Source organism: Mytilus trossulus, chromosome 4, assembly GCF_036588685.1.
Source record: "Mytilus trossulus isolate FHL-02 chromosome 4, PNRI_Mtr1.1.1.hap1, whole genome shotgun sequence".
Taxonomy (NCBI): Eukaryota; Metazoa; Mollusca; class Bivalvia; order Mytilida; family Mytilidae; genus Mytilus; species Mytilus trossulus.
The window spans coordinates 3,971,523-4,092,395 of record NC_086376.1 but is presented as its reverse complement, the minus strand read 5'-3'; the positions used below and the strand labels follow the sequence as shown (position 1 = coordinate 4,092,395).

Sequence of the window (120,873 nt, the reverse complement as noted above, 5' to 3'; positions counted from 1 at the left end):
AATTGTCATTTAAAAAATGACAAAGATTGAAAGTTAACATTTATAGTAAAAAGTAATAGCATGAATTCATATAGTAAAATACATGTTTGGGTAAGTTCATATCCACATATCAGTAAAAGTATTATCAAAATGAAGCTAGTAGTTTGCCAATCGTTTTGAAGTTTGGTATTTATTTTATTTAAGAAAAGTATGTCTTCATGAATATATAAAACACAACTTAAAACACAACAACATGAATACTGACGTCTGACAGACAAATGTTGTATTCTTAAAAAAATCATAGGTTTTAAATGTCTTTTGTTTTACGATTCAAACTGCCGAAAGTTGGCATTACCATACCTTTTTTTAAATGTTTTCTGTTAAAACGCACAGAATACAGGGATTTCGTAAACATTATAATGAACAAAATTTCTAGCTGACCTCAATTATAACTTTTGCATTTAATATATTCATAACAAAACATATCGAATCACATGGACGATTTATAATGGGTTCATCTTCGAGAAAACGTATTGCAAACACAACATAATAATATTGCGTTTTGTTTTGTGTTTGAATTCCCTCTTCAGCTGGAAAGAAATAAACAATGAATACAAAAATAGAGGTTCTTTTGTTTTTAAACAACACTTTGTTTATAAATGTCATGCGTTCGAAGCGCTTTTCTGGATTGACGTTCACTTTGAGCCCTGGAGCCGAATATGTGAGAGCCAAGGATGTATAAGAATCGAAGCGGTACATGTTGCAGAGCAAAATGAACAAAAAAGACATATAAATAACAATATCCATTAGAAAGAAGGTATTAAATAAAACTGGAAATCAACATCAAGTGTAGAAAACCTCTATTCCTTTTTATCGCCTAATTTCATGATGTAAGTTCAATTATTTTTTAATTTGATGTAACTATTTTTTTTTTTTACTTTTTAGTTGATTTTTTCATATTCAACTTATTTATTATGATTTAAAGACGTATTGTGTATTACAACTTACCCTAAGAAATAAATTGCAAACACTTGATAGTATGACTAAACCTTTTCATTTCATGTAAAAATGAAAACTTGGGAACAAAGTTTATTCTATGCATGCATGGACGAAGCCAACTAACGTTAACTTAGGCAATGTTTGCATGTACTAAAACAACAGACTTAGTCCATGAAAACTGAAAGTAACATCAAGTTAAAATATAATTAAACTAAAGTCACGAAATTAGGCAGTCTGAAGTAATATAAAAAAATGTGGTATGATTGCCAATGAGACAACTGTCCAAAAGAGACCAACATGACATGGACATTAACAACTAAAGGTCACCGTACGGCCTTTAACAATGAGCAAAGCTCATACCGCATAGTCAGCTACAAATGGCCCCTATAAGACTATGTTATACAATTCAAACGAGAAAACTAACTGCCATATTTATATTAAAAAAAAAATGAACGAAATACAAATATGTAACACATAAACAAACGACAACCACTGAATTACAGGCTCCTGACTTGGGACTGGCACATACATAAATATTGTGGTTGGGTAAAACATGTTAGCGGGATCCCAACCCTCCCCCTAACCTGGGACAGCGGTATAACAGTACAGCATAAGAACGAACCATAAAAATCAGTTGAAAAAGGCTTAATTCATCAGATGGACAAACATACATACAGGTTTTCTAAACTTGATGTTGATTTCCAGTTTTATTCAATACCTTATTAAGATCAACTTTGCCCTGCTTGAAACTTTTGTTAAGTTATACATTCTATGATTATAAATGGACTATTTTTAAAAACTTGTTAAATTACGCCATTACAGACTACCGAGATGATGTCGTTATCGCTATTGGTGGGCTATTTGTATCCGACGGTATTATTAAAGATGTGATAAACCATTTCAACATTAACAAGAATAACCAACATATAAGGTAACCACGATAAACAGTTGTTTTATTTCTTATCACGCAACATTTAAAGATATTAAGACAATAAAGTTTGAACCAATATTTATAATAATAAAAGGGTTTATCAACAACGGTTTACTATATTTGATCAGGATCAAACAGCAATGGCAAATTAAGTAAGTGAGCAGACTGTATAACTAGTTAGTTTTATGATAGATTAGCTCTCCCACGCATTGTGTTCATTTACAGAAGGATTTATACAGTTATATTGATAATCTTGACATACCATAATGACAAGCATGAACTTCTGATGGAAGGTTGTGTTAATAGTATAGGCATAGTAGCCTTTTTCCACTACATTAACCTTTGAAATGCATATGGTACTGACATGATTTAACAAACTTTACTAAAATTGTCCGTTTATAAATTTATAAATTATTAAGAAACTAAGGTTTCAACTCCCTCAGGCAAAGTTGGCTTTAGATGAATTTGGCTATTATTTTAGGTATTTTTTGACATACAGCTCTTCAACGGTTTCGGTACTTATACATCTTCGGATTTCAAATGTTTGGCTTTGAGCGTTCCTGATGAAGGTAAATCCAGAAAAGCGCTTCGGACGCAAGAAATTTATAACGTGTTGTTTTCAATATTTGTGAAATATAAAGAGCATAAAATGCCTTTATAAACAGATTTATAACTTTTTTTTAATCATAATTACGGTTTTAATTAGATGAATCTTATTTTTTTCGGAATGTTTTCCTGATGTTTGATTTACCATCTTTATGATAATGCTACTTCTCTGTAAATGTAAATTCCAAGGATTTGCATAGCAGCACATTAAATCATTTCAAGCGAGCAGTACATTATTCTATAAAATCTTCAGATTTCCGAATAAATTTAATTTTATAATTTCTAAGTCATTTGAACAAATAACCAATTATGTGATAGAATCATTTTGAACTTATGAATAGCTTGCATGTAAATATATTTTTTTTTATCCAATAACATGTTACTTTTGATACTACCGATTTAGAAAAGACATCAAAACATAAACATCAAAGCTTTAGCCAACAAAAATAACAAGTAAGCTTAAAGACTTCGGCTTTCTTTGAAATCCCAATGTCTACCTAAGTATTCAATGTTGAATAATTTCATAGGAAACAATGAGTGAACTAATGGTATTAGTGATAATAACCAAAAAGACATATGCCATCATTGGCCAATACCTTTGTAAACGTATTAAACATGATCCTAAGGCGACTTTCAACACGTTTCTCTGTACATAGCTCTGTACATGATTTTGATTATGACTACAGATTAAGTTGAAAATAGTATTTTGCAATGATGTACCATAATTTTACTTTTTTCATTATCTATGCACTCTTATAACTGAATAAAACAGTGTAATGTATACTATTGTGTACTTTATTTTATTTATTGTGTTTATTTATTTAACTCATCAATGTAAATATAACGGAATTTGATGAGACTGTCATTAAAGTGAGAGGGTTAGCGCTATAGAGCCAGGTTTAATCCACCATATTTTACATTTGAAAATGCCTGTACCAAGTCAGGAAAATGACAGTTCTTGTCCAATCGTCTATGATGCGTTTTGTTTATTTGATTTTGCCATGTGATTATGCACTTTCCGAATTGATTTTCCTCTAAGTTCAGTATTTTTGTGATGTTTACTTTTTATTGCTATTTTTATGATATATTTGAATAAACGTGTATTCTTCAAACACCTTTTCTCCAATTTGCTTATTTTTGCAAATTATTTGTATCAATAATTCAATGTTTATTGGTGGATGAGTATCGGATCTGTGATTATACTTCTTTTGGTCTATATCGAATAATTTTAAATCAAACTTTGATTTCATGATACAATTTAGGAACGGTCAATGTTATCAGGCTGTGTATTGTGTGTTATCCACTATAGTTACATTGAAGACAAAATATAACTATAATAACCCGTAGGCCATGTGCAAGGGTGGAATATATACTTAATAATGACCAATTAAATGTCATGTTAGTATTTTCTTTCACGCAACACAGGTCTTAAAACCGTTAAGTACAGACTTTTGAGGATGCCGAAAGAGTGATATGATGTCTTTCAATTACATTACACCGCAATATATTTATGGAACACTACTTTAAAAAAAACCCAAGTAATTCGGCTCACAATATATGCTTTGAAGAATAGCCATATGTAAACTTTCATCAGAGAATTGAAAAATTGGAATTGTTTCATTCGTCTGGTCACTTGTTTTCAAAAAGGTGTATGTTACTATTTTCGTCCTCTTCCATTTTATATGCGTTTTGTAACATGTATTAAAACTGAGAATGAAAATAAAAAATGTGGCAAAGCGACAACACCCGACCATAGAGAATACAACAAACGAAGGCCATCAATGGGTCTTCAATGTAGCGAGAAACTATGCACCCGGAGGCGGCCTTCAGTTGGCCCCTAAACAAATATGCATACTAGTTCAGTGATAATGGATGTCATACTTAACTCCGAATTATACAACAGAAACTAAAATTTAAAATCATACCAGACTCAAAAAGGCCAGAGGCTCCTGACTTGGGACAGGCGCAAAATTGAGGCTGGGTTAAATATGTTTTGAAAGATTTCAACCCTCCACCTATACCGCTAGCCTATGCACAAAAAAATACATCTAATTGCTAATGTTTGTGTCATTTTTGTCTTTTGTGGATAGTTGTCTCATTGGCAATCATACCACATCTTCTTTTTTATATCTCGTTCCTTAACATTCGATACAAAATTTAACATTGAAAGGAACTAACATGTAAGTACATTGCTAATAACAATTTTGTTTTGGCTATTTAGAGGGATACTTATATATTTGCCAAACCGAATAAAACATGACTTATAGCTCATTCTGTGACGTGTGTATATTACAGCTGTTGTAGCAATGGAAAATGTGGACAAACGTAGGGCAGATAAACCAACTGCTTTCATTTAAAATCTTTTGTACCTTATATAAAATGTATACTAAATTATTCTCACTGTAGCCTCGTTTGATGACAAATCACGTTTTTACAACGATACTGCTATGTTATTTATGTCCTAGATTCGTGATACCCACGCATTTAATAAGACTATTAAACGCCAACAGTATTTTCTTAGACACTTAAATGGGAATAATCAAAACTTAATCTGAAGTATATAGTTCATTTAAATCAAAGATAACTAAGCTTTACGTACTGTTGTAGACATTTCATGGTCATGTGCTATGTATATTTCACATCAAACGAATATCATAATATTGCACTTTACGTTTACAGTGCTTGTATGGCATAGTCCGAACATGTGTATCTTAATTAGCACCCTTCGATTTTTCAATTCTGTGGGAAGTTTAAAGGGATCTTGAACATACAAGATCCCTCCGTACTCAACATATATATTTTATTTAACATTCCAAATTATGTATAAACTTACAAAGAACATATATCAATAAATCATTAGTGTCTCGCTTAACAGAGTCTAAAAGCGAGATATTGGTATGGTGTTTCCGGCCTTGGCGACGATATTTGGTATGCAGTTGTGTAAGCATTGACATATATAATTTCCATTAAGATTGTTTGGCTACGTGTCCGTAGTCATGGTCTAATTGACTGTGAACATTTTGTTTTGTTAACATGTATTAATTTGTAATAAGGTCAGTTCAAGGGTAACGATAAGTGGTAGGCCAAACTTAATTGGTATTCAGCTGTATACACTGGAAATTGAGCAGCCATGTACCTCAGTTATATTTCATTGACAACGAATAGTTGCCTTACAACTTGAAAAACATGTTAAAATATTGGTATTTTAATTTTATCGTTTGCATTATCAAAATTAAAAAAAGGCGAGACATATCTTTGCGACAACAGTTCATTATTATAAGGCTTATTTGTGTATTATATATGTATTCGGATAAAAATCACAAAACGTTTTACTGGTAAATTATTTTTAGTTTCAAGCTGCTATCAAAATTAAGTCTCAACAATTTCTTTCACTTGAATGTTGATTAATGAAAGATTTTCGTTCGACAAAAGCGTTTGGCATACCATTTATTGTCCATTTGCTAATAGCATATTAACTGTCTTGATAATCATTGACCAATGTTGAATATTTGACTGTTTGGAGCAAGATACAGAATATATATAGAAAATAGAAAACAGAAAAAATAGTAATGTTTAAACTGATAACTCTAATATCTAGTTTTGTCAAGAGTTCATCAGTATATGAGGCTCAGATAAAACTGTTTAACTAAAATACAGTAATTGGTGATATAGCAACTTTGATTACACTTTTAATCTATCCCTTTTGTCAAAGTGTTTGCTGTGTTTAAGTAAGTTAACATTGTAGACGCAGGATACGCCTTTACCAAATCAGTTGTTTTCTTATCGTTTGATGTGTTTGACCATTTGGTTTTTCCATTTGACAATTGACTTTCTGTTATGAGTTCAGTATTTTGCTATTTAATGTTTTGAACAGAAACAAACATTAACTTGATTGCAGTTCATATTGATATTTTCCTTATTAAATAAACATAGCAAAATCAAAGCTCTATCTTGAAAACCATTTAAGGACTACCATATACCCTTACTTATTAGCAAAAGTGCATGTTGTACGAAAGGTCTTCTGATTAACCATTTACAAAAAGAACATTATGAGCGAAATGTTTTCTATCATTTTTTAAATCTTTTTAAAAAAAAAGTTTCTGTGTTAAAATGTATTTTGCAAAGATACAGGAGTCTATAAGGACTTCTCTAATGCTTAAGTTTTATGCGTTTGGTTATTTCTTGAAAAAAACAAAGGGAAATGTAATCTAACATATATGTTTTTACGATATCATTACAGTGTCATCTCATGTTGCTATGGATATTTCTTATTACATGAAGTTGACAAAGAATACGTCATCAGAAGTTAATTTCTCTCATTTTACTACAGGTTCTTTCTATAGGAAAAGATAAAATGACCTGTTTTCTGGCAAAACATTTTGGAAATTTGGGGCATCACTCCTTAAGTGATATAATGCATACAGTCACTGGCATCTATGTCGAGTTTATGTCATAGGTATTGTTTTGACAGATTTATCCGATAACTAGAACAGAACCGTATAACAAGGGTTCATTGATTTCAGAAGAAGAAAAATCACTGTCATTATACTGATACTGTGACGCCGTAACATCACATGACAAAAATTACATAATATCTGTTAAATCAAATTTTACTTTAATTTTAGTTGATTTGAATGACTTAATTAAATATAAAACTCCAGTTTTACATCAATTTTTCTTTTTCGTGACTATTTTTCGTCCCTTTTCTTGCAATTAGATTCTTTATACGTTATTGGTTTATGCAACTCTACATGGAAATGCCATTATAACAAAGAAATGTATGCTGATGCACAAATAATTTGATTGATATTAAATGTTTCAGGTCTTAATAAAGTCATTCTCTCGCACTGTTTTATATCGAATCAAAATTTGTATGTGTACGAACAAGTAAAAGTCTTAACGCAACCTGAATTTACATTTTACTATCCATAATAATCATGATATTTATTTACTGTGCAAACATAAGAAACAACATTTCCTCCTATTCATTTTTTGGTCATACATATAGGTACACATTTTCAATTAAAATTGCAGTACAAATATGCAAAACAAGATTTTACATTCATTACCATTTTGCAGATGAAAATCAGCACACAAGTTTATGACAGGGTTATGTCATGTTTTAGCAGTAGACAGGATAGAGGCTTGGTTATTTTCCTGAAATGAATAGCAACTTCTTTCTCTTCCATTTCTTAACCAGACAACCCATTCAAGTAATTATTGGTTTCTAGAGAAACCTTCACACGAACAAAATCCTATTCATTTATTCTTTACTGGTACATTGTGGTAGAACATAAGATAATTATTGTATACATTGTTTCATTACCCTTTACAAATGTATTAAACGTATGTCAGATAAGTCTTTTACTTAAAGGAGATACAGTTAGGTTGTCTGTCGTAAACCTAATAAAGCAAATGTTAAAAAGCTATAATTGTGATCTAACGTGAATGTAAATAAGCATTTCAACAAAAGATCCAATAAGATATGACAAATGACATAACACTCAAAAGGAAACATTTTGCATATGTTTCAGACACTTGAGAAGTTTTGCAGCTAGCTATAAACCAGTTTACTCCACCATTTTCTACTTAAAAAAAACGCAGGTACCAGATTAGGACAGGTGTTTACCATTCTTTAGATATATTCTTTTCAAATATATTTACTCTGTTCAATTCAATTCGCTAATATACAGCTATTTGAAATATTTTTTACGAACTTAGATAGAAAATATATTATTTGCTTACAGAAAATATAAAGGCTTAAATCTAAAGTTGTTTCGATAAAGGAAAGACAGAAAATGACTTTCAGCGAGAATCATTTTACTATTAAACCCATTGTCATACAGAAATATCAAAACACTTCCTTGTAGATCCACATCCTTCTCTGCTATTTGATAAACTTTCGGTTCATAGTATTCAGAATTATTGCAGGAAATATGATACATCTATATAATTAGTATAATTCTAGTGGGTATAAACCATGTGTAACAAGGGAGATAATGTCGTGCATGATTTATATCATGTGTTTCTTTGTCTAATACGTTCGCCTATTTATATGTATTGTAGTTCTGTAATATTATGTTGTCATTTCAATGTTATATCTAAAATTGCCATTAAAGTGCGAGGTTTGGCATGCCACAAAACCAGGTTCAACCCACCATTTTTTCCTTTAAAAATGTCCTGTCCCAAGTCATATTATATTATTGTTCGTTTCTGTGTGTGTTACATTTTAACGTTGCGTCGTTTGTTTTCTCTTATTTTTTTTAGTGTAAATTCACATTGCGATAAGACGTGTCACGGTACTTGTTTATCCCAAATTCATGTATTTGGTTATCATGTCATATTTGTTATTATCGCGGGATTTTGTCTGATGCTTGGTCCGTTTCTGTGTAAGTTACATTTTAGTGTTGTGTCGTTGTTCTCCTCTTATATTTAATGCGTTTTCCTCGGTTTTAGTTTGTTACCTCGATTTTGTTTTTTGTCCATGGATTTATGAGTTTTGAACAGCGGTATATTACTGTTGCCTTAATTATATATCTTCCATCAATAGGCTGTGCCGTTGCGAGATATCAAAAATCATTTAGAGCAACTAGTTAAATAACAAAAAGCTTAACAAAAGAACCATCAGCTTGATTAATCCGTTTTTATTTCAGCACAATATTCACATTCACGTTTAAAAGAAAACTTGCTTAAAAAAATATAGACTGCATTGCGATAAATTGTCATTTAAAAATGACAAAGATTGAGAGTTAACATTCATAATAACGAGTAGTTACATAGATTCATACAGCAAAATATGTGTTTGGATAAATTCATATCTAGATATCAATAAAAGTATATGTCAAAATGAAGCTAGTAGTTTGCCAAAGTTTTTAGGTATGCTTAGTTTTATTTCAGATATTTAAGTCCTCACGAATATATAAAACAAATATAGCAACAGTAATATAACGCTGTTCCACATTCATAAATCGATTGAGAAAAAACAAACAAATCTGGTTTACAAACTAAAACTGAGGGAAACGAATCAAATATAAGAGGAAAACTACGACACAACGTAAACACAACATTCAAATTTAACACACACACAAACGAACTATAATATAACAATGTCCATTTTCCTGACATGGTACAGGACATTTTCACAACAAAACTAAATTGTGGATTGTACCTACTTTTTGGCATACCAAACCTCCCGCTTTAATGGCAATGTAAAATACAACATTAAAATGACAAAATTACGTAACAGGACTACTATACAAATAAATGGGAGAAAATATAGGAAATAAAGACACACAAACAATATGTAACAAATTGTTCCAGGTTTAAAATTTGATACGGCAGACGTGCGGTTCGTCCACACATAATAAAGAAACTGAATATTTGAAAGCCAAGGATGTATAAGAACCAGAGCAATATGATAAAAAACATATTGATAACCATAAGCATTTGAGTTCAACTTTGCATGTGTCTGATTGTTGATGATGAACGTATTTAAAAAAAAACAAGTACATAGGCAAGAATTTACTGCATGAAATTGGATATTCCTTTCAGTTCTCTTTTGGTCATATAGTTCATAATGTTTCAAAGTTTAAAAATCTCTGGCTTTCTAATGGTTGGGTTTAGGCGTTCTTATAAAGGTTTATCTAGAAAAAGGATTTGGAGACACGATTTATAAAATATTGTTTTCATTTACTAGCACTGCTAGCGTTGATATTACCACTGGTTGACTGTAAGTTCCAAGAATATCATCACACAAGCTCAGTATCCATTTTTCAGTACTGACATATTTATAATATATAGATATAGGAAGATGTGATATGAGTGCCAATAAGACAACTGTCCATCCAAGTAATAATTTATAAAAGTTAACCACTATAAGTCAAGGTACGGCCATTAACACGGAGCCTTGGCTCACATCAAATAGCAAGCTATAAAGGGCCTAAAAAATTACTAGTGTCAAATCATTCAAACGGGAAAACCAACGGCATAAACTATATCAAAACGAGAAACACTTATGAACCAAATAAACAAACGACAACCACTGAACATCAGATTCCTGACTAACAGGTGAAAAAATTTGCAGCGGCCTTAGATATATCTAAGTTTTCCTTGAAAGTTAATTTCCGTTGATAGAACCAATAAAGTAAGAACTAAGTTTCAAACTTCAGTATGCAAAGCTTTCTCTAGATACAGTTGACTTCTAATTTATGTCCTTTTTTTGAGATACAGCATCGAATGTTTCAATGCATTTATAAATTCCTGGCTTTTGAATGTTTAGATTTGAGCGTTCTAGATAAAAATCATAGAAAGCGCTTATGACGCATTATATAAATGCATTTGACTACAAAAAAAACATGGATTAAACAGAAACAAAAGGAGGGGTTATGGATAGGAAAACTTAATCTTGTAAAGACAAAATTGAGGGAATCAACAGGAGCAATGGACCAGTTAAAACTCTTGGCATTTACTTTGGGCATTGTACGGAGGAATGTGATAAACTAAATTGGGAAAATAAGATTGAAAAGATGAATAAATTATTTTATTCTTGGCAAAAAAGAAATCTTACTATTTTTGGAAAATTTTTGATAATTAAAATATATATTGTGCCCATTTTTACTTTTTGTGGGATCTGCTTGCAGAGTTCCAGAGAAATTTTTAAAAGAAATAGAAAAAAGTTGTTTTAAATTTATTTGGGATAATAAACCAGATAAAGTAAAAAGAAAATCAATTATTGGTCCATATGAAAAGGGGGTTTGAATATGATAGATATCAGAAGTTATTTCACTGCTCTAAAAGCTATGTGGGTAAAAAGATTAGTAAATGATTGTGAAGGAGGTTGGACAATTATACCTCAACACTATTTTTATAATTTTGGGTCAAACTGGTTAGTGTTTCAAACAAACAGTGGGGATAAGACAGACGAAAGCATTGAAAACATCTCAGATTTTTATAAAGATATTATTAAATGTTGGAAATTAATTGGTGGATGTCTGAAACATTTACACGCGCGTCTGGCGTACTAAATTTTATATACCTATATGGAGTTATTTTCTTTCAGAACGTCAGGTCATTCTTTTTCAGAATTAACCCGGACGATACCATGTTTCAATGGTATATGCTCTAAGGCATAAAATAATGACCTGTGTAAGGTCATTATTTTCCTTGATAAACATGCAATCTATGATTTACTTCAAAATTTTATTCGTCTAATAGTTTTTGTTGCCGATTTGGAAATTTACTTTCTAAAGTTCAACCGATGATAGATGTTAAAGAAACCGTCATTGTAGTCCCGCAATTTAATTTTAGAAACAAAAAACGTGAAGTTTTGATGATTTATCGCTATAATAAAGAAACATTATCATATAATATGTCAGATAAATTTTAATGTAGACTTTCATAAAATAAATCCAGATTTAACATATTCGTGTGTAAGATTTTGAAAATCTTAATGAGTCGAATTGAATAGATTGATTGATTTTTGGTTGCTTGCTTAACGTCCAGTGGCAAATGTTTCATACGAATGTTTTCAGAACGATACACTCTGAATAGGAAATCATACTGTGACCTACATGTATTTATATTCGTCTTCGTATCAGTTCTTATCTTTTTAAAACTTATATATACCTTTTACTCTATCAAATGATCAACTAATAAAATAATCTTATATTTTATTGAATAACATTAACGTAACTCAAGAAAGGGTCGGGTGCGGAAGGGTATATAATTTTATCCTGATTATCTTTTAATAAAATGAATTGCTATTCGAAAGACAATCTTTCTGAATTTTTCATTCGATTCAAGTAAAATGGTTAAATAAATAACAACTTTTCCGCTATATAAATAGCATAACAAATAGAAAAAAAAAACATACACCCTCCCCCTTTTCAATAAGTTAAGTGGTACAATAAATAACTTACAATGTGTCTTGTATTTGTCATACAACGTTATCGGGTGGTAACAATACATTTGTGTCTTACTTCATGCAGTTACAGTAATATTTTTTTTGTGTATGGATAACAATGTTTAAAAGGTTTATATCTAAATTATTTAGTGAGTTTTATTTCACATTTTAAATGAGCCGCAGGGCGTATTAAAACCTGAACGGATTAGAAAGGAATATCCCACTTTAGTGTTGTCGGTAAAAAAGGATACTAAATTCTACAAATCTTTATAAAATTAATATTATTTGACGGTATATAAGTCAGATAATGCATATTTTAAGGTTTTTCTTGTCGTAGAATACACCTCGGGGTGTTCTACGACAAGAAAAACCTTAAAATATGCATTACCTATTACATAATCCTGGTACCTTTGATAACTATTTACACCACTGGGTCGATGCCACTGCTGGTGGACGTTTCGTCCCCGAGGGTATCACCAGCCCAGTAGTCAACACCTCGGTGTTGACATGAATATTAATGATGTGGTCATTTTTATAAATTTCCTGTTTACTAAACTTTGAATTTTTGAAAAACGAAGGCTTTTCTTATCCCAGGCATAGATTACCTTAGCCGTATTTGGCACAACTTTTTGGAATTTTGGATCCTCAATGCTCTTCAACTTTGTACTTGTTTGGCTCTATAAATATTTTGATATGAGCGTCACTGATGAGTCTTATGTAGACGAAACGCGCGTCTGGCGTACTAAATTATAATCCTGGTACCTTTGATAACTATTAACAGATATAAGAAGAAAAAAAATTATGGAACAATAAATTTATTAAATTTGAAAATAAAGCTATATTCTTAAAATATTGGATTAAAAGCGATCTTATTTATGTAAATGATATCATAGATGAAAAAGGTTGTATTTCTCAAGACATAATTTTAGATAAACTAAAAAATAAATCAAACTTGATGGCTGAAATTAATTTACTAAAGAAATCTATACCAAAAGACTGGGCAGGAATTTTAAAATCGGAAAATTCTATAAAAAGTATTGTTAATATAAAAAGAAACCAATTTATATTGGATGGTTTACCTATAAAATTAGAAGCATTAACAAATAAACTTTTATATAAGTCTCTGATAAATAAAAAAATTGAACCAGCTATTTGACCCAAAAAATGGATGCGTATATTTGATATAGATGATGTGTTATATCAAAACCATCTATATAAATTTTTATTCAAATATTGAAAAGAAAATAAACTTAGAATTTTTAGATGGAAATTACTACAACATATTCTACATACAAAGAAACGTTTATGCAGGTAGAAAATTGTAAACAATAGTTCTTGTAATTTTTGTACACAAGAAGAAGATTATGATCACTTCTTTATACTGTGTCCGTATTTAAAACTTTTTTGGAATAAAATTAAAGAAGTTTTAAATAACAGTAAAATAACTTTTAAGATAAAACTAAGACACTTAGTATTTGGATATAAAACTTCTGAAGAAGAATATTTTGACTTAAACTATTTTTTAACAATTGTAGGGTTTTCAATTTATAAAGCCTACTACATATCTGATCAAAAGACAAAAAATGTCAATGTTTACTCAATTTTTCGCAATGAGTTCAATAGAAGAGTATGTTTGAAAATTAAAAGTAATGTTTTAGCAACTATTAGAAAACATATGAATAGTCATATTATGTGATTAAGTGATATTATTTAATATATATATATGATGTAAAAAATGTAATATGTATTTTGCAACTAATCACTACCCTGAGTGATAAGAGGATTGTAACAGGGAAAATCAGGAGGAGCTTGGACTACTGAATGATATTGTAACAAGCCAATATTTAATATAAATATTTATTTATGTTGTTAAAAAAAACAACAACACATAAGTATTCCAAACATTAAAAAAAAAGAAAAAAAAAGAAAAAAACATGCATATAAAGTTCGTCCAAGCAAAATGTTTTTATGCATAAACATATCTCTTTAGTATCATTGATCAACAAAATAAATATCAAAAACATTCAGTTTTATATGTAATGTGTGAGTCATTCCCTGAAAATAAAACGATTGAATCATATTGGGGTCAACTATGAATTTGACCCTCCATCTGGTATCTTTCGTCCCTCTTTTATTATAGTTAATATTGGTTACTATCATTTTATAGCATATGAATTTACAATTTCGTGCTTTAAATTATGACACATATTTATATTTCAAACCCACAATATCACTCATTTAACTCATTTAAACTATCCAGAGTTATAATTTTAGTATCTTCAATCCATTTCAATATATACAGGATATAGTAACGATACTGGTGTCTGGTCATTAAAGATCGCATAATTTGGCTTTAATATTGATTCACTTATGGGGTCTTTGCATAGGAATTTAACACATTTATTCTAAAACCAGTTGTTGGCATGACATTGGTTATGTTCTTCTCATATATGTCATGGTGGTATAATCCTAACCCCTCACAGGAGCGAATGTGGCTGATATTTGTATGATGAAGACATAATCTTTCAATCAATTAAATTGCTGGCATGTTAGTAACTGCTAGTAGTCTTTTTTTTATTTATGTATACTTGTCATTTTGTTTATTTTTGTTTGTTTCATATTCTGACATCGGACTTCTCTTAAACTGAGTTTTACTGTACGTCTTGTTGTGCGTTTGTTTTTTTCTACATTGGCTAGCAGTATAGAGGGAGGGTTTATATCTAACAAAACTTGTTAAAACCCACCGCAATTGTGCGCCTGTCCCAAATCAGGAGCCTCTGGCATTGTAAGTCTTGTGCAATTTTAATTTTAGTTTCTTTTATATAATTTGGAGTTAAGTATGACGTATGTTTTCACTGAACTAGTATACATATTAATTTGTTAAGGGGCAAACCGACGGACGCCTCCGGATGCGGGAGCTTCTCGCTAAATTGAAGACCCATTGATAGCATTATGCTGTTGTCTCCCCTTTTGTCGGGTTGTTGTCGCTTTGACACATTCCCCATTTCCATTCTGAAATTTAGAAATAATCAACATATAAGGTAAACACGATATAGAGTTGTTTTTTTTCCAAATAAAAAATCTATTGAATAAATTATATGAGTCGTTATTATGTAGAAATGTGTTAGTTCATACATGTTGACGTCAGAACAACGATTTTTTTAGGTAGTCCATGGCATACAAATTATAAAGCCTAGTAAAAACAGTAACAGAATAACCTTGATATTTGACCTCGACAAATAGCATTATTTAATACTTTAGAATAAAAAAAATTCGAGGATTCGACATGTCACTGAGTTTTCTTAAAAACTGAATTCCAACTTTCTCAATACAAAATATCTTTTCATATAATAAAGTTTTTGTAGTGATATATTACTCAATAAATGAAAGCGGGTTGTTGAACAAATTAAAAAAGGATGAGTTTATTTTCATACCAAATGAAAAGTCGAAAAAATTTATAGCAAATTAATATCAAGTTACCAAATATTACAACAAGGACTATAATCATGTTATTGCATCTGTGTCAGAGCTATGTCAGCTGATTCTGCCTAGACATTGTAACAACTACCTAAATTTTGACAAAAAACATAAATCAGTGCAAATAAGACCCCGGTCCTTGCAAACATGCTGCCTGGCATGCTGTTTCCCCTTGACATGAACAAATTAGATCTTGTAGAAAGTCTGGTGCCATTTCTTCCTAAAAGACAACTTGTTCTAACTTGTCATTTTTTAGCAGTTTTCAAACAAAAAGCACATAGGGAGCCATTATTTCGGGTTGGATAAACATAATGACAGACATGCACTTCTGAAGGAAGGTTGTGTTATAGTTTAGGAGTTGCTTTTTGTCCGCAACAGGACTGATTTATCTTTGCAATTACATATGTTTGTGAAATATAAAGAACAGAAAAAGCCGTTAGGAACAGATTAAATACTTTTTGTATTCATAATTATGGTTTTATTAATTATATGAATCTTATTTATTTCGGATTTTTTTCGGGATGTTTGGTTAACCATCATTATGCTGATGCCACCTGTCTGTAAATGTAAATCCCGGGGGTTTACCTTGCAGCACAGTGAGTCCTTTCACGTAGGCATGCTATTACTTCATAATAAATTATAAAGATTTTCGAAAAAGATATAACTTTATAATTTCTAAGTTATTTGATCAAGTAACCAATTATGGTAGAATCGTTTTGAACAGCATGCAGGTAAATAATGTCTTTTTTTTTTTATCCAAAAAACATGTTACATTTGATACAACTGACTGGGAAAAGACAAAAATAAATACAAAAGCTGAGGCCAACAAAAGTCATAAGCAAGCTTAAATACTACGATATTCTTCGAAGTCCCCTTGTCTACTGTATAATTTGCGAATGTTTAATCATTTCGCCGAAGGCAATGAATTGACTTCTTGTATCATTAACTTAAGATGTAATTGTCATCACTGGTCAATACCTCTGTAATCGTATTATACATAACTCAACACGTTTCTTGCGTAATACGTTTTTCTGTATATGATTTGATTATGACTAAAGATTAAGTTGATTGCAAATAAGATTTCGCAATTATTGATTTTAATGTTAACTTTTAGAATAAATGTTTTCATTATCATTGAATTCTTATAACAGAAGAAACATAGTGTTTTTTACACTTTTTAATATTTTTACTTTCATCACAGGTATACACGTGTATTTTTCAAACACCTTTTCTACAATAATAGATCCAACCTGTTAATTTTCGATACACACGCGAAAAACTCATTATTAATATCAATAATTAAATACTCATTGGTTGCTGAGCATCAGATTGGTACTTATACTTCTCTGGGTCTTCATCGAATGATATTTAATCAGACTTTGCTTTACTGCTAAAATCTAGGAATGGTCGAGGTAATCATCCAACTTATTGTACGTTATCCACAATAGTTACGTTGAAGTAGAAAAAATACTATAATATCCTGTAAGCCATGTGTAACAGTAGAATATATACCTCCTAATGACAGTAAAACGTCATTTGAGCATGTTCCATCACGCGATACAGATCTGAAAACAGTGAGCATTTGGAGGATGTCAATACAGTGTTATGGTGTCTTTTAACTACATTGCATCGCACTGTATTTATAGAACCATACTGTTTGAAAAACATATCAAATACAACTCATGCAGCCATAATGCCTTGAAGATTGGCTCTATGAATACATCCATCAGAGAATTTAAAATTTGTAATTCTTACTTTCGTCTTGTCACTTGTTTTCATAATGCAGAGATTGCTACTACTTTGACAACTAAAATTTTATGCGTTTTTAACTTTTATCAATATATATTTTATTCATAAGTGTTCGATACAAAATTTAACAAGTAATTGAATATGATATAAGTACATATTAATATTTGCTATTGACAAAATTGTGTCCTCTTAGAGGGATACTGATCTTTTTGAATGAAAAACATGACTTAACGTAAACAACAACTAGTACTGATACGTGTGTACATTGTAGCTGTTGTAGCATGGGGAAATGTGACACTGATTTGGCAAAAAAAACAACCGTTTTCATTTAAAACCACCTGTAGGGTATATAAAATATATACTAAATAATTCTCACTGTAGCCTCGTTACATGAAAAATCACGATATTGCTATATAATTGATGTTCTAGACTATTGATACCCACGCATTTAAATAAGCCAATTAAACGCCAACAGAATGTTCTTAAACACTTATAATCAAAACTTAATTTGAAGTATTTAGTGCATTCAAACTAGACGATCAGTACACATTTAAGATGCAAGAAAACAAAGACTTCAAAAAATAAATAATATGACATACAAGTGACGAGTCAAATTCATATTATGTTCATTAGTGTAAATTCTTATAGCAGGGATATCATTGGTGGCAAAAATGTAACTTATTTTGCCAGAATACCTCAGTTTAACCCGATGCATGCTGCTCACTCTTTTTTGTACTGTGATTCCATAGCCTTACTTCTTTACTTCCTAAAAATCAATAAATGGTCCATGCATTTTATGTTTTTTATAATAATCAAGATTATTAACATAATGTTGACCGATTTACAACAGATTTTGAAAATTTGAACTATTATGTCTGTTTGTTTCGCTTACACATTGTTGTCAATAAAATGAGATTCTTTAAGAGAATTCATTGAATTATTATGGAGTACAAGTGCGAGGTTTATCTAGCTATAAAACAAGGTTTGATTTACCATTTTCCACGAAAAGAAATGACTATGACAAGTTAGGGATATAACAGTTTTATCCATTCGTTTGATGTTTTTTAGCTTTTGATTTTGTAATTTGACAAGGGAATTTTTTGTTTTGTATTTTACTTGGAGTTCAGTGCAGTAGTACTATTATGCTTAAGTTTTATAAATGAGGTTGTTGCGTGATCAGAAGATTAAAAGTCATCTAACGATGACATTTTGTTTAATTAAATATTCACGCTATCATTCCAGTATCATCTTTATACAGCCCATATGGATATTTATTATTATTGCATGTAGTTGAAAAAGAAAAAGTCATCAGATTTTACTTTCTGTTTTTATTCATAAAAGAGTTTCTTCTTTTGGAAAAAATAAATGAAATGTTTTTAGCAAAACCTCCTTATTGGGATTTTGGTCCTCTTTATTAATTATTCTTCGTACGATATTTGCCTTTTTAAAATGTTTAAGACAGAGTCTCAATGACGAGTCTTTGTACACTAAATGCTCATCTGGCGTTCACAATTGTATTAATTGGTCCCGTATGCATAAATCTACTCAAGTGAAGATTTGTTCTGAACGGACGGATTTTTCTAAATGTTCAACCATTTTGATTTCTTAACATATGTTGTCTAATGATTTTAATTTCTTAACATGACACGGACTATGTTCTTCTCATGAATGTTATGATGGTATGATACTAAACCCCTCACGGGAAGGATTGTGTCTGATATTTTTATGATAAAGACACAATCTTTCAATCAGTTTAATTAAATTCTGGAGCTGGCATGTCAGTTAACTGCTAGTTGTCTGATGTTACTTATGTATTATTGTCATTTTGTTTATTTTCTTTGGCTACATCTTCTGACATCAGACTCGGACTTCTCTTGAACTGAATTTTAATGTGCGTATTGTTATGCGTTTACTTTTCTGCATTGGCTAAACGATAGGGAAGGGTTGAGATCTCATAAACATGTTTAACCCCGTCGCATGTTTGCGCCTGTCCCAAGTCAGGAGCCTCTGGCCTTTGTAAGTCTTGTATTATTTTTGATTTTAGTTTCTTGTGTACAATTTGGAGTTTTGTATGGCGTTCATTATCACTGAACTAGTATATATATTTGTTTAGGGGCCAGCTGAAGGACGCATCCGGGTGCGGGAATTTCTCGTCGCTGCATTGAAGACCTGTTGGTGACCTTCTGTTGTTGTCTGCCTTATGGTCGGGTTGTTGTCTCTTTGAAACATTCCCCATTTCCATTCTCAATTTGATTATGCATACTGGCATTGTCTGGTAACAATTATAAGTTAACTCTATTGGTATTATTTTGAAAGATTTTTACGATAACAAGCACAGTACCACATCACATTAGAAACTTTGTCTTAACAAGGGTTCATCGATTCCAATAGTAAAATAAAACTCACTGTCATCGTACTGAAACTGTGGTACTCTACACAAATTACGTAATAATGTTCAACCAATTTTTCTTCAGTTTTATTTGAATTTAATGACTAAATGAAACATTACACACCAGTTTTGCATAAATTTTATGTATTTCGTGACAGCTTTTCTTCCTTTTTCTTGCAATTAGATTCTTTGTACATTATTTCCACATACGCTACATGAAAATGTCATTATAACAAAGAAACGCATGCTGATGCACAAATAATTTGATTTATGTTGAATTTTTCGTGTCATAATAAAGACATAATCAGGCACTGTTTATTATCAAATGGAATTTTGTGTACGAACTTGCAATAATTTAGATCGAATGACTCCCTGACAAAACCTGAATTTACATTTTAATCTTTATGACGTAAAGAGAACAAAAAAAATTATTTACTCAATACATATTGAAAAAAGATTTCACGTAATTTCATTAATGTCTTAACAAATTGTTCTGCCTTAGACATTGATTACCCTAGCTGTTTTTGGCAACACTTTAATATATTTTGGATCTTGATGCTCTTCAATTTCGTTTTTTATTTGGCTTTTTTTTTATTCGAGCGTCACTGATAAGTCTTTTGTAGACGAAACATGTGTCTGGCGTATTTTCAAAAGTTAGTTCTGGTATCTATGATGAGTTAATTTATATTCATTGTATACATTCAATATTAGGTTTCAGCACACATATACAGTTTACAACTTGTTTGTTGATGCAACTCAATTTTGCATACCAAAAGCAGAACGAACAAAATTCATTACAGAGTTGTGCTATTTTTAAACAACAGACATTATATTGTCATGTCATGATATTTTAAAGCAGGGAATAAGACAGTAACTGTTTTATCTTCCATTTGTTAACAAAACAACGCAATACAGTAATTTCGTGGTCTCTCGAGAAAACTCTTAACGAGCAATTTCCAGTGCATTTGAATTTTACAGTAGATAAAAAAGTAACATAACTCGTGTATTCATTGGTTCTATTACCCATTACAACTGTATGAAACGTTGTCTGGTAAAGGTAGAGTTTGGCCATTTGTAAATTTAAAATGAAAGTACAGAAAATCTTGATGCTAAAATCTAAAGGTGTTACATTGACGTTTGTTTTTCGTTGCACTTCAGTGTTTCTGATGTTTAGTTGTTTTCTTTTTATAGTTAATTTACATAAAATTATGATTATTTATATTCCAAACCCACAATAACACTAATTTTCAGATTACCTATTTAGAGTTCGAATTGAAGTATCCAAAAACAATTTTACCTTTGAAAACAGATACAGGAAAAATTAACATATTAGGTAAACACGATATTTAGTTGTAATATTCTGAATATGTAATATTTATGCTATTGAGACAATAAGTTTGAACCAAGATTTATAATAGATAAAACGGACAAGAATTTATCCACAATCGGTCTGCTATATTTAATAAGGAATAAAAAAACCATCAATGGCAAATTAAGTAAGTGCACAGACTGTATATCTAGTTAGTTTAATCATAGACAAGCTCTTTCATGTTTTGTGCAGACTTTGTAAATTTAGTTCGACAAGCTTTTATAAAACAACATAAAGACTTATGTATTTTATAATTTCTTAATTGGTTTATCAACTGAACATAAGGGATTTAGAATGGTTTTAAAATTATGAATAGTTTGCATGTAAACTATGTTTTTGAAAGGGCACTAGCGACGAAATATAAAAGAAATAAAATTTATCATTTGTTTTGCTCAATTATTAATGAAAAACAAATGGTGAAATAATAATTCGCTTTTAGCAGCCAGTATGGTTCAAGTTTGTCAAAATAAGCTAAACAAACATTGATTATAAATTATTCACTTGCAAGTGAGTAATTCGACCTCTTTGAAACCGCATTAATGTGAACTTCAATTTAACACTTAAGCTTGACATGGATAACACGTGAAATGTATATGTAAAGTTAATTAAAGAAAAAAAATGTCAACATTGAAAGTGAAACAAAGGTAAATCATTTAATTGACTGATTTGATCCGCCAAAAAAAAAATTCTTTCACACGTAAAAACGACGATAAACATATATTTTTCATCTATTATATGAAATTTTATGTTTTCATCGCTTATATGGTCATCAAATGACTTTAGAGGTCAACTCGATAGGCTACACGCTCTTACGAAACGAAACTAAGTATTTTCATACCTGTGTCCTGCTAATTGTTTATTTTAGACTAATTTTCAAACGTTTGGATAAATGTTTTACATTGTTTTAAATCAAATATGAGAATTTGATTAATTTAGTTATCAAAAGTACCAGGATAATTTAGTACGCCAGACGCGCGTTTCGTCTACAAAAGACACTCATATCAAAAAAGTTTTAAAGCCAAATTAAACAAGTACAAAGTTGAAGAGCAAAGAGGATCCAAAATTCCAAAAAGTTGTGCCAAATACGGCTAAGGTAATCTATTCCTGGGACAAAAAATCCTTAGTTTTTCGAAAAATTCAAACTTTTGTATCAGGAAATTTATACAAATGACCACATAATTGATATTGATGTCAACACCGAAGTGCTGACAACTGGGCTGATGATACCCTGGGGGACAAAACGTCCACCAGCAGTGGCATTGACCCAGTGGTGTAAATAGTTATCAAAAGTACAAGGATTATAATTTAGTACGCCAGATATTAAAATCAGATATTAAAATCGGCGAACATGAATTTGACAGCTAGTGCCCCTTTAATCCAATGACAGGTTATAATTGATACTCCTGACTAAAAAACAAAACAAAACAAAAACACCAAAGCCAACAAAAAATATAAGCTAGCTTAAATACTACGTCTTTCATTGAATTTATATACCTATATGGAGTTAATTTCTTTCAGAACGACAGGTTATTCTTTTTTAGAATCAACCCGGACGATACCATGTTTCAATGATATATGCTCCAAGGCATAAAATAATTACCTGTGTGAGGTCATTATTTTCCTTGATAAATATGAAATCTATAATTTACTATGATTTACTTCAAAACTTTATTCGTCTAATAGATTGTTTTTGCCGATTTGGAAATTTATTGTATTCAATCGATGATAGGTGTAAAAGAAACCGTCATTGTAGTCCCGTATTTTAATTTTAGAGACAAATAACGTGAAGTTTTGTTAATTTATCGCTACAATAAAGAAACATTATCATACATGTCAGATGAATTTTAATGTAGACTTTCATAAAATAAATCCAGATTTAACATATTCGTGTGTAAGATTTTGAAAATCTTATTGAGTCAAACTGAATAGGTTGATTGATTTTTTGTTGCTTGCTTAACGTCCAGTGGCAAATATTTCATGCATGTTCAGTACGATACACACTGAATAGGAAATCATACAGTGACCTACATGTATTTATATTCGTATTCGTGTCAGTTTTTAACTTTTAAAATTCATGTATACCTTTTACTCTATCAAATGATCAACTAATAAGATAATCGCTTATTCTATTGAATAACATTAACGTAACTAACGAAAGGATTGGGTGCCGGGGGTTTATATTTATATCCTGATTATATTTTAATAAAATGTATTGCTATTCAAAAGACAATCTTTCTGAATTTTTCATTCGATTCAAATAAAATTGTTAAATAAATAACCAGTTTTCCGTGATAGAAATAACATAACAAATAGAAAAACAAAACATACTCCCTCCCCCTTTTCCATAAGCTAAGTGGTACAATACAGTACTTACAATGTGTCTTGTATTTTTCATACACCGTTAACGGAAGGTAACAATACATTTGTGTCTTACTTCATGCAGTTAAAGTAATATTTGTATTGTGTATGGATAATAATTTTTAAAAGGTTTATATCTAAATTATTTCGTGAGTTTTATTCCACATTCTAAATGAGCCGCAGGGCGTATTTAACCTGAACGCATTAGAAAGGAATATCCCACTTTAGTGGTGTCGGTAAAATAGGATACTAAATTTTACAAATCTTTATAAAATTTAAATTTTGTTGACGGTATATAAGTCAGATAATGCATATTTTAAGGTTTTTCTTGTCGTAGAACACACCTCAGGGTGTCGAGGTTGTTCAAAGAAAGACCTCCCTCCGGTCGGTCTTTCATTTGATCAATCCTGACACCCCTCGGTGTGTTCTACGACAAGAAAAACCTCAAAATATGCATTATCTATAACGTATTACATATATAGTTTTACGAATGTTTAATTATTTCGCTAAAGTCAATGCATTGTCTGCGTGTATCAGTGTTAATTTGCCATTTTTGGTCAATACCTTTGTAAACGTATTATACATGAACCTAAGGCAAACTTTAACCTTTTTCTCCGTAATATTTGGTTCTGTATAAAATGACGTAAAGTGTTCAAACTAGGTTGGTTAAAAATAGGATTTTGCAATGAGGTATTATATTAGTATACTTCACGTGAAAATGACATATTTTGATTGGCTAAGACGAGGGTGTCAATTTACTCTATCACATGGCTGAGCGGGTGACAATTATCTTTAATGTCAGAAATCGATAATTCAAAGAACAATGAATTGAATTTACATCAAGGAATTAAATACAATGCTTAAGTTCTACGTTTTGGATCAGATTTGATTATTGACTGTAATTATATATGAAATAAAACATTTTGCTTAACTTTTGTTGTTTTTGTCTAATGCCCGTAACGTTGTTATGAACGTGACGTCATAGCAAATACTTGTAAAATAAAAGTAATCTAATCTGTAAAGCCAATAATGATAGTACATTCAGTATAATAAATTAAAAAACACATAGCTGAGAGAGTGATAGAGCGGTTGACAATGTTTTCTCGGGGTAACAATCTGCTCTATCACCCTCTTAGCTATGTTGTATTTATATACTGTTACCATTTTTAAATAAATGTTTTCATTATCTATGCACTCTTATAACTGAATAAAACAGTGTAATATATACTTTTAGATATTGGTATCCTTTATATCAGGATTTAAACACGTTAAACACCTTTTCTACCATTATATATCCAATGTGTCAATTTTAACTTCACACGCGAAACATTCATTTGTATCAATAATTAAATGTTAATTGGCTGAAGATTATCAGATCGGTAAGTATATTTCTTCAGGTCCACATCGAAAATTTCCTTATCGAGCTTTCCTGCTACAATCTAGGAACTATAGACGGAATCAGGCAACTTATTGCGTAATATCCACTACGTTTCATTGAATGATCAACTTTAAATTATTTCCCCTAAGCCAAATATAAGAGCAGTATTTACCCTTGTATCAACCAATAAATGTTTCATCAAGAAATACAAGTCTTAAAGCAGAAAAGTACATATGTTTAAATGATGTCAATTCAGTGTTATGCTGTCTTTTTGATTCATTTAATCACTATATATTTCTAAAAGCATACTTTTTGAACAACAAATAAATTCTGCTCACACTATATGCGTTGAAGAATGTTTACATTCATCCGATAATAAAACAGTTGAAATTATTGCTTTTGTATAGTCAAGAGCCTACTACTTTTTTTTTAGACCACTAGCATTTTATAAGTGTGTTTAACATTTATCAATAAATCTTAGTTCATATATGTTCGATACAAAACATCATTTCAGTGGTTGTCGTTTGTTTATGTGTTACATATTTGTTTTCATTCATTTTGTTACATAAATAAGGCCGTTAGTTTTCTCGTTTCAATTGTTTTACATTGTCTAATCGGGGCCTTTTGTAGCTGACTAAGCGGTATGGGCTTGCTCATTGTTGAAGGCCGTACGGTGACCTTAAGTTGTTAATGTTTGTGTCATTTTGGTCTTTTGTGGATATTTGTCTCATTGGTAATCATACCACATCTCCTATTTTATATACCGATTAAATGAATCAATGCACCAGTTCATATCAAAACTTACTTTTGACATTTTTTTTTTTTGCGATTTGAACCATCCAAATAAAAACAAAAGACTGGCAATTATGCCTTAACATGAACCTTTGACTCGTGCGTATTGCAGTATCAATTTAAAAAGTAGTCGCACATTTGCAAAAAAATCCCCTCTGCCTTCTTTTGAAAATATATATAGCTAATATAAACTACAATAACACTTTAGCCTCGTAACAAGTCAAATCACCCTTTTACAAAGATAAAGCTATGTACCTAATGGTCTAGATTCATGATACCTACGCATTTTATGAGACTATTAAACGCCAACAAAATGTTCTAAGACATCCCAACTTGGAATAATTAAAATTTAATCTGAAGGATATCATAGTGCATTCGAACGAGACGATCACTGTATGTACAATTTGTAGATGCAAGAAAAAACTTTAAAAAAAACGTAAACAATAGGACGTACAAGTGACGAGTCAAAACGTATTATATTTATTAATGTACATTCTTATAACAGAGACATCAAAAGTGACACAAATAGAGTAGGTGCTACGGATTATGCATTAACGCTTTAGTTTAATACTGATTATGCTGATCAATCTTTTATTTGTATTGTTATACACACCCTTCCTGAAACTAAATAAATGGCCCATGCATTTATTTATTTTTGAAGTAATTTAGTTTATAACACCATGTTGACTGCTGTACTAAAATTTAACCTATTATGTTCGTTTGTGTTGCTAAGACATTGTTGTCAATATAATCGAATTATATGCGACTGTCATACAAGTGAGAGGTTGATCTTCATGTAACTATAAAACAATTTACAAGTTTCAACCTAAGAAAATCCCTGTGCTTAGTAAAAAATATGACAGTTGTTATCCTTTCGTTTGATGGTTTGAACTTTCTGTTTTGTATTTTACTTTGATCACGATGTATTTGTTTTTTTTTCTTTTTGAACAGAAAAAACATGAATTCTTTAGCATAAAGTTGGTGTCATTTGATATATTAAGTTAAAAAAAAGAAGACAAAAGCAAGCCTTTTTATGATTTCCATCTTTCCATGTGCATTATTTAAGATATTTAAATCAAAAAAATAATTTGAGGACTAGTATATATAAGCTGATTAATTTCTTCTTGAGCCTTTCAGCGCGACCGATATTTCATAGATGGTTTTGACTTCAATGAAACCCACGCAGTCACTTAGACAATTAAACGCCAACAGAAAGATCTCAGACTTACTTATTAAATGTAGTCAAAGCTTCATAAGAAGTAAATGGTTCACTCATAGCGAGAAAACTATTGAGTTTTATTTATAAATAGATCTTTCTTGGTGACAGTTGGATTGTATTGATTCATGAATATTTTGAATCTGGTAATATATCTTTTTATAAACCGAAAACCGTCTTTGCAACTTAATATGAACTTTTTAAAATAAAATCAGCTAGAGAAAAGCTTCCTTCAGTACAAAATGCGACTATAAAAATCCTTCAATATGGTTGTCATATCATCACATATGTTTATACGTATGCATTATGTTCTAGTTTTAATACCAAATAATAGAAGAGTGTACATTTTCTCTAAATGTTTGTATTTATGTGTGACATTCCAAGTTATTGTTGACATCTGAATTTTTAAAATCAATTGAAGTATTGGTACATTTTAGGTAAAAAAATCATTGGGCGGCCATAAACGCATCAAGTTGTTTCATATCATTTTGATTTTGACATGAACACTCAATTTAGATAGTCAGTTATTTTATTGAAACACAAAACAATATTATTTTGGATCAATATTAATGACAACCGAAATTGTACGAAAAAAATTAGAATCTTGTTTACAAGTCTGCTTGACATTTTATTAGTCTTTCAAGGCAGCACCTCCTCACTGCGTTAGGTGATATTAATGCCATCATTTTGGATCATTAATGGCGAACTTCATGCAATAAATAAAGGCAACAGTTATTTACCGCTGTTTAAAAGTTATAAATGGATTTAGAGAAAAAAAAAATCCAGGTCACAAACTTAAACCGAAGGAAACACATGATTTATATCAACTATAATAGGAAAACAACGGAACATTAGAAACACCAAACTGCAAAACAAATCAAACGCCACAATACATAGAAATGAACAATATGATATCAATTGCAATATTCCTGACTTGTTACATGACATTGATACACAATTTTTGACACCAGACAAAACAGTTATTTCTTTTATGAATGAAATTTCTAAAAGACTAAAAGTTCTAAGATATAAAGAAGAAGATGTGGTATGATTGCCAATGAGACAACTATCAACAAAAGACCAAAATGACACAGACATTAACAACTTTAGGTCACCGTACGGCCGTCATCAATGAGCAAAGCCCATATCACATAGTCAGCTATTAAAGGCCCGATAAGACAATGTAAAACAATTCAAACGAGAAAACTAAGAATCATTTATGTTTAAAGACAATGCTAATAATTCTAAATTAACTCATCATAGATACCAGGACTAAATTTAGTATATACGCCAGACACGCGTTTAGTCTGCAAAAGATTAATTAGTGACGCTCGAATCCCAAATAAAGTACGAAGTTAAAGAGCATCCAAAAAAATTTGCCAAATACAGCTAAGGTGATTTATGCCTGAGGTAGAAAAGCCTTAGTTTGTCAAAAAGTTTTTAAATTTGTAAACAGTTAATTTATAAAAAAATACACTATAGAGATCAGCGGTGTTTGTTTCAGTTCCACCTCGTCTATTAAACTTTCGTCGTTGTAAATACTCTATGTCTTATTCGCTTAATGGTGCAATGATAAAACAACTTATACTGTCTGTAATAACAGAACTAACAGTAAGACGTCATATCGTATATTTTGATTGCACCAAAGTAGTAATTTGAAAGTTTATATCTATTATTTGTGAAAATACAACTTAAAAATACGGGGGAATTAGAATCGGCTTTTTTATAAACCTCCAATCGTTTGATTGCAGTTTTAAGAACATTATTTTACAACGACATAGCTAAATAAGGAAACAGACGAAAATCAGTGCACAAAACACAACATAAAAAACTACATAGCTACCCTCATCTGTGAAGCAGATATTTCATAACGGTCAACCAACTCATGTTACCATCCGTAAAACTTACGGAGGGATAATTTACCACTTGGAACTCTTAGTGTAAATCATGTAGCGATGTACTGACTGAGATGATAATTAATTCGGAGACCAATAATTTTACAACACTGGTATTGACACAGTGACAGTAAATTAAAATAAACCCTGTAACAAAGAACAATTAGTATACTACAGGTTGTAACCATTATTTTATAAAACAGATTAATGGATTTTGTAGAATTAAAATTTAAACGAAGAATTATAATTATTTTCGAAGTAATAAAAAAATAAGTCCAGAAGCCGAAGTCTTTTTTCAGGAGGGTGTTTAACATTTCTGACTCGCTAGGCTTAGAAAAATGCTTTTCTACTATGATATTTAAAGACAAGCTCTACCAAACATGACTCATCCTTTCAAATACTGCGAATAAAGATGTGGAAATTAAATAGCCCAAATTAAATTACATTCTTATTTGACGTACAACTTTTGCTTTGTAAACATTACCGCGATACAATTCTCGATACTCTATACTTAGTGTAGACTCCGAGATGTACACAATGATAGCTGTTATAATATAGCTCCCACGTAAATCCATATATATCGTAACCAATGTGCAAACGCTATGTCGATTCCGCTGTGTTATAATTTGAAATAGCAAAAAACCGAAAGAACTTTTATTCTTATTCTGAGACATAGCAAAAAGAATGTATGCATTATAGATTGGAAAAATGTACAAAATCCAAATAAATAAAAATTCAACGATATAACATAAATGTTTTCGCACATTAACGTCAGCTTACGTCAACAAGATATAATAAAAAATGACAAATGTTGGGTTTGAGAATTTAAAGAATTAATAAAATTTTTTCGATCAGTTATCTAAAAAAAATATTTATGGAAGTGACAACTTTATCAGATTGTTTGTAAGTTAATCGAACATTAAGTAAAGTAGAACAGCCGCACGCACGGCATACCCACCATCGATTCAGTTGTTTAATGACCGTATTTGTTCTATTTGAATCGAAAAAAATCGTGGAAGCCATTGATTTGTTAGAGATTTACACATGGCCTCGGCCGTGATATTTGAATTTGATCCTGGGCGTAATCATAGCCAGTGGTTTCTTTCATTAACTAAAGAGCAGTTTTAAATGTTTGCAATTCAATTAAATCCTGATTTCTACTCTATATGTGGAAGCTGTTGAGCTGTAGCGCGAAAGCTATTTTACATCTGCCATACAACAACTTCCAATTTGAATATGAAAACTGTATGAATATAGTTCATGAATTTTTATTGATTTAAGTGAAAAGAAATTATCAGCGATGCTCCAGTATTCTTCTATCAATTAGTTGCAGCGACGTGTGCCAAATCTTGATATTGCCCTGTTTGCATTTATTCTCTTGGATTTGTTCATTCATTTGGTTTTAAAAGCTTTTGGTTTGGACCGTATCTCCATAGTGTTGATAAATATGCAACACAACTTCTATTTTATGTATTAGTGTCCAGTGATATCTGTGCATAAAAAAGATGTAAAAGAGGGGCGAAAGACACCAGAGGAATAATCAAACTCATCAATCGAAAACACAAACTGACAACGCCGTGGCCAAAAACGAAAAAAAACAAACAGACAAAAAGAGTACACAGAAACAACATACAAAACTAAAGACTGAGCAACACGAATACAACCAAAAACTGGGGGTGATCTCAGGTGCTCCGGAAGGGTAGGCAAATCCTGCTTCATATGTGGCATCCATCATGTTGCTCGTGTTATTACAAACCCGGTAAAAAGTCTAATAAGGTCACAATCAAGAAACGGGAAGGGGATTGTAGTTACGACGAATAAGAAACATATCCGATATCATCTGTGAAACGGATATTTCATAACGGTCAACCAACTCGTGATGGCGTCAGTAAAATTTACAAAGGGATGATTTCAACTTCACAATTTGGAAATCTTGGTTTAATAGCTTCCTTGTGAGTAACAACCCTTTATCAAGGAAATCATGAAAATTGTCAGACGATGATATTGATTATAACTTTCCCTTTTTCTCCCTTTTTAAAGTCTTGTTCTTATTTGTGTTTTTGAAAAGCCGTTTCAGTTCTGAAAGTTGCATGAAAAATATAACATGTTCACCAATTACCCAGATTCGGCTCCGTTTAGAACAAATTGTTCAGCGTTCTGTTTTATATTTACTGACTGACGTGATGTGGTTCTGTTTGGTGTAATCAAATTCATTCATAATGGATTTTCTACATAATCTAAAATTACTGATTCATTAAAAGATATTTTTACCTCCAGATTTTCACGAAACTAAAACTAAATTTGTTTCCCCTTTCATTGGAATTAACAGCACATCGTTTGTTATCAGATTATCTTTCTAGTAGATGCCTTCGACCTCAATTTTAAGGAGGCCCACGCACCTATTAAGGCATCAACAACTACGTGATTTCCCAAGACACGAGATATCGGCTTCAATTTAAATTAGTCGACAGTTAAGGTGGTTGCATAATAAACGGATGTCACAAAGCCTATCAATGTTAAGTAACACGGTAATGATTGTAACTTTATAATGGAGAAATTTAATCTAATATTGTTTGATGTGCAACTTGTTTTGTCATATAATAACTTGTTTTTCCATTCAAAGGAACAAAACTGAAGAAACGGAAAATGTTCCACAAAATTATATAACAAACTCAGCATGGATACTAGGATTAAATGATTTAAATGGAACTGCTCTTGAATGTTTCAAGTGAAAGGTTTAGCTACATGTAGCTATAAAACAGGTATAATTCAACATTTTCTTCATGTCTGACACAAGTCAGGAATATGACAGTTTTTATCCATTCGTTTGGTGTGTTTGAATTTTTGATTTTGCCATTTGCCTAGGGAATTTCTGTTTTCAATCTTAAAAACCTGAAAAGACGTTCGAATAGTGTTCCAAATTTGAAGCATGGTATCTTCGATGAGTAATTCCTAAGTTTGTTTAATTATCTGTTATCAAAAAAATATGTTTTGAATAGTTATCCTTTTTGTTGTACAGCTTAGATAGATCGATAAAACTTTACAAATACTGACAATTTGAATACGATGTATGATGCATATATGTCTACGTTTACATGAAGGGACTTATTTTTGTTTAATATTAAAACACTAAATATATAAACGCAAACATTGTATGTAAGACTATTCACTTTGGGATAAAAATAGTCCAACGTTTATTATTGGAAATATTATACAAAAGCAATAATTAAATGATTTATTTTTATCGAATACAAACCCAGATGTCTTATCAATTTGAATTACAAACTTCCTAGCAATTAAATGGCGGCTAAGAAATGCCATTAGTCGATAGAAATAACATGTTGTGCTAGTCAACTTAACCATCAAATTAGCTTATCACACATTTGTCTCTCAAAATAGATAAACATACAGAATTAAAAAAATAAATGCAATTGTAACACATGTTTATGTGTCTATTTTCAGTAACAATTAATTAGTTAAGAACACCATAATATTTTTAAACAGTATAACTATTTCTTATATACTATTTCATTGAATATAAGCAATTGTTACATAAAATTGTACACAATTTAACAATAGACAACTTTTAAACACGAGACTTCAATAAACGATAATAATTTCATAACTGTTTATTTCTACAACAGGGATAAATAATGGAAAGCCCAGGGTTAACAATCACTACCGTGTTCATTTATGATTTGTGTCTCTCGTGTTAGATTCGAAAGTGTTTTCTCTCATTGTTGATGTTTTTGACTGCTTGCATATGCTTTTAATCGTTATTTCTTTGTTTCTCGAAACGTTTTCCAGAATCTGGTATAAACCAGAGAACACAATGCAAACATTCCTTAGTTCACAATAACATTGAACATCTCATATTTTATGTTTTTTTTTTTAAATTAGATTTGAGGTCACTATGCAAAACATGGATTTTTCAATCCCTCAGCATAACACTTTTTATATAAAAATATATATATTTCATATAAAATCTCACCAATTTATTTATCCAATTCCCAATATTTAAGTAGGCAATATGACAATTGCCGTATCCACGCAAATGAAAGATTAATTCTGGATATATAAACGGTGGAAAGTTTTTCCAATTTTCGATTGTTCGTATATTTGTTTGCTTTTTCTTTCGACCATGTTGTCTGAATCCCAACTGTGTAATTTATTTTAATGTTAGTATTTTCATTCGATGTTTTTTTTTTGCCACGGTATTGGTTTCTTTAAAGTCGTATTGATTTCTTTAAAGTCGTAGTTGAGTTTTTTCTAATATCTTAGCAGCAGAAACGAGTTAGGTTCTACTCGTATTTTTCTTTTCGGAAATTTTTGTATGTACATATGTCACTTTCTAATGATTAGAGAAATCGAAAGTAATTAATAATAATAAAGAAGCGCAATAAAACGCATATTATCTAAAATAAAATGGCTAATAATATAAGAAATATCTAAATGTACGGTGTTTATAACCGGTTTGTTGCACTTAAGTATTACTTTGAGATTCATATATCTATTATCTGTGAATATTATATCTATAGATATTGTAATCATCTTCTTTATGGCAAAATCATGAAACTCCACAGAGATTTGTATATGGTACTTACTGAATTACATAACTATGGCGCCTAAATATTTCAACACAGACTAATTGATTTTGTAGAATGAATTTGTAAAGCGATGAAAATAATTTCACTGAAGCCAAATGGAATATAAGACATGAAGAAGGTTGTAGAGTGCTTATAAGATGGTAATATATCTTACAACCAGTTAATTAAGGCCTTGACAACGAGAGAAAGAATCTTAGACGAATTGGTGATGTCCTGCTTTTCAATAAATGTTATCTTGTGTTAGATTAGATTTGTTTTGTCCATAGTTGTCTCTGTTGTATTTTTGTTGTTTTTTGATTTTTTGCCACGGAGTTTGTCAGTTTGTTCTTTGTCTAATCTTATCCTTTAGAACATGTCTTTGATATATTTCATCTCTCTTTGATTGTTTAAACGATTTATGGTTTTTATTTTGTTTGTTTTAAAAAGTGTATTTAAGAAAGCCATTATCATAGCAAAAGATGTATAGATATTTATAATAAAATTTCCCAAATCGTTTTAGGTGGGCGATAATCTTATTGATTAGCAAATATACCTCTTCTTCCTTGTTTTTTTTTTACATAATGACTTTGTGTATATATTATTTTTGTAATCGTATTCCTCAATAATATATGCTATTTAAGAATTTAAGAACCGTTCTATTTATAGCTATTTTTACCTTCATATTTTTACTTTGATGCTATCAAAAGGATAGAACTGTTTTCTTTGCGTGTAGATAAAAGGCACATCATTTGCTATCACATTATATATCTAATGGATGCTTTCGTCTCAAATTCACAAGAGGCCCACGCACCAATTAATGCATAAGCAGCAACGTTATGTCTCTAGACACAGCATATGTGTTTCAATTTATATAAGGTCGACATTTTTAGATTGCTATAAGATTAACAGTATGTCATCATGCCTGTCAAAGGAAAGTAACGCCTTTAATTTTAACTTGATGAAATTGTATCCATCTATCGTTTTTATAGCACAGTGTTATTTTCTTAATGAGACTTATTCTCCATTTTTTTAAATGTAAAACCAAAACAAAGAAATAAGAAAATACATAAAGTAGATTTTACAAAATTGTTATGATAAAAACAATAAATTTTTATACCTTTCCAATAAGCATATGTATAAATTTTGCATAAATTTTGAAATTATGAATATTCATACAGTTTGCAGCAAATATGCTCATACAAAATGAAAACAATCATATGGAAAGCGCCTAACACAAGATAAAACACCTATATGGAACTATATTATTGAATTATAAAAAAAATAAGGAAACCATGTCTTTCCCACTCCACGTCTCTTTCAAATAGTAAGTTCGGTTATTTTACTTTATTGAGACTTTCGATACCAATTCGTCATCACACTTGTTTCTGTAACTAAAAGCCACTATCTTGTCATGAGTTCTTTTACCAAAACCATTGACTATATGGCTGTCGTTTTTTGTTTTCATCATGATTTTTTCATAAATAATACTTAGAAATGAGTCCAACAGCGCATTGAGTTTATTTATCCCAGTTAATAAAACTCTAGTTCAGAGTTTGCTTTTCCTATCTAGCTGTACAATTGAGAAGGAAAACGTGGAATATGTCAAAGAGACAACCCGACTAAAGAGCATATAAGAGCCAAAGACCACAAACGAGTCATCAACGCAGCGGGAAAATCCCGCATTCAGAAGTGGTGCTCAGCTTGCCCTTAATAAAAATGTGAACATGGACCACATACATAACTCCAAAAAATATAAATGAACTAAAACTTTTTAAAAAAAACATACAAAACTAACATGGGCTCTTGAAAAATGCAGCGGAGTTAAACATGTTTTGTGAGATCTCAACCCTCCTCTTATACCTCTATCCAATGTAGAATAAAGAAACACACAACAATACGCACAGTACAACCCAGTTAAAAAGAAGTCAGAGTCCGATGTCAGAATATGTAGCGAAAGAAACTTAGCAAAATGACAAAGATACATAAATTAACAAAGGACTACCAGCAGTAACTGACATGCCAGCTCCAGACCTCAATTAACCTCATTGAAAGATTATGTCTTCATCATATGAAAATCAAGCACAAGTGTATATGTATGGAAAGAATCAAGGTGAGTGTTACTCACTCCATAGAAATCACCGAGTTAGATTTATCATCAAATACGTATTTACACGAAAGAAATCCAATTGATTCAATATTGTACATGATCTGCTAACACTTTTAGAGAACATGAGACCGGCCCAGGTTTATAATTTTTTTTCTTTTTTGTATATTGGTTGGTAAAGATTTTTCCACAATTGCATTGTCAGTCTTTGATTAGTGTAACTATCTAATTGTTTTCTTCGGTAAAATAAAAGAAGTCACTGGAACCGAATTGACTGATATTGAAATTCAAACTATCTTGTCAAACGTACATTGATAAAATTTCACAAATAGCTCAACACATTGTGTAGGTGTACGGATTTGAACATGGCAGAATAATTCATGATCACTGAAGGTGCTGAAATAACTTTCTGAATCTCTAAATTAATAAAAGGAGCCAGATTTTTTTTTATTTGTGAAGTTGTTTTGCGCAGCATGTAGTTGCATTTATAGCACCGTATTTACAGTTGGGGCAAACAGCGAGCAACTTGACAATTTTGGTTAATTTGGCATCCGACGTTACATTTGAAGAAATTGATGTTTTCAATTGAATAATCATCGAGCTTAGGACTGTATTCACCAATTTCTTAGGATAAACAAAATCAACATATGTTCCATCTGACTTTTAATTTGCAAATAAAATAATTTTCAGATTATCACTGTGATGTAATAAAGTATGATAAAATACATACTCGTAGTAAAAGAACTGTAAAAGTATGAATATATTTCAAAACCTTATACAAGCATAGAACAATTGACATTACAAATTCAACAAATGTTTTCACATTGCCGTTCTATCATATTCTGTATAAAACATCAAACTTATTTAACAATCATTCTGGTTATTTCCATTTCTTCCCAGATAATAGCGTATCATTCATATATTGATTAACCTGAACCACTTCGTAAACGATTACGGAGAAAGTTTTAGAGCATTTGGAATTTAAAATTAAAAGTTCAATGAACTCTTTGAGTATCTGCAGACCTGGTGTTGGATATATCCGTATTTTATGACAATGGATATATTTATTTTGAAGCAATCACTAGAATCCCATGTTTGTGTGATTATTTGATATATTATAGCTGGGGTTTCTTAACGAGTACAATTATGAAGTTAACAAAAAATTGATAATATCTGTTTCAAGCATGGCAAAGATTAAATAATTTCCAATTCAGTTGAAGACCGTACCTTGACCTATAATGATTTACTTTCATAAATTGTGACTTGGAAGGACCGTTGTCTCATTGGCACTCATACCACATCTTCCTATATCTATGAGGACTATTAGTTTTCCGACGGTGACTGTTGTCAATTAATCATATCTTGAATATTCATTATCACCTTGAACTTTGGTACATGAAATAACCACAGCAGATACATTTATAAATATATATAACTAAGTTGATTTGTCCCTAGAGGAAATGAAAGTGAATAATTCAAGGAAAAGCTTAAAATATTTTCTGAGAATAAATTCACTCATCGGTGAATAACAGTTCACCTTTTGTATATAATAGTAAAGCAAACAGGAAAAACTTTAGAATTGCGGCTTTATAGGGATAAATCAATGTTTTCTTTGGACAAAAATCAACTAATATACAGAAAATGTTAATCAAATTGATTCTTGGTCAAACAATCAGCAGCTGGACAATATCACTCCTAATCTTAAGATCTTAATTAGATCTTTATTAAAGCAAAAATGATTAGTATGTGGGTGTGATTAAAACTATGAACGTGTTCTTTTCTAATTCATATGATTTTGTTCTAAAATAAATCAGTATTATATAAACTGAATCTAATTAATATCAATCTTGAAATAGATTATAGATACCAGCTTACCAAAAACATCAGAATACATTTATATTATTATTTTACAATTCATTCTATGACAGACAAGTATCTTTGAAATTATCTATAAATCAATGCAATAACCATGTTGTAATATAGTGCTAAATAGTTTTGTTCATTTCAAATACATGACGTTTTCAAATCTGGTTGTCATTTTATGTGAACCGTAATGATATTTTTAAATACATGTTTCATTTTAAAACCAAATGTTGTTTTCGAACGTCGCTTTAAATGTATCATGTGTCACATCTGAAATGTACATTGTATATTTTGCATTATATTACAAATATAGATTTAACTGTGTCTTTCTTAGTAAAATATATCTTTGTATTTATCCTTAACAACACTTATAAACATTTTCCAAACACAATAACACATTTTGTCAATCAATTACAGACAATCAACCCGTTAACTTGTGCCATTCAGCAATCTGTTTTCTTGGACAGTTCATAACTTCATTCCAATGATGAATTTCTTGTTGACTGGCTTTAGAACCTATCTCCAGACGTCCAACGACTTCATTTTTGGTCATCCTATCCCAGTCTAAGACAAGGAACTCTAGACTAATATTTGCCAATCCTTCATTGTAAGGGACGTCAAACAAAAACGATTCATTATAAACAGGGTTCAGTGTTCTCTTCTTGACGTGTGTTTTCTTTTTAGCAATTCTTTGGTTATTGTAAAGTAAGTATACTTTTATATAAGGATCTACAATATAAAAGGATAGGAAAATATAAACAACAAATAACAACTATATTTTGTATAAAAAAGGTTGTATAACGTAAATGAATTAGTACACAAACTTGATGAACAAGGGTACAGGAAATTGAATCAGTTTCTGAAATCGTACCAAAGTTGACTTTTGCATGTTTTTACGAAAAGCATGATTGAAAAGGCTAATTAATCCTATCGACGCACCAGTCTCTCGTTTCACTTAGTGTTCATGTGGTTCCCCTAGTTTTTGTTTGTTATCTTGATAGTCTTCTTTATCGATTTATTGGACTTGAACAAGGGAAAACTCTTCTCACCTTAGTTTTTGCAATGTTTTCGAAATTACCAATCCGTCTTCAATTTAAAAACAAAATAAAACCATCAATTCTGTATTGAGCATATTGTATGAATCGGTAATATTGTAACATTCATATTCTATTGATCAATTATATTTTTTATTTTGCCGTAGCCTTTTTATACTTGTGCTAACTTTTGTTGTTCACTTATTCAGTTTCGAGTTGGATGAAATATGCTTAACAGTTTAATATGTACCAAATAGCGAATAAGACAACACAATACAGAAAAAATTCACGGGCACTTGAAAACAACTAAACCAATAACTTTTCGAATATTCGTCTCTTCGATATAGGTGTACATGAGTGTAACACGTTGATGATACTTGGTCTACAGTGTTTGAAAAGTCTTGGTAGAGTGACGGATAAAAAGACATAAACAATTTTCCAAAACAGTGCGGTTATCTACTTTCATTCCTTGACATTGTTGATAGTACATGTAGGTCAAAACTGGTCATAAATTACTAGCCTAAAATTTGATACCAAATTAGGAAAACCCATTCAATTTGTAACCCCACGGAGAAGTATTTAATTTCCTGTGTTTCTATTTCAATACCAGATTGACCACTCTATCGCTGTAATTGACGTGTTTATTACACCAAGATTGCTCTTTGATATGATATTTCCCCAGTAAACGATAAAATGTTCCATATATGGTTTTATTTGTTAATTAATGGAATAAATCTGGAGACTGCCTGTAGGAACATTTTCATATGAAACCTAAGCTGTATTGATTTGCCGTTTCACTATGATTCTAAGTCGGTAATTCAGTCTGTATAAATCATTTCATAAAATTCCAAATTGTCTAGAACATTATTGATTGTAGGCGAAACTATACTTCAAGTAATATGAATGTAGATACATCTATCAAACAACCAAAAAATGCAAGCATATAACTCTTTCTCCAAGACTTTATTTTTCACATCGCTCTGTAATTATGGTTTTATTACAGCTGAATGATGAGGGATGAGCTCGTTTTTTCATATATACATGTTAATATATAATGTAGTTAATCGAATCTGTTTGGAAAAGTATTCGGAGATGTTGACATTTGTGAGTTGTCTTCTATTTCAAAAAACAACATCCCTTTGCCGTCAACTTTTAAAATGCTAAATTCAAACACATTCATATCAATATTCTACACTTTTACCTGACAATCCTGTAATGTCCATTTTTGGTAAATTTCTTGCTTTCAGAACTACTACTGTGAGTCTATTAGCCGCTGGCTGATAACATAACGATACCAGTATTTCTCCTCTCCCCTGAGTTTTCAGCTACAAAATACGAAACATACAATATCAGTTTATGTCAGTCTATGATTTATGATTCAATCAGACTGACATTATGATACTAGTTTTGTCATTAATAATTAAATGAACAAATACTTTTACATACTACATTTGTATATGTGTCCCTGCCTTTCAGGTAAAGTGACATATTTTTTCATAATATATTGTTGATTTGGCGCGTATTTTGTTATGTAAAATTCTATCCGTTTGTTAATTATTGATAGCAACTTTAACCTTGGCCGATTTATTTTTATTTAGCACTAAAGGAACGAAAATTTAAGTATATACTTAAAATGTTTCATAGTTTATAATTTCTTTTGCCATGGCATTGTTAGTTCGTTATTTAGTTAAAATATCCAGTCGGTTTCTAATTACCTCACCAAAAAGAGCGATGCAAACATATACATGTTGGATAATAGAATTAAATTTGTAAACGCTAATTACAAGCGATGTCAATAATTCTGAATATTGTTATCATATACAGAAACCAAACAATATAAGTATCAAAAGACAAAACCTCATTAGATTACATAAAGATATTATGTTCCTTCATTATTAAAACGGATGGTGTTCAAATCAAATTCCCCTTTTCTGGGAAATATTTGGTTGCTTATATAGGAATCACTGATGCATGACAGGAGCGGGCCCCCTCTTAGACAGTCAGTGGGCACCCACTTATGAAAATTTCTGAATCCGCCACTGCAAATATACAATTAATACTAGTATATTGAATAATAATCGACATGTTCAATCATGCATCAAATTGCAGAGTATAATTATAAAGATTTAATCCATTACTGGATTATACTGGTGATATAATTCCTTAATATTCTTTAACAAGTTATATGAGTTAGACATCAATTCATATCTTTCAATGGTAATTATCATGGAGTATTATTAACTGAAAAATGGATCTTAAAACGGAAAGGTTAACCCTATTCATTTAAATGATAAATCTTCTCTTTTAGTGACATATTACATGAAATATTGAATTGACTGTTCCGAACATGGCTATTACAACGTAATGTTATTGCTTTTTTCTGATGGATGACTTTGTTTACAGTAATGGGTATTGATGAAGATGCCTACTTTTACAGGAAATAGACAATGTAATATTGGAATCCGAATAGACATTTTTACAACAGCTTTTGTTTCGACAAATTGAGAAAAACAAATCAATGCAATAGCAAAGCAATAGAATGAGCGTAATATAGGTCATATCACTTTGTGATAACAATTACTTAGAAATGCAAATTATTTCGTAGTAAATTTAGCTTTGTCTGCTCTAACATTTCTTTTCTATAAGTTATAACTTCTATATCATAAGAGGAATCTCGTTATAATTGATTCAAACCATATAAATGCAAGCTTCTAATATGTTAATTTTACTAATCGAAACCTCCTTTAAAAGGTTCATAAGATATTTTTGAAATGACATGTTGTATAAAAAGAGGGAAAAAGTCCTTTAAATAATAACATGTAAACTTTGAATAAATATCTGCTGACACATTTAAAAAAAAAATATGTTAAAATTATTATCCATATGGTTTCATATAAAACCACTATTTGAACGAAATGTTCATGGGAATAACTGATGTTTTCGAGCAGATACAGTCTTCCTGTCGACCATGTTTCCTTGAAAATCAAGCCCTCGTTGTTTCGAAACTTACAAGCTGTGACTATGTCAATACAGATAAAAGCACTGCTTCATCAAATGCAGCACTGATAATTAGTTTATCATTGATTTTCCTAAAAGAAATCCCTATACATATTGATATTGATTGGATACCATGTAGGATTGAATTATGAAAAACAAATACCAGCTCTATATTTCTTTACAATCTATGACAAACCTCAGTACTCTGTAGACAAAATCGATTGAACTATAAATTATTTTTTTTTAATAAAAACAGGAAAGATCATCATGAAATCCGATAAATTACCGTGGTTATAATTAAAGTCCACTCCTTGTGAAAACTAGACAGGTGCTTTTTATAGCAGATTCCCTTAATGGAAAAATGTGCAGGTCTTTTGTCGAATCAATAGATTTCCGACGATACAGGTCTGTCTAAAGTATTTTTTTTTGGTATTTTTTTCAGTTCTCAACTTGTTAATATAAAAAAGAGATGCGTAGACTTCGATTTTATATTTGTTAACACCACTGTAGTAGATGTGTCTTTCCATTTGTGCTTGCAGATGAATTTGTTTGTTCTTTGTTGTTTTACTTTTATCAATGTTCATATCATCTTGCTTTTCACTATTTTCATGTTTTAAAATCGGATAGATGATTGGCATGCATTTAAAATGTTAGGCATATTTCAATGCACATTATTCAATGCTAACAAGATCTCTACATGATTTTCATAAATGTCATTTACCCACGCATAATCGATGTGATAAATTAAATTTGTTTCTGAAAGCCCCAAATCAGATTGACATTCCGTTTAATGCTACGTCGTTATCAATCATGTCATATACTTAATAGGATTGTTCATATTCGATACCTTATACAGTTTTCTTTCTGTGAAGTTGATTGCTCAAGACGTATCGTTATGATATAAACACTATTTCTGAACGTCAAAGCATGATGCAGCTGCATAAGCATCCTTAAGTGATATTGCTTTTTTACAAAATCTAACTTTAATGGTCGCTCAGGTCAAGCCATATACCCTAGGACATACAATTTCATAATGTTTTTGTTTCGAATTGCGGCGTTATTGCATATTGTTAATGAAAATGGGCATTTATGGTTGAAACGCGCGTCTGGTGCAGTAAAATTGGTACCGTTTATATTATTCTAGCAATAGTTGAGACGTGTTCCGGAAATATAACACGCATATCTATTTTGAATAGTTCCACTCTCAGTTTTATTTTCTATGATGAATGCAGTTATTCGTTTTGATACGTTTTGTAAAACATTTAACCTTTTATTAACTAAAACCACTTTAAACTTTATTTAAGTTAAGTATACAGGTTCTTTGTGATTACTTTTCTTTTAAATATTGTATTTGTGTTCCATGTCAAACTGAAATTAAATCAAAATCGCGAAGTATTGAATATTTTAATAAAACATTATTGCAATATTATTGAAATTTGAACAACAGTTTAATACTGTTGCCTTTATTTAGCTTTACATCTGTCTATCAGAGAACACAAAAACAATAAAACAATAAATGCTAAAAAAATCGTACTTTAGTAGTCTTAAATTGATCAAATAATCAATTTGTGACTACATATGTTTCTGGAAACCCTTATCTAATATCAGTATATAATTTAAGTATTTAACTTTTTTAAAAGAGCATTGCTAAGTTTTTAAATAATGAGCGATATCAACCTTCTGTGGAAGATTATTTTTTTTAACATTTGAAAATAACCGTATATGATTGAAGGCCCTACAATGACCTTCAGTTAATGTACACTTGTTTCATTGGCATTCATACCGAAGCTCAATGTTTACCTCCTTCTATATCATACAATCAATTCAGAGAAATTTGAATAAAGGTTATGACAGTCAATAACGATGGACAACAAAAACACGAGATTAGAATTGTTCTTCGTATATTTCTTATACAATTTAGATAACTGAAGATGAATATATATATAATGAATTTTAACAGATAAACTTGACAGGCTGTCCAAGTAAATATCAGGCAAATCCTATGATATGAGTGACACAACATAATTTTTTCCCCACTGAACTTTTGGTTCCAATGCTATGTTTATATCATACAAAGGATATATATGTCAAAGATATTTTTGAATCAACAGTGGATGTCTCAGAAAATGATTTTAAAGTTCACTAACAACGCAACAAAACATTGTACAAGTTGAAGATTTATCTCCCCTTTTCAATGAATTTTCAGTGCTTTCTACGTATTTATTTTTCTTTTTTTTGTTGGAGTTAATAAAAAAAATCTAACTTTGAGAAAGAATGAATTTGTGATAAGAACTAGATAAACAAATTTTGAAAACAAAATATGTCATGTGCCATCCATTGCCTGTTTTTTTCCATGGACACCCTCTTAATCGTTAATGTTTGATCCAGAATGTCCTGATGATTAAATAAATGAAGGCTTTTAATAAATGTGACTTCTATTATAGCCTACTTAGATGTGCGGTATTAAGCCTCTTAGAAATAAAAAGAATCTAGCAGGCTATTTTTAAGTAAAACATACACAAATTCACATTGCTTGTACACTAAAACATGATAAATACGTCAGACATATTTGATATAACTATGCATATTAAAAAAAACTTTGTCCTTTCACAACATCATTTGGGTTTTCTATTTTACTAAGTTGCAATCAACTATCCAAATGGTCAACTGGTATAAAGTAATACCCCATTGCTATAGTGAAAGGTTATTGGTATGAAGCAAGTGCGATATTATTTTTAACTCATTTCAGAGATAGCTTTCTGTTTTGAAAAAACATGTGTATTGACCGCCTGATTGTCATGTTTATTTAAATCCTATTTACTTTGTTATATAGTCCCTTTAAAATCATGATTTTTAAACATTTTATTATAAACATTGTTTCCATGGTTGTTAAACTATTCAAAAAGCACAATATTTGATAAATGAGTGTATGTCATATTACCAATGACACAAAATTGAAAACTTGATGCTAAAGTGACATAATCGTTGTTATGTCTGATATTACAGTGACATACTTTTAGTTGTGCATGATATTACATGAACATAATCTTTGGTATGCAAGACATTGCAGGGATATAATCTTAGTTGTGCGTATCATTTATCAATTTTGCTGTACAATTGTTTACTTTTTCTTTATATATTAAAAAATAAAATAAATTTCCTTGTTAAGGACACAATAACTGTTTGTCAGATAACAAAGAAGTAATTGGTTGTTCAATGTAAAAATATTATGAACTTGTTACAAAAATAAAATGCCATTAAGACAGAACTTCTTATTTCCAATTCACACTGTTTAAACATTTGTTCCCTAAAGATCAGGTGTTTTAAGCTTATTTCAAGTACACGAAACAGACCGTCAACACTGCAAAAGGGTTAAAAGCATATAATAAAATTAACGGTACCAATTTTCTTGCACCAGATGCGCATTTCGACAATACATGTCTCTTCAGTGATGCTCGTGGCCAAAATATTTGAAATCCAAAGCTTATATAGAAGATGAAGAGCTATAATCCAAAAGGTTCAAAAAGTATAGCCAAATCCGTGAAAAGAATCAGAGCCTTGCATGAGGGAGATACATTCCTTAATTTATAATAATTTATAATATTTTGTAACAGCAAATTTTAAGAACACAAAAAATCCGTATGTTCATGCCAGTACCGAAGTACTGGCTACTGGGCTGGTGATACCCTCGGGGACTAATAGTCCACCAGCAGAGGCATCGACCTATATCTTGCACTTGCTTCATACTAACAACTTTTCCCTAGCCATGGATAAAAATATGTATATAGTTGATCAGTTTCCAGCTGCAAAAATGAGTTGGGTAAACCTTATCGACAGTTTAAACGCACTGTAAAATATATGCCTCAAATTGTTTAAAATTTGCTAAATAGTTATCAAAGGTACCAGGATTATAATTTAGTACGCCAGACGCGCGTTTCGTCTTCATAAGACTCATCAGTGACGCTTATATCAAAATATTTATAAAGCCAAACTAGTACAAAGTTGAAGAGCATTAAGGATCCAAAATTCCAAAAAGTTGTGCCAAATACGGCTGAGGAAATCTATGCCTGGGATAAAAAAATCTAAAAAGTTAGTTGATTCCAATAATAATATAAACTCAATATGATCCCCCAAAAAATATATCAGGACCTTTACCATGTGTTCTTGCGAAATGTCATTTCTTTCTAATTAATTGCGTAGGCTTTTCATTTTTCTATTCTTTATCACTTAATTCTTATCTTCTCATTTTGTGACTACTGAAGAGCCAATTTGGCCAGAAGTTAATGACCAGTAACAACCGTCTACAAAAATGTTTCATGATTATCTAGTAACGAAGATGAATAAAAGTTCCGGAAACGACCAGGAAATGCAATAATAAAAATTCAATATTGTCTTATTTTTTATTTGACGCCTACCACTTGTTTCGAGCCATAAATGTGTCTGACGCATTGTTAATGAACCTAAACATCAGACTTGAGATAATCTATGAATAAATTTAACTGAACGAATTTCGTACCAATAAAAGTATAAACAGACATAGTTTTGATATGATGTGATAAAAAAATGATTGGCATTTCAAACGATTACGGATACATCATATACACATTAAGTATAAGTATAATGTTGCTAAAAGAAAATGTAGATATAAGCGTTATGCAAATGAACATGAATCCCTGAAGGTGCAGAACTAAAGTAATGCAATGCAATAGTTTGTCTATACACCTACTTATCCTATTGATTAATAATATGTATGAGGTGAACCTGCTAAAACGGTTTGATCTATTTAGGATATTAACACATTTGGAGCATAGCATGTGCTTTGTAGATTATTAACGATTGTTTTTTTTTTGTATCTGTTTAAGTTCAATTTAATTGCATGTAATAACTTGAAATAGAATGATAAATAACCAATTGTAACATATAATTGAAGTAAAATACCGATTTACGAATAAAATAATTTTCACTTTCAAGGCATAACGTTACACTATAAAATATATTTATTGCTTGCTTGACGAAAATCTTAGGAATATTTGCTTTAATTTTTATAAACTTGAAACTTTTAAATACATTTTTGGGTATATATCTATGAAGTTACGTTCGGTTTCTTTAGTTTCATTCAATATTGTGATGTTTCCATGGTAACGATTGATACTAAGTTAAAGTTCTATGTAAAACACTTCCTGTTTTTATTGTAATAGTGGCCATTTTTAAAATTTATTGACTTCTATCTCAGTCGGCACATTTACAAGTGACGGGCATTATTTCAGTTTAAATCTTCTTACAATTTATTGCAATTATAAAAGGGATTCATATAAATTGAGCTGTCAAACCAACAGAAGAACTATTATAGTTGATAAGCAAAATATCAAATAAACGATGAACAGCAATGTATTACTTACAAAAAGGATCTACATTTCAATATTTATGACAACTGAATAAATCATGCATAACAGGGTTCTTCTTCTACCTCTATGTGAAATCAAAACGTTCTCAAGGTAACTGTAGAAATAATAGGTAATTAATTGAACTTACAGTTAGGTGACGTGGACAAATTTCTTTGCAGAGATTCATCTCATTCTTAGAGATATCAAACTCGTGCAATGGATGTATAACTTCACCAATAATATCATCTCGCGAGAATCTGTCAAAACTCAGCACTACAAAATGAAGGGTGATATCAGCAATCTGATTGGGATTGATTCCGTAAAATGTAAATGTCTCGTCATATTGGGGGTTCAGTGTCTTCCTCAAGACTCTAGTCTTACATTTGTGTCGCTTTTCAGGTAAAAGCTGTAGTTTAATGTAAGGGTCACATCCACCTAGACTAGGGTCACGTGTTGGCAAGTCCTTGACGTTAACTACAGTCACCAACAGCGCCATCTTTTGTAAATCGTATGCAATGGAAAACGCCATGTTTCCTAAAGATCTCTGTTTTTCGTCTGGCTGTTTCTCACGCATACTCTCTTCTTTTTCGTGGATCATTTCTGGCTTGTTATCTTTCTCATTTTCAATATAAGCTTGGTCAGGCGATCTTTGCTTACTTCCTGGTTCTTTTTCAGAATGAGTAGAATAGGTTGGTGATAATTTTCTATCCCCCGGAGATATATCCTGTCTAGTATGGCCTAATGGACTTGTTGCTTTGTGTTTAATTGGCGTTCCAAGTGGCGGGATATTTTTTTTAACACCGGAATTCTCTTTAAGACCCTTCTTAATGGCAGTTGAAAGGCGGCTTTGTGCTAGACGACATCGACGTCTTCGATAACACTTGTAAGTGACCACAGAAAGAAATAAAAGGCATCCGATCACTCCAAGGCATATTGCTGTAATTCCATATGCATTTATAGCGTGTACTGAAAATAGAATAAAATAAAAAATTACCGTTTCGTCATTATCAGTTCTTTCAACAGAAAAACTTGAAATTATTTGATTGAAGAGTGATGAAAGTAAAACTCTGTAATGCAATTATGTCTAATTTTATGCAGAAATCTCGTATAAGAATGGAAAAAACATAAAACAAAAAGAGGGATATAAAAACTACATATTTATTTTTCGATTTTCAATATATTGTGATCTATTAAAGTGGGTGTGTTTTTCATTGGAAGTCAGCATTCTTATTGGAACCAGTTGTGCTCCTCTTCGTGTCTGCATTTTGTTTTAAATATATAATGTTCACTTCATTCAGGCCAATAACACATTGATATGAATTCCATCATTATATTTTAGGTCAATAATAGCTACTAGAGCATTTCAAATTTGACAACCGTTTCATATTCTATATTGATAAATTCTATGGAAATTCATTTCAATTTTTATATCAATATTAGACAGTGTTCTAAAAAATAGTTAAAGTTTAACTTATTTAGCCCTATACCTTAACGTGTTACATTTTGTATATGTGTTAGGAAACATGCATTAACTACATTAGTATCAAAGTGGGTTTAAATGTACCAAGAAGAAGTGTTCTGGAATAATGATTGTGTACCAATTGACTCGGCAGAACAATTATCATCAATATAATAATATTTATACATTTATGTGTTACTGGTGTGTTAATCGGGTACAAATCAATAATGTTCATTTTATAAACTGACATTTATGATGCAGTATTTTTTTTTTTTTTCAAATGCCAAAATTATTAAATTCTTTCAATTTATCTGAACATTGCATCTATAGAATGCAATAACACTGCAGGGTACATTATGCATTTGGTACTGTTGCGTGCACAGTTGTAAAGATAAGAAAGATGATAGTCACCAAGAAGAAAGTAAAAACCCATAAGAAGAATAGCGCACACGATGAAAATTGCCAAAAACCATTAACGACGACAAAACAATTCGTTGTCGACAGAACAATACATAGAGAGCGTTTTATCGACCCTTGACGTTTGAGTAAAAATTAAAACAATGGCGTGTAAACCCGAGCATACACGTACTTATAATATGAATGTCCCTTTGGTATCGTTCGCTCCTTCCTTATAATAATTTAGTGTTAAACAACAGAAATAAGAGATATGGTATGAGTGTTCATGAGACAACTCTTCACCAAAGACACAAAGTATGAAAAAGACAACAAGTATCAATAGAAAGTTTTATAAACAAAATATCCTGTATAAAATCAACGTTATCCAAAGTAAAGACACATGGTGAACACGTTTTAACCGAGAATAGAAACAAGAAAGAATAGATTCTAAAGGGGAAATAAAAAAAAAGAGGATAGAAGGAAATAACCATCTGAGATCTTACTAGTTAATCAATAAGGTGACTTTATTTTTTTGCCATAACTGGTTGTAACTTCTTTATGCTCAATTAATATTTGATAGTGACACTACACATCAATTTATAGTTCACAAGAAACAGATCTTGGAAGCAATATCACTGTTGAGTAAACTTAAATGTGACTTAATTAAACTGCAAACTTCTAATACCTATATAGATTTGTTTAAATCTACATAATTAGAATTTTAAGGCGATTTTATTATATTTCATACGCACACGATATATATACAGCTGTCATTTTTTTTGGTATTTTGTCCTATCTCAATGTAGGACTTCATATTTATGCTAGACGAGTCAAACAGTACACCATGATCAATCTGAAATTGCAACACCCACTATACAGATCAAGGATAGACAATGTGATCAGTAAAGCAGAGAGATTATTAAAAACAGAAGTATAAGGGACAATCTAACCAGCAAAAGCTTTCTTTTTGAATTCAAATTGTTGATACATATGTAATTTATGATATTCTTAGATTTAATTTTTTTTTTTTAAATCTTTTCATTAGATTCACAAACCGAATTGTTAAAAAATTGCAATGAACGCAGACCTAACGTTTTGAAACCAAAAATATAAAATTTTGGTGAACGTCAACAACAATAAAACATTTCAGCCAGGTTTAACCGGGTTGTCTTCAAAAGTGCTTCGACGAAAGCCTGAATAACGCCAAAGTATATGTTGACGACAACAGTAGGTCGATTTACACCTTTTACAGTCAGTTTCGCTAGGGTCTTATGACGAGCATTTCATTCAAACAAAAAGGTATGAAAAACACGGTTAGTTTCGTTAAAATCTGATCATTCAAATACACTGTGTATTTACATGACTATGGGAGAAATAACCAAACAAAAGAAACCTACGCCAAAAAAATGGAAATGAACGTAAAGCTGTTTCAAAAGCTGTGATTAGATATAAGATTACAACCTTTGTTCGTACTTCCAGGTAATTACATGTTTGCTTTTCAATTTAACATACCTATTTTTTGCTTGTTTAATGCGTTTTTCTTTTGTTTCATTACGTCAATGTTTGAGCAAACACCACTTTACTATGTTGATATTTACATTTCTACTTTTTTTACAATTTGAATTCCACACCTGAAATTTATTTAAATGCCAGACAAGTCAGAAAGTACACTTTAATCAATCAGTAGACCAGAATTCCACAGAGAGCATAAAGTGTTCAGTAATTATTTTCTTCAAAGGCAGAATTTTAAAAGACATGACCTGTGTTATGGTGCATTATCATATAATCATGATTATTATAATTATCTGCACCAATCAGGATTGTGACAGTTGTTATCAGCACTACAATTTGCATGATTGTTTATGTGCTTGAGCTTTTGAGTCTTTTCGTTTAGATTTTTCACCAGAGGTCTGTATTTTTGTAATTTTACTGTTTATCGAGAAGGAAATATCTAGTTACGATTTAAGTATGTGATGAAAAGTGTCAGATGTTGCATTAAAGCAAAAAGGCACTGTTATGTGGGATAGTTACAATCTTTAATGAATAAAGGCAAAAGTAGGTTACCACTGTTCAAAAGTAAAAAAAATGAGAAAAAAAAACAAAAATGGGTAACAAACTAAAACCTAGCGAAATACCTCAACTATAAGAGAAAAAAACCACCAATTCAACATGCAAATAAACGAACTATTTGATAACAACTGTCATACTCCTGACTTGATACAACAATATATTTTAAGGACAAATATGGTGGATTGAACCTGGTTTTATGACTATCCAATCCTCGCGCTTAATGGCAATGTTTTACAAAATGATGTTAAAATGACAACATTACATGACAGGAATACATTAAAACAAATGCATTAACACATTTAAAGATGCGTAAAACAAATAGATGCGTGTTTCAAACCCAAACAAGACAGTAATCAAACTAGTTCAAATAATTTGTTTAAGATTGCTTTTTATTATTATTATTATTATACACGACGTTTTTTGACCGTGCTCTTTCTGTCTCTTTCGTCCCTTTATAAGTGCTGTTTTTGAACGAGTAATAAAATTGATAAAGTGTAATTCGTAAACATGGAGACAAACCAACTACACATATCTGACCATACATAGACGAAAACAAAATCGGTATTTTTTATTTTAACATTAAAAGCTATTTAATTCATCAATTTCATCAAAACCCACACAACAATTTCCATGATTTTTAAAACTAACAACTTGAATACCACCATTCCAAGGCAAATCAAAGAGGAAAAAGATCACCTGTAAATTGTTTTGGCTTCAATTAACATTGCGTGTTCAATTCACGACAAAAGTACATTCAATAATTGCGCATCGTGTAATTAGAATCTTGCAATATTTTTCAAAGCCGATATCTATTTTATTTAAAGTTGATTGATATGTACTGTAATGTCATTTTCAGCTTAATGCCAGAAAGTACAAAGTTACTATCAAAGCAATGATGTAACATTGATGCAAGAATCAATCGAAAAATGGAATGTAAACAATGCTTAAGCAGCAGAAGGCGTCTTTGAAAAGACTATTCTTTTAATTGAAATAACCAGCCCTTCCTATTATCAATCAAAATTGCGTTCATTTCGTGTGACTTGAAAGAGTTCCCTGATTTGAATTTATTTCATTCAGCTTAAAAATAAAAAGAATGTTATAAAGCTAAAGAATTTGTAAATATGACCTGACATTTTCATTTCAATACAATAAAATATTACGATTTCGTTTAGAAAATGTTAAGCTGTTGAATTTTAAATTCAATATCTTCCGTTTCACATTTTTGTTGAGAAATACTGCAATACAAAACAAAATAAGATCATTCCATACGATTTCTCCAATAAATCAGGGGTATCTTAGGTTTTGCTCATACGCGTTACCTACTCCAGACTGCTAAAATACTGACACTCGTCGCGATGCGCCGATCAGAACAGTTGATGGTAAACCTGTTTACCCTTATGTATGATAATATGCAGTTGTTTGCAAGAATATGTGTTTCAATATCATTTAACAAAGAAACAGAAAGGACGTTTGAAAAATAAAATATCTCAAAATACAACACAAAAATGCGTAGACGACACAGCCTACTGTAAAAAAAAATCAGGTGAATAGAGGCCTATTTGATGCTAGAATAGTAGCGGAAAAAAATTGTGACCTGTTTGATGATTGGCGACAAAAGCCAGCTATACCCTTAAAACCATTTCGGGTAAAATTTCTTCTGAAACGATTCCAGCAAAGCAATCAACAATGTTAATTTTAGTTTAATAACAACAAATTTCTACTGAACCCCTGTATGACAGGTCGATCAATAACTATTTCATTTCCATGCTATTTTGAATCAATGAGTCTATTAACTGCAGAAGTTGTCGGTGCAATGCAATTATAATAGGATTAAAGCAACAGTATATCAAATTCTAACCAGGATTGAATTGGCTTAATCAATTGATTACTGAAACTCTTTATAAATAAACTCATCATAGATACCAGGACTAAATTTACAAATGTAGTATATACGTCAGACGCGCGTTTCGTCTACAAAAGACTCATCAGTGGTGCTCGAATCAGAAAAGTTAAAAAGGTCAAATAAAGCACGAAGTTGATAATTCTTCAGGATTTTCAATATCACACAAAACCATAAAATAAGAAACAGAAAAGAAAATTGAATAATAAGATATTTCTAAATACAACGACAACACATACATCGGTTAAAATATACGGTGAATGTTGATGCTTATGTAGCGTGAGAACAACACTGTAACCTGTTTGGTGATTGACGATACATACCATTTATACCCTTTAACTTGTCAAAATATTTCCAATCCTCGACCTTGTTACTGAAGATTAACTGCCTTTTCAGAATATTATCAAATAATAATTCATACGTACGGCTATTTGTGTGTTTAAATACACCATTCAATGTGTAAAAATTTTACTGAAAGGATTCTGGCAAAGCAATCAACAAAGTAAATTATACTTTGATAACAACAAATTCCTGTCGAACCCCTGCAAGACAGGTCGATCAATAACTATTTCATTTCCATGCTATTTTGAATCAATGAGTCTATTAACTGCAGAAGTTGTCGGTGCAATGCAATTATAATAGGATTAAAGCAACAGTATATCAAATTCTAACCAGGATTGAATTGGCTTAATCAATTGATTACTGAAACTCTTTATAAATAAACTCATCATAGATACCAGGACTAAATTTACAAATGTAGTATATACGTCAGACGCGCGTTTCGTCTACAAAAGACTCATCAGTGGCGCTCGAATCAGAAAAGTTAAAAAGGTCAAATAAAGCACGAAGTTGATAATTCTTCAGGATTTTCAATATCACACAAAACCATAAAATAAGAAACAGAAAAGAAAATTGAATAATAAGATATTTCTAAATACAACGACAACACATACATCGGTTAAAATATACGGTGAATGTTGATGCTTATGTAGCGTGAGAACAACACTGTAACCTGTTTGGTGATTGACGATACATACCATTTATACCCTTTAACTTGTCAAAATATTTCCAATCCTCGACCTTGTTACTGAAGATTAACTGCCTTTTCAGAATATTATCAAATAATAATTCATACGTACGGCTATTTGTGTGTTTAAATACACCATTCAATGTGTAAAAATTTTACTGAAAGGATTCTGGCAAAGCAATCAACAAAGTAAATTATACTTTGATAACAACAAATTCATGTCGAACCCCTGCAAGACAGGTCGATCAATAACTATTTCATTTCCATGCTATTTTGAATCATTGAGTCTATTAACTGCAGAAGTTGTCGGTGCATTGCAATGATAATAGGATTAAAGCAACAGTATATCAAATTCTAACCAGGATTGGTTTAAATCAATTGATAACTTGATCTCTTCATAAAAGTATTCGGGATTGTTATTATCGATTTTATATTAGATAATGAAGTTCCAAAACATCAATGCTACAGGATAAGTTCTGTTTTATTTCAAACGAAGGGCCAAGTATGTTTGTTAATAAATTGATTTTATCACTGGACAAAAAAATATATAAATTGGCGCATAAATTTGATTATTGTTTCCAAAGACAAGCTAGAACATTATTATAAATACAAGAAAATGTTGTTGGTGCAACGTTAACGTCAATGTTCTTACTAAACATTTAATTTCATATTGCAATATTGAAAGTCTAATATAAAAATAAGACTGATTTTAAAGAGTAAGACTCATAGAAAAAGAAAAGTTTTAAGGAAAGATGATATTGTATTTAAACCAAAATAAATAACATAATAAAAGATTGAAGACGTAAGAAGTTTTTTACGGCTTTTTATTCGTGGAAAACAATATAGTGTCGTAATACCTATTGTCGGCTGATGCTTCATTAAGAGAAAATACAGCCGATTTATTTATTAAGGACAAGACAAAGTGAAACAAATGGATATTGAAATGTCAGCTCGTTAGAAGATTGATGTACACGTCAAAGGAATTGTAATGAACGTCACGGAAACTTGAGTTAAATTAATCGTGTAAATTTGAAATCTCGGATAAATATCTGTTGATACAGAAAGAGATGAAAGACGGATGAGAAAAGATTTCTAAATCCGTAACTTTAAACAAGCTAATTAGCCAACACTAGAACATGTGGGCGTGTTCTTAAACATGAGAGAGATCAGAAACCTCATTCATTGTAATTAATTTAAATTAAAGAAAACTGATTGTTATTTGAAGAATCCTCAACAGATTTGAAACAATTAAAGTTCTCCATCTTTAACTTAGTTTGTATTCATAGAAACCGAATTTTGTAAGAATTATTCACTCAAATGAACTAGATTAGTTCGGTTTATGTATTAAATATTGTGTTGGACTTTGAAAATGTCAGTTTGAACCTATACTGATTTAGTTGTGTTCAATATTCATATTTATATAACGCATATAATTCTTTGTATGAAAACAGCAGTCATTCGTTACTTCTAATGCCTGATATAGATCTTCCCATAGAGAAAAGTTATATATGTGCTTCTGTAGAAACTGAAGATATTCAATCCAAAAGTATTGACGATTTTTGATAACGCAATGTATTAAGAGATTATTTAACATGTGAACAAACAGCTTTGACATCAAACTTCCTTTTTACAATGCACAACAAGTTTTACCATGGATACGCGGAGTAATGCCATCAAACTGTCATGTCGTAATCAACAAGAAATAATCAATAGAGACTGCAAAATAATATTATTACAAGAAAAATAAACTGGAACCCTAGAGACAGAGATTTGTCAGTCTGAAAGCATGGTTTTGTATTGAAGAGATAAAGGATACCAGTGTCATGTTCAGGATGTACATGATTTTATTTAGATCGTAGAATTGTTATTTCTAGAAAGAAATCGGGAGCAAATTGTCGGGTTGATCATGTTGATGTCATACGTCGTAAACAAAAAATCCACCGTAGTTGGTCATATGATCTCATATTGTGGGAAAATATCATATGCGGATAGAAATGTAGCTAGTAAACTCTTTACAATAATGATTATCGCTGTTTTGTGCATTTTTCCGTTGATCTTTTTATGTGATAATGTTTCATATCATACTATTTGCTTGAGATGGAAAATTATCGCTTGAAACTAAGGAGGCACGTGGCGTTGCTAATGAAATTGACATGAAATTGACAACGTCGTCATAGGTAAAAAAAAGCGATAAACAGATAATCATTGGTCATCTCAACTCGATTTCTTTTCTCGATTTCGCCGTCCAGACTCAAGCAAATCAATCTCGTTGAGATGACCAACGGTAATCTATAAATAATGTTTCTGTCGATACTGATATCAAACTAGAGTATCGTATATAAAACAATTTGGTTAAATAATTACTGGCCTAGCTTTTTGTGCTTTTTTTCGGTGGGAGAGGAATACATTTTATATTTTAGTAGCTTGAAGTCTACATTCCATACCAAGAGTCTAAGAAGAATTCTGAGGACATTTTGGCCCCAACAAAAATCACCAACCAGTACCTCCTCAATAAATGTAAACAGGAAGAGATCAGCATACTTATTAGCAGGAAAAGATGGAGATGGATTGGCCATGTTTTACGTAGTGCTCTGATGAACTTACAAAAACAGCAATGTTCTGGACCCATGAGGGAAAGAGACACAGAGGACGACCTACAAATAACATTGCGGCGCACAGTTGGTTCTGAAATGGCAATTTTCCAACATACTTAGGGGAGCTTGAAGAAGATTGCACAAAACAAACAGAAGTGGAAAAAAACTTCGTTGCTGCCCCACACACCAATGGGCATAATGGGCAGTAAGTAAGTTAGTAAGTTGAAGGTTTTTGCTATAATAGATTAAGATTAAAAGCTTTGGTTACACGCATAATTATTGAAGTGGATTACAAATACGTCATCTCCAGTCTCAATGTTTGCAAAATTAACAGGGAATTTTAATTTCAAATCAAAAAAATGTCAAGCTCCTTCAGATTGAGATAACCCTTGGAACCAATTTATGGCTTTCGTAAATGACCCATATTGGATCACATACATAATGTATTTACACTGGTAATTTATAATTGTATTCAAAACTCGTGTATAGTATCCCCCATATTACCATACAAAAAAGGTTTAAACAAAGCAAAATGAACTCCAGGGCAAATTCCTTAAAGGGTAAATGGATAAAACCTGATAAATACTAAATGCTACTAGACTTAATCAACTAAACTCAACAATATTTTAAAACATCGAAACATCGTTACAGTTTCCGTTCTTATGTATCGCCTAATGGCTGACTGAACATGCCGACAAATAAATCTGTATCAGAAAAAAACATGTTTTCTGATGCAATTCGTGGCTGAGCATAGAGTCGATTACTTTAAAACGTTGTATGTAATGTTGTCACGCTATTTGCAATATGGTTCAACCGTTTTCTATGTTTTTTCAGATTTTTCAAGCATGTTTCATTAATGCAAACTTCATTCTCATTTACCATACTGTGTGCGCCATTGTATATCAGACATTCTGGTTAACAATTGTATAAGCTAGCTACACAAACATCACGACGGTAACAAGAATCAAAATAGACTGTTTTATTTATAAAAAAAAAGGTTTTGTTTTTGCCTGATGCATTTGAAAAAGGAAGGTTTAACTATTATTTTAATTGTCTAATCGTAGTTTGTCTATAATATTAAAGCAAAACACCTCTTTATTGAGTGTAGTTACGTTTTGTAACTGGATCAGTATTATGATAGTTTATATATCTCCAGTGTTTATTACAGTAACTCCCGATCTTTATAATCTTTCAACATTCATTGTCAGATGTGTGAATTCAATGACATGTTGGACTCATTGTTATGAAAGGTGACGCAAGTTCTTAACATAGAATATTTTAAGTTCGTTCAAAGCCACCTGATCTGTTACAAGCATTCAATATGTGTAAGGATATCATAACACCTACGACTGTCACCAAACAAAGATACCAGACAATCAACGCATATGCACAATGATCTATTACATATCTAGTCTCAAAATAAGTGTTGAAAGTATGATACTATCATTTGTTTTTATGAGCACTGAATACTCATTTGTAGAAAAATGAAATATCTACACCATATTTTTTTTTTTTTTTTTTATTCAACAACAATATATCACATGCTGTTAACAGATTTCTTCACTGGTACAGCTATTTCAGTAAAGATCCCTGTTTGTTAGTACCTTAAGACCAGGGTATCTTCAGGTAGTATTTTTTATAATTTTGTTAGTTTATATATTATTTGTCGTTATACATTGTTTATCATTAAATACATTAATTCTCTATAATTTTACAATTATAACTCTGAATATGAACTTTATATATATATATTGTAACTATCTGATAGATGTTGGGGATAAAAACAGAATCACGGGTTATCTAAGCGTGTTCCGAATTTGATTTGTGGTTTAATGTATTTCTCTGTTATCCGGTATAACGGTAAAGGTGGCACGGTAGTATTTGCTTTCCAGAATTTAGGTTGCTCTTTTGTGTACCCTACTTAGGTAAATGTATCTAAACAGTGTGATTGGACAAAAAATACAGTATCAACTGAACATACTTTCCCAAACTGAGTGATGAATCAGGTGTAGAAAAATATGAAATAATTTTATATACAGATGAAAATGAATTTTTGAGAATTTTTTAAAATTTTGCATTCACTGCACCATAAAAGACCTAAAAGTACTAGTGGCCTTAGGATTTTAAAAATAGCAAAAAAAGTAAACGGTCATGGTACATATCCAAATTCATTTCTGAATGGTAAAATGAAAGTACTTCAGTTAACTGTGAATGTAGAATTTTTTGCAGTGTTAGAAAGTGGTGAAAATTCTAAAAAGGCTATAATTATCCCTTATGGCCAGGAAATACTACCGTGCCACCTTAAGGGGGATATATATTTTTACACTAAATCAAACTTTTTTTACCTATGCAATTTGTAAGTTTATCAATACAAAGTTGATTAAGGGCAACTATGATAAAAACAAGCCTTAAATTCCACCCCTGAGAGTAAAAATTGCTGATTCAGCAAATTTTGCCTGATCTGTAGGTAATAATGTAAAAATTTACCTAGAAAGTAGAAATTCATTATTTTTATGTAACTTGCACTACATTTTTAATTATAAATGCTCGCTTTGACTTTTTGCAGTGTCTGACACATGTGCAACCACTGGAATTTGAGACGCGACATTCTTCGGTTGTATGTACATCCTTTTATTTTCACCGAAATAAATAAATTGCATAATTTCTTATTTTTTTCAACACAAGTACAGCTATACTAGTTTTCTTGAGGTTTAATTTGTAGTTCTGATGTAACATGACACCAGTTGGAGCTTTAGGGGAACTAGTAAGAGGTTAAGGGGTCCTTACTTATTCATTAAGCTCTCATACTGGTCTGAAATAGAGATAGAAATAGGGGTTTCTTTACATTGAATATACCTTATTTTTGACAAAGAATGTATTTATGATGTTATATCAGCAAGTTTAAATGGTTTATTCATTTTCCATGCAAATACCATTAGTTGTTAAGATTTTCTGACAGTGAAAAGCACAATAAAGGCAAATTGATTATGTAAGGGGACATAATTTAACTTAATGCATACATGAGAAATAGACAAACAGTCCACTTAGAGATGTGTTCTAGTACATGTATTGTCAAACAGATTTTGGAATAATAGTTAACTGCAATCTAAAGACTCTTGTTGTTTTATTCTCATAATCTGAAAATGTTCGAAGTAATATAAGGCATGCTGTAAAATGTGGAATGGACTTTAATACCAGTTTTCATGATTTGGTGCTAAAACTGTTTCTTTCAGTCAGATTAACCATAAACAGAGTTGGCAATCCACTAATTCCTCCTGAATCATCATGTTTGACTTCTGTGTTGATTTGAAACATCATATATTTGGGTTTTGTTCACTCCTTAAGTAAAAATGGTAAGATGAAAAAAAAGTGAAAATCTGCCAGATGGGGTAGGGATGTAATGTTTCATTTTTTTTTGGTAAGAAATGAGTGCAGACTAGTATTCTTTATTGTAATATGTTCCAAAATAAGAAGTCTATGCATCATAGGTGTCATGACTGGTTTCAAGTTTGTTATGTCTTGGTTAAGGTGGCACGGTAGTATTTGCTTTCCAGAATTTAGGTTGCTCTTTTGTGTACCCTACTTAGGTAAATGTATCTAAACAGTGTGATTGGACAAAAAATACAGTATCAACTGAACATACTTTCCCAAACTGAGTGATGAATCAGGTGTAGAAAAATATGAAATAATTTTATATACAGATGAAAATGAATTTTTGAGAATTTTTTAAAATTTTGCATTCACTGCACCATAAAAGACCTAAAAGTACTAGTGGCCTTAGGATTTTAAAAATAGCAAAAAAAGTAAACGGTCATGGTACATATCCAAATTCATTTCTGAATGGTAAAATGAAAGTACTTCAGTTAACTGTGAATGTAGAATTTTTTGCAGTGTTAGAAAGTGGTGAAAATTCTAAAAAGGCTATAATTATCCCTTATGGCCAGGAAATACTACCGTGCCACCTAAATTCATTTGTTTTTTTTTGTGTGGATTAATTACTTTCACCACGTGCTTTCCAAATTTAAATGAATTAGCCACGGAAGGTAGGTTTACATAAGAATCTTGTTCTCATAATGTATTAAGCATGATTTGCATATCTTATGTATAATATTAAGTTACAGTATGTAGATTTAAGGAAAAAGTACATTTGTACTTTCACTTTCAAAACTCAAAAAAACAAACATCTATCAAACAATTGAAGTACAAGGAGCTCTGTAAAATACATAAAATATTGCAATACTGACAATAATGCTATCAAATATAAGAATATATCTTTTCTAGTATCCCTTTACTTTCAATATTAATATATTTTTTTTTGTAATAATAATCCTATTTTAAATTCTGACCTAAAAACATTATATATGTTGATATTTTGTGTTCTATATTCTGACAAATAATGTATTTTGTGAATAGTAAATACAATAATTGTAAGTAGAAAGTTTATTTCATAATAATGTTCATCATTGATTTTATATCCCCAGATTAAATTTTTTTCAGTGAGAATGTGTCTACCAATCTTAACTAATTCAAGTATCTTATATATTTCCCCCCAAAACTCATCTAAAAAGTGGCATGTTACAAAAAAATGTTTATAGTCTTCTGTAACGTTACAAAAATTACAAGTAGAGTTCTGGCTTATTTTCCATTGTTTTAATAAGACTTTGTTTGGAAGAATAAAGTGTAATAATTTCCATCAGCACATTTTCAGTTTATTATCTTTTAAGTAATTATGAATAAATTTTTGCACATATTGAGCTTCAATTTGTATGTTTTCACATTTCAAAATATTATTCCACTTATGATATCCTATTGGATCTTCTTTATCATATTCTATTAAAATTGAATAAATTTTCTTTGAATCTAATTTTTCTAGTTTATGTTGGCAATTATTTTTTTCACTTATATATAGTGAGTTATTTATTAAAACACTAGTTTTTATTGAACATTCTTCATTTAATATTTCTAACCATTCTTTTGGAATTGCTTTTCTCAATTTTGAGAATTCAGCTATCCAGTTTGATTTATTTTTTAACTTTAAACTTATAATTTTTTCTGAAAAGACTCCATCTTCATCAATAATATCATTTATATGAATGATATTACTGTCTATCCAATTTTGAAAAAGGAGTGTTTTTTTTTGAAATTTAATTAATTGATTTCCCCAAATAACTTCTTGACGGATAAGTCTGTAATTATTTGGATTTTTAGTTTTATTATTTTTATTTTTTAACCATACTTTAATCATATCATGATAAAATTCTGGTAGCTCTTTAGTACCCGGTATAGAATATATACTATTAGTATTCATCCTTAAGATAAGTAGATTGCTACCAAATTTATTAAGATAAAATTTTGGTATAACCATCCAATTAAGAAATTTATCAGCAGTTAATCTTTTTATCCAACCTATCTTTATAGATTCTATATATTTATCTATATTTACCATTTTTAATCCACCAGCTAGTTGGTTATAGCTTAATGCGGTGCGTTTAACTTTTTCTGTCTTATTGTTCCATAAAAATTCATATATGATTTTTTTAAATTTGTCCAAGTATTCTTTGCTTAAGGTTGACACTGTAGTCAAATAAGTGATTATAGGAATTATTAAAGATTTAATAACTGTTATTCTTCCTATCATGGTTAAGTTCCTTTTTTTCCAGTTTGATATAATTTTTACAGTCTTTTCTAGCTGTTTATCAAAATTTAGTTTTTGACACTCTTTTTTATTATGCCCAAAATATATCCCGAGACTCTTAATTGGTTTTTCTGTAAAGTTAATATTTTCATATTTTTCTTTACAATGTTTTTGCTTCCCTAGCCAAATACCCTCTGTTTTAGATCTGTTAAGTTTTAATCCTGAAAGTGATCCAAATTTTTCAATCATGTTAAGAGCTTTTGAAATATCTTGTTTTGATTTGAGAAAAAGAGTAGTGTCATCTGCTAATTGACTTATTTTTAAAGTGTGGGTTTTTCCATCGATCTTGATTTCAAATCCTTTTAGGTTATGGTCTTGCCTAATTTTACAAGCAAGAATCTCAACAGCAATAACAAAAATTATCGCACTGCAAGGGCAGCCTTGACGTATACCACGATATATACTCATGGGTTTACCAAATTTTAACAGAAAGTTAGACATTCAAATGTACTTAGTCTATTACCGCGAGTCTGAGTAAAATCGTCATTAAATTTTTATCTACTTTTGCAATAAAAATATATAATTGATTTATTTGACGTACGTGTTTATCTGATAAATGACTTTTGATTTCTCAATTGGAATAGAGGAGATGTATTTGATGTACAAATGTAACGAAGAGACTGCATTATTGATTTGACATTAAAATCCGTAACTTGATATTTCTTAGAAAACTACATCGATCTTTTCCGTTATAAAATCCACCTGAGTCTTCCTATGGTTCCGGATCTTGAGCCGGATCTACGGGGATAGGAACTGACTGCAAGGTTTAAGGCAAAGTTAATTGCAGTTTAAGACAAAGTTAATTGAACATTGATTTCTTAACCGCCAGGGATATTGAAGTATTATATCGAATAAGATGTCTAAATTAAAACCATAAAACACTTAAGTGATTGATTGTTGGAGTGTTCAGTGCTTGTGCTTAATGTCCAGTCGCAATCATTAAGTGAAATAATAATAATAATAATAATAATAATAATAATAATAATAATAATAATAATAACGTATTTTTAGATAAAGGCAATAAATGCAATAAATGCAATAAATGCAATTAATGCAATTACAGAATAAAGTTTAGAAATTAGCGAAAAACACCCTTTAGATAAAAAAAAAGGTTGTGACATACATGCTTCTAATTACATGAAAACATGTCGGTAAAGAGTAGTGTTGCAATATATTATTATCAGCGAGGGTCATAAATGACTATAAGATAAATACGACGCATTTAATGACGGTAATGTCACCAATTAAGCTTCCGTGCACACTTTGACACTGATGACGGGTTGTTAGTATGTCATGTTATTTGTAAGTCTTAGAGATCAAATGCGTCATTATTCACGTATTACGTATTCAGTATTTGTATATCTCAAACTCATCACATGATTCTAAAACCGGAATAATAAAAATAAAGTGAATTTCTTTTGACGAAATATCTTATTCTGGTACTGTCAGATCGCTCCAATGGTTATTTTCAATTTTCTTAATGCAAATATATTGAAGCGCATCATTTTTTATTATTATTCCCTACTACTGTCCCCTTACTACACGGCAACTGATTATTAAGGTTAAGTTAATTATTCGAGGTATATTACAGATAAAGGTACATCAGTATATGGTTAAAACGGCTGCACGGTAGAACCGAAAAATAATAATAAAACGAAGAACCAGTCAGTTATATAATCTCCTATAAAAGAACTCTATCATTTGTATTGTTTTGACTATTTGTGTACTGTATCAGTTGCTAGTCAGGAATATGATAGTTGATATCCATTCGTTTGATATATTTCATTGTTTGAATGTGCCATTTGATTAGGAACTTTCCGTTTTGAATTTTCCTCGGAGTACGTTTTTTTTTTAATTATATAACTTTTAGCTATTTGTTATCTATTATATCTTCCCATATCTTTTGCGTCTATACATTTATGTTTTCCAATGTCTGATTTCGAGCGTAATTTGTATTCCCTTTATGTTAACTTAAAACGGAATATACAATAACAAAAAACAAGGACACATTGCGTGTAATCATATGCCTAATGGCGGTGTTCTATTAATATGAGATCCCAATAGAAATGAAATGTAAATATTTGAAGATACGTTGGTAACCCTATAACAACTGACATTATTAATTTTTAATGTATTTTCAATTTTACGATCATATTTATTAAAGCTTCTAACTACTTTAAAGCTCATTCTAAAACATTTAAACAATAGCTCATTCTAAAACATTTAAACAATGTAATATACTTTTCATGTATATATATATATCAACTGAAGTAAAACTAGCGTAAAAAAGTACGCATATTGCTTTGTTGGTCTGATACATTAGGGAAAACAAAGACAAAACAAATTGTCAAACACGTAGGATCGTGAAACTGGAATCATTTCTGCAAAACACTCAAAATCGATTAAGATTATTATCATATGCTTTAATAAGACAGCAGACTTGGAAAATCAGAAGTTACCAATAGTTACATTCAAAATCCTCAGAGAATATAACTAAGATTTCTCTTTTAATCTTATCTAAAGACCATACAAAACCAAACGAACTTGTAAGCATGAACAGGACTTTCATTTTGATAGCAACAGTTAGAATTGATGCTAATCATATTTTCCTAATTAAAAGAGAAAACAGTGAAACTCTTACGTTACTAATAGCAAAACTCTCACAAAATGTACATATTGAGGTATCTGAGACTGAAAAAGAAATATGATCTCGTGTAAAGTATAACAACAAATAAGCACACAGAATTGTATATATATCATCCCCATGCTTAGGTTATTTTATTTAGTTTTCGTGTACGATATGTTCAAAAAGATATTTACAAAAAAACGGTAATGACATGAATAATGAAAATATTACAATAAAAAAATAGAACTTTAATTATTAAAATATGAAATGATAATTGTTATAACTATTATTATTACAACTTACTGTCTTGATGCTTTTCATTAATATGGTGAGACGTTTTCGCCATTTTCACTTTTTAATTTTCCAATTTACAGCTTAATTTCTACATTATTTCTTGGTCATCCTAAAACAACAATTTAGGTAGTTTTACAGCATCCGTATGTTCAATAATGGCAATCGATTCTTAGACAAATCTTCGTGCGATAGTCTTTGACGTAAGTCTGGTTATTCTAAGAGGACAGCGGCTCTGCACATGCGTACTTTTGAAAAGAAACTGAACAGCAACAGATAATTATAACGTAAATAATTAATTCAAATTAAGCATAATTAGACATATTAATAGGACACATAAGTTCTAAGGGGTTACTTCGTTTTGCTTTGCTTAATTGTTATTTTCACAACTAAATATGGAAATATATAATCGGAGTTTAAACTTTTTCCAATTAATATGTTTCTTCAGCAGACGACAAGCATAACAAATTGTAACATGCAATTTAAACATATATCACTTGATCAATGAACAGTTATTGATTATGATGCCTAACATCCTGAAGTATTCCATGAAACCAGAAAATCTAATGTATTTGATCAGTGTGTAAACAAAATTGAATAGAAACTCAAACTTCCATGACGATAATAGTGTTGTAGTTTAATTAAAGCAATTTGGAAAAAAAATATCAATTATTTACAAATCTAATAGAAAAGTATTAAAGGTAATATTTTTATTGTCAAAGCAAAATTTTTTTCAGATTTTGAAGAATTTTAATCTAATTGGTAAAAATATGCAAACAAATCCAAGTGTAGGGTTGTATTTGTGATATATTATGGTAGTGGAAATAGACAACTGCAAAATACGTTCACACAACAATGTTTAAAATTATTAAATAGACATATATCAAGCCATACCCAGACATAGGAGGGAAGTGTAAACTCAAATGATACATCGGCTTCCTTAATATATAAACCAAATTATGTACGTTTTGAAATTAATGACATGAGCCTACATTGCATACAAGACACGTTTTATGTTTTCATATTCACCGATGAAGAGTTGCTGCACTTGTGTGTCAATAGTTACAGAACTGCTGGTGGACGTTTCGTCCCCGATGTTATCACCAGCCCAGTAATCAGTACTTCGGTGTTGACATGAATATCAATTATGTGGATCATTTTTATAAATTTCCTGTTACAAAACTTTGAAAAAACAAGGATTTTCTTATTCCAGGGATAGATTACCTCAGCCGTATTTGCCGCAACGTTTTGGAATTTGGGGTCCTCAATGCTCTTTAACTTTGTATTTCTTTGACTTTACAACTATTTTGATATGAGCGTCACTGATGAGTCTTATGTAGACGAAACGCGCATCTGACGTATTAAATCATAATCCTGGTACCTTTGATAACTATTTACACCACTGGGTCGATGCCACTGCTGGTGGACGTTTCGTCCCCGAGGGTATCACCAGCCCAGTAGTCAGCACTTCGGTGTTGACATGAATATCAATTGTGTGGTTCATTTTTATAAATTTCCTGTTACAAAACTTTTAATTTTTCGAAAAAAACAAGGATTTTCTTATCCCAGGGATAGATTACCTCAACCGTATTTGGCGCAACGTTTTGAAATTTGGATTCTCATTGCTCTTCAACTTTGTTTTTCTTTGGCTTTACAACTATTTTCATATAAACGTCACTGATGAGTCTTATGTAGACGAAACGCGCGTCTAGCGTATTAAATTATAATCCTGGTACCTTTGATAACTATTTACACCCCTGGGTCGATGACACTGCTGGCTGACGTTTTGTCCCCGAGGTTATCACCAGCCCAGTAGTCAGCACTTCGGTGTTGACAAGAATATCAATTGTGTGGCTCATTTTTATAAATTTCCTGTTACAAAACTTCGATTTTTTTTAAAAACTAAGGAATTTCTTATCCCAGGAATAGATTACCTTAGCCGTATTTGGCACAACGTTTTTAAATTTTGGGTCCCCAATGCTCTTCAACTTTGTATTTCTTTGGCTTTACAACTTTTTTGATATGAGCGTCAGTGATGAGTCTTATGTAGGCGAAACGCACGTCTGGCGTACTAAATTATAATCCTGGTACCTTTGATAACTATTTACAGACCTTATTTGGAAATAGTTACAGCACTTGATTTGATCAATAGTTACAGCACTTGATTTGGTCAATAGTAACAGCACTTGTTTGAGTCAATAGTTAAACTATTTGTTGGTCAAATATTAGAGCACTTGTTGGTCAATAGTTATAGCCCTTGTTGGTCAAGAGTTACAGTGTTTGTTGGTCAATAGTTTCAGCCCTTGTTGGTCTTGTGTTACAGAACTTGTTGGTCAAGAGTTACAGAACGTGTTTGTCAAGCCTTAGAGTTACGGCACTTGTTACTTTTTATAACAGTTACATAATTTTCTCGGAGGAATGTCAATTCATAGTTTTTGTGTGATATGAATTAAGATACAAAATTAATTCCCGTTGGATATATTTTAAACTAATAACAATAAACTGATTAAGGATACTTTTGAAAAATATTTCTGTCTCTATTAAATTTCACAGATGTTCTTCTTGTATTTATTTTCCGGTTATAACAACATTATCATGGTGATGACGTTTCTGAACTTGCAAACGTTATTAGAAATACGTATTCATGGCTTCAAACAGCGACTTTGATAGATTTTGACAAATTTAGACTACTGACTTCAATATTTATATATATAAAAAGATGTGTACGGAAAGACATTATCATTCTCAAAAGAAAATTATCTATAATGATTAAATCTAAGAAAGCCAGTCCAATGGCACATCCGTGTATACAATAAGACGTTTGGCAATGTGAGAAAAAAAATGCAGTAGAAAATGCCACTTCTCTTTTGTTTCTTAATATTTAAAGTCTAATTTGGAGTGAATTTTTCCGAAATGTAATGCAGTGTATTGCAGTCTTTTAACTCGTTTTTTTTTATAAGTGACTATCTTCTGTGTTTCCAGATATCAGGTAAAACAAATTTGACAAATTATGTTAATAAAAAAAAAAGTATGTATACAGTTGTTTGGACAATGTTATTTTGGTTAGCTTGCCAAATAATCAGGTCTTATCCACCATTTTCTACATAAGGAAATGCAAGTACCAAGTAAGGAATATGACGGTTGTTTTCCTTGCATTTGATGTGTGTGGTCTGCTGATTTGGTCTTTGATAAAGAACTTTCTATATTTTTTTTTATTTTACTTTTTGATACTTTGCAGTAAAGGGCTAAATTGGCGCTGTTATCGGAAGAAACAAAGATTATTACTCAATGGTGATGCACGATTCCATCTGAAATTCACATGAATAATTTAAAAGAAGAAAAAATGAGAATATAACGTAAGGAAACTATTACTAAGAGGGTTTACAAAAAACCCAATTACATTTCTCTTTCATGTGCATGTACAGACTATTCATTTTTATATACTGTTGTAACTTTATTACAATGTAGTCTACATGTGTAAGTTTCATTAGAAACTGTTATTTTCATACAGGCTGACAACAACTTAGGCACTCTAACGTCATTTGTTGTTGACGTATAAACACAACAGCTTTGTCTGCACGTGATATCCGTGACGATCTTAAAATAATGCATTAAAAAACAATAAGCCTTAAACATTGTTTTGTACGGAATTAAAATCCATAAGGGTCCATGATTGGACAAATAAAGAATGTCTATATCTATTTATGTACTTTCATCAGAAGCATTCAGAAAAAAATCTGGGTAAACGAATCAAGAAGTGAAAACAGCTGCTTCGAAAAAGAACCATCATGGTTTTTTTTTTGTTGGAAGCAGCTGTTTTCACTTCTAGTTTTGTCGTCAATAATTAAAGATATTTGTGCTTACGTATGTTGTAAGAATAATGGCTATTTTAATTTCATGTGTTCAAATCTAAAACTAAATATAATCTGTATGAACAAACCTCCGGAGAACAGATCCTAGACCAACCAAGTTTATTTAGCCTTGAAAGTGCATGAGACTTAAATAATAAAGGACGTTTTCGGCTATGCTCCAAAAAATGTTTAAATTTTATTAATAATACAGGATGCTTACAACAGCTAGTGTTTAGTCTTTAAGATCGTGTGTCTAGTGCTTAAAAAAATTCAGCAATATATCACGCATATCACCTCCGTCATACGCATTAATCTGACGTAAACCAATTCGAATAGAAATCTTAGTCTGACTAATATCCACACTTTCATCACCTGTTGCGATGTAAAAAGTAAATTGTATGTTTCCCACTTCCACTGACCTTTTGAATACAAGTATTAAAATCACACTTAGCTATTCTATCACAATGCATAATTCAGATTTTTAATTGTAGCTATATATGAATAAAATGAGAAGTAGCGAAAACGCCAATGAGACAGCAACCAAACGAAAAAAACAATACAACAACATTCAGAGGGGAGCATACAGTTAAAATGTTTTGAACATTTCTTCAATTTCACTTTTAGTCTCAAAAAGGAAGAAAACAACAAGAGCCGGGCAAAGTAGTTACTTCTTCAACGTTCACGGTGTCTATTCTATATAACAAGGCATACATATTGAGTAACATTCATATTTATTAAGCTGTTGCATTTGTAATCACATATCTCAGTGGTACATCACCTATCTCCGTGGTTCGAATCATACTAGTTTTTATCTTCTTTTTTTTACAGAAGCACTATCAATAGCTTCCTTATTCTCGTGTAGCCGATCGTAGAGTTTAAATGTTTTGTATCTGGTTACATTGACATCTGATAATAGTACTTTAAAGATTATAAGGCCCGTATTGCTATAACTTAGTATTTTTCTTCTGAGTATCATATGAAATAATCTATAAGGATTACACATGAAACCCCAGAAAGTGATAACCCATATAACAGTGATGTAAGCTGTAACAGTACAAAATCCCACACATTTTTTTTTACAAATCTTGATTTTCATTGCAATTTTACACCATAGGCTAAATGATAATAATATACGAAATAATAATGTATAAAATGTGTGAACATCTGTATGTCTATCATACTTGTAAAGACAACATTTTGTCTCTTTTTAGTCATATAGCTTTTGACGTGTTTCAGCGTTTGACTGTTTAGACATCAATTGCTTTTCAATTTTGGTTTTTGATGGGCTGTATGAAAAGCATTTTGAATGCCTAGAGTAAGCGTTATTTTTGTCTAGGTCGATATAGCTACAAGAGGATATAATCAGTTGACAGAAGACAATTTTTATAACATACCTGATATAAATTCTCAGAAGATCAATTTAGAAATCATTAAGTAATTAAGGTTCTAACTTCTTCAGGCAAAGTTGAAATTAGATGGAGTTGGCTATTATTGCAGGTCTCTTTTGGCCATAAATTGCCCTGGACGTGTTTTAGTACTGATACTTAGCTTTCATGTTTTGGCTTTGGGAGTTTCTGATGAATTTAAATCATGAAAGAGTTTGGTGCATAACATTTTAAAGAGTGTTTCAGCTTCATTTAACATTACATAAATGTACATAAAATAGTACAATCTTAACAGACAGTCTGGACAGTGGTCACATAGTGCAATTTAATTTTAAAAGAAATCCAGAGATATCTTGCAATTAAAACGTGGAGCAGGATCTACATAACCCTCAGTGCTGCTCAGTCTTTAGTTTTCTGTAAGGCTTTTTTGCTTAAAGTTTTTTGCCATGTCATTGTCGGTTTGTTTTCGACTTTTGGACTCGATTGTTTTAATGTGTCTTTGTTATCTTTTGTACAGACAGCATTATCATTTTGAAAATGTCACAAAATGAAAAACTAATTCTATTAAATCAATTATTGTCTGAAATATTTCCGTTTCTCTATAAGATAAATGCTGTCATAAATCAAAGCGTAGGAGTTCTGCTGGAAATAAAATGTCAGTTGAAAATTGGTTTTTGGTAATATCCGTCTCTAAAGAATAATAAAGTTGAACTATGTCTACCAGTTTAGAATATCCTTTTCTCTGAAGAATACCTAAAATCTAACTCGTCATCTCTATAATTAATTCTTTCCTCACAAGTTACCACAGCAAAGTTTTAAATTTCAATTAGCAAAAAATATTACCACTGTTTCGTATTTTGAAACTCCAAGGGTGACTCGGGAATAGACACATGGTCATTATTGGTCTTCTTCTGACTAGCAGTAAACCCTTGCCAAAATAATGGTGTTCGTTTGGTTGTGTAGGATGTATTATAAGTACAGACTTGGCACATTAAATAAGATGCATCTTGTAGATAGCGTTTATTATAACTCTTTTAGGAGTCCTTTGATGGCCTGTTGCAAGCTGAAATTTCTATCCCTTAGCAATATTCCATAATTTTTCATTGGAAGTCCTAATTTCCTTAGTCCTGGTCTTTTCCTATTTCAGGACCTATCTGTAGTTATTATTGATTTTTTTTCGTTTTCATCTTGAACATAAATGAAATATTTGTCACTGGGGGTAAAGCAAAAACATCGTCTCAATCTTTATTTTGATAAGAAATTTAAATCTATTTGTATATGCGGTTTAATTACCACTCATTGTTGACAAAATGCAAGTGAAAAGTCAGATACTAGTACCGGCATAGTATATAAGCCTATCTGCATTAATTTTCTGAATAGTTCGTGGAAATTACAGAAAATATCATTGTCAATATAGCACACTGTGTATAAATAAAAATCAGCAGAATAATATTTTGAAAAGACTACCAGGCTGAATTCAATGGAGGATTTGGAAATGCCTTAAAATATGTCTGACACTCAAATAAACTGGTTCTCCGCTAACCAACAATTTTTAAACAATATGAGCCTAGAGAAAAATAGAAGCATTTAACCGTTTAGCGTTTCAAGGTTTGAAAATTGTAAAGAATATCAAAACCATGCAGTTAATTGTTGTTTAAAAAATATTGGTTTGTTTTATAGTGATTTAATAATAACACAATGTTGACTGCTACACCCTTATTTTAGAAATTTGTATTCTATAATTCTGATTGTTTTGTTCACACGGTGTTGTCAATATAATGGAATTTAATGCCACTTTCTATTCATTCAAGTGAGAGATTTAGCTAGCTATGAAAATTTTTTCTAGATAAAGAAAAAACCTGTACCAAGTCAGGACTAGGACAGTTTGTATCCTAATCATAGTTTATCTTTATGGTATAATGGTTGACGGTGATGGAATATCCATTTCACAGATGACAGCAGATATGTTCCTAATGTTGTTACTACAATCCCATGCCCTTTTTTTTAATGTGATCTCCCTAATTAGACTTATTACCATGTTTGTACTGTCATGAATTACACCAAAGGATTCCACATTTGGAGCAGGATCTGCTTACCTCTCTAGAGCTCATTAAACCACCCACAGTCTTTGGTATGGTTTGTGTTGCTTATTCATTATTTTGCTGTTGTGTTTTGTGTACAACTGTTTGTTTGCCTGTCCTTTTTCTTTTCTTTTTTAAACCCTGGCATTGTCAATTTATTTTCGACTTATGTGTTTTACCTCTCTTTGTAATACTGAAATTCAAATGTTAAACAATTCTGATAAATATAACCAATTACTGTGTTCATGTCCAGTGACATGAATTAGACCAAACACAGTAATTTAGTAACTGGCCTTGTAAAGTAATATTACCTTTTGATAAACTGCACAACTATTCCTTGATTTAAGCAACTTTTCCTGTTGCAAATGTGACCAATATGTGTGCCATTATACATATAGATTCCTACACTGCAAAAAGTGTATCACAATATTTCTCCACTCAAGAAAGTTAAATCTTATTATTTAAAGCGTGAGGCTTGCCGAGCTTTTTAAATAATGAAAATTTAACTGTCGTGAGTGGAAAAATATCGTAATACACAAGTTATAGTGTCAGAATCTGTTTCTCTAATGACTTTAATCATTCTTTTTCCAAGATTTTCAGAGCTTGTGTTCTTTATATGCGACGTCTTCATGCAAGGTCGCTTTTTCATGACGTCACCATAGAAAAATTCCGAAGAAAACAAAACATTTTGACATCATAATCTAATCATTTGACGAGATCAGATTTTTTACTAGTGAGGAGAAACATTTTTCTCACACCGGTCAGGAAATGTGAAAAAGCAAAAAAATTAGAGAACCTCAATTCTAAATGGAAGTTAATATCAATCTTCTAGGAAAAAAGATGAATTAAGAACTTTGAGGAGATAATGGTTGCTAAATGACATATACCTTGCATCATTATCTCCTTGGGCTATAATGAGGTTTATTGCCATGTGTTTCTTTATTCTTCATTGGCTAGAGGTTTAGGAGAGGCTTGAGACAAAACATGTTTAATCAATTGAATTTTTGTGCCTGTCCCAAGAAGTGAGGAGCCTCTAGCTTTTCTAGTCTTACATATTTTTATAATTTAAGTTCATTTATATGTTTATGAGTTTAGTGTGATGTCCATTTTTACTGAACTAGTACACAATTTTATTTAGGGGCTAGCTGAAGACCTGTCCACCTCTGGATGCAAGATTTTCTCTCTGTGTTGAAGACAATTTAGTGGCCTTAAACTCTTATCTGCTCTTTGGTCGGGGGTTATCTCTTTGAAATATTCCTGATTTCCATTTTCAATTTTATTCCATACATGAAAAAACATCTCTTCTTATGTTTGGTTTTCAATTGTGTTTTTTTGTGAACTCCTTGGTACATTTCTTGATCATTCTACACAACATATTTCTGAATTATAAAATTATGATAAAAAAAACGTGTTTTCTTTTTTTATCTTTCACTTTTAATGTCAGAATAAAAAACAATTACATAACATCTTTAATGCTTGTATGAAAATACAAAAACAACCATAATCAGACGCAAAATACCAATATTAAAAAATCGATAGAGACACAAATTATCAATTAAAGAAGATTTTTAAAACTTTTACCAGTTTTTCTTATCACTTATCATTATGCAGGAGAAATCAATATGCACTCATCAATTTGATCATAAAGATACTAAAATCAAAGTTATAGATATTTCACTATCAAAGATTAAGTTAATAATGAATGTAACATAAAGAGGCCACAGTCAATCTGTTTCAAATTCTTTGAATTGATTGTATAATAAAACAACAAAGAAGAAAAAGGAGAGAAATTGGAATTTTCATTTTTTCTTGAAAACAATTATAAACTTTACATAACATACAAGGAAATCTTAAACGTAAAATCATTTAGGTGTGTCATAAAACAACTTGTAATTAGACAGACTTTGTTTGATTATTTCTGTTTCTGCTTTTTTAAGGATACAATTCAAATATACACCCCAATTACATGAATTACAGACAGTTTTTTAAAAGGATCTATGGTTTTAACCAGCGGAGCTAAGTATGTTCAATCAAAGAGGAGATAACTGTTATGTATGTTAGTTCATAAAAACTTTGTTAATTCTATGGGAAGTAAGAACATGTACTCAATTCTTGTCTGAAACAAAAATAAAAACATAAAAAAAAAAAATTGTTCAATTTATAATGCATATAACTATTGCATGGCTATTCTCCATACAAATTAACATGTATATTCTCAAAAAAAATGTACATGTATGAATAAAATGTTAACAGCACAGAATATTCTCTTACAATTAGTTATCTTTTAAATCAAAATTCAAATGTAAAGAGATGTTTGATTAACATCATTGAGACAGCATCTAGACAACCCAACAAAAAATACACTCTTTACAGATAGACAAGCCATTAATGAATGCTTTACCCACTTTACCTCACGAAAAACTTAAAGAGTAATCCAACATTTATATTTATCAATATATACCTCAAAAATTTGAAGTGAATGTGTTATACATGTATATGCAGAAACTTAAAATTTTTACATCAAATATTGACCTCAATAAAGGAAAATATTAATCAGTTTTAGAAAACAATAATAATTTTAAAACTGTTGTTTGAAAATATTATTGTTATTTATTCCTGGGATTGTTAAACAATGTACAAACATGCAAGGTTAATTAAAATGGTATCAGGAATATTTTTATACTAATCGTCCTTTCTAAAAGTTAATTGTGAGTTTGAATTATTAATAATTGTGATTTTCTGTTTGTCATGTTTATCTTATACTTAGAAATACTTTACAAAAGTCCTAAATTAACATTATATATGTATATCTAGGACTTCCTCTAGATAATGTATTTTTAGTGCCATTTCATTTGCTCAAAATGGTTATGCAAAAAAATTTTGAACACCCATAACTGTAATTTACATTTCAATAAACAGAACAGTGGCTTTCTCAAAAAAAAAATAAAAAAAAATAATGTCATGATTAATAAAAACATTGTTCATAAATAGATAACTGATGTTTAGTAAATTACACAGAATGTTAACATTAAACTGTAGTGTAAACATACAAAATAAAATATTCTTGAAAGTTTTTACATGAACAAAAAAAAATCCATTCATTACTGTTAGGAAAATAAAGAAACGTTTTAGCACTTTTCATTCTTAAAATGAACATCAGCAAATGACAATTTTGTTCATTCTGTAAAAGTCTCTTAATAAGGCAGAGATTCTTGGTTGTCCAACAAAAGCCATTATAACATGCACCAATTAGTCCCAGTCATATCCTTATTCTTTTTAACATATAATATCACCACTATTGTCAGTCACTATAAGTACATGTGCTACCTGCCTGTTCTATGTCAGAATGAGGTATAAAGTCATTATCTTTTCTTATCAATGCCCATATCACAAATCTGTATTTTACTTTCCACTATGCTTGGTTCCCTGCAAATATAAGCAAATTTATAGACTTACTCATTGTTTTTTGTTAGATTGCTGTCTCCTTTTTCATTTTTTCAGAATTTTGTATATATTGCAAGAGAGCCTAAAGGAAATCTGAAATTCTATTTAGGTCAATATCCCTGATGTGCCTCATATTGAGAAACTAAACAGTTGTGTGCATAAACAAACAAGAATGTGTCCCAAGAACATGGATGGCCCATTCACACTATCATTTTCTAAGTTCAGTGGACCGTGAAAATAAGATAAAATCTCTAATTTGGAATTAAAATATCATAGGAAACATGTTTACTAAGTTTCAAATTGATTGGACTTCAACTTCATCAAAAACTACATCAACCAAAAACTTTAACCTGAAGCAGGACAGATGTACGGTTAACAAACAGACAGACGAACAAATGAACAGACAGACAGACGAACCAACAAACAGACAGATGAACAGACCAAAAACTTAATGCCCATAATTGGGGCATAAAAACAGGCGAATTAAAATCTTTGCGTAGTGATATTGGACATGTTTCTATTTTTAACACCCCACCCTTTTAGTATCCCTTTTTTACCTCTAGGTGCTGCATCAAGAAAGTATTTTCAGGGTAAGCTTATTTACGAAAACATTAATCTCACTTTGTACCCAAAAGTTTAACCACATATGTATAAATATCTCAGCTTCGAAACAAGCTATCATACATATCCAAGTTTAAGATATAGACTGGGCTACATAAGAAAACGTTACCATTACCGCCTTTCTGAAATCGATTGCACATATTGACTTAATTCATTGCTTAAACTGCTGGAGTTTGACACTCACTCATTCTCACGATCATTATCGTTGCCAGTTTTTATCGGTAGAGGAAGCAGAGTAAATTATTCCATTGAAACAACATAAACATTAAAATATCAACACAGAGAACTTCTGATCAGATTCCCACTTGGAACAGGCAAATTGATGCAAACTGGATTAAACCATTTTTAATATAGAGCAGCATGTTTTAATGTAGGTTACAATTTCTGTTTTATGTTTTGAGTAATAACAGACTTACATGTCCTTTTATTTTATCCAATTCTGTCTTCATCGAATGTACTTTTGATCTCTCTTTTTCTAATTCTCCTGTTAATTCTTGGACCTGGAAATGAAACATAAAATATGTTAGAACTTAAAAATAATAGTTCGTAAATAATGACGAAATACAAAAATACTTAAAATATCCACTTTGCCTAAAAGAAAGAGAATTATTTTGTCATGTTTCTATAACTGTATATAGGATGAAAAATGTTATAGTTAAATATTCGCTGTGTATAATTTTTCCCTGAAAGAAACAATACACACCAACAAATCACTGTATTGTTTTGTTAAAGATGTAATGAAAAAATTTTGATTACCTAAAAGATAATGGATTACAAATTATATGTGCACTAAAAGCTGAAATACACATGGAGATCTTTCAATAATTGTTTAAACAAGTTCATTGAAGCATGGTAAATAATAACGGTTTTGATCAACTTTGTATCATATAACAGAGTTTTTTGGAAGCATGTTTGTGTAAATATCAGTTAAATTGTCATTTATTCTAATTTAATATTTACACTAAATGCCAAATGTTCAGGTTTTATGACAACAATCGATAGACGTCAGTAATTAACATTTTTGGAACATGTCACTGTCATCTGTGTTGTTAGAAGGTATGACGCGTGTAGAAAGCCAATTTAATTATCATAAAAACAGATATCATAATTAATTGGAAACACTCTTGTGATCCACCTTCAACACAAAAGATTGAGTACATATAATTATAATGTAATTTCTATAATAGGGTGAAATGAGTTTACTTATCAATTTTATGTAAGCTTGATGTACACTTTGGAAATTAGTATGGCGTTCATTATCACTGAACAAGAATATATTTATTTGGGGGCAAGCTGAGGGACTCCTCCGGGTGCGAGAATTTCTCACTACATTGAAGACCTGTTGGTGACCTTCTCCTGTTGTTTTTTTCTACGGTTGGGTTGTTGTCTCTTTGATACATTCCCCATTTCCATTCTCAATTTTATTGATTATTAGTAGTTTATTTATGTATGTTTAAACAGCTGTAAATCTAGGAATAGGCAGGGAAATTTACATGGGGTCAAATTTTCACGTTTCTGTAGGTGCAGCAAACAAAGGGAAAATCAAACATTTGTGAGCAAAAAAATCCTGATATACGGTATTGTGAAAACTGATTTGGATTTATACATATATTTAGACTAACTATACTGTGTGTTTTGTACATATTTACCCTTCTGGTGTGAACTATACTGTGTGTTTTGTTTAACTCTTCTGTTTTGTGAGTTGTACATATTACAGTCTACTATATATATATATTAAATCCTACCTGTTGTGTGAGCTCATCTTTAACTTCTGATAATTGTTGCACCTGCATTAATACTTCTGCCTTTTCTTTCACTGTGAAAAAAAGAAAAAAAAAGAAAAGATGTGAAAGGGGTATATAAGGGCAACTTATTTAAAAAATATTTGTTAAATCAAATCAATAATTACTGAATTCCTTACGGAACCAGGAAATGTCTTGATTTACAGAATCTGTATTTGCCATGCTATACCTTTCTTATGTGTTAGTCTAACAGTTATAATACTCATTGAGGTAGACAGCAGGATATTGTAGATTTCAGGTAATTCTATTTACACCAGAGTAGTCATAATGAAATACTGAGTCTGAAAGTTCATCAATAATGGATAAAATATTAATCTTTAATTCAGATGTTAGCAAATTGGATATTTCTTCACCCTGAGCTAATATAACTTACTTTCACCCTGAGCTAATCTAACTTACTTTCACCCTGAGCTAATCTAACTTACTTTCACCCTGAGCTAATATAACTTACTTTCACCCTGAGCTAATATAACTTACTTTCACCCTGAGCTAATATAACTTACTTTCACCCTGAGCTAATATAACTTACTTTCACCCTGAGCTAATATAACTTACTTTCACCCTGAGCTAATATAACTTACTTTCACCCTGAGCTAATATAACACACAGTTGTTTATTTCTTTTCTTGACTTGTTTAAATTCTTCCTGTAATAGAAAACAAATATTCTTGTACATGCTTATTACAATCATTACATTGGTTGCATTGAATTACCAAATAGACGGTTATTTTAGCAGGTGTAAACTTTTGAGAATTTCATTGATTAAAGGAATACAGAATATTTTGGCTGTTTTTATTTTGGCGGATCCAAAACTTTTATCAATACTTTTTCATGTGACGTTTTAAATTGGCGATTTTGTTCTTTCTGCAAAAACAAGCTAAAATTTGCATCCTGCGCAGGTAACCTGCTTTACAGAATTGTGATACTCAAGTGAAATAAAAACAGATAATTGTAAATAAACTCAATTATTTAACTCCTCTGACTTCATACAACAAAAGGTGTTATCAAGATGTTGTTGAGGTGGCAACAAAATAAATTATGAATGCATAGAAAAAATAAAAATTCCTCACATTTTCAACTTTAATTCCATTTGAAAGCCCAATGTCAATTTAATCAAAAGAATAACTAATTAAAAATTCAAATATGGAAAAAAAATTCAACTGCCTACACAGGCAATTTTCATTCACATCAATTTCACGTGAATATAAATTCATGTGAATCTCACGTGAATTTCACCTCAAACAAGCTTATACGTGAAACTCACGTGAAATCAGTTTATGTGAGTTTGACATGAATCTCATGTGAAATTCACATGAAAATTACATGAATTTGTTCACGTGAAATTCACATGAATTTTTAAAATATAGTAATTCATACAACATATAAATTTTTAAATTCAAGTAAAATCATGAAAAATGCCAATATTTTTTTTTGAAAAGTTCACATGAAAGTCACCAATAACACTAATAATTGACTCATGCATGGGTCTCATTACGGTCTAAGCAAGACGCTGGATTGGCTGATTTTTTTATTAAGCATGATAACAGGAAACAAAGTCTGGCAGAACATGGGTAATTCCATGCTCTATTAAGACAAGGTTTTTTTTTTTATACAGCTGTTTATTGTCCTTTTGAAAATAGCCAAGCAGACCAAATTATGAATTACCCTGATATTTTTTAAGCTTTTCTGTATTGTTTTATAATAGAATTTGTTAAAATCCATCTGAATAATTATCCATTCTGACAGATTAGATTCATCGGAAATGCAGTGGCAGATCTAGAAATTTTCATAAGTGGGGGCCCACTGACTGCCTAAGAGGGGGCCCACTTTAGACACGCTTCAGTGATTTCCTATGTAAGCAACCATCCCCCCCCTAAATCCACCTCTGAAATGTACTGGTAGTCACAACTCATGTTAATTGTTCTAACAGGTGTGCTTGATTTGTTTCTTTCTATAGTATATTGTTCATTATAAAATACATATATAGACATAGAGAAATGTCAATTCTGATAATTACATGTTAAATTTCTATACTGTCTAAGATGTAAAATGTACCGAAAACAACCCTTAAAAAATATTTTAAACCAAGAAAAATTTGTGAGCACTTAAATAAAATCAAGAATACTAGAAAATCCCAAAATCATTGAACAGGGGCTACATCAGAAATAAAGAACTCACAAAGGTAAGTATTGATATGAAACAAAATGCCTTACCTCCAATTTTTTAACTGTAGCTTTTAGAAATTCAATTTCTTTATCTTTTTTGGCTGTTTCTGAACTATGCTTAGCTGTCATAACTTTTTCTGCTGCATATTGCTGAAACAAACAAAAAAACATTTAAAGAATTGTTGAACACATAGTATCAGAAAAAAATACATGAATATCATTAGAAATATCATATTACAGCACATTTCAGCCAGTATGAAGCTATATGTAGATTCTTTGATTAGCTTCCTTGCTAGCTCAACCATGAAATGGTTATTAGGTATTAAGGTAAACAAGCCTTTGGGTGGAGTCAATAGTTAAACAGAGAACCAATTGGAACTAGTGACAGAATATATATGATATCTTTATTTGCAAAACATACAAAAACCAATTTTGGTTGTGGCAAATACATTGACAAACAAACATAATGAAACATAATGAAAACTCGACAATATTATAAGAAATATGATAAAAAGAGTTACTGTTCTCCTTTCCTCAGTTCTAATGACTCTTTAATAAAAGAAACAACTGCTTTTACATCATTTGGTGTTGATGGATTAAGTATTATCACGAGTTTAAAATTAAGTGTATTAAAATTTACATATTTTTGTATATAATATTTTAGAAAGATTTCTCTTATATTTTTATTTATTTTACAGTTGAAGAAAAAATGAAATTCATCGTCTAAGATATTACATATTTTACATTTTCTTTCATTTCGTGGTATTTTGGTATATCGTCCAGTTTCTATGAAGAGACAATGATCGCTTATTCTAAATTTGGTTAACATTTTTCTTGTCTCTTTACTTGGGTGTGATAGGTAGTATTGCATTTGGTTATTTATATTAGATTTAAGAAATTTATATAGATATATTTTATTATTTTCATTTAAGTTATTTATTTTATCATCAATAAGAGTTTGATAATAGGTGATATAACTTTTTTTTAATTGGGGTATTAACATTTTAGTCTGTTTTAAAGTTTTAGTTTCCTCAATAAGTTTAATGTCAATATTTATATCTTGTGACACATTTTTTGCAAAAGTATACCAAGAGTATGTTCCCTTGGTATCTAAACTTTTAGTTAATTTAAAGGCTTCATTAAGAAGTGGGTTTAGATTTTCATTATTTAATCTAGATAGGTACATCATAGCTTGGGTTTTTATGAAAGTTTCTAATGGCAAAAGTCCTAGTTCATTTCTAACAGCTAGATTTGTTGAGCTTCTTTTTGTCCCCAGTACTTGTTTCATAAAATGTAGCTGGGTTTTTTCTAAAACAGTTTTATCAATAAAATGAATAGCATCTGGTGTTGAGCTATTTTTGTTAGCTCGGAGTTTAGCTCTATAAAATTGAATATAAGTGTCCATATAGCATATTTCACTATTATATGCTAAAATAGGTTTGACCAAAGTTTCAAAAAGGTTGCAAGACACAGGAAGTTGTCCAAAGCCTGATGAGTAAGAGTTAATAGCAAATAAAACTTTTCTTGCTTTTTTTGCAAGATCTGATATAAACATTGTAAAACTAGTTTTACAAGTCTTTAAAAATAAGTTTTCAATCTAAATTTAAAATTTATTTATAATTGTAAGCAAATTCAAAAGCATGTTGAAGGTGTGTTTGATTTGCCAATTTTATTTCAATCAATTACTCAGTCATGTCAGTTCATTTATAAATCATGTATGTTTATGTACTTTACAATGGTTACAATCACGGCGTAAATATAAGGTTTATGACCCCTTCTAGATCTGTTGCCTTTGAATTATGAATTTATCAAACTTCCAATAATATAAAAACAGCAAAGATATGAATAATTAAGATGGGCTATTTTGAACATATACAAATTAAAGGGGAAACTTCGAGCATTATTAGTTATAGTTTCATTGCATAGAAAAGAGGGACAAAAGATACCAGAGGAACGGTCAATGATATAGATTACTCACTTGATTGTTTCTATGATGTGCTAGCGTTAATTGACTTTGTTTTTAAAAAGTCCTAAACAAACTTTTACTTAAAAAAAAGTCACAAAAGTCGAGCGCACCCTGGAAAGTGTACTTAAATTGATTCATATTTACATTTGTTTAAACCAATATCTAATAAATTTATAAACTTGTTTTAAGGAAATCATTGCTAGCACTGCTTGCAATCCTCCATCTATCAAACACCAAATTGCAAACTATGAGAGTACAAGGGGAACTCGCTGAAATGTGCTGTAAAAAATAGTCAGTGATCTCTCTGTTAATACTGGATGTATGAATTATTTCTTTATTTGTATATTTTTAGTGACCTATAGTTGTTAATTTTTGTGTCATTTTGGTCTTTTGTGAACAGTTGTCTCATTGGCCATCATACCACATCTTCTTTTTTATATTTTACAATTGTTTTGTAATTTGGCCAATGGTAATAGCTGAGGGAAGTTTGAACAAGCTGATGCTTATCCCCAAACACTGTATATCAAGTAGTGGCTTAAATTAATATGTTACATTTTTACAAGATATTTACTTGTATAGTACATACAATGTTGAATTGTAAATTTTCTCTTATTCTCTTATACTTCCTTCTGGTCCACAAACTTTTGGCATTTAAAGCAGTTATTGCAAAAATTTGCCTAAAACTCTGTAATTTTAAAAGTAATGTATACAATTCAATGATTCAATATACCAAATACATTTGTCTTTTTACTCCATTCAACTGATAAAATCACCAAATAGCATGACTCTCATTCTGCCACATGCCTTGCAGGAAAGACAAGAAAATCATTGCAAAATAATTTTATCCAATTTCTTAGTGACAAAAGGACAAAATGAGAAAAGGAAATGATTTATATATGCCTCAGCCACCGAAGTTAGTGCATTAGCAGACTAAGCAGAGAACATTTATTTTTTACTTTTTGATATTCTTCTTGCATTTTTTCTTTTCTAAGAATTCTTTCCACATCTCCTTCCACATGACTGAAGAATTTAGGGTCTGCCTCTGTAACAGGTGTTTCTGGTTTACTGGATGGGTGTCCTGATATGAATTCTGTAATAAATAAAGGAAGCATAAACATTTGCCAACATTGAAGAACTGACTACTACATGTACTAGACATACAGTGAAAGAGTGAGATTAACATTTGATAAACTTTACAGATGGCATCATAAGTTTGTTGACCTTTATGAAATATATGTTTCACAGATAATAGCCAATATGTTCCTAATGTTGTAACTATGATCTCATTCCCTTTTCATGAATGTGACCTACCAAATTAGAGATGTTACCAGGTTTGCATTAACATTTGAAACTTGACGGGTGCCTCATGTGGAGCAGGATCTGCATACCCTTCGGAGCACCTGAGATCACCCCCAGTTTTTGGTTTTTCATGTTGTGTTGTGTGTACTATTGTTTGTCTTTTTCATTTTCAGCCATGGTCAGTTTATTTTAGATTTATGAGTTTGAATGTCCCTCTGGTATCTTTCATTTCTCATTAAGAAACTTTATATAATTTTGACATTCAATATTCTTTATAGTTAAAATGATTACAAAAATTAGGTTTTTCCACCTTTCCATGGAAAGACCTTTTGATCTTGTTCTGATTATTATTTTTTATAAAAAAAATTCTTTCTTTCTTTACCCTAGTTTTTTTCTTGCGTAGTATTGATGTTTAAAACAATGTCGCTTAGATATTTGGAATATAATATTGTATAGTTTATACGCTTTCAAAATTGACAAACGCATAACCAAATACTTTATGTTGTAAGAAGTATCTCCCCAAACACTGTTTTTCTTGTGGCCACTACTACTTCACAACCATAAAAGATTATTATTTTACCAAATTGCTCGTTACATCTTCAGGACTAGGATTTTAATTTTAACCAAAGCTATCTGGAAACTCCATATGAGAGTTATTCCCCCTTATGTATTTGCTTTAAGTAAAATGCATTTCTAACTGGTAAACCATAAGTTATAGAGACCTAAGGTCTTTTGATTTGAGATCCTTGTTCTAAAAAAATGAAAGTAAGGTCAAGGTCAAGGTCATATTCTATTTTTTTTTATTTTGGCTTATTTTTAAACACTGTATAACATATCAAAAATTTTTTTTTTACTAAATTGTTAGTTGCTTATATATTTTGGTTGAACGGGTACGTAGACAATTAATGGGAATTTCCACCCATCCTTTATTTAGAATTACGCGTAAAGTGATATACCTCGTTAACTATACATATTAAAGACCTAGGGCCTTTTGATTTAAGGTCCTTTATTAATGACCTTGAAATAAAGGTCAAGGTCATAGGCTAATTGAACGTTCTAGTTTTTGATCTTTGCTTCAAATTCATATTAATTCATCATATAGCCATAGGAACTAACATTTTAAACGAATTTTTCATCTTTTTATATCAAAATAGATCTTTAGTAGTAGAAAAAACTTCAATTGTTCACTGAACAAGTTGTTTTCAATTGAAGAAAATAAAAAAAATATCAGAAATATAATCATGATAATGAATACATAGTGACAAAAATGTATACCAGCTTAAAGTTTAAAATTTCTTCATTTAGGTAAATTCAAATTGGTAAAAATAAATAACTTCTGTCTGAAAATATATTTTGACCATTAAATATCAGGGTTACATTAGATTTTGTACATAATCATAAAAAAATAGTTTTCACATTATTTTTATTATTTTAATTCTTTTAATGATGTTACAGCTTTACCATCTGAATGTGACATTTTCCCTCCTGTGTTGAATTCTTCTAAACTCATTGTCTGCGGCTTGTCCTTCTTTTTCTTCTTCTTTTCCTTTGTGCTTTCTTCATCTATGTTTATGCCAGCATCTTTAAATGACTTTGTGACCTGAATTTATAGAGGAATTTTTACAATTTCACAGAGGTCATTAAATAAGAGAAAATAAATCTTAAATAATATTGCAGTACATACAATGCATGAAGACAGTAAATGTCAAGCAATTTAGATGGAAAACTGTAAACATGGTAAAGACAAATTCAATTTTAACTCTTGTTTTAAAATTCCTGAAATTGTGCTAGAATCTCATATATTTTTTCTTTCATGTATGATTAAGTTGTCAAACAGAAACTGTACAATAAATGAGATAACGGAAATGAATAATTCAGCCATTTTTCCCTTGGAAAGGGGAATAACTCTAGAAAGGTTCAAGTGTCTCCTCCCAAAGTCAAACTTGATCTGTGATTTGAAGAAGTAAGTATTGTGTTAGTTTGATAACATTTGATTGAGGCAAACTAAAGTTAGAGAACAGAAACCAACTTTGGAATGTACAATGACGTATGGATGTATGGAGGTACAGAATGACAAGGGTAAAACTTAATGAACTCTTGGCTTTGTCAGGGGCATAAAAATAGAATTATTTTTTAAATTATTTAAAGGACAACAATAATCTGAACAATAGAAGATAGCACTGGATATCTTAAGATCTATACCTAAGTGGTGGTATGGCCTGATAAGTATTCATTTAAAAAAAAATCCCATATAAAGGACATACAAATAATTATAAATTGACTATTGCCTCCAGAAAACATTATATATCCCCATGCATGTTCCGTATTTCAATGTGCCAATCAGAGTTGAACTGACAGCTTATCAGACATTGCTTACACACTTTACCTCTTTCTTTTGTTCAAACTCCACTTTACTCTGAAGTAAAGCTTGTTCCAGATCTTTTTCATATGATTCGGCTGCATACTAAAATATAAATGCTGCAACTTAGTTGATTGTATTAAAGTTTTTACAAAGTATAAATTAAAGCTGCAACAAAACTTAATTTAAATTTGTAGAATTTTTTTTGAGCCCTTTACATCTTCCTGTGCTTGCTTTTCAATGTTGAAGACCGTATCTTGACCTATAATGATTTACTTTAACAAATTGTGCCTTGTGTAACGGGAGTGGAAGTTTCCACTGGCTTCGTTTTCCCGTTGTCTACCCAAGTTGTGGGATATCGGACAAAGTACGTAAAACTACGTGAATATAAACAAGATGTTTATTTGAAGACAAACATTATGGTTGAACATACGATTCTGACATAAACACATATTATACTGAAATACGGTGGTGGCTAGTCTACTTGTATAAATAAAGTTTCCATTACAAGCCAAAGTATGAGCGTCCGCTCATTTTAAATCCTTAGTGTAGACTGCCCAGAACCCGGTGAGTTATGTCATACTTATAGTTCCTAGGGACAACGAGCCCGGCCGGGCACGTGCCAGAACAGGAAGTCCCGACAAGGATAATTTCATGGCCGGTCTCGGAAGAAAGAGTTACGGAACTATAAGTAATTCTAAAGTTAACCAATTTCCCCAAATAGATAGAATAAACAAGTAAACAAAGTGACCACCATTACACTTGAAAGGATGTTGGCACTAATTGGTACCATATATCACAAAGCAAAATTTTATGTATGTGTTGCAGTTGCTGATAGAAATGTAATAAACAAATTACATGTATAAGACATGCCATGTCAGTCTGACTAAAGATAGCCCCAACTAGCTACATTCATTTAATTTATGGTTAGTAGGGAAGGCTTCAGTTTATTTAGTCATACTGATTAATGGAAAGATATGTTTTAGTCAAACAGGAAGTAGACCTTAACAGGAACTGAAAACAGTCACACAGTATTGCATTATAATTACATTAGATGTATGTTTCATTATGATACTTTATTCTGATTGGCTAACTGCACATCACATGTTATTCCTTAAGCAATTGCATATTACTCAATAAAACTTTTCATTCATGATTACATTTGGTCCCACAAAAAAGTGCACAGATGAATTAAATAAAACAATTATAAATTTTGTGTTTTCATGATCATAGCTAAAAGATGTAATTATAAGTATTGAATGCTTCTTTTTGTAACTTCATAGGGTTGTAAAAGGGTTGACCGTGAGCACATTTTTAGAATGAAGCACTTCTGCTTCATACAAAAGGTACTTAGGTCAACGCTTTTACACCCAAATGAAGTTACCAAAAGAAGCATTCAATACTTAAATAAACTTTAAAGTATAAACTTGATGTTTTTAACAGCAAAAATAAAGCATTTTTCACTTCTCATGTTGATATTTCTCTTCAGCATAAATAAGATAAAACATTTGTAAAAGTAAGTTTTAGTTACTATATATATTTAACTATTTTAAAATATTTGTAACAAATTACATTTTTGTCAGCTTTCTTCCAGTCCTTCCACTGGTCATCAGATACTTCAGTGTGACCGTTCTGTTTATTTCTTTGTTTGTTAGATCCTGGTTTAGCAAATGCTAAGTGTTTGAGCTGTAAAACAAATGAAGTTGCAAACAGTGTTGTAATTATTTAAGAACCAGTTAATACAGTGTTATAAAAGGGAAGTAATTCCCACAACTTTCAATTATTTGCACGCCTATCACAATATTTTCCTTCATTTAACATTGGTATATGGACCATAATTTGGTATTCGGCCTTTGGTTTCTTTTTGTTTCCTTTTTTATAAGTTCTAAAATTTTAACTTTTATTTTGTGGGTTGTGTGCAATTGGTGTTAGAATAGTATGAATGGAACAATTGAGTTTTTCGAGAAAAAATTAATACATTTTGATTCACCGTTTACGTGACATGAAACCAAACAGGAAACAAATCTTTACTTTCTTTATTTTGCACAATATAATTCAAAAGGCATAAATAAACACCATTACTAGTGTTACTTGCTTCATATTAATATTTAAAATCTATTTTCAATGTTATATTAAAGGTTTTTTTAAACCTGACAGGAAACCATAAGAAACCGAAAGCATTTTTTTAGTTTTATTTTATTGCAAAATCTGCTTAAAATAATCTGAACAGTATACTTTTTCTTAAAATCCATCTTAAATGTAACAGTATTATAAAACTCCTAAATATGTGCTTGTTTTGAAAACAATTAGTTCAATTTATTCAGAATTTTCCATATTTTCTCCATTGATACAGGATACCATAATCTTTGTATCTTGATGTTTAAGCAAAAAAAATGTATTTATATTTGGTTTTGATATTCCAGTTATATACAATTTATTCCAAATCATTGGCAATGTAACATTCTTTAAATCCAGTAAAGAAAAAAACTTTTAACTTGGAATTAAAATCTTTAAAATAGGCACAATGTGATACTTGTGACCTGTACACCATCTACATGTTTCAACATTTTAACCTACTTTAGTGGGCTAAAATCAATAAAGTACTTCCTTTCAAGTCATGCATGGTAAAAGTTTACTTCTCCTTTGACAAGTTTATTGCGTTTCTGATAAGTGTTTGCAGAACATGAATAAAAAATATTAATTAAAAACTGTGACAGGATTCCAACTTTGTACATTCTAAGTGTAAAGGTATATTAACATGTATTTGTTATTAAATTATATTTATTCACCTAAAATATCCAGTAATATTTACTGCTGAAGTTAAATCAATCCAACGAGCATTGGTACAATGATAAGAGACGTAATTTCGATTGATTTTTCCAAGGACTTCACGTCATTATCGGGAAACAAAGTGTGTTCTAACGTCTGTCAAATATGAAATCGATTTTGTCAAGCCATTGGGCATTTATTTTCACACAGGATCGTATCTAACATTATGCACATAGGAAAAATAACAGACCACCGGCGCAATCTCTTTGACAATTGTATTTTCCTCTTTTAAACAAGACGAAACAAGTCTACAGATTATGTTTGCTAACATCCCGTTGGAAACAAAAACAATGTTTAGACCTAGTATTTCGTACATCCAGCCGTAATGGCGTTATCACATGTTAGTCACATGCATGACATGTTTCACGTATGACTGGAAATGGTTAGAACTTAAGGACAAAAACAATTTTAATAAATAACTGGACTTCTGTTTCGTGTGAAATGTAACGCATAACGACAATGTAATTTTCTTACTTAATTATTACGAAGATCAAAACAAGAATGTAAATCATCTCGGATTTACCTGTTTGAACATCTCGCGAGAGTTCATAATTGCATATTGTTTTTAAGAATTCTATTACAACAAAGCAGATTACATCATCTAAAAATTGAGTTACGAAATCGGACACAAAAATCATGCCACTGTTCTTACATCTGCTACATAAATACTTATAGTTCTCGGCATTTTCTTCTCACTATTCTTATTGGTCGATGTTCTTTGTTATTTGAAAGCAAAAGTTACGAATTTGCCGGTGACGATTATCTATAAATCAGTCAGTGTTATGCTCTTCGGAAGCAATAAGTAACGCGAGAAACGACACAAAAATACGATTGTAGAATCTTTGAAATTCGTATATTTTAATTTTTTTTCTAGGGAAGAGTAGCATACACTTGTATGTTGATAAAAATAATGGCATCTTTAGATGTAGTTGCAACTTTTCTTACAGTAATTCACATTTTATCACTTTTTTATAGTTATAGGAAACGGAGCCCAATAGCAAATTATGGTCCATATTGTACCTTTCATTTCAATTTTGATTTTATCTAAAGAGTATTAAGATTCATCATAACCTTTTGGTTACAATAGATATAGGAAGATGTGGTGTGAGTGCCAATGAGACAACTCTCCATCCAAATAACAATTTAAAAATTAAACCATTATAGGTTAAAGTACAGCCTTCAACACGGAGCCTTGGCTCACACCGAACAACAAGCTATAAAGGGCCCCAAAATTACTAGTGTAAAACCATTCAAACGGGAAAACCAACGGTCTAATCTATATAAACAAAACGAGAAACGAGAAACACGTATATATTACATAAACAAACGACAACTACTGTACATCAGATTCCTGACTTAGGACAGGTGCAAACATTTGCAGCGGGATAAAACGTTTTAATGGGCCCAAACCTTCTCCCTTTTTACAAGTTACAATGTCTGTATTTACATCACCAATTTTACTATGAGAACAGCAAAACCTGTGCACCTGTGAAAATTTTAAGGCATGGCTGGACCTACATGTAGATAATTAAAATGTAAATGCATTTTATGGTTAAGAAAATTATAAACTTTTCTGAATTTTCCTATTCATTTTTTTTCTTTTCTGCAGAAGGTACAAAAATAAACTAAGTTGGGATAAAGCTTGCAAAGCTCCCCTCATATAATCAATGTTTTTTTTTATTTTACTATCTTCATGATCTTCTGCAGACTGGCAAAAAGTGCAAGTCAAAATCCAGGTAAGTCACTAATTTTCTGAAACATAGACTTCATACAACTTTTATATACCTAGGTCCAGCCTTGCCTTAAAACTTTCCTAGATGCATCAGTTTGTCTGTACTCATAGTAAATTTTAGGGTGTAAAAACAGCCATATTTTTAAATTCCTTCAGACATGTCAGATGAACCTTAAATTTGCTCTTCAATGTTCCATGTTCTACATACATGTACATTATATATATGTACGATTTAGAACTTTTAAATGTTAGGGCCGGGCATCACTGTGAAAACTGTCTTAATATGAGGAAATAAACGGTGGCAGGTAGGTCATTAGGTGAAACTTACATGGAGATAAATAAAAAATAAACAGATTGATGCCAAATTTACATAATTCCAAAGCTGTATTTAAAGTCAGCTCCAGAGGCAATGAAGTAGTGCATTTATTTTAACGGCAAATATTCACTTTTTGATATTGGACGTACACTTACGTCCTACGACCCAAAACAGCCGTTGGACGTCAGAGTAACCTCGAACTAAAAGAACTAGTATGCTTGTTCTAAATATTCATGAAATATTTAATTTTTTTACTAACATGACTAAAAGAAATCTAGAGTTTATTTTTTGGGAGATTCTGATTCTTAGGAGTTATTTTCATATTTGGCTGCTTGGTTCTTAGCCTTATCAATCACTTATACACTATGGACTATAGTCGACGTCATGTAATTAAAATTGTGTTTGCACTGTATAATCCTGACCTTCAAATAATCCAAGATTATTTTGTATGGTGGAATCCAACATTGTTATTACCAGAAGTGTTTCCGTGGAGTTCCAAATGCTCTCAATTTTCCAGAGCTTTTCATCATCTTTACGTTAAATGTGCAGGATATTTTATCATCAATGACAATGATATTACCGGAGAGTAATGAATGTTAATGAATAAGGGATCCTCATAGAATGATAGAAAACAAGATGGCAGTTTAAAATGTAAATAATCTTGAAAAATGTGAAGGTCATGATTATACAGTGCAAACACAATAAAAGGTAGGACAGTAGTGGATATTTGGACAGAATTTAACTTCGGCTAACTGAAAAACATCATCTTCAGTAAAAGCAGGCCGGCTGATTTTTTTGGGGCAAAAAACATGGTGCCAATTTTATGTGATGCCGACTATAGCCAAGAACTTCCTATTACATGTATTACTGTATAAAGCATTAGCAAGACCAAACCTTGAATATGCCAATGCTATATGGAGCCCATTCAAAGTTAAAGATATAACAGCTATTGAAAATGTTCAAAGGCGAGCAACGAAACTGATACCAACATTGAAAGACCTAGAGTATGAAGAACGGTTAAAGAAGCTTAAACTACCAACTACGCATGAGAGGTGACATGATAGAAGCGTACAAATTAACATCTGGAATATACGACGAAGCGCTACCTTACCTACTCACATACAACACAACATCTGCAACCAGGGCTTTCCATTAAAATTGAAGTAGCATGCTAAATTGAAATTATAGGCGGCTGTAACATGCGTTCGGCGAAGCCTGACGCCCACCAAGCTGTAAGCTTGGTGCCTTACGGCAGGGGGTCTGGGGGCCGCTTAAGGCCCCCAGAAGCTCTGGCATAAATAGAGCAAAATCCTGCATTCTCGCAATCTCCTGGCACCTAATTTCATCTTTCAAATCACCATTTTTTATGTATGAAATTAAAGAAAAAAAAAATCTCAAAGAAATTTCATTTTTTTTTTTACGTTAGTTTTTTATTTTCATTACCTTATGCTTAAAATAATTTAAATTCATTTACTTTTAAAGGAGATTTATTTTTATAATAATCCGGTTTGTTAAAAATCTTGATCGATTTATTTTGCATAACTACGTGCATTTGTAAACAAATGACCCCCCTTTTCTCTCTGTTACGCGTATTTAAATCATACAACTATTTCTCAAGCATTGACAGAAAATTGATATATCCTCTGATTTACTCTTTTTTTGTAAACTGTTCAATAAGTGGGATACATAAATCATTTGGAAATGTTTTTTATTTGAGGTCGAGTCGACAATATTCTACTTTCGTTTTTGACCTTGATTCTCTGAACACCACGTGGGCTTTGAAAATTGAACTTCAAAAGATACTGTTTTCCAGATTCTGAACAATATGATCTACTACACTTTGTTTAATTTGACTGATATTAGTCCATAACATAAAATTGTCATCCTATCTGCTTGTCTTCACATTTTAAAAGCCAAAAAAAGCCAACGAGTTAATGACCATCGGAACGTCTCTATTGTTATCCTTCAATGACCACCGGAACGTCTCTCTTGTTATCTTTGAAAAGAAACGATGCATTCTGACTTTAAATAGACAACCAATCAGTGACCTGAATTCATGTGAACTATATTTAGCCCAAGGTAAACACTGACTTTTCATCCTTGTTTGTCGTGACCGCGACTTTGCGACAATACGTCTCTCGGCTGCCTGTAAACATTTGAACAAGATTTTTTTTTCTTTTTGAATTTATATTTTTGTCAGTGAAGTAGCCGGCACTTGAAGCCACCATAAACGGCGGATTTCCGCCGGCTACCGGCTTCAATGGAAAGCCCTGTGCAACTAGAGGACACAACAAAAAACTGACCATCCAAAGATGCAATAAAAATACAAGATCGAACTTCTTCACACAACGAATTGCACCAATATCATTATGAATATGGAACAGCTTACCCAGCAATGTTGTAAATGCACCAACTATTCAGACATTTGAAAGCCACCTAGATAAATTTTGGACAAATAGTGACATGAAATATAACTATAGAGCAAAAGCTGACACAGGAACTGGAACCGAAACAAGTCAGCAAATAACTGAAGATCTGAGCATAGTGGAGTGATCCAGCGCTCAGTAACAGACTATGTAAGAAGAACATTCTTGGGTGCATGTAACTTAAATGGAAATCAGTCAAGACTAAAATACCTTCTGGTGATCTGATTCCCAGAAACATAGCAATTTTCTGAATTAGCAGCAGGATTCTAAGCTAATCCAAATAATTATGACGTCTTGGAAGGCTATTCTAAATTTCTGCGTTCATGTAAGGTGTCAAAGAAAAAAAATATAATAGCCAGTCAGGATGTCATAATTATTTGGGCTAGATTCTAAGCCAAGGCTAGTCAAAATAAGAACATCATGGTCAAAGAAAGAAACCGAAATGTTCTAGTCTAGATACTGAAATAGTCATGAGGGCTACTGGGGATACTTAAAAAGATTAATGAACTATTTTGATTCAGAAGCCTCAAGAAACACAAAAACTAGCTCATCACGGAGGGTTTTAAATAGCTCGACTTTATGAAAATATGGTATTAAAAAATTTTGACCTCGTCGTTTTCTTGCTGTTGTTCTGCCTTTTTCTTCTTTTTCTTATTCTTTTTGTTTGTGCTCTGGTTATTTGATTTGTTAGCATTGTTTGTGGGTTTAGCATTATCGTCATCATCATCATCCTCAATTTTTAAAAGAGCAAATCTTGATTGTTCAACTTTTGCCATTTTCACATGTGTAGGTAAATGGGAGATAACCCTGTAAATCCTTTCTAAATTTAAAACTAAACTCGGGCTTGATCCGTAATCGATTCTAAAAATAAGACTTTTCCTGTTAACTTTATGTTCAGATTTTATACAAACAATCAAAAACAAAGAAAAGACTTTGAAGGTGAGAGTATGAGGCGCCGTTTTTCTATTTAGTCGTTATTTTCTGATATCAAAAAATTGAATTTCTGTATCAAAAATTAAAATTTCTGACTATCAGAAAATATTTGTTGATATCAAAAAACTTTTTTGATATCAGGAATTCGATTTCAAGATATCAGAAAATAATCCTTATTTCTTGATATCAATAAATTCGATTTTTTGATATCAGAAATTCTATTTTTTATTTAAATCAGAAATCCGATTTTTTGATATCACAAAATTATTTTTTGATATCACAAAATCTGTTTCTTGATATCAAAAAATAATTTATATATTTTCTGATATAAAAAAATCGAATTTCTGATATCAAAAAATCGATTTCCTGATATCAAAAAATGATATCAGGAATTCGAATTTTTGATATCGGAAAATATGCTTTATTTCTTGATATCAAGAAATCGAATTTCTAATAATTTTTGATATCAGAAAATAAGTAATAAATAGTAAAACGGCGCCTCATATTTCATTTTATCAATATCGTTTTTCTTGTATAGATAGACATAGGAAGATGTGGTGTGAGTGCCAATGAGACAACTCTCCATCCAAATTACAATTTATAAAAAAGTAAACCATTATAGGTCAATGTACGGCCTTCAACACGGAGCCTTGAAAATTCGACCTCATAATGACATTTTACCGAAAAATTAGTACATGACGGTATTTTTTTTATTATAATATTTGATTTAAGCATATAAAAAATAGCTTTGGAAATTTTCAGAAAAAAAATCATAATTCAATTTGGATCAAAACTGCCATGAAACAGTTTAATCTATTCAACTGCTGAAATACATTTTTACACAGTTAAATAATTTGGTCGCCTTATTGTTTATCCAAGCTTTGAAATGAATAAATGTTATCGCTCCACAGAATAATTTCAAAAGTTATATCAAACAATAATGGATTTTAGAAACGATCTTCTCCAAATGTGCATTTTTTGTTATGACAAATAATTTCTTGTTTGTAACCATAAAAAAACGTAGACAATATGGAAATGACGCGAGAGCAATCTTCGAAAACATCATTTTATCGGACTTTGACGTTAAACAGTTCACAATCAATCAATCCTTTGCTTTTCAGTTAATTTGCATAATTAGTTCTTGATTGGTTTGTTGTTTTTACAATTAATCTTATTGATAAACGATCATCAAAGTTAATGGGGGTGTGGTAAATAGGTTATAATTGGATTAAAAGAAACATGACCCACGCTGGGTGCATCAGAAATAGCACTTTGAACACATTTCTTTCAAAAAATGAGAAAAGTTGTCATCACAACTCAAATTTCAAACATAACCGACTGACAGAAAGTATAAAACTCTTGTTTTCACATCTAAATTCTCATTTTAAAATATTCTACCATCTTCACACAATGCCAGTAAAAAGACTTTTCAGTTCGTTATCTGAAGAAGACATCTCAACGATATTGTAAGTTTTCATTTTTTGTTTTCCTTTGTTGTAGTTGTTATACATGGTGTTTGTGTTCGATCATCCAATGGGCTTTGCTCTTTGTTGAAGGCCGTACGGTGACCTATAATTGTTAATGTTTGTGTCATTTTGGTCTTTTGTAGATAGTTGTCTCATTGGCAATCATACCACATCTTCTTTTTTATATAATAAATATTAAACTTGAATGGTAAAATTATACAACAAACTGAATATTCAATTACATTATTTACAATATTAAACTTCTTGGGGTCTTTTAAGAATAAAATTACAGGTTTTGGCACATATAGTCTTATAATATCTTGATTCGAAAATAGAAATATGATTTTCTGACAATCTGTAAAACTATTAAAATGTTCATCAATTTTAAGAGACTCGGTAAAAAGAACTTGTCTAAGATCATTATAAACAGGACAATGTAAAATAACATGATAGTTATCTTCGACAGTATTAAAACAATTGAAAACAACATTTCTCTTCCAGAGGCAAATTTTCATACCTCCCAGTTTCCAGTCTATTAAATAGGAGTTTTTATTTCGTATAAGTTGCGTTTTAATGTTTATAAATGACACTCGGATTTTAAGTGTAAAAAGAAGAGTTTTACTGTGTATTTTAATCGTTGGATAACAACTTTTAAAATATATTCACCATATATTTCAATATGTAAATAGTACTTTTACCTGGAAATAATCCTTGGTGTTCCTTAAAAAATGAAGCTTATACGGAGAGAAGAAGCCACCCCACATCTAAATTTTGCAAAGGCACTTCTTTCACAAAAAGGCATTATCAGTTTGCAGTAGTTTTCAACAACATAATCCTGCTTAAGAATATTAAAGGTTCTCAATTTATTACTGTATATGGAGGTCTCAAATCCAATCAATATTTAATTATTGAAGCAAACGACTGGAAGGGCTTCATTTCTGTATTCTCTAATCTTTAAACTTTTCGCGGCAATTTAAAGCGCACACATCCATTATTTTGAGTATAATAGAAATTTCATAATCTCCTTTGTATTTAGACAAGTTCCTATGTTGTTCTTATTATGTATTTGTATCAAGTAGTCATTATATAACTTATATCTTTATTACTTTATGTACATTTATCATATTATATTAAAAACATATATAAGTCTAAATTGGAAACGTTCAAACCTATGATTTCGTTGTAATTGCTGATTAAATAATATTTATTTGTAAGGTAGCTTTTTGAAACCCAAATTTTCCTTCACCTATAGCGCAAAGTTAAAAAAAAATATGAAAAAAATGAAAGCACAAATGTCCATTCAAAAGCACAAAATGTCCACTTAAATGTTATATAAAAAAACGCAAACGTCCTGCACCGCATCAGACAAACATTGATTTGTGATAAGAGCCAAAATATTGCTCCTTAAATTACTTTTAGAAGCAATATGTTTCTTCTACACGAATGATTTAATCTGGACAATTCATGTCAGAAACAATATCGTCAGTTTGGATGTCAATGTGTCGTCAAAACATGCCGAAATTAACAATTTAGCTGAGTGCAAATGACCATTTTTGAAATTGACATATCTGAGATAAAACTACAATTTTGCGCTGAAATTGACAAAGCTATATTGAAATCACCATTCTACGCTAAAATTGACAGCCGAATTGAAATCACTTTTTTTACGCTAAAATTGTAATTTGACATATATATACATGTATATATCTGAAATTAATCTTTTTTCATAAATCATGTTTTGGCAAAATTAAGTTAGTCAAGCCCTTATCAAAAACTGTTTTTAGCAATGTTAGGTTTCATCCAAGAAGAACTGTAGCCACATGTCTTTGGGAAAGTCCTGGGCTCATCTGTAAATATAAACTACCAATATGGTTTTAACATTTATTTAAAGTTTGATCTTTTGTTGTTTTCTTTTGGTTACATGTACATATCGTTCTGCTTTAATAAATTTTTACAATATTGTTTATACATTTCACAATGACTGAGTTAACTTATGAAAATGAACATCAAAGGTTCCACCTTCGAAATAAGTAAATCAACACCTAGAAGTTGGTCCAGGCCAGTATATCCCAATTTATTTTACAGCAGGAACATTTCAACATTCTTTCAATCTTTCTTTCAGAATTAAGTATCAAAGCTGAGTATAGCTTCGTTTTTCTACTTTTAAAACTAATCCTCAAAAAAATAAAACATGACAAACGACAGCCATTGGCGAGCTTTCTAACTAAGGACATAATTTATTTTTACAAAATTAACTGAAATCATCATTTCTGATTATTGAAAGTGAAATTTCCAAAATATATCAGACGAAAAAAACTTATAGAAACAGTAGTTTTACAAATTTTGTCAGATTCGAGAAGGCTTTACACAGGTACAAGGCGATTTTTAAAAACAGTTCTAGTACAAAAGTACATGTATATACTTCGTTCTCCAGGGGTTAATGATGATATCTCCGACTGTCATATATATTCACTCCTGATATGTTTTTCTTTGCTAGGCTCAAACGAAAATATTCATTATACACAATTCATGCAGTCCAACACATGTATCAGAATTGAGATCTACTTCTGATATATTATCGAATGTACAAATCTTTTATTAAATTCGTACGTGTTTCTTAGTCTTTAGTTTTTATGTTGTGTCTTGTTGACTTGATTGTCTATTTGTGATCTGTTACCGTCTTTTGTTTGTCAGATTATCTTGGACTTTTGACCTTCTGACAGTATCTTCTGGGTTTTTTTCAGACACCTATCCCTTGTCCATTTGCACTACGAATTTATTGTACATAAGAACAAGGAAATTATAAGCCCATAAAAACTTCCAAAAGTTGATAGAAAGGCATGATTTCGTTATTACTAAAATAAAGTACTTTCGGCTTGCTTTGAGCAACTGAGAACATATTGAAGGTGTTTTTGTAAGATATTGTTTTCATAAAAAAAAATACTCTTTCATTTGACGTTCCTACATTATGATTTTACCTCTCAATACAAATAAACAAAAGACATACAGTGGTACATATCATATAAAGTCTTTAACAATAGACAGGCATATACAATAAAAATAATATGACAAGCTCGCAAGCGACCCGAGTCTACAAAAAGATGTGAAAAGCTGTACATAAACTATAATATGTATACCATCAATACTAAATTATCATAAAAAATAAATGAACAAACTTATTATGTGAGTAGTTAAACTAATTATTAAGTATTAGTTTTCCCTCGTTTAACAGACCAGTAACAAGTATACACAAATTCTAAATAAGGTAGGAACAGAGAAAGGACTGCTTTTAATATATAACTGAACTGAAACACAAGTTCACGCTAAGTAGACAAAAACAAATTATTCCAAATAAACATTGCAGGATTTTTGTTCGTTCATAGATTCATGATTTTTTTTATAATTAGTTGTTATTATCATTGAACTAGTATTCAGTAACTGCGAGTATACATCTGTACTAAGTGTCTTTTTGTTTAAGGAAGTTGAAGTACCCTGCAACGCCCACTCTGTGTAGATATATTCATATTTGTACCGAGCTGATGAGTTAAGTCTTTTCAACTTTTTTATTGTTTGTTCTTTTGTTTCACTGTAACACGATTGTCCCAGGACATCCCTTTGTGCCTGTCCCAAATCAAGAGCCTTTAATTCAGCGGTTGTAGTTTGTTGCTGTGTTACATATTTATTTTGCGTTCATTTTTTGTTCATAAATTAGGCCGTTAGTTCTCGTTTGAATTGTTTTACAATTGCCTTTTCGTGGTCTTTAATGACTGCTTATGCGGTATGGGCTTTGCTCCTTGTTGTAGGCCGTACGGTGACCTTTATTTCTGTGTTATTTGGTCTTTTATGGAAAGATGTCTCATTGACAATCATATCATAGTCTTCTTATTTTATATGAAATTGGGATTTTTTTCAGCGATTGGCGTTGTATACTAAACAATTGTTTTGACAAAGTTGATCTAAAATATCTATCAAAGGTAGGTGACCTTCTCTTGAATACACTTGGTTTAAAATTTGGTAGATATGTAAATCTTTGAAGACGGTATACAAGTTAGATTGATAGTAGTTAGATTAATTAATGAATTAAAATCTTTATTGCAAAAAAATAAAAAATAGCAAATGACTTAATTATAGACTTAGAGGTCAGTCGGAATACAAGGAAAAACATCTTTGAATAATGGGTCGCAAATTTAGCTATCACCATTCTGTATATTTAAAATTAAAATAATGCTGGCTTATTAAAGTTACATTTGTTAAAAATTGTTAATCTGTTTCTTTTAGACCAACATTTGGTAAACGTGCTTTTTCTGCCTCAGAAGAGAACACAGACACACCTTCCACTCCAGTACTACAGGACAGCTGGCTATCTATTGACAGTGACGACTCTGGTCTCGGCTTAGATGATGTAAGTTTCATTAATTAAACAAATCCCTCAGTTTTTGTTTTAAGCCGGATTTGTTTTTTTCTCAATCGATTTATGAGTTTCGAACACCGGTATACTATTACTACTGTTGCCTTCCTTTATCAGACCAAACCGATGTTTCTATATTTAGAATGAACATTTAATTTATTTAAAAGTCAACATTTTCTGCCAGTTTTTTTTCCCTGTGAATACAAGACAGAAGATGTGGTCACCGTACGGCCTTTAACAATGAGCACAAAAATGCAGCTATAAAAGTACCCGAAATCACAAATGTAAAACAATTCAAACAAGACATCTAACAGCCTTATTTTTTTGATAGATGTTCCAAACAAGTGCATTTATCTCTCATCCAATTTTGAAACTAGATTTAGACAACATGATAATTATTGTACAATGTAACGAGTGCAAATTAACATTAAGTAGTCTTTTGATTATCGTTGACGAAACCATTGTAACATAATTCTGACTTTGGGCCAACAGTTTATACTCTTGCTTTTAAAAATGCCAGTGCTTGGTGAAGAAGCAGCAAACACAATACACACAACATAGACTATTTGTACTAATTCAAATTTGAAATACTCGAATATCCGACACACAAACTCGAAGCTGCGGAAAAAGTCAGCAAAACTTGCAACGTGTATGAAAATCTATTACGTCACGAAAGATATATTACGTCACATATTGCAAGATATATTTTTCACATGCATAATGTCTTTCTGTCTAAATGAACAGGTTTTCGTCGACGACAATTGTGTAAACATACCCCCAACCAAACGACAGAAAACAGTTTGTGATGCCAACAGTGTTTTAGCCGGTGACACCAATTTGATTGCAGATGGTAGTAGCTGTTATACTTTGCCAACAGTCCCTGGAAAGCATAAAGACCTCAAGAGTATTTCACCAGAAACAGTAAGTCAATCTTTTAACAATAGTTGATAAGAACTCATATAAAAGAATTCAAAGATATATCACCAAACATACTTGTGCAGGTATCTACTGTTTCATAATTCACTACGAGTTAGTTAAACACGTATATTTTTACGACCTTCAAACTAACCTAATTTTGTTATCGCTCTCGATGATAAAAAAAAACCACCTGAAATCTGGCATACAGCGGTCTATAATGCGAAAAAGTAGCACACGAGTATTTTTGATATTGGGACGTTTCTATTTCCTCCAAATGACAAATATAATCCGCTGTATATACTGATGGTAGTTAGAGATGACATGATTATGACGTGCAAAATATGAATCTAAACTTTCAAAACCGCAATTTTATATTCTCATTGTTTTATTTTTCTAAAATATGGTGTTTTTTTCTTCAGTTGACAGATGTGTTATGTGGTCGTTACAGTGATGTCATCAGCAGTTTTCGAGTCATCGACTGTAGATACCCTTACGAGTATGATGGTGGACATATCAAGGTATGAATAAAATTTACACTGTGGGCTGTGTTCATTGTTGAAGGCCGTACGGTGATCTATATTTGTTAATTTCTGTGTTATTTGGTCTTTTTGGAAGAGTCTTCACAATGGAAATCATACTACATCTTCTTTTTTATATATATTATAATAAGAATCGACCGTTCTTTTGCTTTGAGCGTACATGATGAAGGTGAACACATACAACCGCTTTGGACTGAACAAATCTATAAAGTGTTTCTTATTGTTTTCTTGTCAAACAAATGTCTAGTCACAATTATATTCACAGATACGTTCCAAGTTTATAAGTATGGATACAATGTTTGGTTATGACTTCAACATAGCATTGTACAGACAATTTTGCGATAGTAGCAACATGTCGTAATAAAGATATCAAAACGTTGCATAAATGAGACTGAAACACAGCAATGAACATTATAATATATAGTACCAAACACCAATGGAGATGAATTTATAACCTGACACTTTAAGAGAGAGTGAAAAATATTTTCCATTCGATTAGGGCTTATGATTTTGCGATTTGATGATAGACTTTCTGTTTTTAATTTTCCGTGGAGTTCAGTGTTTTTGCTATTTTTATGATCAGATGCAAATACTAAATATAAATAAAATTGAATAATTTTTCAATTATATTTGAATATTTTGTAACATTGAGTTATATTTTCCTTCAGTCAGCAGAAAACAGATACCTCCACAGCATGATAGAGGATCTTCTACACCAGACATCTGTACAAGTCCTCATCTTTCACTGTGAATTCTCACAAGAAAGAGGTCCAGCAATGTAAGTTTTAAAGTATTGTTTCTTAAAAATACGGGAAATTTACCATAAGAACAATCTAAAGCTATAGTTGAATTAAGTTTAGGTTAGTTTAAACATATTTTATTTTCGAAAATAAAAAAAAGAGATTGGACACTCGTCGATTTACTCCTGCTAAAATCCGTTAACGATTCAATGCATCTTTTAGTATGCTCTTCAACCTTGTATTTATTTGGCTTTTTTAACTATTTTGATCTGAGCGTCACTGATGAGTCTTATGTAGACGAAACGCGCGTCTGGCGTATAAAATTATAATCCTGGTACTTTTGATAACTATTAGTAGCGGATTAGTAGCTTTCTAACCCCCGTATAGATAGAATCAACCATTGAAACATTGATATTTCATATACCAGTTAAAGTTCATTTGTTTGTAATGTAGAGACTGAATTAAAAGAACCTATAAAGACACCACACTATGTTATTTATCTTTATTATATGAACTTATGGTAGGTAGTAACAATCAATACATTATTTTCAATGTTATACCCAATAATTTTTACGCAAGAAAAAATGAAACCATCACACGTTTATAAATGCTGTTTCTGAAAAATAAAATAAAATTTCAATTCTATTGAAAGAGAAGATGATAATATTGATAACCTTCAAGGGTAGTGATTGATTGATTGTTATTTGCATGCTTAACCTTCATTGTTATATTAATGTATATGCAGGACGATTCACGGGTAGTGGTCCCAAACTATTCAATTCAATACTTTCGATATACTATTCATATTATAGGACATACTATAATAAAAGGAAAATATGTCATACATTAAATAAAAACGGTCTCTGACTTATTCATACTATATAAAAAAGAAGCTGTGGTATGATTGCCAATGAGACAACTATCCACAAAAGACCAAAATGACACAAACATTAACACTATAGGTCACCGTACGGCCTTCAACAATGAGCAAAGCCCATACCGCATAGTCAGCTATAAAAGGCCCCGATAAGACAATGTAAAACAATTCAAACGAGAAAACTAACGGCCTCATTTATGTAAAAAAAAATGAACGAAAAACAAATATGTAACACATAAACAAACGACAACCACTGAATTACAGGCTCTTGACTTGGGACAGACACATACATAAATAATGTGGCGGTTAAAATATAATTTTTGTGCAAAATCAGCCTATTACATTGTAATTTGCTTCCTCCTTTTAGTAAAGTATATGTCTTTGTTTCAGGTTACGACATCTTCGCAGTAAAGATCGTCAGATGAACACCGAGAATTACCCCGCATTGAACTATCCAGAAGTCTACCTTCTTGACAGTGGCTACAAGTCTTTCTTTGAAACATCATCTAAATTGTGTGACCCTATTGACTACAGGCCAATGCTTCATTCAGACTTTTCAGCAGACCTTCATCACTTCCGTCGGGTAGCAGATGTACGTCATTTCCGTTCCAAGTCCAAATCCTGGTCGTCAGGTGACAGAACATCACGCTTATCCAAAAAGGTTATATTCTAAAATTTTGTTGTTATAAGACGCTATTTGTTATGTTATTGACTCTAATCTGTGATATATATTGTTATTGTTGAAAACACAAAGTGCTAGTAATTGATTTATTAATAGTATGATACATTAATTTATTAAATGTTATACATGTATGTCTTTTTTGTTTTAACTTTTATTGTCAGCAACCAATTGTAAATACAGTTTCTTGTCTCCAGTAGTTGCCATCAACAGCTTCTAATTACAGTTAACTTGTCCCGTAGAAAAAAAAAACAGTTAATTTTCAGAGAGTTTGTTTTGCTCCAAAGATAAATTAAATATTAAAAGAACACTAATGAAATTTATCGTAATTCAAAATATTAATAGGAAAAAGAAAATATGAAAGAAAAAAAGTTAATCTATATGATATAAACAGTTACTCGTGAAAAAGAAGTTTTAATATAGGACACAAATATTTAAAAATAATCTAAGTCTGTGAAATCGGCATTTGCTTTTTGAGGTGACCAGCAAGGGCTGATATGCATAAAGCCACTTAAGATAAGATATTCAAATGTAGTACTTAATTACATGTAGTAAGGTCCGTCCGTTCGGAACAAATATTAACTTAAGCAACTTTATGCTAACGGGCCTAGCAGCTAGATTGCCAATATTGTCTTTACCATCAAGTGAGAGGTTGGCATCATTAGTTGGAACTTTTGAGTTCTGTTTTTAAAATTGTCGTTTTATGTAAATTTAGTCAAAAAAGTAAAATTTCGCCAAATGACGTCATGAAAGCAAAAAAAATAAATAAATTTAGAACGGATTTATATTTCCTTGGTCATTAAGTATTACTACCTTCAATATTGGTCCTATAAACGGAAAACTTTATCTTTAATATGAAAAAAAGTCGTGTATCGTTTCTTTTGTTGATTAGTATATAAGAAAATACCTTACAATTTATATATCTACATGTAAACATCAGAGGAAAATATCGTCTAATGTTAAATTTCCCTTTCGTGTTGTTGGATTGCTGTTTCATTCATCTATACTATATCTTTTTATTCTGTAAACTGTAAATCCGTACTATATAAAAAAAAAAAGAAGATGTGGTATGATTGCCAATGAGACAACTCTCCTCAATAGACAAAAAATGACACAGATATTATCAACTACAGGTCACCGTACGGCTTTCAACAATGAGCGAAGCCCATAGCGCATATTCAACTTTAAAGGTCCCGAAAAGACAATGTAAAACGTTTTTTAGGGCGTAGCTAGGCGTATATGTAATAACATATTTTATGAAAACACTACAGTTTTGAATGCTTAAAATGAAGATTAAAACGAAAAAAAAGAGATTTAACGTTGTATTGTATTCAAAACGAAAAAATGCATGAAAAATATTGGATTACAGGAAAAGGTATACAAGCTAATGCATTTAAAATTAACCGAAAATAGTACATTTGATATAGAGTTTAACAACACAATAAAACATAATGCCAAAAATGAAGAAAAAAACACATGTATTATGTATCACAACCTTTTTCAGCTTTTTGAAACTTACACGGTCCAACAAAATATCTGAATACATTTAAACAAAAGTGCAGTGTATTTTGTTTTAAGTGGGTATACAATTAGCTTATGTAAATACATCATATGATTAATTTTACCTGTTATGATCGACGTTTTACAATTTATTTGCTGGAAATTTTTGAAATACAAAGTTGGGATTTCAACCTTTTGTGCGTTTTGGAATAATGCGAATGCTAAAATGGTATGTTCTTACTATTAACCGTATATTAATGCATGCACAGCAAAAACAAAAAAACTCAGATAGTTTTTGTGCCAGCAAAATTTCGTCGTTTTCGCCGGTCACAGCAAACACGAACATGAATATTCAACGGAAAATAATTTTCAAAAATTGAAATAACAGCACTTTTTTGGAGAGGTTTTATTAAACAACACTAAAGTTTTGTCTTTTTTGTGTGTTGTGACATAACATTCAAATAGCTGTATCGCAAAAACGAAAATCTTTTCGTGAATCGACAAAATTACATATAAGCAGTGGTTCCTGTTTGAAACGCAAAACAATTACTCGAACAAAGTTTAGCCGACAAAAAAACAGAAAACAGCTCGATTCCACAAATGGATCTTCAAAGCAGCGAGAAAATCCCACAATCGTAGGCGGGTTTCAGCAGGTCACTTATAATAATGTATATTATTTCAGCGAAATGGACGCAATACTAAAATCCGAAACATACAAATGAAAAAAACAACAAATAAGTAAGGTGTGACCGAGGCTTTAGGCGTCCGTTCGAGCTATCCGGTAAGGTATGACCGAGGCTTTAGAAAAGGTAACAGAAGAAACTAAGTACAATGACAACAATCAACACAAATTAACAAATGACAACCAGCATTTGAAAGCCATTTGCAGCATATGGGAAACGTGAATATTTTTTCATCGATTTTAATTAATTTTACATAGCTGGTACACCTTTAACACAATTACCGCTATTCAAATTAGTTTTTAAAGCTATATCATTTTTAAATAATTGAAAATATTTGTATAAGTATAACAAGTATTTATTATGTTTAACAGTATGAGGAAGATCTTTTTATAGATTAACTTGTATTGAAAGATCGTCTAGCCTTGGACCCGAATCTCAACTTACATAACACCTTTGTAAATAAAACTGCTGGTATACTTAGTGATTTTAAAGTTTCAATGGAACACACTGTTAATTAGGGGACAAACATGTAAAGAAAAATTGAACGAATTCATACTTCAATGTGGTATGTGTAAATAATAAAATTGAGAATGGAAATGGGGAATGTGTCAAAGAGACAACAACCCGACCAAAATAAAAAAACACAACAGCAGAAGGTCACCAACAGGTCTTCAATGTAGCGAGAAATTCCCGCACCCGGAGGCGTCCTTCAGCTGGCCCCTAAACAAATATATACTAGTTCAGTGATAATGAACGCCATACTAATTTCCAAATTGTACACAAGAAACTAAAATTTAAATAATACAAGACTAACAAAGGCCAGAGGCTCCTGACTTGGGACAGGCGCAAAAATGCGGCGGGGTTAAACATGTTTGTGAGATCTCAACCCTCCCCCTATACCTCTAACCAGTGTAGAAAAGTAAAAGCATAACAATACGCACATTAAAATTCAGTTCAAGAGAAGTCCGAGTCTGATGTCAGAAGATGTAACCAAAGAAAATAAACAAAATGACAATAATACATAAATAACAACAGACTACTAGCAGTTAACTGACATGCCAGCTCCAGACTTCAATTAAACTGACTGAAAGATTATGATTTCATCATATGAACATCAGGCACAATCCTTCCCGTAAGGGGTTTAGTATCATACCCTCATAACATATATGAGAAGAACATAACCCGTGTCATGCCAACAACTGTTTTTAGAATAAATGTGTTTAGTTCCGACGCAAAGACCTTATCAGTGACTCAATATTAACTCCAAAATATGCAATCTTTAATGACTTGACAACAGTATCGTAATTATATCCCTTCTTAATAAGTCTATTCAAAGGTTTTGTAAGTTTATGAGGTGAATACTGACACCTTTGTGCTTTATAAAGAATATTTCCATAAAAAATTGGATGTGAAATACCTGAACGTATAAAAAGTCTGCATGTTGAGCTATATTTACGAATGGTGTCTTTATACCGATGATAAAATTTAGTAAATGTTTTGACTAGTTTGTGATATCGAAAACCCTGGTGTAATAATTTTTCAGTAATACATAAATTTCTCTCGTTAAAATCTAAAACATTGTTACATACACGAGCGAATCGTACAAGTTGAGATATATAAACACCGTAAGATGGTGACAAGGGAACGTCACCATCTAAAAACGGATAATTAACGATAGGAAATGAAAAATCATCCCTTTTATCATAAATTTTAGTATTCAGCTTTCCGTTAGTGATATAGATATCAAGATCGAGGAAAGGGCAGTGGTCATTGTTAGTATTAGCTTTATTTAAAGTAAGTTCACCAGGATAAATTTCATTAATATACATACTGAAGTCGTCATTATTGAGAGCCAAAATATCATCCAAATATCTAAAAGTATTATTAAATTTGTTTATCAGATGTTGTTTTGATGGGTCTTTGCTTATTTTTGTCATAAATTGTAACTCGTAACAATACAAAAAGAGGTCCGCAATAAGTGGTGCACAGTTAGTCCCCATTGGAATTCCGATAATCTGACGATATACGGAATCCCCAAAGCGAACAAAAATGTTATCTAGTAAAAATTCAAGGGCATATATAGTATCAAAGCATGTCCAATTAACATAGTTTTTTTGTTTATTGCTACTAAAAAATGACCTAAAAGAGTTTGAACATATATATTCACATTCTGATTTTTTGAATGCCCATTTAATTAGATGTGTGAATTTTTTCTTAATGAGAATGTGAGGCAATGTGGTATACAGGCTAGAAAAATCAAAACTTTGAACAGATTCAAAATCACCAATATAAGCATGCAATTTATCAAGTACTTCCAACGAGTTCTTGACACTCCAAAAGTAATTTATTCCACTATTTTCGAAGGCCTTATTTGAACAATTTATTATAAGGTTTTTAATTGTACCAAGTGTGCTGGTAAGAATAATAGACAATTTAGTAGTTGAACAATGGCTTGAAGACGAAATAAATCTATATTTGTAAGGGGTTTTGTGTAGCTTCGGAAGCCAATACATAGTTGGGACTTTCATTGTATTTGGCTCTGCTTGTAAAGCGGTGGCTAAAAGTTTATGTTTGTTACAGATTTCGTTTTCTGAAAATGGAGTCAGTTGGAATGTTGGTGAATTGGTGATTTCCTTTTTCAGAACCTCGATGTAAAATTTACGTCAAACAATAATAATATTATTAGCAGCTTTATCGGCCGGGACAAAAACAAATTCCTTGGCTAGTTCTTTTAGTTTATGTTTGATACGAGAAATAGGTTTATTGTGGTTATTGTTAATAGTAAAATGTTCTTTAAAATGTTGAATACGTATATCAACTATCTTCATTACTGAATTAAAAAAAGAGTCCAAAGATTTTTTGTCAGCTTTTTCCCGTTTTATCCATTTCATACAGTAAGTATGGAGTGAGTCGTGGATGATATTACGACACTCATTCCAATTAATAATTGACGGGGGACGATATTTAGGTCCTTTACTGAGAAATGATTTTAACTCTCGGTCTTGAACGATGTTAAGATCTCCTGTTATAACATGGGAAATGGGTCCATAAATATATTCGGAATTACTGCAATTACATGAAGTAGGTGTATTTTCACTGATATTAACATCTTTACAAGTATACAATAAATCGTAACCAATACGAATGCACATTGATATACATATACATGATAAGTTTTATATCAGGGAATTTTGTCATCTACATTGTACATAATGATATTTTGTGAAATGTAATGGAACGAACTGTTACGTAGAAGACATTGTAGAAGGATTCGCAAATTTTCCAGAAATTTTCACTTCTTATCTTATTCTCTGTAGACAGTATGGTAGTAAAAACAAGTTTCCTATTAATTTCGTTATAAATGATCAACCCCTGAGCTGCCCCCTTGATATGCTTAGTTTAAATATTCTACCTTTTTAAAAATATAAGTAATTGTAAGATAAAAAACACGTAAATGTATCCATTTAATTTGATTGAATTAATTCCATTGGTGTATCAGAATTTGATGGCTTGATGCATATCAACCTGTTGTGTTTTGGTGTTTCACAATTCAAGATGGCGAAAGACTCTCGTACAACCTTTAAGTCTATACATATGTGGGTTTGACACGTTACAAAGTGGAAGTGTTGCAAAACACACCTACTCTGTTTTTATGATTCATTAGATAGGTATTTCACTTGACCCATATATTTCATCTTTTAGTACTGTGATTATTTACTGTTTTAAATTCAAACTAGCTTAAATAAATTAAAATGATAGAATCTGAAGCGAGATGATGTATCAAATATTCTTGATTTGTACGTTTTCAAGACAAAATATTCAACTCAAACCCGCCCTTACATAAAAAGGTGCATTCGATTTTCTCTTTTAGATACAATTGTTACCCATTTTTTTGATTTTTTTCTTGAGTCACATAATGGAAGGGCAGATACGACAATTACTGAATTAATAGATTGATATGTTCTCCGTCCGTTTTTTTCTCCAAAAAATAGGAGGTTATGCATTTTCTACATCCAACTTGATAGATACCCATGTCGTCGACTTGATATCTAATTGTTATGCTCAACTATGTTATAGATAAATTGAAACCCTTATGCAAATGGTGTTTTTAAAGTAGAACACTTCGTTATTGAGAAAGACAATTGTCATTTTATTTGTTTCTATTAACTTTTTTTTTGTTACTATAGTAAACATTATTTACAGTAAGCATTTATCGCCTTCTCTAACAAAGAGCTCAGTCAATTCTTTTGTTCTAATAAAACCGGGTTTCCGGTTTTCATGCACTTGGCAATAAATATTTTGATTCGTAAACCAAACTTAGCTTAACATTATTTTTAAAAATTGTGTTGAAATGTTGAATCACGAAACATGGTTCAAATGAAACACACAACACTGAGATACATATGACTGAGACACAAATATGCGCATACAAAAATATGCCCATATATAGAAGTTCCTTAAAGTCATATGAAAGGAGTTTTTTTTAATTTTAATGTTATCGAAGTTTTAAACAATGCATGCGCATGTACTAAAATAAGTCTTGCATGTAGTTTTTTTTTTATATATCGCCAAATGATACTTCAGTCAGTGATAGTTGACCGCAAGCTAATTAACTTTCGAGATCATTGCCGAAGTTAACCGGATCGTGACATTGATAAACCATGAAAAATGAGCACGTGAAAAACGTAACAGGTAAGTGAACTGAATGAGCTATGGCATTTGTTTTTTAGATTTTCCAAGCCTTCCCATTTGTTAATTGAACTACTCCTTGACAGTTTTTAAATAATCGTTTGTATTTTATTTTTTTTAAGAATCTGAAAAATGTACCTTTAAGTGCACGTCTATTTAGTTGTAGGTTCAACATAACAAACGAATAAATATGGCTGTAATTACATGCCAAAAATTACTCTGAGTACTGACTTACCTATCAAGTTGGAAAAGTTTTAATGCCTGGCATCTACTAGATATACAAACTTTAAATGCATTTTGTGTTCCAGAAAGATAAAATCTCTTTTGGATTATGATGGGCATTTTTTTCCTTCATGCAAAAGGTGTGAAAAATCAACTAAGTTGTGGTTTGAATATGAGATGCACCCTCAGTTAAAAAAAACCGGTTTGTATTGTTTTGATTGTCATTAATTGACATGAACAAGATGTATCTTCATAACTGTAGGTGAGTTAAAGAGTTTATCTGAGTCAGTGAGTGGGCAGTATCAAAGAAATACAGGTGTTTGTTTATTTTTACTTCTGCAGAGAGGAAAAAAATGCCCATAAAAAACAAAGAAATATTATATCTATCTTAGACACAAAATGCATTTAAATTTTATATATCTAGTGGATGCTAGGCATTAACACTTTCAAAACAGCACAGGTAAGTCTGTACACAAAGTAGTTTTTGGGGTGAAAATACGGCCATATTTGTCCATTTTTTATGATGAACCTTAAACATATTTATTCAAAATAGAGTGGGAAACAAGTTCTGCAACTTATATTAATCTCTTTCCAGCACGTTTATTTTCATTCTCTTATCAGGGTTTTCCCCTCGCACTTGCGCTGATTGGTGACCCAAGTGAAAACATGAGGTCTCGTAGTTCAGGTTACTGCATACAGGAAAATAGCGGCAAATTCGTGTCTGGGAAGTTAACAATTCGATATCGGTACATTTATGCATGATTTCTTGATTGACAACATATTTGTAACGTTAGGATGAACAGACTTTCGGAATTTCAATGGGAACCAATTGTGCCCCTCTTCTTGTCGACTTGTTTCTTTATTATTATGAGATGTACTTCATATAGGAACTTCTTAGAAGAAAGATAAGAAGTTAGCAATATCCTTTAACTAAATGTTCCGCTATATAGATAATGTTCCCTCACTACATAATACAAAATTTGGTAACTATTTTGAACGAATCTATCCCATCGAACTTGAGATAAAGGATTCTACCGATACAGCTTAGTCTGCCTCAAATCTTGACTTACATCTAGAAATTAACAATGAGGGTTGGTTGAAAACAAAACTTTACGACAAACGAGATGATTTCAGACTCCCAATTGTGAACTTTCAATTTCTATGTAGCAACATTCCAGCAGCGCCTGCATACGGAGTATATATCTCCCAGTTGATACGATATTCCAGGGCTTGTATTTCCTATCACAAATTCCTTGATAGAGCATTGCTGCTCACTAGGAAGCTATAAAACAGCAGTTCCAAATGGTGAAGTTGAAATCATCCCTTCGTAAATTGTACGGACGCCATTACGAGTTGGTTGACCGTTATAGAATAACTGTTTCACAGATGATCTCGCAAATGTTCCTGATCAGGAGATGCCGACCCTGTCAAGTCATATGATCTCGCCCCTCGTTTTGAGTTTTTGTGATTGATTACATTATTTTTTGTTTGTTGCCTTGTCTCTTCCAAATAGATTTTAAAAAATGAGCATCGTAACCTACTATTGCCTTGTTTGGTACCGGCACTTTGAACATTGGAGTAATTACATTAACTGTACCAATTTTAACATCTATATATCGTCCAAATTCTGATGAATCTTTGAAATTAAACATTCAGCCCATATATATGAACGACCAGCATCAAGAGTTGTTTAAAGGCATATGCATATTTAAATGAGGAATAGCATTGGCTTACTAGTTTTTGAAAATAAGTGTTAACTTTATTAATTTCAGACAGGATATAAACAGTGGATGTATTTTGTTATCGGATGTTTGGTCTTAAAGGTAACAACAGCCACAATTGTAAACGAAATAGATGTACACATTGACGGATACTTTAGGTGGGAACATCCATCCATTGCTAGCAAATTTCTATTTTGTATGAACTGCTGCAAAATATTACCTTTCAAAAATGGTAGTTGTTTTCCTGTTTTGTATAAAAACAATAATAGAGACAGTGCTGCATGTTGTTCCACTCTCAAATCGAAACCATTTTGGGAATTTAGTAACTTTTCCTCCTTAAAGGGGGATTTGCATATCGAATACATATCCTTACTTGGATTTGCAAATATTGTTAGTAAAGATATGTATCAGTTATACGATCTTGAACATCATCATGGATTTTTGAAGGAATTTCCTAACAATATCTGCGAATTTCCAACTATTGTAAGAATTGATTTGTCATGGAATAGAATCCAGTTTTTACCTGACCTTGAATGTATTCAGTCTCTCGATAGTTTGATACTGTCAGATAACAAAATTAAAAGAATTGACGCTTCATCTTTCGCTAGTTTGTCTAATTTGAGGGAAATTGACTTATCGTATAACAAAATCGAGTATTTAGAACCCGGATGTTTCTCATACCGACCAGGAAGTCTTCTGAAAATACACGTACAATACAATAACATAAAGAGTATTGATATTAGAGATTTAATTTTGAAACACTACTTCAATTTTATAAAAGTATTTAATAACGATATAAGAACAATTACAAATTTGAAGAATAATACAGACTTCGTTAATGATTCAATTGGAGGTGGACTGATTGAGATGAGGAATAACTCTTTGACTCACTTTCCTATGTATAACGATTTGGGATTTTCAGCAGATAGTGCATTAAAAATTGCTTTTAGATACACAGTTGATATAAGAAATAATAAATGGATATGCGATTGTAAAATGTGGGATGGATACTTGTTTATGGCTTCTCAAGCTATGGATCAGTACTATACATTAGGTTTGCCAAAATGTGTAAACCCCCCTCATTTGAAGGGCTACAGTATGGGATATTTTAGGATAAAAACCCATACTGCAGACCTATTGATTTGCAACATAACAGAAAAAGAAAAATGTCCTCATAGATGTAACTGTTTCGATCAACCTTCCAAAAATAGGGTTGTGGTGAATTGCACATCACAACTTTATATTAGGATGCCCCATGTAGTTCTTTACTTGTCTGGTCTAGACATTGACCTTAGAAACAACAGAATAACATTTTTCAAAAAACACGAATACCTCGTAAGAACAATAAGAATTGATTTATCCTTCAACTTCATTGTAAATATAGATTCTTCAATATACGGAATACAAAATATGGTGTTTATTGATCTAAGAAACAATCGTATCGAAACGCTGCACAGAGAACTACTGTTAAAAGATCCATGTGCAATAAGATTTGGTAAAATCACCACAACATGTACGTGCAACATGATATGGATCAAGCTTTGGTTAGAAAGACAGCAAGCAATTAACTGTTCATACAACCAAATAACATGTGAAACACACAAAAGTTTCGTTAATGCTGCTCTTATTTCGAAATCTGATCTTTGCGAAGATCTAAACATACAACGAAACATTATGGGTTATATCTTGCTTGGATTAACAATCATAAGCGTAGCAATAGGGACATTAATGTGTTCTCAGTTCAAATATGAAATATTGATATTATCAAGGAAACTAAGATTTAAAAGAAAAAATGAGATGTTGTTCCACTACAGAAGTGGAAATAATGAACTGGTTGAAATAGACGACAAAACTATTTCGTACGACGCATATTTATCCTTTGATGACAACAATGACATTATTCGCAAATGGGTTGTGGAAGACTTGATAAAACATTTAGAGAGCAAAGGTTATAAAGTGTGTTTACCATGTCGCGATTTCGATGTAGGCGTCATACGAGAAGAAGAAATTCGAGTAGTAATTTCAGAATGCAAATCTTTTATTGTTCTATTGTCGGATGCATATTTGGAAGATCATTTTGGGAACCTGGAATGGAAACTAATTTGGAATAATTATAGAGAGGACAGATCCAAGCGAATTGCCTTAATAAACTACGATAACATGGAAAGTGGATATGTTAAGCAAAGAAACGTGAAGGCATTTCTCCGATTAGGCTATGCCATGGATTTTTTTAACAGGAACCACCAACTTATGCAAGATATAATACACAAGTTGGGTGAACCAGTTGAATTACAAAAGTATTGAACATCTATAAATAATGAATATTGCTTCATAGGTTACATTTTTCACGAATTCTTCAAATAGCATAAAAACAAAAATATGCAACATATGGAATCATCAGTGCTTAGGTAGTGCTGACATGATTGATAATATACCGTCTTTTTCAGTTGTAACCTCTAACATATTGATGATAAAGATGCTAAGATTCAAACTCTAAGGAAAAGTTGCCCTACAATTTAGAAGGAGGGGACCTTTTTTTTAGTCTTGTTTTTGGTAATTCTGCTCCTGAAGTTTTCGATTTCGATTTTCGTTCCAGTTGAGCCACACATGCTCCTTCGAGCATCACGTTTTATATTGCAATCAAAATGTTTCATCATGAGACTTATCAATGTTGAATACCTTTATAAAGCACAAAAATGTCAGTATTCACCACAGAAACTAACAAAACCTTTAAAGTCATAAGAACCCTCAAATTAAAAATAAATAAATATGCATATGTTTTTTATAACTAAATGAATATTCTGAGAAAAATTCTTTAATTTGTCCCCATTAAGAAGAAGTTTACTTATTTTTAACTGCTTGCTTCCAGGAAGTAATTCGCCGACATATTTTCCGTATGCATAGTGACCCGAGCGTAACCCCCCTCGTAAAAATACGGTGACCACAATACAAATGGATCTGTCATTGAAATAAACAAATATCTGATTATACATATTAAACACGTGCTCAATACCCATGCTTTTTGTGATTTGTTTACTATGCGGTGACAATCGGTAAAACTCGGCTTCAAAACACGGCATTTAATGAGCAGCCGTATTAGTTAAATCATAACAATCAGAGAGAAGAAAAAATGACGATTATATGATATATTTGCGAAAATAATGAAAAAATCGCGCACAGAGGACTAAGTTTATGATTTATACATGCATTGGTTCAAGAATTGGACAAACATTATTTTTCACCACTCACTCGTTTCATTTGACTTTAAATAGACTCATTAAGAAGGGATATAGTTACGATACTCTTGTCATATCATTAACGATTGCATATTTTGGCGTTAGTATTGATTCACTTATAGGGTCTTTGCATCGGAACCAAAAACATTTTTTCAAAAACCATTTGTTGGCATGACACGGGTTATGTTCCTCTCATTATGTTATGATGGTATGATACTAAACCCCTCACGGGAAGGATTGTGCCTGATACTCATATGATGCAATCATAATCTTTCAATCAGTTTAATTGAAGTCTGGAGCTGGCATGTCAGTTAAGTGGTAGTAGTCTGTTGTTATTTATGTATAATTGTCATTTTGTTTATTTTCTTTGGTTACATCTTCTGACATAAGACTCGGACTTATCTTGAATTGAATTTTAAATGTGCGTATTGTTATTAGTATGCATTTACTTTTCTATATTGGTTAGAGGTATAGGGGGAGGGTTGAGATATCATAAACATGTTTAACCCCGCCGCTTTTTGGGGCCTGTCCCAAGTCAGGAGCCTCTGGTCTTTGTTAGTCTTGTATTATTTTAATTTAATTTTCTTGTGTACAATTTGGAAATTAGTATGGCGTGCATTATCCCTGAACTAGTATATATATGTTTAGGGGCCAGCTGAAGGACGACTCCGGGTACAGGAATTTCTCGTTACATTAAAGACCTGTTGGTGAGCTTCTGCTGTTGTTTTTTCTATGGTCGGGTTGTTGTCTCTTTGATGCATTCCCCATTTCCATTTTCAATTTTATCTTAATTAACTCTGAAGCAAATGAGCAAATTTAAGAACGTAGACTTTTGAATCTGTTCAAAGTTTTGATTTTTCTACCCTGTATACCACATTGCCTCACATTCTCATTAAGAAAAAATTCACACACCTAATTAAATGGGCATTCAAAAAATCAGAATGTGAATATATATGTTCAAACTCTTTTAGGTCATTTTTTAGTAGCAATAAACAAAAAAACTATGTTAATTGGACATGCTTTGATACTATATATGCCCTTGAATTTTTACTAGATAACATTTTTGTTCGCTTTGGGGATTCCGTATATCGTCAGATTATCGGAATTCCAATGGGGACTAACTGTGCACCACTTATTGCGGACCTCTTTTTGTATTGTTACGAGTTACAATTTATGACAAAAATAAGCAAAGACCCATCAAAACAACATCTGATAAAAAAATTTAATAATACTTTTAGATATTTGGATGATATTTTGGCTCTCAATAATGACGACTTCAGTATGTATATTAATGAAATTTATCCTGGTGAACTCACTTTAAATAAAGCTAATACTAACAATGACCACTGCCCTTTCCTCGATCTTGATATCTATATCACTAACGGAAAGCTGAATACTAAAATTTATGATAAAAGGGATGATTTTTCATTTCCTATCGTTAATTATCCGTTTTTAGATGGTGACGTTCCCTTGTCACCATCTTACGGTGTTTATATATCTCAACTTGTACGATTCGCTCGTGTATGTAACAATGTTTTAGATTTTAACGAGAGAAATTTATGTATTACTGAAAAATTATTACACCAGGGTTTTCGATATCACAAACTAGTCAAAACATTTACTAAATTTTATCATCGGTATAAAGACATCATTCGAAAATATAGCTCAACATGCAGACTTTTTATACGTTCAGGTATTTCACATCCAATTTTTTATGGAAATATTCTTTATAAAGCACAAAGGTGTCAGTATTCACCTCATAAACTTACAAAACCTTTGAATAGACTTATTAAGAAGGGATATAATTACGATACTGTTGTCAAGTCATTAAAGATTGCATATTTTGGAGTTAATATTGAGTCACTGATAAGGTCTTTGTGTCGGAACTAAACACATTTATTCTAAAAACAGTTGTTGGCATGACACGGGTTATGTTCTTCTCATATATGTTATGATGGTATGATACTAAACCCCTTACGGGAAGGATTGTGCCTGATGTTCATATGATGAAATCATAATCTTTCAGTCAGTTTAATTGAAGTCTGGAGCTGGCATGTCAGTTAACTGCTAGTAGTCTGTTGTTATTTATGTATTATTGTCATTTTGTTTATTTTCTTTGGTTACATCTTCTGACATCAGACTCGGACTTCTCTTGAACTGCATTTTAATGTGCGTATTGTTATGCTTTTACTTTTCTACACTGGTTAGAGGTATAGGGGGAGGGTTGAGATCTCACAAACATGTTTAACCCCGCCGCATTTTTGCGCCTGTCCCAAGTCAGGAGCCTCTGGCCTTTGTTAGTCTTGTATTATTTAAATTTTAGTTTCTTGTGTACAATTTGGAAATTAGTATGGCGTTCATTATCACTGAACTAGTATATATTTGTTTAGGGGCCAGCTGAAGGACGCCTCCGGGTGCGGGAATTTCTCGCTACATTGAAGACCTGTTGGTGACCTTCTGCTGTTGTATTTTTTTATTTTGGTCGGGTTGTTGTCTCTTTGACACATTCCCCATTTCCATTCTCAATTTTATTTTGTAAAATTTGAACTTCCAAAACTAATTGCAAACCATCTGATTTTATCAATTTACGATTATAAGTTTAGAAAAATATTTTAAATTGAGGAGTATATCTCCCCCATGCGAAGCTGTGATTCCTTGTCAGACTTTGGCTTTACTTGTTGTCGATTTTGTTCATCAGATCTTCACTTTATTAAATTAATCTCAGCATTATGAGAAACTGACTCTTGAAATGCACATCTGGTATAGAAAAAAATGGTACTGTTAGTTTCATTACATACTCTTAAATGTCTCTCAGTGCCAGTTGCGCTATGTCCTTGTTAATTCAACAAGATCAGTAAAAATTAACCCCAAATAAACTATCAGATTATGTCTATTCCTAAATCTGATGTTTCTGCAAAGTGTTGATCCGCAAATTGCACGTGATGCATGTTTGGCAATAGACATTGCTTTGTAGATGCACACTAGGTGCCGCCCCGGTAGGTGCTCACACGATTCCGTCAGCTTTATATAATCCTCATATGATTATTCAAAGTGGATTCGCGTGATTTGAACTTCTTTAAACTACTGCTGCCCTTGATTTATCACATTTATGTTATCTATAGATAGAAATTGCACAAACTATATTATCACGATACCTATCAATAATTGTTTATGTTTGTGTCATTTTGGTCTTTTGTGGATAGTTGTCTCATTGACAATCATACCACCTCTTCTTTTTTATAATAACTCTTTTTGAATACAGTGAATTTGATTTTTCACATATGACTTATATGTCTATTCATTGCAATTAGATATGATCAAAATAAGACGTCGGGTATATATCAAGTAAAAAAACAAAAAATATCTTTTGAAATAAGTACCAAACATATATCTTCACGTTAAGTGTATTGATGACTAATGAATGTTATACATTATGTAAAATACATTAACATGCAAATCAAACATATACAAATGGCTAAAGATGTATTCAAACTAAATGAGGTATGGTAGTATTCATATTAAAATCGCACAAATGTGGAATACAGTTACTAACAGACAACATAAAGTCATATTACATAATCCTTTATCTGCAGATCTGGCATATTTAAATCGGCCGAATAACAAATGTTTTTCCATGTCCTAACTATATAAACAAAAAATGGTGCTCGCGTTGTTTACTTTTTTTCTCTCAAATAAGTGGAGAGACTTATAGGTTGATGATCCAATCATAAAAATTAATACCAAAAAGTAAACACACAACATACATCAGCTATCATAAGTTTGTTTGACAGGTATGGAACATCGGTAACACAGATGACTATAGCTATGTTCCGATTTTCTTTTTCACAGTTCCGTCTCCTTTTCCGTGATAGTGATGTCATCAGAAGAAACTTTTCGTCGTATTGGGACCATAATGAGTAAAATGATGCGTGTACTTCGTGGAGCAGGAGACGTTTTCTTTTATTTAGCATTTTGGATCACGACCAGTCTTTGTATGGGTCGTGGTGTATAGCACACGCTTTAGTTGTCTATGTAGTGGGTTTGAGTAACATGTTTTGCTGTTTGTGTCTAATTTTTAGCCATGGCATTGTCAGTTTATCTCAACTAATGTCTTTTGAGTGTCTCCTTGATTTCTACTGCATCATTTTTATACATAGACGTAATTAATAATAGTTAACAGTGGTTCTAGTTGCGGAATCATCACGATTCAAGTCATCTTTACTATTACATTCGGAGACCAACTTTTTTTAGCCGGTTTGTCTACTAGTCGACGGTCATCTGAAATATTCTACAATAATAAATGATTAGTGTATATGTAATGTACTTTATAACTTCATATAGTATTTGCTTTAATTAGCGTAGCTTAATGATCTAAACCCAAAATGAAGTCCATTGACTGGTTTCTTATCGTCTACGTTTTGTAAGCAGGTGGAAACAGCTTTGTATTCAATTTGTATAGAATTTATAACAACTCGGTCGAAGGCAGCTCGCCCAACTCAAACACTCTCACTAATTATTAAAACTTGCATCACTTATTCAAACTCGCACCAATAAAAAAAGGTATATAAAATACTCAAAGAAATGGGTTTATTCATTAGATAGTTTTCTTCTTCTCTAAGTAAATTCTTCCTTTCTCGAAGCATCCGTGTCACACAGAAACAAAACTCGCACCACTAAAAAAAACCAAAAAAAAAACCACACAAACTCGCACCACTGACGAAATATTTTAAGTCATCAGAGATGTTTAGCTTGTCTTCTCTTAGTTATTTCCTCCGTTCTTGGAGTACGCGTATCACACAGAGAAATAACATGACTCACACCTTTAGCACAAAAAGTACTACTAACTAGCGCTACTGAAAAAATGTGTAAATCATCAGTGTTTGAGGTTGCCATCTTCTTCTATTAGCTATTTCCGCCTTTCT

General features: G+C 31.2%; 4 protein-coding genes across 4 annotated transcripts; 2 read left to right on the top strand and 2 right to left on the bottom strand.

Annotated features, from left to right (window-relative positions):
- Window positions 1-37,605: 37,605 nt before the first annotated feature.
- LOC134714514 (synaptotagmin-4-like) lies at window positions 37,606-65,327 on the bottom strand. The gene is made up of 4 exons (XM_063575810.1): window positions 65,078-65,327; window positions 47,156-47,973; window positions 39,828-39,951; window positions 37,606-38,321 (listed from the first exon to the last, which is right to left on the bottom strand). The coding sequence occupies exons 1-4, from the start codon at window positions 65,118-65,120 to the stop codon at window positions 38,014-38,016; spliced, it is 1,293 nt and encodes a 430-aa protein (XP_063431880.1). The 5' UTR covers window positions 65,121-65,327; the 3' UTR covers window positions 37,606-38,013.
- A 9,202-nt stretch (window positions 65,328-74,529) lies between these two features.
- LOC134714513 (G kinase-anchoring protein 1-like) lies at window positions 74,530-94,154 on the bottom strand. Its single transcript, XM_063575809.1, has 10 exons — window positions 93,949-94,154; window positions 87,610-87,723; window positions 86,065-86,142; window positions 85,140-85,278; window positions 83,336-83,469; window positions 80,462-80,563; window positions 78,831-78,894; window positions 78,193-78,263; window positions 76,864-76,947; window positions 74,530-75,808 (listed from the first exon to the last, which is right to left on the bottom strand). The coding sequence occupies exons 1-10, from the start codon at window positions 94,114-94,116 to the stop codon at window positions 75,785-75,787; spliced, it is 978 nt and encodes a 325-aa protein (XP_063431879.1). The 5' UTR covers window positions 94,117-94,154; the 3' UTR covers window positions 74,530-75,784.
- A 1,441-nt stretch (window positions 94,155-95,595) lies between these two features.
- Window positions 95,596-103,975, top strand: LOC134713688 (M-phase inducer phosphatase-like). Its single transcript, XM_063574977.1, has 6 exons — window positions 95,596-95,739; window positions 100,018-100,141; window positions 100,892-101,068; window positions 101,485-101,583; window positions 102,273-102,382; window positions 103,612-103,975. Exons 1-6 carry the CDS (start codon window positions 95,684-95,686, stop codon window positions 103,892-103,894), a joined length of 849 nt encoding a protein of 282 aa, XP_063431047.1. The 5' UTR covers window positions 95,596-95,683; the 3' UTR covers window positions 103,895-103,975.
- Window positions 103,976-113,088: 9,113 nt separating this feature from the next.
- On the top strand, window positions 113,089-115,457 carry LOC134713687 (protein toll-like). The gene has a single exon (XM_063574976.1). It carries the CDS (start codon window positions 113,118-113,120, stop codon window positions 115,017-115,019), a length of 1,902 nt encoding a protein of 633 aa, XP_063431046.1. The 5' UTR covers window positions 113,089-113,117; the 3' UTR covers window positions 115,020-115,457.
- The last annotated feature ends 5,416 nt before the right edge of the window (window positions 115,458-120,873 follow it).

What these genes read in the sequence shown, in the direction of transcription:
- LOC134714514 (XM_063575810.1), bottom strand. Translation starts at nt 65,120, where the DNA reads ATGGCGAAAACGTCTCACCATATTAATGAAAAGCATCAAGACA. An exon ending in TAATGAAAAGCATCAAGACA is followed by an intron (nt 47,974 to 65,077) that starts GTAAGTTGTAAT and finishes TTCTATTTTCAG; the next exon opens with TACACGCTATAAATGCATAT. An exon ending in GGACATTACAGGATTGTCAG is followed by an intron (nt 38,322 to 39,827) that starts GTAAAAGTGTAG and finishes TTTATATTGTAG; the next exon opens with ATCCTTATATAAAAGTATAC.
- LOC134714513 (XM_063575809.1), bottom strand. Translation starts at nt 94,116, where the DNA reads ATGGCAAAAGTTGAACAATCAAGATTTGCTCTTTTAAAAATTGAGGAT. An exon ending in TGCAAGAAGAATATCAAAAA is followed by an intron (nt 80,564 to 83,335) that starts GTAAAAAATAAA and finishes TGTTTGTTTCAG; the next exon opens with CAATATGCAGCAGAAAAAGT. An exon ending in TATATTAGCTCAGGGTGAAA is followed by an intron (nt 78,264 to 78,830) that starts GTAAGTTATATT and finishes TTTTTTTCACAG; the next exon opens with TGAAAGAAAAGGCAGAAGTA.
- LOC134713688 (XM_063574977.1), top strand. Translation starts at nt 95,684, where the DNA reads ATGCCAGTAAAAAGACTTTTCAGTTCGTTATCTGAAGAAGACATCTCA. An exon ending in AGAGTATTTCACCAGAAACA is followed by an intron (nt 101,069 to 101,484) that starts GTAAGTCAATCT and finishes TTTTTTCTTCAG; the next exon opens with TTGACAGATGTGTTATGTGG. An exon ending in ATGATGGTGGACATATCAAG is followed by an intron (nt 101,584 to 102,272) that starts GTATGAATAAAA and finishes ATTTTCCTTCAG; the next exon opens with TCAGCAGAAAACAGATACCT.
- LOC134713687 (XM_063574976.1), top strand. Translation starts at nt 113,118, where the DNA reads ATGTATCAGTTATACGATCTTGAACATCATCATGGATTTTTGAAGGAA.